The 140,877-nt window shown below is 37.6% G+C and overlaps 15 protein-coding genes across 26 annotated transcripts; 6 read left to right on the top strand and 9 right to left on the bottom strand.

The window, feature by feature from the left end:
* Positions 1 to 24,813: 24,813 nt before the first annotated feature.
* Positions 24,814 to 26,847, top strand: LOC311080076 (uncharacterized protein). Its single transcript, XM_084109840.1, has 6 exons — positions 24,814 to 24,846; positions 24,959 to 25,306; positions 25,429 to 25,503; positions 26,051 to 26,176; positions 26,354 to 26,385; positions 26,537 to 26,847. The coding sequence occupies exons 2-6, from the start codon at positions 25,216 to 25,218 to the stop codon at positions 26,675 to 26,677; spliced, it is 465 nt and encodes a 154-aa protein (XP_083965966.1). The 5' UTR covers positions 24,814 to 24,846; positions 24,959 to 25,215; the 3' UTR covers positions 26,678 to 26,847.
* Positions 26,848 to 26,990: 143 nt separating this feature from the next.
* On the bottom strand, positions 26,991 to 31,735 carry LOC311080075 (GTPase IMAP family member 8-like). Its single transcript, XM_084109839.1, has 5 exons — positions 31,542 to 31,735; positions 30,634 to 31,326; positions 29,570 to 30,334; positions 29,347 to 29,484; positions 26,991 to 29,140 (listed from the first exon to the last, which is right to left on the bottom strand). Exons 1-5 carry the CDS (start codon positions 31,549 to 31,551, stop codon positions 28,989 to 28,991), a joined length of 1,758 nt encoding a protein of 585 aa, XP_083965965.1. The 5' UTR covers positions 31,552 to 31,735; the 3' UTR covers positions 26,991 to 28,988.
* A 13,827-nt stretch (positions 31,736 to 45,562) lies between these two features.
* Positions 45,563 to 48,794, top strand: LOC311079111 (uncharacterized protein). 2 transcript variants are annotated; one of them, XM_084108308.1, is made up of 6 exons: positions 45,563 to 45,721; positions 46,047 to 46,205; positions 46,304 to 46,657; positions 47,102 to 47,212; positions 47,349 to 47,401; positions 47,495 to 47,913. In XM_084108308.1, the coding sequence occupies exons 1-6, from the start codon at positions 45,673 to 45,675 to the stop codon at positions 47,612 to 47,614; spliced, it is 846 nt and encodes a 281-aa protein (XP_083964434.1). In that variant the 5' UTR covers positions 45,563 to 45,672; the 3' UTR covers positions 47,615 to 47,913. The 2 variants fall into 2 exon arrangements, with proteins under 2 accessions (XP_083964434.1, XP_083964433.1); XM_084108307.1 differs by having other exon boundaries at positions 45,565 to 45,721; positions 45,855 to 46,205; positions 47,495 to 48,794.
* A 1,459-nt stretch (positions 48,795 to 50,253) lies between these two features.
* LOC311079112 (uncharacterized protein) lies at positions 50,254 to 52,558 on the top strand. The gene is made up of 6 exons (XM_084108309.1): positions 50,254 to 50,445; positions 50,556 to 50,906; positions 50,988 to 51,323; positions 51,833 to 51,940; positions 52,063 to 52,115; positions 52,234 to 52,558. The coding sequence occupies exons 1-6, from the start codon at positions 50,400 to 50,402 to the stop codon at positions 52,345 to 52,347; spliced, it is 1,008 nt and encodes a 335-aa protein (XP_083964435.1). The 5' UTR covers positions 50,254 to 50,399; the 3' UTR covers positions 52,348 to 52,558.
* A 5,179-nt stretch (positions 52,559 to 57,737) lies between these two features.
* On the top strand, positions 57,738 to 59,885 carry LOC311079671 (uncharacterized protein). 2 transcript variants are annotated; one of them, XM_084109301.1, is made up of 6 exons: positions 57,738 to 57,852; positions 57,941 to 58,291; positions 58,385 to 58,738; positions 58,893 to 59,003; positions 59,230 to 59,297; positions 59,386 to 59,885. In XM_084109301.1, exons 1-6 carry the CDS (start codon positions 57,807 to 57,809, stop codon positions 59,500 to 59,502), a joined length of 1,047 nt encoding a protein of 348 aa, XP_083965427.1. In that variant the 5' UTR covers positions 57,738 to 57,806; the 3' UTR covers positions 59,503 to 59,885. The 2 variants fall into 2 exon arrangements, with proteins under 2 accessions (XP_083965427.1, XP_083965428.1); XM_084109302.1 differs by having other exon boundaries at positions 59,233 to 59,297.
* Positions 59,886 to 62,042: 2,157 nt separating this feature from the next.
* On the top strand, positions 62,043 to 63,739 carry LOC311079678 (uncharacterized protein). The gene is made up of 6 exons (XM_084109317.1): positions 62,043 to 62,115; positions 62,211 to 62,561; positions 62,652 to 63,002; positions 63,100 to 63,207; positions 63,389 to 63,459; positions 63,580 to 63,739. Exons 1-6 carry the CDS (start codon positions 62,070 to 62,072, stop codon positions 63,652 to 63,654), a joined length of 1,002 nt encoding a protein of 333 aa, XP_083965443.1. The 5' UTR covers positions 62,043 to 62,069; the 3' UTR covers positions 63,655 to 63,739.
* Positions 63,740 to 66,360: 2,621 nt separating this feature from the next.
* LOC311080077 (uncharacterized protein) lies at positions 66,361 to 68,756 on the bottom strand. Of its 2 annotated transcripts, XM_084109842.1 has the most exons (7): positions 68,706 to 68,756; positions 68,548 to 68,629; positions 68,079 to 68,438; positions 67,594 to 67,923; positions 67,335 to 67,442; positions 67,209 to 67,231; positions 66,361 to 67,024 (listed from the first exon to the last, which is right to left on the bottom strand). In XM_084109842.1, the coding sequence occupies exons 1-7, from the start codon at positions 68,706 to 68,708 to the stop codon at positions 66,902 to 66,904; spliced, it is 1,029 nt and encodes a 342-aa protein (XP_083965968.1). In that variant the 5' UTR covers positions 68,709 to 68,756; the 3' UTR covers positions 66,361 to 66,901. The 2 variants fall into 2 exon arrangements, with proteins under 2 accessions (XP_083965968.1, XP_083965967.1); XM_084109841.1 differs by lacking the exon at positions 68,706 to 68,756 and having other exon boundaries at positions 68,548 to 68,692.
* Positions 68,757 to 72,665: 3,909 nt separating this feature from the next.
* Positions 72,666 to 74,983, bottom strand: LOC311080462 (uncharacterized protein). Of its 2 annotated transcripts, none has more exons than XM_084110448.1 (6): positions 74,754 to 74,983; positions 74,305 to 74,646; positions 73,865 to 74,197; positions 73,606 to 73,713; positions 73,492 to 73,514; positions 72,666 to 73,305 (listed from the first exon to the last, which is right to left on the bottom strand). In XM_084110448.1, exons 1-6 carry the CDS (start codon positions 74,863 to 74,865, stop codon positions 73,189 to 73,191), a joined length of 1,035 nt encoding a protein of 344 aa, XP_083966574.1. In that variant the 5' UTR covers positions 74,866 to 74,983; the 3' UTR covers positions 72,666 to 73,188. The 2 variants fall into 2 exon arrangements, with proteins under 2 accessions (XP_083966574.1, XP_083966573.1); XM_084110447.1 differs by having other exon boundaries at positions 73,865 to 74,203; positions 74,754 to 74,981.
* Positions 74,984 to 84,332: 9,349 nt separating this feature from the next.
* LOC311078593 (uncharacterized protein) lies at positions 84,333 to 86,689 on the bottom strand. 2 transcript variants are annotated; one of them, XM_084107490.1, is made up of 5 exons: positions 86,662 to 86,689; positions 86,504 to 86,585; positions 86,061 to 86,402; positions 85,621 to 85,959; positions 84,333 to 85,512 (listed from the first exon to the last, which is right to left on the bottom strand). In XM_084107490.1, exons 1-5 carry the CDS (start codon positions 86,662 to 86,664, stop codon positions 85,292 to 85,294), a joined length of 987 nt encoding a protein of 328 aa, XP_083963616.1. In that variant the 5' UTR covers positions 86,665 to 86,689; the 3' UTR covers positions 84,333 to 85,291. The 2 variants fall into 2 exon arrangements, with proteins under 2 accessions (XP_083963616.1, XP_083963615.1); XM_084107489.1 differs by lacking the exon at positions 86,662 to 86,689 and having other exon boundaries at positions 86,504 to 86,655.
* Positions 86,690 to 89,856: 3,167 nt separating this feature from the next.
* Positions 89,857 to 91,563, bottom strand: LOC311079128 (uncharacterized protein). The gene is made up of 3 exons (XM_084108332.1): positions 90,921 to 91,563; positions 90,229 to 90,558; positions 89,857 to 90,108 (listed from the first exon to the last, which is right to left on the bottom strand). Exons 1-3 carry the CDS (start codon positions 91,300 to 91,302, stop codon positions 89,987 to 89,989), a joined length of 834 nt encoding a protein of 277 aa, XP_083964458.1. The 5' UTR covers positions 91,303 to 91,563; the 3' UTR covers positions 89,857 to 89,986.
* A 23-nt stretch (positions 91,564 to 91,586) lies between these two features.
* LOC311079897 (uncharacterized protein) lies at positions 91,587 to 92,664 on the top strand (the record flags this gene model as incomplete). Its single annotated transcript, XM_084109619.1, has 4 exons — positions 91,587 to 91,628; positions 91,734 to 91,929; positions 92,029 to 92,358; positions 92,543 to 92,664. The coding sequence occupies 4 exons, from the start codon at positions 91,587 to 91,589 to the stop codon at positions 92,662 to 92,664; spliced, it is 690 nt and encodes a 229-aa protein (XP_083965745.1).
* Positions 92,665 to 101,024: 8,360 nt separating this feature from the next.
* LOC311080469 (uncharacterized protein) lies at positions 101,025 to 103,900 on the bottom strand. Of its 4 annotated transcripts, XM_084110462.1 has the most exons (8): positions 103,767 to 103,900; positions 103,424 to 103,479; positions 103,109 to 103,272; positions 102,926 to 102,946; positions 102,475 to 102,833; positions 102,263 to 102,367; positions 102,135 to 102,169; positions 101,025 to 101,945 (listed from the first exon to the last, which is right to left on the bottom strand). In XM_084110462.1, the coding sequence occupies exons 2-6, from the start codon at positions 103,477 to 103,479 to the stop codon at positions 102,341 to 102,343; spliced, it is 627 nt and encodes a 208-aa protein (XP_083966588.1). In that variant the 5' UTR covers positions 103,767 to 103,900; the 3' UTR covers positions 101,025 to 101,945; positions 102,135 to 102,169; positions 102,263 to 102,340. The 4 variants fall into 4 exon arrangements, with proteins under 4 accessions (XP_083966588.1, XP_083966587.1, XP_083966585.1 ...); XM_084110461.1 differs by having other exon boundaries at positions 102,926 to 103,267; XM_084110459.1 differs by having other exon boundaries at positions 102,926 to 103,272.
* Positions 103,901 to 106,152: 2,252 nt separating this feature from the next.
* Positions 106,153 to 109,980, bottom strand: LOC311079672 (uncharacterized protein). 3 transcript variants are annotated; one of them, XM_084109304.1, is made up of 7 exons: positions 109,901 to 109,980; positions 109,306 to 109,400; positions 108,871 to 109,218; positions 108,419 to 108,778; positions 108,210 to 108,314; positions 108,069 to 108,103; positions 106,153 to 107,976 (listed from the first exon to the last, which is right to left on the bottom strand). In XM_084109304.1, the coding sequence occupies exons 2-7, from the start codon at positions 109,346 to 109,348 to the stop codon at positions 107,884 to 107,886; spliced, it is 984 nt and encodes a 327-aa protein (XP_083965430.1). In that variant the 5' UTR covers positions 109,349 to 109,400; positions 109,901 to 109,980; the 3' UTR covers positions 106,153 to 107,883. The 3 variants fall into 3 exon arrangements, with proteins under 3 accessions (XP_083965430.1, XP_083965431.1, XP_083965429.1); XM_084109305.1 differs by having other exon boundaries at positions 109,306 to 109,397; positions 109,901 to 109,972; XM_084109303.1 differs by having other exon boundaries at positions 109,905 to 109,971.
* A 5,360-nt stretch (positions 109,981 to 115,340) lies between these two features.
* On the bottom strand, positions 115,341 to 117,824 carry LOC311079685 (uncharacterized protein). The gene is made up of 7 exons (XM_084109324.1): positions 117,769 to 117,824; positions 116,882 to 117,042; positions 116,686 to 116,788; positions 116,535 to 116,576; positions 116,260 to 116,394; positions 115,726 to 115,775; positions 115,341 to 115,635 (listed from the first exon to the last, which is right to left on the bottom strand). The coding sequence occupies exons 1-7, from the start codon at positions 117,809 to 117,811 to the stop codon at positions 115,513 to 115,515; spliced, it is 657 nt and encodes a 218-aa protein (XP_083965450.1). The 5' UTR covers positions 117,812 to 117,824; the 3' UTR covers positions 115,341 to 115,512.
* An 8,225-nt stretch (positions 117,825 to 126,049) lies between these two features.
* On the bottom strand, positions 126,050 to 127,881 carry LOC311079669 (uncharacterized protein). 2 transcript variants are annotated; one of them, XM_084109297.1, is made up of 7 exons: positions 127,859 to 127,881; positions 127,701 to 127,782; positions 127,239 to 127,598; positions 126,791 to 127,120; positions 126,537 to 126,644; positions 126,405 to 126,427; positions 126,050 to 126,222 (listed from the first exon to the last, which is right to left on the bottom strand). In XM_084109297.1, the coding sequence occupies exons 1-7, from the start codon at positions 127,859 to 127,861 to the stop codon at positions 126,106 to 126,108; spliced, it is 1,023 nt and encodes a 340-aa protein (XP_083965423.1). In that variant the 5' UTR covers positions 127,862 to 127,881; the 3' UTR covers positions 126,050 to 126,105. The 2 variants fall into 2 exon arrangements, with proteins under 2 accessions (XP_083965423.1, XP_083965422.1); XM_084109296.1 differs by having other exon boundaries at positions 126,051 to 126,222; positions 127,701 to 127,865.
* Positions 127,882 to 140,877: the final 12,996 nt, after the last annotated feature.

Below are 140,877 nucleotides of genomic sequence, written 5' to 3' on the forward strand. Positions count from 1 at the left end.
GGGGGCCCAGCGCGGGGGGGGAGTGGCCCCCGGGGACCAAACGAAATTTTTCCGTAAAAGTCTAGTGGGGCTACATGCTCACCAAATTTCATGTTCCCTGGTGTTTCGGTGTCCCTGGTATCGTTGACGGAAAATTCAGTAGATTGACGGGAAAAAAAAACTAAAAAACTTTGACAATCGATTATGGGCTAGGTTGATGTGGGCCCTTAAGACCAACATACTTTGCAAATTTCTTCATCCTCGGTGCCACGGTTCAGGTAGTTATTTAGGAAAAACTGCATTTTTTGGGTTTGGGGGGGCCCAGCGCGGGGGGGGAGTGGCCCCCGGGGACCAAACGAAATTTTTCCGTAAAAGTCTAGTGGGGCTACATGCTCACCAAATTTCATGTTCCCTGGTGTTTCGGTGTCCCTGGTATCGTTGACGGAAAATTCAGTAGATTGACAAAAAAAAAAAAAAAAAAAAACTTTGACAATCCCTATATGACCGCTCTCGCTAGCTACGCTAGCGGCGGTCATAATAATATTGCATTTTAATTTTTTATGGGAGGGGCGCAAATCACAAATGACTGATTATGGGCTAGGTTGATGTGGGCCCTTAAGAGCAACATACCATCAAAATTTCTTCATCCTCGGTGCCACGGTTCAGGTAGTTATTTAGGAAAAACTGCATTTTTTGGGTTTGGGGGGGCCCAGCGCAGGGGGGGAGGGGCCCCCGGGGACCAAACGAAATTTTTCCGTAAAAGTCTAGTGGGGCTACATGCCCACCAAATTTCATGTTCCCCGGTGTTTCGGTGTCCCTGGTATCGTTGACGAAAAATTCACGGGGGGCCCAGCGCGGGGGGGGATGACAAAAAAAAAAAAAAAAAAAACTTTGACAATCCCTATATGACCGCTTTCGCTAGCTATGCTAGCGGCGGTCATAATAAAGGCTGCCAATTAGCACTGCATAATTAAAGGTCCCGTATTATGCCCCTTTTCACAAGATGTAAAATAAGTCTCTGATGTCCCCAGAGTGTGTATGTGAAGATTCAGCTCAAAATACCCAACAGATCATTATGATCTGTTGGGTCATATAGGGATTGTCAAAGTTTTTTTTTCTTTTTTTTTTCGTCACCTTACTGAATTTTACGTCAACGATACCAGGTACACCGAAACACCGGGGAACATGAAATTTGGTGGGCATGTAGCCCCACTAGACTTGTACGGAAAAATTTCGTTTGGTCCCCGGGGGCCACTCCCCCCCCGCGCTGGGCCCCCCCAACCCCAAAAAAATGCAGTTTTTCCTAAATAACTACCTGAACCGTGGCACCGAGGATGAAGAATTTTTTATGGTATGTTGGTCTACTAGACTTTTACGGAAAAATTTCGTTTGGTCCCCGGGGGCCACTTCCCCCCCCGCGCTGGGGCCCCCGTGAATTTTTCGTCAACGATACCAGGGACACCGAAACACCGGGGAACATGAAATTTGGTGGGCATGTAGCCCCACTAGACTTTTACGGAAAAATTTCGTTTGGTCCCCGGGGGCCACTCCCCCCCTGCGCTGTGCCCCCCCAAACCCAAAAAATTCAGTTTTTCCTAAATAACTACCTGAACCGTGGCACCGAGGATGAAGAATTTTTTATGGTATGTTGGTCTACTAGACTTTTACGGAAAAATTTCGTTTGGTCCCCGGGGGCCACTTACCCCCCCGCGCTGGGGCCCCCATGAATTTTTCGTCAACGATACCAGGGACACCGAAACACCGGGGAACATGAAATTTGGTGGGCATGTAGCCCAACTAGACTTTTACGGAAAAATTTCGTTTGGTCCCCGGGGGCCACTCCCCCCCCGCGCTGGGCCCCCCCAAACCCAAAAAATGCAGTTTTTCCTAAATAACTACCTGAACCGTGGCACCGAGGATGAAGAAATGTTTATGGTATGTTGGTCTACTAGACTTTTACAGAAAAATTTCGTTTGGTCCCCGGGGGCCACTCCCCCCCCGCGCTGGGCCCCCCGTGAATTTTTCGTCAACGATACCAGGGACACCGAAACACCGGAGAACATGAAATTTGGTGGGCATGTAGCCCCACTATAGATTTTACGGAAAAATTTTGTTTGGTCCCCGGGGGCCACTCCCCCCCCGCGCTGGGCCCCCCGTGAATTTTTCGTCAACGATACCAGGGACACCGAAACACCGGGGAACATGAAATTTGGTGGGCATGTAGCCCCACTAGACTTTTACGGAAAAATTTCGTTTGGTCCCCGGGGGCCACTCCCCCCCCGCGCTGTGCCCCCCCAAACCCAAAAAATTCAGTTTTTCCTAAATAACTACCTGAACCGTGGCACCGAGGATGAAGAATTTTTTATGGTATGTTGGTCTACTAGACTTTTACGGAAAAATTTCGTTTGGTCCCCGGGGGCCACTTAACCCCCTGCGCTGGGGCCCCCGTGAATTTTTCGTCAACGATACCAGGGACACCGAAACACCGGGGAACATGAAATTTGGTGGGCATGTAGCCCCACTAGACTTTTACGGAAAAATTTCGTTTGGTCCCCGGGGGCCACTCCCCCCCCGCGCTGTGCCCCCCCAAACCCAAAAAATTCAGTTTTTCCTAAATAACTACCTGAACCGTGGCACCGAGGATGAAGAATTTTTTATGGTATGTTGGTCTACTAGACTTTTACGGAAAAATTTCGTTTGGTCCCCGGGGGCCACTTACCCCCCTGCGCTGGGGCCCCCCTGAATTTTTCGTCAACGATACCAGGGACACCGAAACACCGGGGAACATGAAATTTGGTGGGCATGTAGCCCCACTAGACTTTTACGGAAAAATTTCGTTTGGTCCCCGGGGGCCACTCCCCCCCCGCGCTGGGCCCCCCCAAACACAAAAAATGCAGTTTTTCCTAAATAACTACCTGAACCGTGGCACCGAGGATGAAGAAATGTTTATGGTATGTTGGTCTACTAGACTTTTACAGAAAAATTTCGTTTGGTCCCCGGGGGCCACTCCCCCCCCGCGCTGGGCCCCCCGTGAATTTTTCGTCAACGATACCAGGGACACCGAAACACCGGGGAACATGAAATTTGGTGGGCATGTAGCCCCACTATAGATTTTACGGAAAAATTTTGTTTGGTCCCCGGGGGCCACTCCCCCCCCGCGCTGGGCCCCCCGTGAATTTTTCGTCAACGATACCAGGGACACCGAAACACCGGGGAACATGAAATTTGGTGGGCATGTAGCCCCACTAGACTTTTACGGAAAAATTTCGTTTGGTCCCCGGGGGCCACTCCCCCCCCGCGCTGTGCCCCCCCAAACCCAAAAAATTCAGTTTTTCCTAAATAACTACCTGAACCGTGGCACCGAGGATGAAGAATTTTTTATGGTATGTTGGTCTACTAGACTTTTACGGAAAAATTTCGTTTGGTCCCCGGGGGCCACTTAACCCCCTGCGCTGGGGCCCCCGTGAATTTTTCGTCAACGATACCAGGGACACCGAAACACCGGGGAACATGAAATTTGGTGGGCATGTAGCCCCACTACACTTTTACGGAAAAATTTCGTTTGGTCCCCGGGTGCCACTCCCCCCCCCGCGCTGTGCCCCCCCAAACCCAAAAAATTCAGTTTTTCCTAAATAACTACCTGAACCGTGGCACCGAGGATGAAGAATTTTTTATGGTATGTTGGTCTACTAGACTTTTACGGAAAAATTTCGTTTGGTCCCCGGGGGCCACTTACCCACCTGCGCTGGGGCCCCCCTGAATTTTTCGTCAACGATACCAGGGACACCGAAACACCGGGGAACATGAAATTTGGTGGGCATGTAGCCCCACTAGACTTTTACGGAAAAATTTCGTTTGGTCCCCGGGGGCCACTCCCCCCCCGCGCTGGGCCCCCCCAAACCCAAAAAATGCAGTTTTTCCTAAATAACTACCTGAACCGTGGCACCGAGGATGAAGAAATGTTTATGGTATGTTGGTCTACTAGACTTTTACAGAAAAATTTCGTTTGGTCCCCGGGGGCCACTCCCCCCCCGCGCTGGGCCCCCCGTGAATTTTTCGTCAACGATACCAGGGACACCGAAACACCGGGGAACATGAAATTTGGTGGGCATGTAGCCCCACTATAGATTTTACGGAAAAATTTTGTTTGGTCCCCGGGGGCCACTCCCCCCCCACGCTGGGCCCCCCGTGAATTTTTCGTCAACGATACCAGGGACACCGAAACACCGGGGAACATGAAATTTGGTGGGCATGTAGCCCCACTAGACTTTTACGGAAAAATTTCGTTTGGTCCCCGGGGGCCACTCCCCCCCCACGCTGGGCCCCCCCAAACCCAAAAAATGCAGTTTTTCCTAAATAACTACCTGAACCGTGGCACAGAGGATGAAGAAATTTTTATGGTATGTTGGTCTACTAGACTTTTACAGAAAAATTTCGTTTGGTCCCCGGGGGCCACTCGCCCCCCCGCGCTGGGCCCCCCGTGAATTTTTCGTCAATGATACCAGGGACACCGAAACACCGGGGAACATGAAATTTGGTGGGCATGTAGCCCCACTAGACTTTTACGGAAAAATTTCATTTGGTCCCCGGGGGCCACTCCCCCCCCGCGCTGGGCCCCCCATGAATTTTTCGTCAACGATACCAGGGACACCGAAACACCGGGGAACATGAAATTTGGTGGGCATGTAGCCCCACTAGACTTTTACGGAAAAATTTCATTTGGTCCCCGGGGGCCACTCCCCACCCGCGCTGGGCCCCCCCAAACCCAAAAAATGCAGTTTTTCCTAAATAACTACCTGAACCGTGGCACCGAGGATGAAGACATTTTTATGGTATGTTGGTCTTAAGGGCCCACATCAACCTAGCCCATAATCGATTGTCAAAGTTTTTTTTTTTTTTTTTTTCGTCATCTGAATTTTTCGTCAACGATACCAGGGACACCAAAACACCGGGGAACATGAAATTTGGTGGGCATGTAGCCCCACTAGACTTTTACGGAAAAATCTCGTTTGGTCCCCGGGGGCCACTCCCCCCCCTCGCTGGGCCCCCCCAAACCCAAAAAATGCAGTTTTTCCTAAATAACTACCTGAACCGTGGCACAGAGGATGAAGACATTTTTATGGTATGTTGGTCTTAAGGGCCCACATCAACCTAGACCATAATCGATTGTCAAAGTTTTTTTTTTTTTTTTTTTTTTTTCGTCATCTGAATTTTTCGTCAACGATACCAGGGACACCGAAAAACCGGGGAACATGAAATTTGGTGGGCATGTAGCCCCACTAGACTTTTACGGAAAAATTTCGTTTGGTCCCCGGGGGCCCCTCCCCCCCCGCGCTGGGCCCCCCCAAACCCAAAAAATGCAGTTTTTCCTAAATAACTACCTGAACCGTGGCACCGAGGATGAAGAAATTTTGATGGTATGTTGCTCTTAAGGGCCCACATCAACCTAGCCCATAATCAGTCATTTGTGATTTGCGCCCCCCCATAAAAAATTAAAATGCAATATTATTATGACCGCCGCTTGCGTAGCTAGCGAGAGCGGTCATATAGGGATTGTCAAAGTTTTTTTTTTGTTTTTTTTTCGTCAACGATACCAGGGACACCGAAACACCGGGGAACATGAAATTTGGTGAGCATGTAGCCCCACTAGACTTTTATGGAAAAATTTCGTTTGGTCCCCGGGGGCCACTGCCCCCCCGCGCTGGGCCCCCCCAAACCCAAAAAATGCAGTTTTTCCTAAATAACTACCTGAACCGTGGCACCGAGGATGAAGAAATTTGCAAAGTATGTTGGTCTTAAGGGCCCACATCAACCTAGCCCATAATCGATTGTCAAAGTTTTTTAGTTTTTTTTTCCCGTCAATCTACTGAATTTTCCGTCAACGATACCAGGGACACCGAAACACCGGGGAACATGAAATTTGGTGGGCATGTAGCCCCACTAGACTTTTACGGAAAAAATTTGTTTGGTCCCCGGGGGCCACACCCCCCCCCCCCCGCGCTGGGCCCCCCCAAACCCAAAAAATGCAGTTTTTCCTAAATAACTACTTGAACCGTGGAACCGAGGATGAAGAAATTTTTATGGTATGTTGGTCTTAAGGGCCCACATCAACCTAGCCCATAATCACTCATTTGTGATTTGCGCCCCTCCCATAAAAAATTAAAATGCAATATTATTCTGCTTTAATCACCCCTATCTTCAGTGGAGATGTTCAGCACTGCACCACATTTCATGTGTATGATTAACTTGACATCCTCTGGGGGTATGCTAAGTTTCGTAGAATTTCATCCATGGGGGGGTATAAAATAAATTCATTTATGTGCACATTTAGTGACTGTACACTCATCGGCCTGTAGATGGTGCTGTTGAGCAAAGGGTTGCTGGTTTAGGATGATACTGTCACACACACACATGCAGGAATACAAACAAACGCAAGCATGCACACACACTGACATCCACAGGCACAGACACACACCCATACACACACATACAAATCCACATGCACAGACACACACACACAAACACACACGCGCACACACATGTACGCACGCACACATACACGCACAGACACACACAGACACACACATATACAAACACACACACATACACACACACACAGACAGACATGCACATACTACTACTTTTTTTAGGTATCAGCCATATACCCGATTTACCAATACCCAATGTGTTATGCTTGGGCAGTATACTAATGACGTGGGTGGGACATGTTTCATGCCATGTTAGATCACATCCTGAGAGTCTACGCTTTCAGAAAATATATAGTTTATATAGTTGAATCAGTTTTCTCTTCATGGTACAGACCAAAATGTATTATGTGTACACTTTCTTCACCTAAATCCATAAAATCCCATTAATTTCAATGGGACATTTACTTAAGTGTTCTACTAGGTACAGTGGGAATGAGTTTAATTTTGTTAACATTGTTTTTTTAAAACTCTGGGACCAGGGCTACAAGATAAAACCACTTTTTTGGGGAAAAAATGTTTTTTATTTCAGTAAAACACAACAAACCCATGCCAAAGTCAGATAACTGACTTTTACCATCAACAGGCACCTCAACCGTTTGGTAGAGGTTTGTAGAAATTGAATGGGAGGGTCCTTTGAAAAAAAAAAACACAGATTTTTCATACTTAGTATGTATAAGTATAAGTATATATACTATTTTGATCCCGTGAGGGAAATTTGGTCTCTGCATTTATCCCAATCCGTGAATTAGTGAAACACACTCAGCACACAGTGAACACACAGTGAGGTGAAGCACACACTAATCTCGGCGCAGTGAGCTGCCTGCAACAACAGCGGCGCTCCGGGAGCAGTGAGGGGTTAGGTGCCTTGCTCAAGGGCACTTCAGTCGCTTTTTACTGTTAACCACTGTTATGGATGTGACGTTTTCACATTATGGATGTTAAGTGTCTAAACTAATGACTTTTGATATAAAACTTAAATAGTAATGGCAAATAATTACAAAACTCTAAATTATCCATGATCCACAGGAATACTCCAGACAGTCTTTTAAAATATACAACATATACATAAACACGCAATACAGCCAAATTGCTCCACGTCATTTATTTTTGTGGAAAGCCAGTGCAGGCCTGAGCGGCGGTCATATTTTGTACCGCCATGCGGTACATCTAGTTTTTTACAGCATGTTTAAATTGTCATTTTTTGGGGCACAGAAAAACGCGCTGTTTTAGTGTGTGCCCTTTAAATGCAAATAAGCTGCTGCTGGACGACCCAGGGGGCGGAGCTTCATGAGCTCGCGCTCAGTCTCTCAGGACAATTTCATCTCACGGAATTATGATAATATCAGAAACTCTCAGTAACGGTGTTCATTTCGAGTCGGACAATAATGCCTACAGAGTCAGAGTGCTGTATAGAGATGGAACAGGTATAGTTTAGTAGTTTAATTACGGTTATTATAACGTATTTGTCATCTGCTTGTATGTATCCATTATTATGACCGCCGCTAGCGTAGCTAGCGAAAGCGGTCATATAGGGATTGTCAAAGTTTTTTTTTTTTTTTTTTTCAGTCACCTTACTGAATTTTCCGTCAACGATACCAGGGACACCGAAACACCGGGGAACATGAAATTTGGTGGGCATGTAGCCCCACTAGACTTGTACGGAAAAATTTCGTTTGGTCCCCGGGGGCCACTCCCCCCCCGCGCTGGGCCCCCCCAAACCCAAAAAAATGCAGTTTTTCCTAAATAATTACCTGAACCGTGGCACCGAGGATGAAGAATTTTTTATGGTATGTTGGTCTACTAGACTTTTACGGAAAAATTTCGTTTGGTCCCCGGGGGCCACTTCCCCCACCGCGCTGGGGCCCCCGTGAATTTTTCGTCAACGATACCAGGGACACCGAAACACCGGGGAACATGAAATTTGGTGGGCATGTAGCCCCACTAGACTTGTACGGAAAAATTTCGTTTGGTCCCCGGGGGCCACTCCCCCCCCGCGCTGGGCCCCCCCAAACCCAAAAAAATGCAGTTTTTCCTAAATAATTACCTGAACCGTGGCACCGAGGATGAAGAATTTTTTATGGTATGTTGGTCTACTAGACTTTTACGGAAAAATTTCGTTTGGTCCCCGGGGGCCACTTCCCCCACCGCGCTGGGGCCCCCGTGAATTTTTCGTCAACGATACCAGGGACACCGAAACACCGGGGAACATGAAATTTGGTGGGCATGTAGCCCCACTAGACTTGTACGGAAAAATTTCGTTTGGTCCCCGGGGGCCACTCCCCCCCCGCGCTGGGCCCCCCCAAACCCAAAAAATGCAGTTTTTCCTAAATAACTACCTGAACCGTGGCACCGAGGATGAAGAATTTTTTATGGTATGTTGGTCTACTAGACTTTTACGGAAAAATTTCGTTTGGTCCCCGGGGGCCACTTCCCCCCCCGCGCTGGGGCCCCCGTGAATTTTTCGTCAACGATACCAGGGACACCGAAACACCGAGGAACATGAAATTTGGTGGGCATGTAGCCCCACTAGACTTTTACGGAAAAATTTCGTTTGGTCCCCGGGGGCCACTCCCCCCCCGCGCTGGGCCCCCCCAAACCCAAAAAATGCAGTTTTTCCTAAATAACTACCTGAACCGTGGCACCGAGGATGAAGAAATTTTGATGGTATGTTGCTCTTAAGGGCCCACATCAACCTAGCCCATAATCAGTCATTTGTGATTTGCGCCCCTCCCATAAAAAATGAAAATGCAATATTATTCTGCTTTAATCGCCCCTATTGAGATGTTCAGAACTGCACCATATTTCATGTGTATGATTAACTTGACATTCTCTGGGGGTATGCCAAGTTTCGTATAATTTCATCCATGGGGGGGTATAAAATAAATTCATTTATGTGCACATTTAGTGACTGTACACTCATCGGCCTGTAGATGGTGGTGTTGAGCGAAGGGTTGCTGGTTTAGGATGATACTGTCACTAAGGTTGCCAACTGTCCCGAATTAGGCGGGACGTCCCGCATTTTGGGCCTAATTTATTTGTCCCTTGCGTGACCTCCCGTGTCCCGTTTTTTGACAAGCTGATAAACCACTGACTGATACAACAGCAACAGCAGCAGTGCTGACCACGACACTTGAGAATGATCACCGACACCTGTCATCATCCAATCACAGCTTTTTTTAATCACTGTTTTGAGACAAATCATTGTTTGATTTGTGAACATCCTCTGCCGTCTGGTCGCTTCCGCTTCAAGCCGGACTCGTCTCGCGCTAACGGTAATTTCCTTTCACTGTCCACGTTTTGATTTCGGCTAATCAATTTTGGCGAATGCAAACAACGTGATTATTGTTCATGAGTCTAACATCCAGCCACGCAAGAAAACATGTAATCTACCTGAGGGAATAATATGCTCAAAAAACATTTCTGATTATTATTAATGTTTTAAAGCTTTTAGAAAGTACATAGAAAGCTTTTGTAACATTATCTTAACTGTCACTTTTGAGTAATGTAATGCATCCTTGCTGAATAAAAGTAGGCAATTACTTTCTTTATTTTTTTTCCCAAAAAATAATCTTACTAACCCCAAACTTTTGAACTGTAAGCCTAGTGTATAATGTTAAAAAAGCTTTCTATTTTAGATAAATGCTGTTATTTTGAACTATGGTTTGTTTGTAATGTGACTTTTTTCATGTATGACATTAAAATTATTTTTAGAATTAAATACATAAATAGGTTAAGCAATACAAATGTGTTTATGTCTGATAACCTTTTAAACACAAACTTAACTGCAGACACTGAAATGACGTACACTGTGTGATACAGTACAAATATTTTGAGTGTCCCTCATTTTCCTATAAATAACCACGATTGTCCCGCATTTTCCTTTTCTGAAGTTGGCAACCCACACTGCACTACACATGCACACACACTGACATCCACACGCACAGACACACACCCATACACACACACATACAAATCCACATGCACAGACACACACACACACAGACACACACATACACAAACACACACACATACACACACACACAGACAGACATGCACATACTACTACTTTTTTTAGGTATATACATAAACACGCAATACAGCCAAATTGCTCCACGTCATTTCTTTTTGTGGAAAGCCAGTGCAGGCCTGAGCGGCGGTCATATTTTGTACCGCCATGCGGTACATCTAGTTTATTAATAGCCTACAAGTCTGCTGTCTGAATGATGATCAAACATATACTGATGAGTTTAATAAAGTTTATTGTACATCACACAAAAGATGAAGCGTCAGTTTTACTTCAGAAAATCACCATAAGAGCTGAGTAAACACAGTAAGTTATAAGAAGTGCGCAAGTACATAAACGAATTTCGGTAGAGTTGAGGGAGCATTCCTGTGGGCGGAGGTTAGTCAAAAAACTGTTCTAGTGACGTCATTAAAGAAGGAAGTAGAGGGATGTAGTCCAAACGGGCCGTTCGATGTAGGCGACTTCTGTTCTGACTTCTCGCTTGGCATTGAACTTTGAGCTTTATAATTTTAAAGATATTATTTATGCTCTAACAGCAACATTACACACTAACTAAAGTTTGAAACATGGGATCACGAAGAACGGGACCTTTAATGTATACTTTATTGTTATGAAAATACCCTGAGATTGCTTGAAATAAACACATAAACCATCTATTGTCGCAATCATGTATTTTTATTTGTCTTCACGTTTCATCAGTTAAAACGTTTCTGCTTTTTATTCAGCTACAGCAATAGCTGGATGCCTTTGTGCATATAATGGGTTTCCTGGAACGTCATAAGTTATTACATACGAGTCCGTTTTGGACTTTCTGCAAGACGGCACCTTTCCAGTATGAATGAAACATACAGTACATTACATGAGTGTTTAGCGCAGAGGTGGGAGTAAGTCACACATGTGCAAGTCACAAGTCTCAAGCAAGTCCAAGTCAATTTTGTGAAAAGCAAGTCAAGTCAAGTCAAGTCACTGCTTTATGTCAAGCAAGTCAAGTCAAGTCAAGTCGTAGCTTGGGTCACAAGTCACTGGCAAGTCATACAAACGTTTGATGATTTCACTGAATTTATATATTAAAATAAGTTAAAACTACAGAAGTTGTGTACTATGGTTTTATTTGCAACATTTTTTTTTTTAAATATGCAATTCCACAAAGTGTCTGTAGTGTAGTGGTTACTACAATAAAAATCTAAAAAATAAAATTTCAAACAACATAGCCTAAAATGTAAATGTAACTGAAATTAGGCCAACATTATGTACAGGCATTTATGCACTTTAAATTAATATTACAATAAGTACAATAAGGTATAGGAACTTTTAATGTTTTTTTTTAGCTATATATGTATATTTGTTGATATGTATATTGTCTGTTTGTTTTTTGGTTTGTATTTGTTTATGTTTGGGACTATGGATGGAAATTAGCATTGTGCTAAATCCGGCGTATTTACGTTCAACTTTGATTGTACGTTCATGAATATGCACTGTTCCATTTAAATAAATAAATTGAAATTAAAGCATGAAAAAATAAATATGCCTCAAACATTGCAGAAGACCATTAAAAGGTATTAAACAATTCACAATTCAAGTATAATGGTTCCAATGCCACCAAATGGCATTCTTCAAACTGGCATCCCCTTTATATGTGTTATATATTTTTAATTATGAAGTTAAAACCGCCAATAGGTGGCGCCAAATCACCATCTTAATGTACGAGTCATAGAAGCATTCATTCAACTGATTTGTTAAAAATGGCAGATTCTTTCTGGAACTAAGCAACTAGGTCACTGAATCACAAAAAAAAGAAAGAAAAAAAAGAATTTGTTCAGATACGCATAACTCTTTCTGTGGCTTGTTTGGAACTATTGTCATTGGAGAAATAGAGCAAAAACAGAGAATATTTGGAATATTATGTCTAAAATGTCACATCACAATATTCACTCTTTGTTTACTGAACTGTTTTATAAAATCATTATCACATTTGCAATTGCGCCAATATTCTGGAAATATTTTTTAATATCATATGTTATAATTATAAAAAATAACTTATACTAGGGCAATTTTTCCACCACATTTTGAATTTTGGGTGCATATTAATTCTGCTGGCATTTTTCCCCCAACCCCCTGATAACATCTAACCCTGCTTTAAGAGAAACATAAAACACGACAAAACATTAACAGTTTTCTATGTTGTTTTTTGTCATTGGAAAGAACGACATATTTGGCTTTAAAGCATGATTTGAAAGAAATGTGGCAAATGTTATACAAATAATGCCATCATTAATTATCATTTGAATATTGACAACATTAAGCTACATTTGAAAACATAATTGTGTATAAAGAGGCATGCTGTTTTGACCAATATTCTCTCTAGATTTAAAGATTGTCAAATTAACTATAACAAACAGGTTAAACAAGCCATAGCTTACTTTTAGACGTGGTGAATGAAGTTCGACTGTTCGAGGTTGTGATGGTCGTCCGATATCCCTTGCCAGTTATTATGCGTACAGCAAATCTTCTTGTATGAATATGGTCAATTTCTAGTGTTTATATCCAAAAAGAAACGATGCTGGGAGATGTTTTTGTATTTAGCGCGCTCACCGCGATGTATGTTTTTTCTGGGCTTGTGTCACGCAATCGCGCAGAATCTGATGACTGGCGTCAATGGTTCCGTTGCTTTCATTTTGTTCATCAATTGATGTTGCGATGATTTATATAAAAATGTATATCAAGTCATTCTCGAGTCATACAGTTCAAGTCAAGTCAAGTCTCGAGTCATTGGATCTCAAGTCAAAGTCAAGTCGAGTCATTTTCTTAACTTAGTCAAGCAAGTCTCAAGTCCTTAAATTTGCGAATTGAGTCTGACTCGAGTCAAGTCATGTGACTCGAGTCCCCCATCTCTGGTTTAGCGTTCCATAATATTCACATTGTCTCGTTTTGGATAAGAATAAAACGTCAGGTCATGTATAGACTATCTTGTCTCTTAGAATTTAAATCTATATTTATTCACATTGGCCAATGAAAACCTCTATGTGAAAATGCATATGAAGGGAGGGTGGGATCTCATGCTTTCAAAGCTAACTTTCTATTGCTAGACTGTAGTGTTGTCACGGTACCAAAATTTCAGTATTCGGTTAAGCCTAGAAATCTAGACGCACCCTAGCGGCAGCAAAATGTATTTTGCAGCCAGGGCAGTCTAGCAACTCTCCATAGACTTTCGAGCTGCAAAAACCTAAATTGGGTCAGGCCAATCACGTCGCGTATAGAGTAGGCGGGGCGGGCTTAACATATGACGACAGAGTTGCGACGGTTCCCTGGCTGCTAATTGAAAACAAAGAATGACGGCTGCCTGCTGGAGAACAGTCTTTCTTTGAGAAAAGAGCAAAGAACGGCACTTAAGTCATTCTTAAAAAAAGGAAGATGTGTTCGTAGTTTTGCCGGCCAGATTTAAAAGTTGAATCTATCAACTAACGTTAGCTCCGCTGTTGGGAAAACGCTCTGGTTGGTTGAAGCGCTGTCCTATTGCGTGCCGAGGGAATTTGAAAGACAGCCGTTTATCCCGCCCCTCGGATTGAGCCGTGTCTATGGTGAGTTGCCAGACCTAACATCTTGATGTAGGTCTGGCTTGCCAGGCTAGTATTCGGTACCAATACCAGTGAAAATCCACGGTTCTCGGTACCAATTTCGGTACCAAAGGGCTAGAAATCAATAAATTCTTTGCTGATACTTCCTCGTCATCATGGAGAGTGCAGTTCGCACCGTTTCAAAAATAGACGATCTTCGAATGCGAATGAACTTACTCTGAATTTTAGTATTGTTTCTTATATGAGGATCCTTTTTCAAATAAGGTCAATATTGATTTTCACTAACGACAAAACAACAAATTATCCGTGAATTTATATGGAACTAATCTTTAAGAGCTTTCCATCATTACTCTCCTCATGTTACGTTGCATTCAGAGATCGACAAATTTCTCCTTTCTACAAGCGCTTGCTCTCCTGTTGTTGCTATGCAACCATGAACATAGGCGCCTGGAAAAACGAGCGCGTCGCGTCGCTTCTGAGCGCGCTTACTGCACGCCTACATTTGTAGGATAGGATGGATATCATGAGCATACTAATTTACTATATTTAAAATTGCACACTCTAAAATGTAATGATCTCGTTAAATTTAAGACCGCTCAATTAATTTATAAAGCAATAAATAAACAGTTGCCTGGAAACATACAACAGTTATTTACAGATAGGTTTGGGGGTTATAACTTGAGAGGGGATTTAAATTTGAGTCAACATAGGACTCGGACAAAACTCAAAAGTATGTGTATTTCGATTTGTGGGGTGCTTTTGTGGAATGGTCTGAGCAGTTCGATCAAACAAAGTGTTAATATGTTGCAATTTAAAAAAAGGTACAAAAGTTTTATTTTTGATAAGTACAGAAGTGGAGAGGGTGAATGATAATTCATTATGGTTGTAAAAGCTATGTTTTTTGTTTATGCTTTTTTTTCTTTATCTTAATATTAAGATAAAGCATTATTTTAATTTAGTAGTTTTTTTGTATTATTTAACTGGGCTTCTTCGCCCGAAAACGGGCGAAAACTTGAACGTTTCGAATTGTTTAATTTTTTTGCTTCATCGGATGGGGGTGAAACTTGGTGACTTTTGTTTTATTACCTATATGAACACACAAAAAAATCAAGGAGATGATTCTGATATGTTAAAGGGTCGTACAAAAAAAAGTCACACTTAGCTTCCTCTCGTCCGAAAACGGGCGACATAGGAAATGAATGGGAAATACGAAAAAATAGGAAAACTCAGAGAAACTTTTGGTGGTACAAGCTACAGATCAGCCACTGTGCTGAAAAAAAGTGTACAGCAATGAAGGGGTGACACTCTAAAACATCAAGAGTGCAAATAAGACACCCTCCCCCCCCACACACACAAACACACACACACACAGAGAGAAATGAACTGGTAAGACTTGAAACAGCAAATTTTGCCCCAAACTATATAAAAATTATATAATCATAATAACTCCAAAACTATAGCAAGGAGAGTCAAAAGGTAGGTATCGTTTGAAAGAACTCTTTTTTAATTTTTTGAAAATATAAATTACATTACATTTGGACATTGTCCTGCCAAGAAACAGCGGATAAAAGACAATATATATATATAATTTTTTTATGATTTTGCATATCTTTCTTATTTGTCATGGAATAACTCAGGAAGGAAATAAGGTAGGAGGAAAATTCTTTTTTAGTGAAGTCCCCCTACATGTTAGCTGCATCTGGATAAAAAAATAATAATTTTTGGATAAAGGAATCAAAAGTTACAGCATTTGGAAAAGAGACAGCCTTTTTGTACAGTCTTTGACACCCCCTCATGGGCAATTTTTTCTCCATGAAGAATATCTTGTCATAAAAGCAATAGATTATGTTAATTTTGGGCTCATTTTAATTGTAATAATATGCTGTAAAAAATGAAGTGCCATTTTCAATTATCTGAGAATGTTTCATGAGCTGTATGATGTTTTTGACACATTGCAGTACATTATTTTATAGATTATGAAAAAAAAGAAATTCTATTTATCAGCAAATAACTCAGCAATACTTAAGAGTTTTTCAAAGTGGATACATTCACTGTAAAGTTCAGACTCTAAGCTTTCAAATGACATCAACTTTGTGTAAATCAAGGCAAGATTTTTTAAAAATATGGTAAAGAATATTTTCGCAGCTAGGTGGCGCCTGCTGGCGGTACACTCGGTTTTAGAGGGATTACTCAGCACTCGTTAGGAGTTAATAAATGTAATTAGATGCATTAAAAAGCTGAGATCCTAAGCTTTAAAATGATATATAATTTGTGTTGTTCCATTCAGTGGTTGCTTAGTAATAATTTTTTTTCTTTCCGAATGGGAATAAATCAAATAAATAAATAAAAAAGCTATAGGCCGCCTATAGGCGGTTATAGGACATGACACAAATTAATACATTTTGAAGCCACTAGATGGCGCTCTTCTCACTTGAAATAATTTTTTTTTTAGGTCTGCACTCTATTTTGATGTGAAATGTTGCATTTATTGAAAAATAAAATAAAATAAATAAAATAAAAATATATATATTAATTCTAATGGAAAAAATAGCTCATAAAAATTATATAATTAATGCAAAGTATCATAAAAAATTCTAAAAATTCTAAATAATAATCAGAAAACATTATAGAACAAAAATATATTTGATTGGTTATCCTGGGAAAAAGTAAAGTAAAATTTTAAGGCTTCGCCCGTTTTCGGGCGGGAGGAAGCTAAGTGTGACTATTTTACGAAGAAGCCCAGAGGGTTAAAACGTTATGTTTGATTTATCTTGTTCGATTGTGAATTGGTTTGGGTAGTTACTGGGGGTAGGTCTTGATAAGCCTAGGGCTTCTACCTATCCCTTTTCGAACAGGTTGATTATTATGCAAAATGTTGTTGTGGTTTTTTGTTTTTGTTTATTTATTTGTATGGATATTTCATACTGTGATGATCCAAGGGGCTGTGGTGCTTTTTGTCCAGCAGGTGTCTCTGGGTAACACTTTTTGTGTCTTCAGGTTAAATGCTTCTATGCAGGTGTGGAAAATTGACGGTGATTAACCATGCTGCTTATAAGACGCTGGCTTTCTTTCTCACCCTCGGAGGTGAAAAGATTGGGGCTTGGTCTCTGTTGGTCTCGTTGCTTGGTGGACATGCTGACTTTCTCACACTCTCCAGTCCAAGGCTTGATGTTGTTGTTGTTTTTGTATCTTTAGATTTTGTCTAATGTCTGGTAAACCGGTATGTCTGTTTTTCTAATTAAACTACTTATTTGTACAAATTTGATTATTGTTGTATGGACTCTCCATTCATGTTGCTGCTCCTTGAGCCAAGGGGTTGTAACAATACGCATTGCTGTCTTTTTTTAATTTTATTATTATTTTATTAATTTATCGAAATAAAGATTTCATTCATTCATTCATTACATTTGGAATAACGAATCTGCACGCGCAAAAAACGCGCTATGTGAACGGCCACTTATGGCAACGTGACATCAGCCTAATCCAAAATATTTCCATATGTGTCTCTTTCCTCCTTTCTTATCAAAAAGTGGATTTACAGCCACCACATCAGCAGCACCGCCGGTCGCCATGTCTCAGGGCTTAGAGGACGCAACTGCACGCGCTTCGGGCATGCACGCGCATCAAGTACCAGGTTTGAGAAAACCTGGTACCGTGACGTTTAAAAAAAATTTAGTACCGACTTGGTACCGAAGTACTACTCTACATAGGCTATTGCCTCTCTGCAATAGCCTATGTTCTACGCCCATACTGAACCCTTTCCCTTCTCGCTGTGTGGTACAAGCTCTTTGTCCCATTACTCATGATTAATGAACAAAACATGACTCCCACCAGGAAAATCTCTTAATTTCATCCAAGTCCAGCAGAAAAGTAAGAGAGGAAGAGATATAATGGGTCAGGCTAAACATGTCAAACTTAAACGGGCGGAACGAGTGAATTACATCATATCCTGCTGAGTGAGTGACAGGAAGAAACTGCTTAGTGTAGAACAAAAACGGCTGCAGTGAACATCAGTGGATCAGCTTTGTATCTTGAATACTTCTAACTGTTATCAAAATACATAATTTGAATCATTTTGGCTTAAATAGAATTAATCGTGTGATCATTAATTATTTTTATGTAAATGGTTCCCTTTCAGTCATTCAGGTTCGACGTAGTCGACGACTATGGCAAGCCGGTTTAGCTTAAATTGTACCCAGCGTTACTCGTCGTAATTGCATTTTTACTAGTAAGAATTCAATTAGAGAGCTCTACAATTCAATTCTTACTAGTGAATCTACAATTCAATTCTTACAATTCTTACAAGCTCTCTAATTGTAATTCTTACTTGTAACAATTCAATTGTAGAGCTCTCTAATTGTAATTCTTAGTAACAATTCAATTGTAGAGCTCTCTAATTGTAATTCTTACTAGTAACAATTCAATTGTAGAGCTCCGTAATTAAAAATGAATGGAAGTCAATGGAGACATATGACTAGTAAAAATTCATTTGTAGAGCTCTCTAATTGGAATTGTTACTAGTAAGAATTAAATTAGAGAGCTCTGTAAATGTAATTCTTACTAGTAAGAATTCAATTAGAGAGCTCTACAATTCAATTCTTACTAGTAGCAATTACAATTAGAGAGCTCTCTAATTCAATTATTACTAGTAAAAATTACAATTAGAGAGCTCTCTAATTCAATTATTACTAGTAAGAATTACATTTACAGAGCTCTCTAATTGAATTTTTACTAGTAAAAATACGAATTAAAGATATGTATAATTGCAGAGCTCTGTAATTGAATTAAAGAGCTCTGCAATTGCATTCTTACTAGTAACAACTAAATTAGAGAGCTCTCCAATTGGAATTGTTACTAGTAATAATTTGATTAGAGAGCTCTCTATTTAAATTGTTACTAGTAAGAATTGAATTAAAGAGCTCTGCAATTGCATTCTTACTAGTAACAATTCAATTGTAGAGCTCCGTAATTAAAAATGAATGGAAGTCAATGGAGACATATGACTAGTAAAATTTCATTTGTAGAGCTCTCTAATTGGAATTGTTACTAGTAAGAATTGAATTAGAGAGCTCTGTAAATGTAATTCTTACTAGTAATAATTGAATTAGAGAGCTCTCTAATTGTAATTGCTACTAGTAAGAATTGAATTGTAGAGCTCTCTAATTGAATTCTTACTAGTAAAAATGCAATTACAATGAGTAACGCTGGGTACAATTTAAGCTAAAACGGCTTGCCATAGATGTCGACTGAATGGGATCACACTATGGAGCCTGTCATCTTCGAGTAATACTGAATGAGCCAATGCAATTGGCGTGCGTGATTTGCATCACACACTCCGCTCCCGCGGCGTGGGTATAAATATGGAAATGGATGCACGCACTAGTTGCTTTTTGCTTCGTAGCCGATCGTTTTTGATGTCTCCGAAGAGTATTGTTGTATACAACGAGCGAGTGTGTCGTTGTTCTTCTAGAAAGACTCTCCCAGTTGCTGGTGGTTCTGCAGCGGTGATCGCGAGCTTTGAGCTCTCATCTGCTGTTTTAACAGCATCAAATTTCTGTGTTTGTTGACGGCTGTTTAGAGGGTGGAAAAATGAGTGCTTCACTGTTTCAGTTCACTGTTGCCGCAGTCATTCCCCTGTGCTCTCCGGCACTGGTGATGGGTCCCATTTCCTAAAAGAGCAACACTGGTGTGTTTGTGTCTTTTTCAAGATGCCATTCCACCCGTGCGTTTCTGGATGTGATCGTTCCCTGTCCCCCCAAAAGGACGGTCACAATAGTTGTATCACGTGTTTGTAGAATGTATATGTATATGTGTATATATATGTGTGTGTATGTGTATATATATATATATATATATATATATATATATTGAATTAAAGTATATATATATTGATATGCAGCACGTTGAAGCAGCTCTTGTGGATAGTTTGTGTTCTCATTGCAAGGATATGACCATCACGGTGTTGAGATCGAGACTCGCCTTCATGCGTGAAGGTGGGGTCCCCATTACCATGCCCCACTACGGCGCAGTGTGGGATGGGTGATCAGAGGATTATAGTGAGGCTTCCCCGTCCGGTAACCAATCCCTGTGGGCCCCTCACTCCTCTATCACATCGCAGCTGATGGAGCCCCCTCGTTGAGCGCGCTGGTCTCTTTGTAATGGACAGACCAGCCATTTCATTCGGGGCCTCTCCCGAGGACAGGATGCCGATTGCAGTATCGGAGGGTGAGCTGACCTCTGGAAATGATGCCTCGGCTGGATTATCTCCCTCTAGGAGTGTAAAATTGCCCGAGCCAGATCCAAAAACATCAGCTATGCTGAATCTCAGCTCTCTGCCAGAAACTGCCCGAATAAGCTTTCCCCCCTCACTACCCTTGACGGAGGAGCGGTGAAGGGTTGCAAGGCTGTCCCTCCAATAGAGCGGTCTGGCGCGACACAGGTGCACCTGTGTCCGGCGGCCACTGCTTTTTGGACGGGGCCCCTCGTCTCCCCCCAAAGCCTGTGAGTTATTGGCCGTTCTGATGGGCAGAGCTTACAAGGCCTGTGGACAAGCCGCCTCCTCTTGCGTGCCATGACGCTTCTACAGGTCTATCAGGCCAGGTCACTCATGGACATTGTGGTGAGATCTGGTATTTATCTCATTTTCCTGATTAACCCCTAGTATCAGTGTGGCTAGGCAGTCTTTTGCTGTCAGGTCAGAATAGCATTTGTTCCCTCATTAGCTTGTTTTTAATTTATACCAGCAAATCTAGGTGTAGTCCCTACACTCACGTGAAACAATAATAATCATTGACAACTAGACATATAGATCAAATTCATGCTTACCTTCCAGCAGAATCGTTCCTTGAACTTTTGTTGTCTTTGGTCTTGTAACTGTTCTATACAATGCTCTGTCTATTGCTAATGGAAATATCTTTATAAGCTGAAGCAAAACTTTACAGTGATTGTCTTTATGAAATAAAATTTTATTTAAACAAAAGATAAAAATACTGGTTACACAAAAATTAATAATAGTAGCCAATCATCAAAAAGTTACAGGTTATAAACTTCAGCTTATTCAATCTCAACAGGGCAGTCCTGTATGAGTGAATATTACAAAGGCTAATTACCTTATGAGCAGTTCAAGCAATAGAAGTAGAAATTTAACTTATCCGAGGTTTCTCAAGTTATGATAATACAGCAGAGCAATTCAAACAAAAATAATTTCAGTTAGAAAATTAACTAGATGAGAACTAATTTCTCACTAGGGATGCAAACGACATCAAAATCAAAAATGCAGCAACTCAACAGTCAAAGTGCAGTCATATTTATATGGAACTGGGTTACATTGTTCCTATGCAGTTTCTTGGGTTTTTTCCAGAGGAAATAAGTCTTATGACATTAACCTTCTATTGCCTCATTCAAGGGGGTTCTGGGTGACAACACTGTCTCCCATATATGGGCATTCTTGCGTCCTTTCCGTCCTCTGCGCTTTGGGCTTCTGTGTAAGTGTGTGTGTGTATAAGTATCTGGAAGTGTGTTTGTAGGTCCAATATACCTATTAAAATTAACATATCCTGCTACAACATGCACGAGGGTAGCCCAGACCGTGCGCTCATAGGTGAGCTCCGCACCGCAGCCGACCTCGCCCTCTGGGACACGAGTGTCGTGGTGTGCGTGATCGGTCTGGCGATGTCCACGTTAGTGGTCTAGGAGCGCCTTTGTTGGCTCAGCCTGGTTGTTATGGCAGATGCAGACAAGGTTCGGTTCCTGGTCTCCCCAATTTCCCAGGTTGGGCTGGTCGGCGATGTGGCGGAGAACTGCGCCCAACATTTCTCTGCCGCCCAAGCGCAGACGGAGGCCATCCGGCACATCCTGCCCCGACAGCCCACTGCTGCCACCCCGCCGCCAGTGGCAGTTCCTCCGCCTGCTCGTCGCCGAAGGTGTTCCCCTGCCGCCGCTACCACTGGGCCTCCACAGCAGCCCCCAACCAGGCCTCAGCATAGAGCCGGCCACAGTAGGGACACCCAGCCAGCTCTAGGCGCTGCCAAGCCAGGTAGCAAGTGACAGCAAAAGCATTCCTGAGTGGGCCGCTCAGGGATGGAGGAGGGTGCTTTTTTGAGTTGGTCACCGATCCACTCCCTCCCCCCAGATGAGGACCGGGTGGAGTCTTTGTTTGTGTGTGTGTCTGTTTCAGCGCTGGCTCCCAAAAAATAAAGGCAGTGCAAGCGGTACCCACACTTCAAAGAATGAGCAAATTCCTCTGTTCCTGGGTCTCAAGAGGGCAAGTCTGCCGGTGTGCGACCCTGTAAAGCCTTGCACCCCTCAGCCCCCTCTTGTTTGCCAGCTGGGTGCAGTTCGAGGACCCAGTCATCCGCCTTCTCACGCATCCCTGGCCGTCTTGTGGAGACAGGTAAGTGTTGCACTGCAAACTCAGACCCCTCCTTTGGGCCTCTCGAGCCAGGTCCCTGTCCTCGATCTCGCTGCCCCACCTCGGGTTCGTCTGTGGTTCCCTGGCCCCTGGCCTGGTTTTATGGAAGCCTAAAATGCTTTCGATTGGTCCAGCCTGGCCCCAAACGGTACCTTCAGATTCGGCTTGCGATTCATTTCGCTCGGCTTCCGCCCAGGCTCAGTGATATTCATCATACCTAGGTGTTGAGAAGAGATGCTCCTAAAAGTTTGTGAGATTCATCACACCTAGGTGTTGAGCAGTGCTGTACGTCGCAGTCCTACTGGCGAAGGACGCGAGCTAGACGTTCCCTCCAGCCGATATGAAGTCTGGCTTCCATGAGCCCGTACTTCATTGTACCCTAAATGCGTGGTGGGTTACGACCATCTTGGATCTGTGCCAACTGAAGCTGCGGTTTTACATTTTCTGAAGAGGCACGATCGCTTTATATCATGAACAGATTGAATTTAGACTTCATAATATAAAGTGATAGAGGCTCTCCAGAAAATTTGCTCTAAACTGCTCAATTCATATGGATTAGTTTTACGATCTCTTTATGAACTTTTTAAAGAGTCAAAGTGGTGGTTGTGTAGCTGTCAATGGAGGGACAGAAAGCTCTCAGATTTCATAAAAAATATCTTTATTTGTGTTTAGAAGATGAACGAAAGTCTTACGGGTTTGGAACGATATGAGGGTGAGTAAATGATGACAGAATTTTCATTTTTGGGTGAACTATCCTTTTAATGCTCTCTCTCTTGGTTATTGTATTTATTATTAGCTGGATCCATCCTCAAGTGGGCGCTAAAGCTTACAAAATTAAAACAATTGTTTTAAAGCATAAAGACAAATTTTATAATCTGTACAAATATTTTAATATTTTTTACATTTGTTATTTTATTAAATTTTATTCATCGTTTTTTTTAATGTACTCTTTTGGTTGAGTTTATTTTAGATTTTTATTAATTTTACAGAACATAACTACAGGACAATCAATTATTTAATTTTAAATAACACCCATAAGTTGGCATAATTTGTGTGTGTGTATATTAGATAATTTTATAATATTATGTTATTGTTATTATATAAACAACTCTCCAAACAGTTGAATAGCAGCAGGTGTCCTGCAACAGCATATTATTCATCAACACTAGTGTAGTCAAAGTTGGAGTAGGTTTGCTTGGATTTATTGCTCAATAGATGACCCAAATAAAACCTCTGATTGTGTCTGCTGCAGATATGTGGATTCTCATCTATAAGTGTGCTCTTGTGTATAATGACATACTCAATGTAAAGTGGAGAAGAAAATATGACCTAATTTCTATAGTCTCATCTAGAGATCTATATATTTATTTATTTTTGAAAAGGTTACAGTTTTGCTCCACAGTCACATGTGTAATATGTGGTTGCCTCAAACACCCACTCATGCACACTTCAATATGCAATGGTCTCCTGCATTCGTACTTTTCCGATGAATTAACACTGTGGTCGTGAAACACTTCAGGCAGTTCAGTGCAATTGCGCTTGCACTTTTACTCACATATGCACACAGGATGTTTGTCCGTCCTGCTGTGACCTGTTTCTCTATGAGTACTATATATGGTGCTGATGTGGTTGGTGGTCGTTTCTGATATCTTTAGAAAAACAAGAAAACCACAAACTGTTTTCACACAATGCAGCACTTCATCAAAACTAAACAAAAAAAGATTTGTGGCACATATTGTATGTGCTTTTTGTATTCATTGTGTGGAGTCTTTGATTCATCTTAAAGGTAGAGATCAAAAATATATAACATTGATGGATGGATGGACAGATGGACAGATATAGGATTTTCACTGCAGTTTTCATTTTTAGACTCACTTGATTCCAGGTCTGTTCATATACTTGTCTTGGAGAAGATTTTGATATTACCCACACATGAACACATGCCTAGTTAAATAGTTTATTCAGTCTTTCCTTTTTTTGGCCATTTTTTTGGAATTAAAAAGGCTCTTTTGAGTAATTTTGTCTCTCTGTGAGATTTGCCACTGACTTGTAACATACCTTCACATTTGTTTGTGTATATTTCAATGTATATTCGGCCAGGAGCAGAGCAATTTAGCTCAACAAAACCAGATTATTTTTGCAGAGAATATAGTGACAAAGGCATTGATCCTCACCTCATATCTTTACTAACACTTTTGGTCCAATTTTGGAGTGGGGTAAAATACACCAGGTTGATTTCAACCAATCACACTCTTTCAAATCTTGGTTTGAAAGTGACCAATCACATCACATGCAAGTCTTCTAAAGAGCATTTTCACACATCCATTGCTTCAAACATGATCGTTTGGGCCATTTTGATCTTTTGGGCTCGTAAGTAGCTTTTTTACCCCTTCTTTCCACTGTCTAAATGTTTATGTATTTATTAGTCAGTTCCATGTATGCATATTTAGTGTTTAAATGAAACCTCACTGTTCTGTTTTAGCTGGAGTTCGACCTGATCACAGTGGTGAAAATGTCTTGTTACAAACATTCCACCTGGGAGATGATGTTACAATCAAATGCTTCTCGAAAAAAAGTTTTGGCAACACACTGGTTTGGTATAAACAGAGCATTGGGCAGATCCCTCAGCCTATTGTACTAGTCAATTATTGGAAAGATATAGAATTTAAGGATGAATTTAAAAATGGGAGATTCAATATTTCAGCAAGCAAAGGATCTTTTCATCTGAACATCACAGCTATGACCAAGGAGGACATCGGAATATACTATTGTGGGACGGTGTTCTTGAATTTATTAGAATTTATTTCCGGAGCATATCTGATGCTAAAAGGTAAAGTAGATTCAATTTGCTAAAAGATTTTAAAGATTTTGTGTTAGTAAACTACTTTAACAATTTAACAGTCCTTGTTTAAAACCAAAAGAGTCTTGAAATGTTTATTTGCTATTTCAAAGGAACTGAATCTAAAGACTTTAATGTGGCATGTGGGGAGAATCCAGTTGTGAATGGAACCACTTTTAAGAATAACGGTAATTATTCATTAAATTACTATGATTTAGTTAACCTGCTTTGGTGACTGTCACAAAAGTGGCCCTAAAAAATATTTGCATCCTTAAGCCACGCTTAAAATAGCATGAATTTCATTGCATTACATAACAAAATATCCAACCAAGTGGATTCTGCAAACAAGAACAGCAAAGTTCACCAATGATTCACAAGATGTCTTTTGAATAAATGTATGAAGTCAGTTCTCTTCAAGTTATCATAATCTAAATGTTTTCGTCAAAATGTTTTGCTTGAAAAGTGTGCTTACACTATCTTTAAAACGAGTCCCACTTGGTTTGACACTTTGTTATCTAATGCAAAGACATTTATTTATCTTTAAGTATATGGTTTAAGTGTTAAAATGTTTGTTTGGACCACTGTATACAGTTTCAAGTCATGGAAAAGTATATTCACAACACATAGCTAGCAGTTCTAGTAATGTATATTCACAGTATTTGAATAACTAATTTTACTATGAGCAGAATGTGTTTTATTAAATTATTTTTTTAAAAATCTTTTTCTCCATTTCAGACAGCAACAATCAAAAAGTATGGGATCCTGTATTACTTTTCTTGATATCCTCCAATGTTGTTTTTGTGATAGTAATTGTCACACTCCTTGTTGTTCACTGCAAACGCTGGGGAAACAGGCATAGAGGTAAAATTCCACACACACTTTCCATCAGTTAAGCGTTAAGAGTTTAATTGAATAGGCTGTTGATCCAGAAAAAGTCGTATACAGTCTAATATACAAATATGTTGTACAAACTCTTTCAATATTCAATCACAAATATGTATGTCAAAGTTTAACTATAATTGTCTGCAAATTTTGAAGGATCTACAAATCTAGCATCTCCGTCATGTGAGGTAATTTTCAAAAATACAAAATACATTTTCTTCTGTACTATAATATGTACTTCTAATCCACTAAATATTAAACATTTTAACATAAGTAATGTAATTAGCTTCTCAAGCAGAAAAAATAAATAAATAAGCTTTGCATTTTTTTTTTTTACAGATTGGAGATTCAGAAGTGAATTATGCAGCCGTGAGTTTTGCCTCCGTCCCTCCAGCCAGAAGATCAAACAACAGACTGAATACAGTGAAAACATCTGAATACAGTGAAGTGAACTACAAGCCGACTGATCACATGATTTAACAGATGATTGGACATTTATCTTCACAAAATTATTTGCCTTTTTATAAACATGTATTATTAATATTGATATTTCAAAAGCATCCATTACTGTACATATGTAAACAGAGTTCCTCTAAATTTTACTTTGAATAACTTTTGTGTGCTGTATATAAATATACCCCCGGTTTCACAGACAAGGCTCAAGTCTAGTCAGTCACAAACTAAATTGCATGTTTGAGCTGTTTTAACTTTAAGCAACTTGCACTGACATATTTTAAAATATGCCAGTTTAACATTTTTTTTTCCTCAATAATGTTTTTTTTTTTTTTTTCTTCTGAGGCACATTTATAAAAGCCACTTAAAGGGGTGGTATAATGCAATTTTCACAAGATGGAAAATAAGTCCATCTTATAGCATATCTGATGCTAAAAGGTAAAGTAGATTCAATTTGCTAGTGTTTTAAAGATTTTGTGTTGGAGTAAACTACTTTAACAATTTAACAGTCCTTGTTTAAAACCAAAAGAGTCTTGAAATGTCATTTTTTTTTCTCAATAATGTTTGTTTTTTCTTCTGAGGCACATTTATAAAAGCCACTTAAAGGGGTGGTATAATGCAATTTTCACAAGATGGAAAATAAGTCCATCTTATAGCATATCTGATGCTAAAAGGTAAAGTAGATAAAAGGTAAAGTAGAAAATAAGTCTCTGATGTCACCAGAGTGTGTATGTGAAGTTTTAGCTCAAAATACCCCACAGATATTTTTATATAGCATGTTAAAGGGGCTATATGCAACTGTTTCCCCAAAATAAACGTAACAATAGCCTTTTTATTTGACCATGTATGACTCAAACATCTCCTGATGAGCATACTGACACCTTGTCAGCTCACAGTGGGTGCACCTATAAGCCTGTATCCTATTTTTCCTATTTTCTGTCGGGTCGGATTTTTCGCGCGCTGTCTGCGGATGTGACGTCAAGCGCGATCATGTTAAACGTTTCAGATCACTCTGCCACCACCGCTAGTCAGCAAACAAACTTAGTTTCTCAAACAATATATGTATTTGACTGTTCTTACCTCTGTAAACATAATGTTGACTTCTTTGCAGCGGATGACTTGTGAAGTGTGCACGTACGAGAGCGAGCAGAAAGGAAGAGCAGTTCCGTTTTTTGGCCACAGGTGTCAGTCGCGAGTTTAAATTTCAGAAAAAAGCATATAGCCCCTTTAAAAATGGGGAATGCACTGTTTTTGTGTCTGTCCTTTTAAATGCAAATGAGCTGCTGCTCCCAGCACAAATTTCACAAACTTTTAGCCTTTTATATTCAAACTGGAGTCAGAGACTCAAGAAGAAGTGACAACATGTAGACAACGTTCATGAATGGTTAGTTGATGAATTTCTGTAGCTTATGTGCAGTTATCTTCTAGTCATTGATTAGCATATTCTGTCATTAGGATTTATGTAAATTATAGGGTTAGTGATGTCACTAAACCGGGAGGAATGTCCTGTAGTCCCTACCAGCCATTTAGTCCTTAAAAAGCAATTTCTTTAAAAGAAAATATCTCCCTGTGCTTTGTACTTTGAGCGTTGTAACTTTGCAGATGTTGTTTATGCTCAAACAGCAACATTACACACTAACTAAAGTTAGAAAAGTGAAATCATAATCAACCACCCCTTTAAATGTCCTAATTGAACTAAGGCCTAATCCTAATGTCTGTGAAACTGGGCCTTAAGCCGGGTGCACACTGTGCGATTTATTATCATTCTTTACGATTATTGCTCGTCAGACTGTTCGAACGTGATCATCGCTGTAAGCCATGTCACACTATAAGATCTCAGATGTCATTAATGTCAGACTGTACGACAGTCAAGATGCGTTAAAAACGGACGCACGCAAGAAAACTTATCCGGAGTTTTACATCATCAATCAATGACACGTTCAGTGACAGTGAGCTGCATTACACGCGGGACTGAAATGATGCATCACGGAAAAACAAAGACAATTTGACGGCCATCATATGAGAAGTCACACTGCAGGACTGCGAGTCAAATCTTCTGACACTGCCAGAATTTCGTCGGAGGTCAAATTTGTCAAACTAATGTTCAAAGACTTCAGATTTTAGCCAAGGATCAGAGGATTCTTTTAGGATTTGCAAAATGTGTCTTAGACGGCCAAATCACGGCCAAAATCGCAGTGTGCACCCAGCTAGTGTTTGTTAAAGCAGATTAATGGATCAGTGAAAGATAATAAAAAGTAGCCTACAATCTGTTTGTATGAACATGACATATAATAATAACTGCATGACAAAAATTTAAACATGCATTTTCAGATTGTCTTCATGATTGATCTTTATCCTGTTCAGTCTTGTCATGTTCTTCATAGCTGGAAACACTTCCATAGTCTGATAAAGGAAGCCTCTGACACCAGTCATGCACCTTAGCCAAAGACATCTGTATGTCCTCTTTATCAGCACATGAGGACATCTCTGCTATAAGAAAATAAAACAAAGCTTTAGTTATTTTTTTGACAGTTTTTCTTTGACATTTTTGACAGTTTTTCAAAAGAAACTTAGTATGTGACTTGGCAGTTGAATTTGCAATCTGTTTGTTGGCAGCACAGAACTTTATTAGCAACCGCCACTCTCAGCCAAACTTTTCCAAATAAGTGAATCGTATAATTTTTTTCTGTACTTACCACTGGCATCAAGACATTTTAGTTTATACTGTTTCCTAGCCATGTGTGCTGCTTCCCGACGATTCCATTCCCTCTCAAGTGCATCTTTCAGCTGGTGTTTGTTGATAAATAATTCTGTATTTATTACTCCTCCACTAACTGCAAGCAAAAGCATAATGAGGCAATTAAAGTGAGTATAAGCCACTGAGATCAAAATAAATGTATTGCAAAAAATTACACATACAATTCAGAGGTAAATCTAAACTTCTTCCACTTTTGACAAATCTTTGTGATCTCAATGTTTTCAACATCTCTCTCACAGTATCACTTCTCTCCCATTCTTCATTAAGTAATTTTTTGACATCCTCAACTCGAAGCCACTCAGATAGGGTTTCTCTTTCTTGGGACTTCTTTTTCTTCCCCTGATGTTCATCATTGCTTTCCAGCAGAGCACTTTTCTTTATCATTTCCTCAATCTTCTCCAGTAACTGATTTACTTGGGTGCAATCTTCTCTCATGCTCTCAAACACATGATATCTGTTCCCGCACATCTCGACAAGTCCCACAAGGGCGTCCCCTTCACTTTCAATGTGGTACTCAATAGGTTTGTTTCCCAATGATCCTCCCCATGTGAAGAGCACCATGGTTTGCCTCCAGACCTTTTCACCAAGTGGGCTCATGTTTTCTAATATGACTTCCATCTGCTCTTCTGAAAACGACGTGTCTGCCGGTATAACCAAGAGGATTGCATGGGGGGAAGGATCCATTGCCTTCAAGATCTCAGTATTCACTGAATCTGTGTTCAGTTGATACGGAAGAAATTTCCAAAAGCTTGGTGTGTCCACCACAGTGACCTGTCTTCCATTCACTTCTCCACATGTTCTGACACACTTCACAGTCTTGTCAAATGAAATGTCATCACCCAAGATGGCACTGCAAGCTAATGTCTTGCCTGACAGGACCCAGCCCAGCAGCACAATATTCAGAGGTGTAACATCATGCTCTGCTTCTGTTGAAAATATGTATTTTAGAATATATTTAAAATATATAGAATTGTGAAATATTATATATATATATATATATATATATATATATATATATATATATATATATATATATGTATTATATATAAATATAATTGTAGTTTTTATAACAAACTTCACTTGTTTCATTAAGAGACTTTAGTATACTGTATTTGTCTATGTTGTAGGCTACAGCTGATTGCAATGTAAACAACAATTGATCATTTTTATGCAATGCAATTTATGGTTATACTGAGTAAAATAACAACAAACTTTGGACACTGACCAGCATCACTTTTTATTTCTTCCAGTTTTCTTCTCTTCTTCAAAACTTGATGTGCTCTGGCAGTTGCTCTCTCTTCCACATTTTTTATTTTAATCTCCAAATCCATCAGCCTTCTTGCATCAGCTTTAAAAAATCGGCCATTGTTTTCAGCAACAAGTTTCTCTATCTGCCTAAATAGCTCTTTCGCCTGGGAACCATCTCTATCCAGGTCAGTGTCAAAACCAACATATCTGTTTCCACATTTTTGAGTAAGCTTGTTCAAGGTTTCCCCTTCACATTCTACATATTGCTCTATAGTTTTGTCACCCAAATGTTTGAGTTTTGTGAAGACTATAATGGTTTGATCCCAGGTGTCTTCACTAATGAACTGCACGTGACCCTCAGCTACTTTCCCGTGCTTCTCTGAGAAAGCAAAATCAACCTCTATCACCAGGAGGAAAACATGAGGTCCCGGTGGACAGATACTGGTGCTCCTAACAAGCTCCGCTTTCAGGCGCTCTGGGGTGTCACAAAACTGATGACACTTCCACCAGCCTGGGGTGTCCACAAGAATGATTTTCTTGCCTTGAATGTTTCCTTCCATCTTCACACACTGTGTGGTCGTTTGATCAGATTCACATTTAACATTTAAAAAGGAGTGTGCCACATTACTCTTACCACTCCAATGTCCTCCTAATAACACTAATCGCAATTCTGTAAAACAAAAGCAGGAAGAGGATGACAAAGTATTTTGATATATATACTTTGTACTCTATAGAAGTTATAGAAGTTGAATATATAATTTTTTTAACTAATTATCTACTAAACATTATTTTTTTTAATTAATTTTCATGAAAATTATTTTAAAGTGTTTGATTACAAAAAAGAGAAAGAAGAATCACCACATCCTACAATTTGATGTCTCTTACCGTCTGCCATTGTAAAATCCAAATAAAATATATTGCTTGAAAAAATAATTAATCCTTCTCAGTGATCAATTCTTCTCTCAGTCCTTTTTTAGTGTCTTTACTGCAGATTAAAAAAAAAAAAAAAAAAATTGTGTTCATGAAAATGGTTGCATTTCATAAAATGGCTTCTTTCCATTGAAGGAGAAACTAAAACTGATGCGTGTTTGAACTATCTCTGTTTTGATCATGTTGTTTAATGTTGATAAACTGGACAAACCAGTAATAGGTCAAAAACACTCCTCCCCCACCCCCATCAAATCTCTTGGTAAGTGTACTGATAGTTGTCTTGTCAGTATGGAAGTAAGTTGGAAAATTACATAGAGAAATAGCTGAAATACCAGAGGAATTGTTTATGTTGTAGGTCATTGTATAACTTAAACATTAATCTAGGGCTGTCACTAATGATTATTTTGGTAATCTGTCCATTATTTTGATCGAGAAATTGGATATTTTTTTGTGGTAATAGAAATAGACCTGCAAATCATAAGCACATGTTCTATAGTTTTCTAAAACCTTACAATAATCACAAAAAGCAGTTGGGTGCTTCCCTAAAATGTATAGTGTATTCAAATTACTGAGACCTATTCTTAATCTGGCCATAACTATTTCTTCTTTTCTATTGAAATGATTTGCTCTTATCATCTGATCGTGGTTGTATCTCTCTATTAGTGTTACTCGATCTTAGTGCTGCATTTGACACCACTGACCACAACATTCTTTTAAATAGATTAGAAAACTATGTTGGCATTAGTGGAATTGCACTAGCATGGTTTAAATCATACTTATCTGACCGTTATCAGTTTGTAGCAGTAAATGAAGAGATGTCTTATCGATCACAAGTTCAGTATGGCGTACTTCTTACTAGAACCAGGAAGTATGACCATATTAGCCCGGTTCTGTCAACACTGCATTGGCTCCCTATTAAACGTCGCATCAATTTTAAAATATTGCTGATTACTTACAAAGCACTAAATGGTTTACTGTATCTCCGCAGTACTTAAGCGAGCTCTTAACGCATTATTGTCTTCACGTCTATTGCGATCTCAAAATTCCGGCCAGTTGATAATACATAGAATATCAAAATTGACTGCTGGCGGTAGATCCTTTTCCTATTTAGCACCAAAACTTTGGAACAGTCTTCCTACCATTGTCCGGGAAGCAGACACACTCTGTCAGTTCAAAGCTAGATTAAAGACACATCTCTTTGACCTAGCATTCACATAATACATTATAGACTTCTATAATTCAATGTTAGGCTGCATAGATTAGGTCAGCCGGAACCGGGAACACTTCCCATAAATCCTGATGTACTCGTTACATCATGAGAAGAATGGCATCTACGCTAATTTTAGTGTCTTTGTTTATCCCGAGGTTTTCCCGCAGCCTGCCGCATCCAGGCCGTATACAGATCTGACGAAGGACCTTCGCCTGAACCCGATGACAACGCAGTGCTGAAGTGCCAACTAGTCTCTCCCTATGGACGATCCCTTTCCCACTCCAGATAAAGCGTCGTCGGGAAAACTCAATTCGCGTACCTACCCCGAATTGAATAAAATAAAATAAAATTCTGTATCAAAAATTATAAGGAAACACCAGTACTTTGTTTAGGCTTGGTCTGTAGGGAATTACAAACCTGCACACATATATTCAAACGCACATAACTATAGAACCAATTCTTAATGCGCATGTGAATGCCATCAGCTTTTCTCACAGGGTCGCGTTTAAAGTCTATGTAGAGAGAATGGTGTCGTCTTAGCGGCCCCTAATTTAATAACAAATGATCGTTGCGACGGAAGCGAATCAATCAAAACTAACTTTAGTTGGAATATAACTTTAAGAACCGCTATAAAGCCAAAACAATCTTACCTTAAATTATACGTTTATCTCTGTAAAGCTGCTTTGAAACAATCTACATTGTTAAAAGCGCTATATAAATGAAGATGACTTGACTTGACTTGACTATTCCCTCCTCTATTCTTCACAGAACCAACTTTATTTTGTATGGTATATAGATGTCTCCCTGTCCCATTGCTGTTTTTTTTCTCTTCTTTCTTTCTTAAACCAGCTTAAGGGTGCATTACTGCCACCTACAGGACTAGAGTCATTTCAGTAACACCCCTGGGCAACCATTATTTTTAGCTGTGCAGCTCCTACTGTTGAATAGGAAGTAGAACATTCAAAACAAATTAGTCTAAATAAAAACAACATTTTACAGGTTAGTGCAGAAAGTTTTGAGTGGTCGGGCTCGTCCTCTTTTATGGCTGTGTTTGACTGCTTTTGTCCTATAAGTGCTGTACCTTCTGTTTTAAGCCTCAGGCCTGTAAGGGGTTGTTGCCTTAATTTGATTTTCAGAACAATAAATTAACACTCATACAATAAGTTACACAGAAACGCTGTTTAAAGAAATAACAACAGTTGCATTGGAATTATAAGGACAAATAGTAAAGCTCAGATATTTTTAAATGTTACAAACCATTTGCTATGTAGTTTAAAAGCTATATCGGGGTTCTTATAGGTTATACTGTATGCGTTTAATAAAAAACAAAAAACAAAACATGGGCTACTTTTATATGTAGGCTATTTGAGAAAGTTTATTTAGGCTACACACACACGTGTTGGGTTTTCATGCTTGATGAGGACTTTTCATAGACATAATGATTTTTATACTGTACAAACTGTATATTCTATCTTCTAACAACAACCCTCACAGAAAACGTTCTGCATTTGTAAATTCAAAAAAATATATAAACCCCCCCCGTTTTTTTCCCTCCATTGGGACCAAAAATTACTATCTAAAGATGAGAATACCAGGACCACACACACGCATACACACACGCATGCACGCACACACACACACGCACGCACACACGCACACACACACAAACACAAACACTCACACACACACACACACACACACGTTGTGTTTTCATGTTTTATGGGGACTTTCCATTGGCACAATGATTTTTATACTGCATATTCAATCACCTTACATTAACCCTACACATTACAGAAAACTTTCTGCATTTTTACATTTTCAAGAAACAACACTTAGTATGATTTATAAGCTGTTTTCCTCATGGGGACCAACATTTTTTGGATATTGCCATCTTTGTGGGGACATTTTGTCCTCATAATGTAGGGTTTACTTGGACACACACACACACACACACACACACTTGGTTTCTCTATATTTGTGGGACATTTGGTCCCCCCACAATGTAATCCTGTATACACACACACACACACACACACACACACACACACACACACACACACACACTTATCTGTTTATCTGTTTATAAGTGTTTTGATGTGCGATAACCAACCCACATTACTTTCTCTCATTCAAAATAGCCAAATTATGCTTTTTGCGGTCACTTGCAAAGTGTTAAGCTTGCATTGGTCTAATGTTGTGGTCTTTGCACTAAAGCAATAGCAGACCCTCACTAGTTTCCGTTTCAGGATGCGTTATGCTGACCTGATTTCTTTTATGTGTGTTTGTTCTTGTGCCACCAGTGACCTTTTAAGATAAACGCACACACACTGGTGTAGGAGAAACCCGCTGAGACATGCACTTTGGTCAAAACAAGCTGCAAAAGCTTTTAATAGAAGTACCACTCTCAGTAAATGCCAGACTTATTGCTTACATTTCATTATGGTTCTAAACAGTGGCGGTTCAGGACAAATTTTACTAGGGGGGCCAAGGAGGGGACAGTGTTTAACCAGAGGGGTACATTAAAAATGGCAACAAATTATATTTAAAGATTATAAAATTTATTTTACTTTAAAATCATATAAACATTTATTTTGTACAAGAGTGAGTGCAGGTGCAAAAGAGGTAGGGCCAAAAAAATGAAAAATACAATACAGGGTACAAATACAGGGTGTCAATTCAATGTGAACAAAACTCCAGGGTACAACAAAGGGTACAACAATGTGCCATTTCTTATTTATGGAAGCCCCACTTCTGTGGACAGTTGAGTCCACACTTAAATGTTTGAATTGGCACAACAATGCTGGAACAATTAAATTTTAATAAAATATAGATACACTACACCAGTGGTTCTCAGTCCTGGTCCTGGGGACCCACAGCTCTGCACATTTTATATGTCTCCTTTATCTGACACACCCAGTTCAGTTCAGAGCTCTTTCCTAACGAGCTGATGATCTGAATCAGGTGTGTTAAATGAGGGAGACATACAAACTGTGCAGAGCTCTGCGTCCCCAGGCCCAGGATTGAGAACCACTGCACTACACTACAGCAACAGGATACGGCGGTTGTGCTGTCTGGAAAAACGGTCCACAAATACATCAAGATCCAGAGCCTTGGCCCTTCTGGACTCTATGCTCAGGACACCAAGATCACTGAGTCTCTCATCAGTAGTGGTGGACCGCAGGAAGGTTTTTATCAGTTTCAGTATGGAGAAACTGCGTTCGCAAGAGGCTGACCTTACAGGAAGGGTTACAGCAATCTTGCCCAGTCTAAAGAGCTCAAAGAAAACTTCCCTGCATGGCTCAATAAAACAAACCAGCTCAACTGTACTGCATGGCTTTTTAACTTCACCACTCTGTATTTTTCTGTCCAAAACTCTCTTAAATTGATGGAGCTCATGCCCTAAATCATCAATGTCTGCATTATACAAACGGCCAAATGAAAAAAACATTGCTATCCTTTAAAAAGGCATCACTCTGGGGGCTGAGAGACTGTATGCTTCTCATGAGCTCACAGTTGGTATTGGAGAAACGTCTTTTCATCTCATTGAGCATGCTGTCAATTACAGGATTGAAAAATGACGTACGAAACATATCTTTGTCGCGTTCTACCTCCCTCTGACCAACAGTGCCTAGTGTGCAGTAGCCACTGAGTCTAGAGCTCAGCATTTTCTGATGTTTCGCCACTGACGTTGTTGCAGAATCACACTGCTCACAAATATTCAATGCTTCATCCCACAACTTATCAAAAAAAGACTCCTGCCTGTGGTATTTCAATGTCTGGACTAAAACATTTACTAAGTCAACAGCTCTTGACAGATCAACAGTTTGTGACTGTAACATGTCAGACAGTAGCTTTATCTCCCCAAAGAACTAACGCAGAGTAACAAGATGCACAACAAATTCTAGGTCAATTTGAGCCAGAAGACCTTGGACCTCAACAGTTTTTTCACCATGACGTTCTTGAGCAATCTCTTGCAGTAGTCGTTTAAGGGGAGGTAGAGTGTCCATAATATTACGTAGGGCTAGAAATCGGCATGCCCAACGTGTGTCGCTTTAACGTTGCAGCTCTCTTGTTCTGCCATACATTTCTCTTTGGAGAGACAGCCATTTGGGTGCACATATGAGGCAGAGGTAAAAATATAAAGACTATGTAACAAAGAAAAAAACTCCTCTGTTTCTGGGACACTTTTGACTACATCAACTAACACTAAATTGAGACAATGTGTACTACAATGGATGTAGAAGGCAAATGTAGCCTGTTCTTTGATCCTTGCCTGAACCCCTGAATGCTTACCGCTCATAACGGCAGCGCCATCGTATACGCTTGGCCTACAAGGTTATTTTTGTAGTTCAGGCCATAACGTTCCAGTAAGTGCACTATTTTTCCAGTAAGCCCTGCAGCATCTAACTTCTCTCCAGATTCAAAATGGAGAAAACTCTCCTTAATGGCCCCATTGTTATAGTACCTGAGTGTGAAAGAAATCTGTTCCCTTTTTGAAATATCCTTTGTTTCATCTGCCATGATGCTAAAAATGGAAGTTAATCTTCTCTTAACAAGTGGGTCGTGGTTAGCAACTGTTTTAAGAATTTCCCTAAAGTTTCCTTTGTTATTGGACTCTTCAGATTCATCGTGTCCTCTTTGTGCTATGTTTTATGTAGCTGTAAGAAACAGCACTTCCCCAACTATTTTAATGTATGCCCGATTTTCTTGTACTTGTTTAGTGTGTTCTTTGTCAAGAAGATCTGCTAGTGTTGCATCAGTTTTAACAGCTCTTTGATAATCCCTCCATGCTATCACTGCACACTTGTGTCGTTCAGACTTTGCATGTACTGAAAACCCTGCATCTCTCATAGTTGCTTTTTTCCAGTTTCTAAAACCAGGTGTTGAAACAAAAACAGTGTCTGGGGCATTTGGTGTGCTAAAATGTCTACATGCAAAGCAATATGTAGAGTCCATCATGACAGAATACTCAAGCCATGGATGAAGATTATACCAGTTTGGCCTGAAGCTCCATCATTTGTCCCCCATCAAAGTGGTTGGGAATATATTCAAGTTGGGCTGTACTGGTACATCATTCTTGGACTTGCTGATATCTGTAGAAAGATGTACAGTAAACATAGGGCACATCTACAACACAGGTCCACCCTAATCCAGATCTTCCGTCCATCGTTTAAGTGGATGCCTCAGCTGCTCGCCATCAAGCTGGCTCTTGAAGAGTGGAGACATTGGCTGGAGGGAGCGGTCACCACGCTCACTATAAAGAGACACTTCCCCTTCACTTCTTTGTCTGGTCTCATCTTTACGTGAACACACAGACTCTACTCAACTACCTGTGCTACTTACCTCGAAGATACCTCTCTGTACTTCATCGCCGATCACCCGCATCCTGTCTTCCGTCATCTGTCTTCTGTCTCCAGCCATCTGCCCGCTATATCCACGGTCCTCATCTACAAACAAGAAATCAAGATTAGCAGCCAGCTCTACATCCAGTACCAATTCTTCTACATATATACTCACCAGTCACCTCTGCTGTTCCACTCCGTGTCTCTGTTCAATAAAACCCTGTTTTTGTATTACTCTCCTGCCTGCTTCTCTCATACCATGACAATAAATCATGTACACTTAGTTTATACTTTTATATATATATATCTGCTAAAATGCAAAACAGACAGAGAACTGTTTGCTGACCTTTGACCTTTTTACAAAGTCTCTGTTTTTTTTATATTTTTAACATGTTGTTGCATATTCACAACGTTCATGGCATTTGATATTGTGTTTCAAAAAACATTGTGGTGTCATAGAGCCCCACAGAGCTGTTTAATATACATTTCTACAGAAAAGTTAAATACACTGATACAAATAAAGAAATGTTCCTATATGTTTCTATAGATCTAGAACTATATTGACTGCAGGAAGTCCACTAGGTCAAAGACTTGTTTATTGGAAAAGTTAATGAGGACAAGGGGTGTTAACTGAAAGACAGAGAAGGTTTAAATGATTGTAATAACTTCACTCAGCCAATGAGAACTTTTTTCGTAGTTTGGACAATTTGCATACACGTTATACTGAAATGTATCAGTTTATATGCCATATTGTCATTTTGTTCTCAGGATGGAGACAGCTCACATGCCAGCTATCAAGAGGTTTGCTCTGCACACATACGCTCTTATGTTCTACATATCATGTAAGTAATCTTCCATTTATTTATTTAGGATTTTTTTAAAAATACATTATATTATCAGAATAACCTTCACTGTAAAAAAAAATTACATTCCCAAGTCAAAAATTTCAAGTGACCGATAACATCTAAATTTTTCAATTAGTCTGACGTATTATTTCTCATTGAGCCAATGTTAACAGACTATTGCAACAAGAATTTCACTTGGGCCAATTGAAAAATTTAGATGTTATCGGTCACTTGAAATTTTTGATTTGGGAGGGTTAGAATTTTTTTACAGTGTTTGATTTAACTTTTAAACTATTTGAGTTTAAAAGTTCAATTGACAATTACATATGAATTCCAGACTTTCTCAATATTTGGTCCGTCTTTTGCTTTAATGACAGCAGGACTCGAGCTGATTACTCTTTTCGGTCACACTTTAGACTAGGGTCCAATTCTTACTATTTACTACGACTTTTGCCTCAATAAACTACTAATTACTGCTTATTAATAGTTGGTAAGGTAGTTATTAAGTTTAGGTACTGGGTTAAGGGATGTAGAATATGGTCATGCAGAATAATGCATTAATATGTGCTTTATAAGTACTAACAAACAGCCAATATCCTAGTAATATGCATGCTAATAAACAACTAGTTATTAGTGAGAATTGGACCCTAAACTAAAGTGTTACCCTTTTTTCTAGCATGATTTGAGAATGATCCTATAGAGTATTTTGTGCTTCCTTCAAGTCACTTTTATTTACTATACAGATTGTTTCAAAAGCAGCTTTACAGTAATAAACAGGAAAATTATCTATCTATCTATCTATTCATCAACAAGTTAACTGTACTCCTTTTTTTGTGGAAATGATTGAGATTTCCCAGGACTCATCAGGACTTCTCTTATATCAGGTGTGTCTATGACACCCAGTGTTTTCCAGCCAAACGTCTCAGTCACAGCACCAGTCGGTGGTTCGGTCATCCTGGAATGCTACACCACTGCTGATCCGGTTGTGACCTGGGTTTGGCTCAAACAAATCCCAGGACAAAAGTTAAACCCTATAGTTTCCACATATTACAAGAAGATAAACCTTCAAGAAGAATTTGTCAATGAATCACAGCTTGAAGTCAAAGTCGATGACAAGAAATCTGCATTAATTTTCACCAAGATTACATCCAGAGATGCCGCTTATTACCATTGTGGTGTGCAGTTGTATGAAGCGTTGTACTTTGGAGGGGGATCTTATCTAACAGTTAATGGTGAGTGGAAACCTGGATTGTGAGAATGTAGCCAAATTTGGAAATTCTAAGTTTGTTTTATTATTATTACTGCAAATACTAAAGAATTTTTATTTTATTTTTGAGATGCAAAGCCAATTAAAGTCATCCAGCGTCCCGTTTTGGACTCGCATCATGTAGGAGACTCTGTGACTCTTCATTGCTCAGTCTTTGGTGAGACTTGTTCAGGAGAGCAAAGCGTCTACTGGCTTAAATACGAACCAAGGGAGTCTCATTCAGGATTGATTTACAGTGAAGGAGACAGGAAAGATCAGTGTGAGAAGATCTCTGTGTCTGGATCGACTGTACAGACCTGCGTGCACAAAGTCCCCAAAAGCCTCACCAGTGATGAAACTTACTTTTGCAGTGTGGTCACATGTGGAAAGCTATTCATTGGAAATGGAACTAAACTGACAGCTGAGGGTAAAACTTTTTTTATTGCTCACAATCAGTATGTCTGTAATATCTTTTTTCATATTTTGGCAATATATTTCTTATATCAGTACTTTTTTTCAGAGAATTCAATAATAGAAAAAGAGACATTTTATTCCATTTGGATTGTTCAGATTTACATGGTAAAATTACATCTTATTTCTTAAACATTTTTTTCCAGTTGTTTCTCATAAAACAACGTTCTATATCATCGCACTGCTCTCCGCTGTATTAGTGATATCAGTAATAGTGAATATAATAATGGTGCTGTCATGGAGAAGAGCTGCACACAGAAGTAAGACCCTTTTTTAATCATCTCACATTTCAAAATTACATTCTCTCAAAAAAACGGCTAACACTACCATTCAAAGAATTACGATGTTTTTAATGTTATTATTGTTTTTGAAAGTAGTCTCTTGTGCGCACGCAGGCAGTAAAACAGTAATGTGAAATATTATTTAAATTTAAAGCAATTGTTTTCTATTTTATTTTAAAATGTAATTTATTCCGATGATCAAAGCTGAATTTTCAGCATCATTACTCCAGTCTTCAGCGTCACATATTAGAAATCATTCTAATATGATGATTTGCTGCTCAATAAAAAGTTCTTAATATAGCCTAATGAATGTTGAAAACAGCTTGTTGATTGTCAATGTTGAAATAGTGATAATTTTTTTCAGGATTCTTGATTAACATTATAAATGTCTTTTCAACCACTTTTGCATCGTTGCAAAATTAAAATATTTAAAGTTATTTAAAAAATATCTTACTGACCCCAAATTTTTGAACTGTGGTGTATAAATTTTAACTTAACTGTAACTGTTCTAATTTCTAATTTTGATACATTTTAAGGTGTTGTCGAGGTTCAATCTACAGCCCAGGTGAGTTGCTTTATATTTTTTACATTATACACAGCTATTGGGGAGAGTGGGTAAGCTGTGCCACTCAAATAAACATGAACATTAATGAGTGGTTTATAATAATATTTAATAATGTACTTTACAATCCCAAAGTAAAATTTTGCTGCACATTGTTTGCATTTAAGATATTTATGAACCATCCAGAATATATGTATAACACATACATAAACCATACAGAGGTGTACAGAGTACCTCAAAATCATACTTGAGTAAAAGTTCAGAATACCTTACACCGAAAATGACTCACCAATTTTAATACGTCTTAGAATATCTGATTTTAACAGTACTTAAGTATTTACTTGTACTGAATATAGGCTCAAAGATGCATCAGTCCTCAACACCTAAAAGACATACCAGTGAAAAACAAGAAACAGTTGATTTGTGAGGAGAGCAACAATGTTTGTTTTCTAAAATCAAAATAAAACGGAACACCTCAATATTGCAATAAATCAAGGTCGACTCCTAAAACATCTACAAACACTCAAGTCTCAGTTAACCCCTTAACGCCCACTGTCGCGAATTTGCAACAAACCCCTTCCATTCAGACTGCAGGCGAGATAGCGTGTGTTTTCCATAGATATCATATATAAACGCTAGATGTCTTATGGCGCAGTCACTTCCGGCATCACCGTTCGGCCATCTTATGTCAGTGCTCTGTGCATTAAGGTGAGTGATCAGCATGCACACAAATCCTCATATCTCGCTGAAATATTGACGGATTTACAAACGGTTTGGTTTCTTACAAACGTTATTAACGTGGCTATAATTCCGAATGCTTGAACATGTATGTTATAATTTTTCATATGTATGCAGTGTATGTATGTAGTGTCATAACTACATCTCTGACGTTTATAACAAACCAAACCGTTTGAAAATCAGTATAAAATTGGGCAAGTTATGGTTATTTAAAAGTATTTGCACCATTAAACGAGTGAGCGAGCGCACTGCCGCAAGATGGCCGCCACGTGCGGACGTCGACCTCCATTGGCCAGCAGCGCGCACGAGACATCTAGCCTTTATATATGATATCTATGGTGTTTTCCCCCAATGCCTGTTTGTGCACATTCGATACATACCTAGGAACATTTTGCACGCACTGGTTTCTCGTAGGAGCGGTCGGAGTGGGAACTACTTCCGGTTCACCGAAGCTAATATTTTGGTTTGCAAAATCCGCATATCAAGGGCGCAAATGTGGAGAAATTGCCCAAAATGAGTTAAGTTGTGCTAAGATAAAAATATGTACCAGCTTATTGATTGCTTCTATAGCTATGTTATTCATATAGACTTCATGTGACGAATATTTTTTACGTACTTTGTAGATTTCTGTTTGTAGCAAATTTGCGACATTGGTCCATAACGGCTGGATTGGGCTAATGGCTACATATTATAATAATGCTGTATTTAGATGGTTTCAGCCCAAAAAATTATTATTATTTTTTTTTTTTCACAAAAAAAAGCACGTTAGGATATAACACTATAAGAATATATAATGTATGCACTGGAGAAACAAGGAAAGAGTTAAACAGAGTGTAACATGGAATGTATAAAAACTACTGTCAATGTTAGGGAGTAGGAGAGTGTTTTGTTTCTTGCTGTTGTCAAGATTCATTAATTTGTCAATTAAAATTTTATAAGTTCTAACAACTTTGTGCCATGAATAAAATCTACATACCTGAGATGGGAAAATGTGTTTTATTAATTTTACCATTTTGTAAAAAATATTACCCTAAATGCCCGTTGTCGCAAATTTGCAACATACCAAAATTTCTATTTATTTGTTGTGCAAAAGTGAAATTGATAATCTCAACATTATTTACCATCTACTTAAAGGCAAAAACACACATAATTTTTTTTTTTTTATATACAGCTATATAAATTCAGGCGTTAAGGGGTTAAGTTCAAGTGCTCAAAAAGGGAATAGGTAAAACCAATATCCTTCAAAAAGGTCTTTTCAATATAATGGATAAATTAAAGAATGTTAAGTAACATTAAACAGTCAAAGGCTTCTTGCACTGGACATGCTGGTTCGGCTGAAGCCATGTCCTCATTTCATAACTCATATGTGACCCTGAATCACAAAACCAGTCACATGTCGCACGGGTATATTTGTGGCAATAGCCAACAATACATTGTATGGGTCAAAATTATAGATTTTTCTTTTATGGCAAAAATCATTAGGATATTAAGTAAAGATCATGTTCCATGAAGATATTTAGTAAATTTCCTACCATAAATATATAAAACGTTTATTTTTGTGAGTGAATGCAGCACACTTGCGAACATAAATTGACAACTTTAAAGGCGAGTTTCTCAATGTTTTGATTTTTTTGCACCCTCAGATTCCAGATTTTCACATAGTTGTATCACGGCCAAATATTGTCCTATCCTAACAAACCACACATGATAAAATGACGTTTAAATCTCAATTTCAAAAACTAGCAACTAGTTACTAGCAACTACGTAGATTCAGCAACTACCTGCTAATGCACTCGCATTCACGTAAAGTAGCTTTATTGACAAGTTTGGGTGAGTAACACATAAGACACAAAAACACATAAGATATAGTACCTTCAGTGCCCTGTAGATGGCGATATCACTTCTTTTGTAGCAGAAATAAACTGCTGCAGAAAAAGTTAGGTGCCATACTCATCACAAATGTATTGGAATAAAGAGTACATATACTCATATAGTAAAAAATATAGTGCAAATATGTTTGTTACTCAGTAAAACTAGAAAGTAGCCAAAAAGATACTTAAGTACAGTTACTAATTACATTTACTCAAAAACTTTACACCACTGATACTGTAACATTACTGAGTATTGTCTAAATTATATTCTCTCATCAGACTGCTGACATAAACTCAGAAAATTATGCATCGCTGAAGTTTTCTTCAGTCCAGCCTTCACGTAAAATAAAAGGCCACAAAGAGGTCAATTCTGTGGTCTATGCATCTGTTCGCAAACAGGAAGTGTAAAACAAGGATTTCCTCATTCTTAATGCTTGTCACGTTGTAACTGTTTTAGACTTTTGTTTGTCTGTAAATTGTTTAAATGAATGTCACTTATCATGTGGTCACAAATAATACGAGCATCACAGCATTCAGCTGCAAGATGAAGTCTTGTATTTTGACAGTGATGAGGGAGAGACTTCTGTTATCGTCTTTTATACAGTAGATTTTCTTTTATGTTGTTGTCTTAAAATGTTTAAAATCTTATAGGGCTTTCATTTTATAATAGCATTTATGTGACATTGTGCCGCCATGTAATTCAGCATGTCATTACTATGTTTAAATTTACACATTAAAACCTGAAAAAATCGATAAATTGTGTGTTTACAATAATTTATCATTAAATTCAGCACCATGGAGAGGGCATTATGCAAATGAGGGGAAAAAACTTTCAGAGCAAATTGCTTGACATCAATAGACAAAAAAATATCAGTATTATTACAAATTAACCCCAAAATGACACAAACATGGAAAATAGAGATATAGTAGACGGTTTGTTTTTCTCTTAATTACTGTTGCAGCATTATGCAAAAATACAGAAATGTACTACTAGTCACATCCAGATGATGGCAGTCAGATATCACTAGTACACACAGATACATAGATATACTCTTATACAGAAAAAAACATGTGTTAGCGCAATAGCTCGCAATGGCTTTCATTGGTGAACTTATACTCCTTATACAACTAAAATATTCTTCAAATTAAGTATTTTCTTTCTACCTCTTCCAGACTGCTCTGATGTTTTTGTATCATACCATACTTGTCCCACAATATTCAATTCATTTTGTTTTATAGTTGATGTATCATGAAGTTTTGTAACAAGTATTTATTAAGATTTTAGCATGTCGCCACCCTAAGCATCTCTCTAAAATGCATTCATCTGGCCTCAAAATGCATGTCTGCTAGTTGCATTTGCTTACATACTGTACTTAGCAGCTTACTTCAGGAAACGGGCAGTAATATGTGCATGCAGAGAGCCAGTAGAGTCACATGATGAAACCCTCAGAAAGCATATAGACACATAGACCAAGTACCACATTTAGACAGAAGTGCAAAAGACCCAGGAAGAACATAAAATGGATTGCAGCATCTACATGATACTTTTTCTCTTTCTTCATGAAGTCTGTAAGTACAAAATAACAAAACCTTTTTATCATTCTTTCTTTTTTTGAATCACAATATACAAAATATTTGATAATTCTTTAACTAAACATTTACATACCGTCTTAGCAAACCATGTTATTAATTTTCCCAACAGGTGAATATAATTGCCATGTTGCTCATGTGGATCAGGTTTTAACTGTTCAAGAGGGGGACAGTGTGTTGTTCTCTTGTCTTTTTTTAAATGATCAGTTACACCGAGCATTATGGTATAAACAGGTTCTTGGAGAGAAACCTGTCCTAGTAGTGTCTTCATATCACCAATCTCATCCGAATGAATTTTCTCCAGACTTTGAAGAAACTGAACGATTTCATGCAGTGCGAACAGCTGATAGTTTTAACTTAACCATCCCGAGGACTTTGAAATCTGATTCAGGCACTTACTTCTGTGGCGCTGCCTTTGCCAATATTGTTTCCTTCGTGACTGGAACTATTCTGTTCGTTAAAGGTGAGGATTGTAATACATTTTTTTTTTTTTTTTTTTTTTTTATAAAGATGGGTGATTACATTTATTGTCAATGTCAATTGTCCCCCCCCCCCCTATAGGTGCAGACCTGAAAGCTGCTGTTATACAACAGCCTGTGCTTGGTGTTATCAGGCCAGGAAGCAATGTGACTCTGCAGTGCTCAGTGCAAGTGAAAATGTGTGATAAAGGAGTACAACTAGTCTACTGGTTCAGACGGGGTTCAGACACAATCCATCCAGGAATAGTTTACACTCATGGAGACACGAACAACGAGTGTGGAAAGAACTTTGCAGCCTCCACTTCTAATACGCAGAGCTGTCTCTACAACCTCCCCAAGATGAATGTGGGTCTCTCTGATGCTGGGATGTACTATTGCGCTGTGGTAACTTGTGAAGAAGTTTTATTTGGAAACGGCACAACGTTGGTCATTGAAGGTAATTGCCTTATTTTTTTAAGAAGTGCACTTTTATCCAAAGCGACTTGCGAAGTAGGAACATCGCAAGCCATTTATCATATAAGAGCAATATTTGCAGTACATAATGCCAGGTTTCAAAGATAAATTAGATAAGATAGATAAGTACACATGCTTTTTTTAAATGAGTTATAGATAGATGGAACGACAGAATGATAGATAGAATGATAGATAGAACGATAGATACAAAATAGAACGATAGATAGATGTCTTAAGTCATAAAAAAAACCCTTTTCAGTAAAATCCTTTTTTAAAGAAAACAATGAAGTCAAAGTATGAATATAATAATTGCTCTGCTTTTCATAATCATACTCCTGCATGCTTAAACTTAATTTAACTAAATATTAGTTATAACATAACAGACTATGTAGATTTATAAAGTTGAGCAATGTTTATTGTGTTTCAGATGAATATAATAATGAGAAGATGCAGTATTTTATTTTAATTGGCCTTGCATTGGTGTGTTCAATCAGCCTTCCCATCAATCTGTTGCTCTGCTTACCAATGAGAAGAAAAGGTAAGCTATTTCTTCATTTAAGTGATATAATTTCAGTTCAAGTATTATTATCAATAATAATAATCCTAATATTAGAAAGTATGTGTTTATATAATAGAATAACTCTTTTCGTACTGCTTTATTTGACTTCTAACAGTTAGAACGCCTCAACAAACCCAGACCACTAATGACGTAACAACCAGAGTTGAGGTTAGGAGAATCATATGTGTGAATAACATATGTGTGAATAACTCGTGTAATTGAAAAGAGTGCTGAAAAAAGTCTCTTAATTCTTTCTTCTAGTACCGCAACACTGATGACATTAACTATGCTGCCCTGAACCTTTCCACAAAAAGAGGTCAGAGAAAGAGGACCTTAGAGGAGACGCTGTACTCTAGACCGATGTTGCGAGATAATATCTGAAACCTATTGCTGCTGATTGTCGAATCGCATCATAATTTTTAACACAAACTCCAGGAGTGCACTAAAAATACCATATTTGTGTCTCTAATGATAAAACTTCCTATGCACTTGGTGCGTCTTTAATGCTACGTGCTAAACTTGTTTTTTCAAGAAACGTGCTGTGAGTGTTAACATTTCTGTATAAGAGAAACAACGTGCAAAATTATATAAAAGCATAACCACATCCTGTAAGGGTAAACCTAGATGTGAAAGTAGTGTGTTCATCAACTTGAATAAACATCTCAACTTTTTTAGGTCAACCTTCTCTAATTCAGTTATTCATCCCCAACACTGTATGGTTACTTCCTCCACAACAGAGCATGTGTGTTAAATAGTGCATCTCAAAATGCAATGCACTCGATTTGACCTTCCGTTTCCAGTGAATGTAGTACAGGACATATCAACTATGATATTTAGCATATCATTCATGTCAAGTCAAGTCACCTTTATTCATATAGCGCTTTATACAATACAGATTGTTTCAAAGCAGCTTTACAGTGATAACAGAAAAAGAAACTAGTCTCATAGTTCAGTGTAGATTCCGTTCCATGTAAAGAAAATCAGTAATTAAATTAGTTCATTTTCATGTTTTCTGCAGAAAACAGCGATGTCATCGTCCATCTCAGTTCAGTTCTCCAATAGTGTCAGTGCAGTCAAATCAGTAATATTGTTGAATATTAAGTGTCCCCGATTAAGTAAGCCAGAGGGGACATCCTTCTTTACTCATCATGATGTGATAAGACTGGCGAGAATTAAATTCAACATGAGTCAGCACTTGTAATACATTTTACTTCCGTAATGTGACATACTGTATTTGGAGAAAAACAGATATTCATTGAAGGGGAAATTAGGGGTGAATTTTTTGGGTTAATTTCCATGCAAATCATGGAACTGGTTTCCTTAGTTGCAGTGGAAGGCTTGAAAAATAAGTGGAGATTAGTGACTGTGAAAAAAGGAATGTGGTTTCTGAGTTGTAGGGTTTATTTTTTCTTTGGAATAGGAAAAGTAAATTTTCTTTGGAATTGTAAAAGTAAATTTGGATTACATTTGGATTAATGCTGACCAGACATTTTTATTTCCAATACGAGAACAGGATGCACCTCACCTGAAAAAGTCACCTGAAACATTGCAACGAGAAAAAGATTGAGGGCAGGACTTGCTTTTGTACATTGGCAATTGATTGGATGGTTGTGGTTTGCTATTGGTCGATCTCATATGAGTGACAGGTTGCCCCGCCCTCGCACCGTAGAACACATCATTAGAGAAGAGAAGAGAAAAATAATGATGTGCAATGATAAATCATTTATAATAATTAATGCAAATTAATTGTCAATATGTCATAGGCCCGGTTTCACAGATTAGGCTTAGATTAAGCCAGGCTTAGGCCTTAGTTCAGTTAGGACATTTAAAGGGATAGTTCACCTAAAAATGAAAATTAGCCCATGATTAATCATCCTCAAGTCATCCTAGGTGTATATGACATTCTTCTTTCAGATGAATACAATCAGAGTTATATTAATTTGGAGCCGTGTGGAGCACTTTTATGATGGATAGATGTACTTTTATGAACTTCAAAACAGAAACAATCATTCACTGCCATTATAAAGCATGGAAGAGCCAGGCCATTTTTTTAAATAACTCTGACTGTATTCGTCTGAAAGAAGAATGTCATATACACCTAGGATGACTTGAGAGTGATTTTCATTTTTGGGTGAACTGTCCCTTTAAGTAGCTTTTATAAATGTGCCTTTAAAAAACACCATTGCTAGTATGAATCTTGAGACAAAACAATGGCACTGACATATTTTAAGATATGCAAGTTGATTTCAGTTAAGACCGCTCAAACATGCATTTTAGTCTGGGACTAGACTTAAGCCTCGTCTGTGAAACCGGCCAACAGTGATTTTACACATGAAACATGATGAGGTCATGTGACAACAGTGTAGAAAACTACTATTATAAGCTACCAGGTGATGGCAGTGAGGGATCACAAAAATAGAAAAACTGATTTTTCTACCTTGATATACAACATATTATGCCTATGTAAATGTGCTTATACAATTTCATTCATCATTATTTAAAAATTTACAGTACATATCTCCCAGCACATGCCTTAATTTTTATTAAAATTTAAATGTTCCTAACATATTATCTGTTTATGATGGATAGTCTCTTTCAGGGTTTAAAATTGTGGGTTAATAGTTCAGTTCTTGATCCACTATGCTACCAAAAGCTATGTTTAATAAACCAATAAATTCCATACAGACCTGTTTTTGTTGTTTGTCGTACACCACCACTGAAATGTTACCCTTTTCACTTGTATACTGTTGTATGGAATATAATATTTCAAGATTAAACTGATGTTATGTTTCTTTGCTTGAGTACACATATGTCAGCTATTGGATCTACTCTGCCATGTATTATAAAGAGAGTTTCCTTTGTCTGATGAATAGCTTATCGATGTATTGAGTGTACGGCACAATGTTAGTTATTCCAAATGTGTATAACTTAATTTCTAGTCAGTTTTAACATGTTAAATAAATTGAAATGAATATCAGAACAGGTAATTTACATCAAAGATTATACCGTGATGTAGCACATCTGTGTTAAAAGTAAGTTGAACAAGGAAATGACCTGTTAGCTCAGAGAGCCAATGGAATCATGTCACAGGGCTTTGACTCGAAGCAGAGAGAAGGTTACAGAGAATTAACTTCTAAGTTTGTGCCCTGGAGATCATATGTAAAAAATGTATGTCATTCTCTTCATTGTTTGTGTTCTCTTTTATAAACCATGTAAGTACAAATTTACAACAGTAATGTTTTTCTTGAGCTTTCTTTACTTTTCATTGTGTCGTCTATGTAGAAACGCATTTATGCAATAACTGCAATTAAATATTTTACAGCAATGCAATATTCTGGAAGTATTTTGCAGAAGGGGGATGTAACAGTTCAAGTGGGTGATGATGTGACATTTCACTGCTTTCACCCCAAAGACCAAATGAATAGAGTCATGTGGTTCAAACAGACTCTGGGAGAAAAACCTGCTTTTGTAGCCTCTTCATATCACTGGACTCTAGACAGTGAACTTCATGATGAGTTTGAAAAGACAAAGCGCTTTAAAGTGAATCCAGGGCTTGGCAGCTTTAATCTAACTATTGAAAGAACTGTACAATCCGATTCAGCCACATATTATTGTGCCGGTTCCTTTTCTAACATTGTCTACTTTGGAACTGGAACTAATCTGGTGCTTAGAGGTGAGCATTTAACATTGGGACTAACCCTTTCTGACATTAATCACATTTTACAGCCTTAAATTCATTATATTCCTTCAATAGGTTCTAAATCCAACCGGATTCATATTCTGGAGGAACAGCAAACTGGAACATCATCATCAGATGGAAATGTGACTCTGCAGTGTACAATCCAAAATGAGCAACAGAGTTGTGGAGGCGAACACAGGGTCTACTGGTTCAGACCCGGTTCAGGAAAATCTAGTCCAGGAATCATTTACACTCAAGAAAGTTGTAAAAACAGCTCTGAGACGGATTCTCCTTCCAGGAGCTGTGTCTACAATCTCTCTATGAAAAACATCAACCCTGGGACTTACTACTGTGCTGTGGTTACATGTGGGGAGATTTTATTTGGAAATGGAATTAATCTGGATATTGACGGTAAGTGAGGTAAATACAAGACATCGCATCTTAATGTCCCGTTTTATGGATGATGATGCAGTATGACTTAATTCTGTCATTTCAGGGTGCTTCTAGTGTAATGCCTAAACAAAAACTGTCAGTTTATGACCAAAAACACTGTATAATACAACAGAGTACTTTCATGTGCATATAGCATTTTAAACGGGTTATTGTTGATATAGAATACAGATTTTCTACTGATGAAAAATTATTTGCATGCTTCATATTGTTGTACATACAGTAGTGGCCAAAAGTGATAAAAAAACAAAAAGGCCTGCACAATTTGCCATGTTTAATTGCTTTATTACAAAAAAAACAATTGACTATAAGCACAACAATGCTTACAGTATGTTTCTTTTTTGCTATGCAAAAACCTTTAACAAATGTTTAATAATATTTGAATAAAGGGTGAAGATGTCTATTTTCAGACATCACTTTTGACCACTACTATAGTTCCAGGCCATAATTCAGTTATTTTATTGTTTCAGATGGACATAAAGGCCAGCACTTGCAGTTCTACATTCTCATTGGCCTTGCAGCATTGCTGAACATAAGCTTCATCACTAATGTTCTACTTTGCGTGACAAAGACAAAAGGTAACCACTGACTTGACTAAAGTATTATATAAAAGTGCAAAATATGTGGTATTTTGTATTATTCCCTTTAACAATGCCATTTTGAAGTACTAAAACTCGTCTGATATTTCATCTTATAACAGGCAACACATCTCAGCAAGTCCACGCTACAGATAATGTAGAGTCAAGGGCACAGGTTTGTTACATGGCAAAATGATTTGCATATCTAAAAGTCAAGTACTTAGTGGTGTGGGTGATTTATACATCACTTCATGGAAATGTTTATTAAATATATATTTATTTTTTATTTTTAGTACCACGTGACCTCTGATGTGAATTATGCTGCTGTAAAATTCACAAATTCACAGAGTTCAAGACAGCAGAGAGTGGAGAGGCAATGGCAGACAGAATACTCTGGACTGAAATGAAACGATTCTGTAGTGTAACAGTATTTGTACTGTCTTTGTAATTGCTAATATTGTTTGCTAACCAGAGCCACTCTGAATGTCATATTTTATGTTCTGAAATAATTATGACATTTAAATGTCTCTTTATTCTGTTGAAATAACCCCATGCATTGAGCTCTTTCTTAATGTGTATTAATGTACTGTGTGTGAATAAAGTGTCTTATTTTTCCAGAAAAACAAACTTTGGTTTTGATTAACGTTAGATAACATGCACCGCAAACCACAAGGTCTGAAAGTTAGCCCATTTACACCCCTGTGCTGTGGTGTGGTAAGATCTAATCAACAGACCAAACTACATAGAAGAGCTTTAGTCAGCCCTCTTTCATTCGACATACATGAGACTGCCAGAAGTGACTTTGGCCTATTTAACACCTACTCAACTCTAAGGGGGGTAGCCATCATTTCAGAAGTGAGGGGGACAGAAATGTCACGTGTAATGCCAGTTTTTTTCTGACCTTTGACAGGTTGACAGGTTTTAAGAAATCAAACACATTACTGAACAATAACCACTCATTTGTATTCTGCAATATATTTCCTTATATTTTCCTTATGACAATTTTATGATTGGTTTATGTACTACAAACACTTGTGCATTGAGTCATTATGGATTTTATACAATGTGAAAAAAAATTGTTTTAAAAAAAATCACAGAATAAGGCAGAAAATATACTTTATTCTTATGAAAATACCCTGAGATGGCTTGAAATAAACACATAAACCATCTATTGTCGCAATCGTGTGTTTATTGTCTTCACGTTTCATCAGTTAAAACGTTTCTGCTTTTTATTCAGCTACAGCAATAGCTGGATGCATTTGTCCATATAATGGGTTTCCTGGAACGTCATTATTACATACGAGTCCGTTTTGGACTTTCTGCAAGACGGCACCTTTCCAGTATGAATGAAACATACAGTATATTAGTGTTTAGCGCTCCATAATATTTAAATCATCTAATTTCGGATAAGAATAAAACGTCAGGTCATGTAAAGACTATCTTATCTCTTAGAATTTAAATCTAGATTTATTCACATTGGCTAATGAAAACCTCTATGTGAAAATGCATATGAAGGGAGGGTGGGATCTCATGCTTTCAAAAGCTATCTTTCTATTGCTAGCCTCTCTGCAATTTCCTTTGTTCTACGCCCATACTGAACCCTTTCCCTTCTCGCTGTGTGGCACAAGCTCTTTGTCCCATTACTCATGATTAATGAACAAAACATGACTCCCACCAGGAAAATCTCTTCATTTCATCCAAGTCCAGCAGAAAAGTAAGAGAGGAAGAGATATAATGGAAAGTGGTCAGGCTAAACATGTCAAACTGAAACGGGCGGAACGAGTGAATTACATCATATCCTGCTGAGTGAGCGACAGGAAGAAACTGCTTAGTGTAGAGCACAAACGGCTGCAGTGAACATCAGCGGATCAGCTTTGTATCTTGAATACTTCTAACTGTTATCAAAATACATAATTTGAATCATTTTAGCTTAAATAGAATTAATCGTGTGATCATTATTTTTTTTAGAGTCTACGTAAGTGGTTACTTGTAATTTGTCCTACTTTTATAGTATTACTGTTTGTTGATTTTTAGGTGTTTTATATTTCTTAGATCTAAACTAAAAGAAAGCATAACCAGGCACAAGTATATATATATATAGACTACATTTAGGCAACATATCTGTGGAAATATTTAAAAAGTGCTAAAAATAAAACCTTATTTTATTTATCACAGAATAAGGCAGAAAATATGCCTTAAAAATAAAAGGCATATGTTTTATTAATAAATAAATAAAAATAAATAAATAAAAAATGTCACAAAAAAGTTAAAGTGGACCAGGACCTTTGCTCAGCACTGTAAATGAGCACGCATTATGGTTTAAAGTAGTTTCCACCCACAAGACCCATTTATTTTTCTTTCACAACACTTCATCAAAACCACAACAAAAATACTTACGGCAATTTTTGTCTTCACATCCCTTTCCATTACCAAAAACACAAATAGCTCACTCTGCTCAGAAGGAGCGTTAATTACAAGAAGCCTCCGAGATCTTCCTGGACATTTTTTTTATATAGTACTTATCACTAAAGATACCCTCATCTGCATCTCCAATTCATGTGTGTTTATATAAACCACAGAGTGTATGCATACTTTGAGTTGTCTAAATAAATACATAATAAAATATGCACTATGCATCCATTTTCATAGTTTATCAGTTTAATGTTAATAATAAACTAGGGTACACCATGTAACTTTTTTGAAGTTTACAATTAACAGAATTAAAATTAAATTAATATTTTGAATTAATCCCTTAACAATAAACGTCCAATAATGTAAACCACTGGGAGACCACAGACAGCTGTCATTCACTGCACGGCATTAATAGAAAGCCAGTAAATATAAAAAATGTTAATAGTATTTTCATGCCATGACTGTGGTGGCGAGAACATGTGTGGCTCAGCCATGCGCACTTACTAGACTGTTTGATTCTAGCATTTAATGCGGAGGAGGACTCAGCCTAGAGGGCTCAGATGGACTGGACTAGGAAGAACACCGCCGTTTGAGACGCACCCATATTGTACTTTTAAACATTTATCATTTTTCAGTACTGCGTTCATATTCAGCTCCCACTGCTGCTGAAAACAGGAGGAACTGCATGAGCAAGAAGAACAGAACAACACATTGCAAGTTAGAATATTACATCAGAGATATTCTGAGGGCTTGATATCGTTTTGCTAATTTCAGTAACCTCTAGGTTCTGCTTTATGTAGTAATTAAAAAAGAAAATACAGTTTTTCATTTTATCACACAATTAACACTAAAAGTTACTTCCTCTTTTTTTTTTTTTTTTTGCTTCTTTAAAGAGTAAGGCTATATATATCTGACAAATGCAATAAGGGTGTGCTGTATTTCATTTTATTATTTTTTTAATTGCATAAAAACTTGCACTACAGATCAGCAACCTCAACTTTGAGTTCACAGTGCAGGCCGTCAGTCTCAGTGTTGCGTTTGTGGTCGGTGCATGAAAGTAAAAAACAGAATGGAAAGATCAAGCAGGCAGCCTTCACTAGGGCTCAATCTTAGCGGTCAAAAGTTTCCATAGCTTCTGATGTTGCAAAAAACAAAGGTGTCAAAAACAGTCACAGGCATTTGCTTAGTTGCGTAGTCTGTTTATCACTACACATGTGAAAGACTGAACTACAAAGACTTCTGATTTCAGGTGTTACATTTCTTCTCATGGGGCGCTGCATGACAAAGCTTTTCAGTTTCCAGAGGTACAGTTTAGCCAACTAATATGAACACATGTTAAAACCTCACCTTTCTGATGCTTATCGGCTCATTGTTCATGAAAATAATGGTGTATTTGTTTAAGAGCAAACAAAATGTTCTTGTCTTGATTTGACCTGTCTATGGCAGATCAAAAATAGGTATTGGAAAAATTGGAAAGTGAGCATGTATGAAAAATGCATGTGCGTAAAGGGTTTTATTTAAAAACAAAGTAGTTTTGGCAGAGCCACAGTGTTTCAAATTAGCTTAGTAATATCTCTGCATAAACTGTGATAGTATATTTTAACATGTTTATCATGTTACAGGTATTTTAAAAGTGCATTAACATAAAAAAACTTAATTTTTCCCCCAAATTACTTCACCTTTAGGTTGTTTTCCAAGAGTAGGCCTTGTTCACCTATAGTTGAGTAATAAATTGCTTTAAAACCATAGACTCATTAAATGTATAAATAAATATATATTTAAAAAAATACACAAATTATTTGCGTTTATTATGTATTTTATTGATTAGTTATACTGCAGAATGAAGAAAAGGTGATAAAGACAATATCAACATTCATTCCATTCATGGTAGTTAATCAAAGATGATCATACGTGATCTGCTGTATGATATGATTATATCATATTCAATTCATTTGCTGTAGGTTAAGGTGCATCAAAATATTGTAATGGGTTTTGTGCTGACAAATCAGCACAGCATCAGAAATTACAGTTGTGTAGTTTCAGGACCATGGACAGGGATATTCTATGTCAAAGGTTACAGTGCTAATACATGTGACCCACATCGATCTGTTAGCACTGCTGTCACGTACGGTTGCAATAAAGGTGAGGGAATGGAAATTCGCAGCAGTGTATATTTACTTAACAGAACTCAAAATACTCAGAACACTAGAAACAGAACAACCACTGCGATACGGCTGTCTGTTTGTCGGATGTCCACTGTGGTTTCGGACACCATAACAAATGGCTGTCCCTTCAAATAGTGCCTTATTTAAGGATTTGGGGGGCGGTTTCGGACACAGCCAAGGAATACTACAAGGAAACTAATTGAAAACACAGGAACGTGAACTAAACTAGTGAAAACCCATTTAAACAGACAAAGAACACAGATAACCCCTTAGGTACGACCGGGCGACACAGAAGATCCTGAAGGGCAGGGCGAAGCCATAGCAACAAGCGACTGAGGTGGAGCCAGGCAAGCAAATGAGGACCAAGGCGAACTTGGAAGGAAGGAGGAGACTGCCGGAGCAAAGTGGGTGGAGGGACGAAGCACAGCTGAAGTCCCAGAAGGCGGAGCCTTAGGGACAAGAAGGCACCCGGTGGAGTCGTAGGGAGGGCGGTCCCAGGTGGAGCCCAGGGGGCGACTGCTCGACAAGTAGAGGTGGAGTTTTGGGCCTGGAGGTTCTGGGCAGAGCTAGTAGGTCCACACTCCAGGGCTGGGCTTGCGAACATGAGCCCAAGGGCAAATCCAAGTAGATGTGTGAACTCAGTGTAAGAGGAGCTGAAGGGCTGTGAGGAGGCTGAAAGAATGGGCAGTGCAGGCAGGGGTTCACAAAAAGTTTTCTTGGACGATACAGAACAGACATAAATTTTCCCTCTTTGGTCGACACAGACTAGTGAAAAACTACTGAAACCCCACCCAAACAGACAAAGAACACAGATAATCCCTTAAAACAAGCTTTTTTAATATTCATAAAAAAATAAACATTTGTTAGAGGAAGAAGATCAAATCTCACCTATTTTAGCATTTATTCTCTTTATAGAATGTACCTGTAAATATTATTAGTAGTCAAATATAGATATGTTCTGTGAAGACTAAAAATTATTAATTGATTACATTATTATTTATAATTTTAGGTTGAGAACAAATAAAATGTTCACGTTTTGGAAAAATGGGAAGTATGTCATCCAGGTACACTTTACATGGATCAAACATTTTTGTCTACAGAATTAATTTAAACTGTGGTTGGAAGCACTCTGCACTTAAAACTGTGTCAAGTCCAGGAAATGAGCATGATTTGCTGACTTCATGAAAATCATGTGATCTTATCAGGTATAAGTGCATATAACAGTTAACTCTGTGTGAGCTACTGTACTTTTCTTAGCCTGAGCACAGAATGATCTGGATGAAGATAAAATGGACAAACAACTTTGTGTGATGATCTTCATCTTGTATGAAATCTGTAAGTGCCATTTCAATAATATTCACATACATTTAAGAAATAATGTTAATGCTTTTCTAAAGATCTAAAGTTTGTAATCTTTTAACAGTTGAGACAATTAATGGAAACATCATACAACTGGATTCGGTTTTATTAGTTCATGAAGGAGATACAGTGGTATTGTCCTGCTCCATTTCAACAAAACAAATAAGTCTGGCTTCATGGTACAAGCAAGTCACCGGAGAAGAACCACGTCTCATCGCTTCCTCACTTCTCCATTCATCAGAAAGCCAATTTCACAATGAATTTGACAATAGTCATTTTGAAGTGTCAAGAGAGACTGGCACTTTTAATCTGAAGATCATGAACACCGTACAATCAGATTCAGCCACATACTACTGTACAACATCTTTCACTAATATCATTAACTTTGGAAATGGCACTCGTCTGGTTATTAAAGGTGAGTCAGTGCATGTCTCCTTCATGTTAAAGTGTTTATAATGATGATATTGGGAATAAAACAGTTATTTATACAAAACATCATCCATTCTAGGAGCAGAAACCAGCAAACCCACTCATCTGCAGCTGCCCAAGCTTGAACTAGTTGAGTCGGCGGTAAATGAGTCTCTACAGTGTTCAATCCAAAACCAGTTCATGAGTGGTGGAGGTGAACATCGTCTCTACTGGTTCAGACATGGATCAGGAGAATCTCCTTCAGGATCCATTTATATTCATGGAAACACAAGTGATCAGTGTGTGGAGAGCTCTGAAGCTGACTGTCTTTCACCGACATGTGTGTACAACCTCCCAAAGAAAACGTTCAGTTCCTCAGATGCTGGAATTCACTACTGTGCTCTGGCCACATGTGGAGAGGCTTTATTTGGACATGATCCTAAACTGAATCCTGGTAAGTTTGAGCATTTTATTATTTCTTCGGTACATATATTTGAAAATGGCATGTTTTTAGTCAAGAGTTTTGTAAGAGTTGAACAGAGAAAACAGACCTAAATAATGTTCTGCTTACAAAAATATACAACCAAAAAACTATTTTTCTTCTCAAGCTTTAGACTCAAATGAGAGCCAGAAAATACAATTCATTCAAATCGGTCTTGCAGCAATACTGGCAATAAGTCTTACAATCAACATACTGCTTTGTTGCTTGTGGAAAAATGGTAAGAATTTTGATTTACTTATCTGTAAAGAGCATCATTTATATTAATATTGTTACAAAATAGTGTAAGAATTACCCTATCAATAGTGTATTTTTGTTTGATTATTTCCTTAATAAAAAAAAAAAAATGCTGTAATATTTGAATATTTATTTAAGGCCATGTGTAAGCAATGCCGTTCTCTCTTTTAAAGATGAATTCTCAAAGTGTAATATATCTCTATTTAAAGCAGGGAGAAAATCTCAACAAATACAGACTACTGATGGGGATGATAATGATGATGTGTCAATAAATCAGGTAATCGAAAACAGATTAAAGCCACTGATAATGCATCTACAATGAGTGATATGATAAATAACTCTGTGGAAATCTGCTTTTTCTTTAGAACAGGGAATTGACTTACGCAACTGTACTAACCGGCAGCAAACACTCAAGAGTGAAGAGGATGAGCATCCCCGAAGACACGCTGTATTCTGGTTTAGCATGTCAACAGCAAAGCTGAAAACTACTTTATATTACCATATTTGCCAGCATTTAGTTCTATTGCTCTGTGTGCACAGATATTTACTTCCCCTTCCAAAACAACAACAAAAGCATAGCAGATTTACTTTAACTTTTTTGGCACTAGTAGCCTATAGCAACAAAAACTGCAAAAGCACACTATGAGAAGTACAGATATGATAATATCATCATAAATATTTGCTTGTCATCTGATTACTTGCGATTAGCTACTATTGTCCAGCAACCTTTTTTATTTTATTTGTATTGTTTTGTATATGTTTATATGTGGGTGAGGCTATGTGCAAAGGACGTGCAATTTATGCATGTTCTGGAATGCATGTTCTACAAATACATGTTCTGGAAAATAAAGGTATGATACAAAGTGCTAAAGGCTCCTTTTTAGTTTGAATGTTCTCACAAAATACGATAGCAACAAACGCCACAAAGACACTATCCTAAACGCCAGTTTTCAACATTTTTCTTCTCATTCAAGTCAAGTCACCATTATTTTTTATAGCACTTTATATAATAGAAATTGTTTCAAAGCAGCTGCACAATAATAAACAGGATTTAACAGAATTACTGATGCAAACTTCATCAACTATGAGACAAATTCAAATTCTGCTGTAAAGCAGCTGTAGCGAGATAATAGTAATAGTCATTCACGTCACAAGGTTATTCTCATACAATAAAATAATTATGTAAAATGAACGTTAAAAGTGATTGAAATAATTATGCTATGATACAACATTTTGATAATATGGTAGGCTACGATATTTGCTATTATATTCTATTTTATTTGCAATTACATTCATGTTTTTTTATTTATTTAAATTTCAAGCTGATTTTATAATTTCTTCTCACACAAAAGGTAGGTTATTGCACAATAAATATTCAATAAAAATGAATATATACTGTATAATTGATCATCAAATATATTTTTTGGGGAAAAAATAAATAAAATAACACATTCCTTTAGAATGGACTTTATACTTGGATATTTCCGACTTCCCACTTCTGTAGTCGAGATTAGCCTACAACTTACGAGCTTTCGCATTTAAGTGCTTTGTAGTAGGAAATAACAGGAATCATGGCCATGAACACCAGGTTTATTCTTGCCTATTTATTGGGGAAATCGCACTAAAGCCAAAATGATATTTAGCGTCATTCACTGACAACAATATAAACATTCACCTCGCTGTCTAGATAGTCAGCTTGCTGCTGATTTTGGAATTTCGGTCAAATTCAGGCTATTTTCGCTGTACAATACCCAGACAGCAACGTAGTGTCGGCCCAGATCCGGCCTACATCTTGTACAAGTGGATTCCACACGATCCAGATGTGGGCCGGATCTGGGTCGACACTATGTTGCTGTCTGGGTACGCTTTAAATGATTATTCATATAAATATGAACCAATTTCACGAGAAGACAAGGCGATGTGGCTGTTGTGGAAGAAACTAATAGGCCTACCTGTCTCAGAAGCAATCATTTCCCTCTCCGCCATGTTTAAAGTTTATGGACCACCCACCTATCAAAATTATTCCCGAGCTTCCCAGTGGTAATTACGACTCGAGAGGGCTTTCATGTCCAATTTCTAACAAGGAAACTACTTTTTATGACAATCCCTATAGGCCTATAGCACGTCAAAACAGCATTAGTCCCATTGAGGCAAAAACTTTTCTTTACTTTCTCAATATACAAATGCTTGTTTTGACATTATTTGAAAAGTGGTGATTTTACAAGTCATAAGTAACATTTCCCATTAAAACCTTGAAAAGACTGTATTAGTATATATCAATAAATTTTTGAGAAGAAACAATTCAAATCAATATTAAAAATTAGAAAAATAAATGGCTTTAAGAATCAATTAGCCTATCTAAACTAACAGATCTTGCACCAACATCCAAAAACCACAAAGTGGCAGCAGAGACCATATATTCAGTGCAAAGGGCCTACAGATGAGTTACATTCATATAGGTTTAGGTATTGTATATTAATGACAGATTTGTAGTATCTGTTCAAAATCAAAACAACATAAACTCTGATTTTGGAACATGCAAACTCTAAAAATCTACAATCCACAAATCTAAGCCTATGTGAGAAAACAGGGGTGAATACAGTGGCTGTGGTAAAGAAAATGAGGCCATCAAGACAGATAACATCTAACACAAGATAGACTAAAGGGCAGCAAGAGTAAACTCTCAAAAACACTGAGCTGAGATTAACAGATAACATTGTCAATATGATAAAATTAGAGTTGAGATTATGTATGTGTGCACAGGACTATTTGACACTGAATCATTAATTACATCTGTAATTATCGCATCCTTTAAATAAAACCAGTCACTGTAAAAGAGAGAACACAACTGTTAAGATAATGAGGCCAGGTTTGTATTTTAGCACTGCATGAATCTAATCTGCGGTTGCAACTGTGTCAGGTCCAGGAAACGGGTAATAGTGTTAACAGAACAGAATCATGTGACAGTGCAGTACTTCAAGACATTTGTTATAGGCCACAACATTATATAACTTTGGTTGAGCTTCTGTTCCCAGACTGAATTAGGAAAATGGATAAAAAAATGTGTGTGATGGTTTTACTCTTAACGGAAAGGTGTAAGTGTATATTTCAATAATTATAATTTTTCTAATAAGTCTGATATCAATGTTTCGTTTTAGTTGTTTGATGCACAATGTTAATTCTTTTAAAGTGGTGGGACTATATGGAATAATCATACAACTGGATTCGGTTTTATTAGTTCATGAAGGAGATACAGTGGTATTGTCCTGCTTCATTTCAACAAAACAAATAAGTCTGGCTTCATGGTACAAGCAAGTCACTGGAGAAGAACCACGTCTCATCGCTTCCTCACTTCTCCATTCATCAGAAAGCCAATTTCACAATGAATTTGACAATAGTCATTTTGAAGTGTCAAGAGTGACTGACACTTTTAATCTGAAGATCATGAACACCGTACAATCAGATTCAGCCACATACTACTGTACAACATCTTTCACTAATATCATTAACATTGGAAATGGCACTCGTCTGGTTATTAAAGGTGAGTCAGTGCATGTCTCCTTCATGTTAAAGTGTTTATAACGATATTGGGAATAAAACAGTTATTTATACAAAACATCATCCATTCTAGGAGCAGAAACCAGCAAACCCACTCATCTGCAGCTGCCCAAGCTTGAACTAGTTGAGTCGGCGGTAAATGAGCCTCTACAGTGTTCAATCCAAAACCAGTTCATGAGTGGTGGAGGTGAACATCGTCTCTACTGGTTCAGACATGGATCAGGAGAATCTCCTTCAGGATCCATTTATATTCATGGAAACACAAGTGATCAGTGTGTGGAGAGCTCTGGAGCTGACTGTCTTTCACCGACCTGTGTGTACAACCTCCCAAAGAAAACGTTCAGTTCCTCAGATGCTGGAGTTCACTGTGCTCTGGCCACATGTGGAGAGGCTTTATTTGGAAATCTTCCTAAACTGAATCCTGGTAAGTTTGAGCTTTTCAACATCGCATAGCAAATATCAGCCCTACAGTGCATAGTATGTGTTATACAGTATATGAAATATTGTTTCTCATGATTTAGACAACTTCAAGAGCCAGAACACTCAATTAATCTTTATAATTGGCCTTACGGTGCTGCTGACATCAAACGTTACGATCAATATTCTGCTGTGCTGCATGAGGAGGAAAGGTAAGTGCTTGTTTGAATTCTTGCTTCTACAATCAACAGTTTGTTAGTAGTAATTCCATGATCTACTGAGAAGTTTAAATATTCTGCATACTTTTTTTAATATAATATTTTCTTTGTCAGATGTCCTATATTAGAATTAGATCATTTATATGAGGGCTAACCATTGTGTGTTTTATTATAGAGTCTATCAATGCAATAGACAGCAAATATCAGCAAATCCAGATTACTGATGATGATGTGTCAATAATTCAGGTTTGTCAAATGAAACTCTCCAGATGTAAAACCACTTATAATACATTAATGATGATTTATCACTATAATTTTGTGGAAGTTAAAATTATATTGTCTGGAATGTTCTTTTTTTTTGTGTAGTATAAGGAAGTGAACTTTTGGCCTTCACCCATCACCACCAAACACTCGAAGAGTGAAGAGAAACAACAGATATGATATTCGGGTTCAAAACCATGTCAAAAACAAAAACACAAACCGGCTGCATATTAGCTAGTATTATTCAGTAATAACCATCATTTCATTTGAGCAATTCTGAAAATTATTTTTGATCAGTAATTATAGTTATTAATGGGCTGATATATTGTAGTGACTAAAAAAACAGTCAAAATAAATATTTTCCTCAATATCTTATTGCAATAATTACATGCTGCATGTATAAACATTATTTGCTTTGTTCATGTGATAAACATTAACATCTACAATAATTTAAACATTCTATGCGTTCTGTCTATGCCACCACTGTACAATTAGGCTACTTTTGTTCTTATAAATGTATTCATAAATAAAGGCATAAATAAAGTACTTTCCATATGAATTGCTGTGTTCTGTGTGTTTTTGCTGTGTTGTGAACTAGAAGTTGAATAGATCCAATGATCTGAAATCACCAGGTGGCAGTAGAGACCACGTGGCAAAAAAAAAAAAAGAAGAAAAAAAAAAGATTTATTAATGCAGGACTGAATGTAGGCTAATTGTTAGATAAAATATTATTACTGCTTAGCTAAAAATGGAAAATTCAGCATTTAAAGCATGCCATAAGGTATAGGGTTGGGCAATAGGCTATAGCCAAAAATCTGTATTTTTGGGCTAAATGGCGATGTATGGTATAATCACAGTATTTACTTTTTTTCTATTTGAATGAAAAAAGATCTGAATATATAATAATAATAATAATAATAATAATAATAATAATAATAATAAATCATATCCTGATCAATATTCTACAATGTTCATATTGAAGGCTATGAAAACAAACAAGGTGAATGTAGTAACCTTGCAGTATCTATTATGTGCAAAAAATGGGTCAAATCACATTATGGGCCCTATCTTGCACCCAGCGCAATTGACTTTGTACACCGGCGCATGTATCATTCCTATTTTGCACCCGCGCAAAGCGCGCTTTTCCCTCCACAGAAGCACGTCGCTAAACTAGGGAATGAACTTGCGCTCCCTGGGCGGTTCAGCGCAAAAAAGGAGGCGTGTTCCGGCGCATACACTTTGATTCTCTCATCTACACAGAAGCAGCAGTTTTCATTTTTGCAAATCATACATTATTATGATAGATAGATAGATAGACAATTTATTATAAAAGCATACATCTAGCTTACACATTTACCCAAATTATCATACACCTTTTTAACCGAAGTTAATTTGGGTGGGTTTCTCCATCCCCAACGTCCCTGACGAGAGCGTTGCTCTCCTTGGCTGTGAACCGCTCCTGGCGCGCGTCTGGCGCGCGTCTGCGTGCAAATCCGCCGTTATAATAGGAATCCGCTTTAGAACAAAGCGCGTCTGCTCTTAAAGGGAATGTGAGATGACGCTCTGATTGGTTTATTTCACGTTACGCCCAAACCACACCTATGAATAATAAAGCTACTTCAGACCAACCCATTTTAGATTTGCGCCGGGCGCAAGAGTAATTTATCCCGCTGGGAAAATAGCAACAGCGCCAAGACCCGCCCACAAAGTTACTTGCGCTTTGCGCTTTGACACTTGCGTTTCAGATCGTTAAAATAGGGCCCTATATTCTAACATTGTATCATTACAATCTAAAAACAAAATAATTATTTTTAAAGAAGATGTTAAATTCGCTAAACTAAAAATGAAAATAAATAGCCTAAAACCAAAACTGCTATCATAAAAATACACTTGTAGGTTTGAAATTCTATAGGCCTAGCACATTTATGTTCACCAACAACAACAAATATTCAACAACAAATATTTTAGCAAAATATATTTATATTTTAGTGTTAACATCAGTCAGAATTACTGCGCTATTGTACTCCGTCTGTTTGACGCGCATGCACGCGGCGGCGCTCGTTCACAGAAGTTTAGCTTGCAGAAGGCTCGTCCACTCTGACAGCAAAATGGAAATTTTTTGCTTGACTTTCTAACATATATGTCCGTGAAATGTAAGTTATGCACTGAGGAAATTACTGGATGTAACTTCAGCTTAAAGATTATTAATAGAGGTATTTTGTCCCCACCAAAGAAAGAGTTTTGGAACAACTTGAGGGTGAGTGAAGGTCCTTTCACACAGGACGCGACATTCGCAAGTGTCTAGTTAATTTTCAATAGGAGACGTGCGGAAAGCGGCAAAACGCTCATGCACCCAAAATGCTGCCACTTTCACAAGCGGCTTTCACAATATTATTATATTTCACAATATAAAAATATTTTATCTTTTTGTGAGGGGCAGCGGCTGTGTCCGCTTTAACCAATCATCGAACAGGTTATTAATGACCAATCATAGAACATTTTACTTGGGACTTATATTGGGACTACTTTAACTTATATCAGAGTGCTGAAAATATAAATATTATTGTTAAATAATGAATGATAATAATTAATAATGATGACCCCACCACCACAGAAAAAAAAAAAAAAAAAAAAAATTCTGTTAAGATATATTTATCTATTTGTTTTGTTGATGATTGTAACTTCCACTACGAGAGAAAGCAGCAGCCGCTCAGTGATTCCACCGCTTGCCGCAATATTTTCATTTTTGGGTGAACTATCCCTTTAAGAATTCTTGTTAAATACCAACAAAATGTGCACTAGTCCTTTTTAAAGGGAACTGTATCTTATACAAGCACCAGGGTCCACCATTTGAGTTTACAGAATAAAAACAACATAACACATAAACACATTTTAACAAATGCACATTACATGCACATCCATTTTAATTTAGTAAATGCAAATGAAGCATAGGCTACCATGCAAGTAATATGTGATTCATAAGGAAACTGTAAAACAGAATATTTCATAAGTTCCAAAGTTGACCTGAAAAGAACAACGCAGAGTCTAACAACATACATTCATTAATCCACATAAAATCAATGAGCACACAAACACAAACTACCTTTCTTTTCCCACAATTATCCTTACTATGCCAAAGAAATGCATATATCTAACGATAAACAGTACAAAGCCATAATAACACTTAAACATACAAAGACATTAAAATATGGACACTTACATACACACACACACACATATAGCAGAGATAAATTCATTGCGGTAAAAATGATCAGACTATACTCTGGGTTTCATTATCAGAGGATGAAAGTCAACTCATAAAATCTAGGAGAAATTACCAAAATTATTCTGACAAATTGAATTAAATTGATGTTATAAGATCATGATGAAAATATTTGTGTCGAAGTGAAATGCTCCTCTCTGGATGTTACTGCTGTGATCTGACCTGAGCGTACAGAGACTGCTCCTGAATGACCTTTGATTTGGTCCTTCTAGTGTTCAGAGGTTTCTGACCAAAACTAATGGATGCGTAATTCATGCTGGCTTCATTCTAAAATCAAGAGAGAAAAGAATCTCCAATTATGAGAGGAAAATTACACATGATGTGGCATAATATACACCAAAAGTTTTAAAAACCATGAAAAAATATATATTATCTAATATTAAATTAATAAGACAGATACATTGATAAAGATTTGGAAAATATCTAAAATGGAAGATAATTGTGTACTTACTTGATTCTCTTGAGGTTTGGGCACTTTGGGAAATTAAAAAACAGTCTTGTCATTATAAATGATAATTCAATTTCTACAACATTTTCCTTTACAATAAAAATAATAATTTTATTCAGAAAGTCCTACCTTTATTCTGACCCCTGAATAGTTTTATTCCCAGAAAAACAACAAGAACAAAAAATATAATGTTTGAAACTCCAAGAGCAAGAAGAGTTGGATTCACATCACCACTCACTGAAACAAAATTAATTTGATCTTCTTAGAAAACATTTTTTAGATAAGTTTGGTATCATGTACTCTAGTATATGAATCAAATGCTTTTCCAGATAGGAGATAAAGCTAAACATTTCAACAGTTCAAGCCAGACATTTGCATTTCACCTTACCTCTAAAATTGAGTTGAGTTCCTTCTCCAAACAGTATCTCTCCACATGCGGCCACAGCGCAGTAGTAAATCCCAGCATCAGAGTCACTGATGTTGCTCTTGAGGAGATTGTAGACGCAGCTCTGCGTTTGAGACTCACTGCTGTTCTTACACTGACCATTTCTCTCTCCTTTGGTGTAAAGGACTCCTTGAGAGTCTCCCAAGCTTTGTCTGAACCAGTAGACGCTGTGTTCTCCAGCACAACTCTCACTGAAGATGCTGCACTGCAAATTCACTGAATCCCCTGGATGAAGCGTGTCTATCAAAGACTGCTGAAGAGCTGTGTGTCCAGCTTGAAATGAAATGACATAAAATGACATAAAAATGACATTGAAATGACATAAAAGAAACAGAAATAGTAAGGACAAAAAAAAAATTAAAAAAAAAAAAAAAAATTAATATGCCTATAAATCAAACAAAGCTAAAATAACAAGCAGTGCAACTTACCTTTGAAAAATAATCTAGTGCCTGCACCCATTCCAATGCTGAAATATGATGCGACGACACAGTAATATGTTGATGAGTCTGAAGGCTTTGTCTGTAAAATGATCAGATTAAAATGATCATCTCCATTGATAACATTAAAACGACTCATTTTCTCAAAGTCCTTATTCCAGCTGGGTTGTTGATTTAAATATAAAGACACAATTTGTATGAATCTTCCATCAGCCGTCTGTTTAAACCATGCTTTTGTCGATTGCAGAAGTTTTGAAAAGCTGCAAGTAAGATTCACATCCTCTCCAGCTCGAACTACTTTTACATCTTCCTGAACAACATCCACATTAGAGGACACATCAGAGGAGCAGACTGCAAAATCAAGCACACAATAGTAACATTTAGAGTTGAAAGTGTTAATAAATAAATAAATAAATAGGTTACTTGTTTAATGTTTAAAAAGTAATTTAGGTATATTTACATATTGTTGAGGAAAGCAAAAAAATTAAGAAATATCTCATGATCAATCCTCTTCCAAAATTATCCTCAGGCTTTGAATTCCCCTGAAAAAGCAAACGAATGAGCCACACCATCACACACGCTAAAGAATAAGGGTAGATCACTAGACTGTGTCTTTACCATGTGTCCATCTGTCTCTGCTTCAGTCAACTGAGGCACATGTGCACTTTCACCTTAACTTTTCTGCTTTCACACGTTGTCACCACATCAAAATGTCTAAAAAAAAGTCTAACCTAACCATCTTTCCATTGCTCCAAAAAAATCTCTTATTTAGATAGATAGGTGTTATTAATACTACTGCTTAGTAAGTTGGCTTCTCTCTAAACTATGTGGTTAATATGTTGTTTTATTGCTAATGCTTGATGTGGTTTGACAAAGGGAAAAAAGCAGGAAATAAGATGTTAAAAGCAGCATGTAACCAGAAGACAAATCTTTAAAGGGCCTCACATGAAAGTTATTTTTTACTGATGATGAGCATCCAAATATGATCAAGTTGAACTATTCTGGATTGGTGAATACATGATTATGTATACATCTAATGCATACATGTCACGATATGCTGATCAGTAAACACAATGGAGAGTACAATATAGTTTTTAATAAACTGAAACTCAGAAGAATACAGGAACAGGAATGAGAACCACTAAACAAAAATACTACGTTAACACACGACAAAACATTGAGGAGAACTAAGGGCTTAAACACACAAGGAGAGGTAATGAGAAAACTAAATGAACAACAGGTGGATGTAATGAGTAACCAAGGGAACAAACTGACACACACTAGAAAACTAGTGGTGCATTCCATGGACTGTAAAGTGGACATCACAGGGTACTCCATACAAAACCATTGATTAAGAACACATTTACACATACTTAACCAAATCATATTTTTTTTTCATTATGAATGACAGTTATTGTACAGCTTCAATTAATAGCTGCAATAGTCAATTAAATATACAAGTAGTCTAAAAATGTTTTATTATATTTATTAGATACATAATGTTTTTGTATATGTATATTATATGATTTTGATATGATAAATTTGAAAGTAAAGTATAATGTTTTTTATATTATATCAATATTTATGTTATAGCATAATCTGTGCGACCCCGTCATTGTCTTTCTTTGATGATGGTGTAGGGAGTTCCACATTTTCAGCAAAGTCCACTTCAACGGATATCCCGTGCTCAGGGAGTAGGGAGCTGTTGAACACTGCGTAGGGACCCTGTTAATCGGAACGCACCTTAGGTCAACTCACAATGACAGGGAACACAGGTTAACAGGAACAGGGAAAACTGAAACAAAACACAATGAAATTACCTAGTTCTGGCATGAAACACTAGATGGCGCAGGCTGAAAAGTCTGACTCATTTGGTAACGATCACATGATTATCTACATAGCACAGCTGATTGGTTGCTGTTGCATCAGCGTCCAATGAGCTGCGGCTCAACATTCAAACAAATACCAGTGTGTTGCTGTTAGCACTAAAAGTATGCAGTGCACTTTCAGAATGGCAGTGCGCTTTGCATCTGGAATCAACATCTAAGATAAGTGACTGATGTTTTATTCCACATCTCTGCGCATATTATGTAGGGTGACCACCGTCAAACAAACCAAATGTGGGACGATTATAAGTTTGAGTGGGACAATGTGGGACATGTTACCAACACTAAAACATAACCTGAAACTGTTATATAATGTTTAATAAAGACATTTGTATTCTGCCTTTCAGCTGATAAAAGTTCTTTGTTCTTTAGTCCCTTCCAGAAAAGACCATTACATCACAATGTAACATAGCATGTCTTTATTTTACGTCATTTAAATTCACTGAACTAAATTTACATCACTGAAACAGTTCTGACCAAGTCCAACTAAAATCCTACAAAAATAAACAAAGAACAAATACAATATAAAACAACATGAAATTAAATCATTGACAGTCTTATATATTAAGAATAGGCCTATATTAAACCAAAAACTCAACATTTTTTAGAAAGGATGTGAATTAAAACAACCACAGCAGGCAACAAGTTGATAAATTCTGTTAAATTAAAATTTTAATTGACCGAATTATCCATTTGTTTTCTGACAGGGAACACATGGAATGAATCACCGGTCCACATTTTGATTGACAGCCGTCACAATCTACTAGTGACCGTGTTTACTCCTTTCCTTTCAACCATTGGATAGGATTTAAAAAACAGCTGTTGTATTTGTACTTATGACGAAGCACTGTTAAATAAAGGTGAAAAACTACGCCGCAAAAAGAATAAATAAAATGCTTTCTTAAAAAAAGTCGATTCAGATGCTTGTGTGTTCGCGCCATGCTAAAAGAACAATCAATGTTAAACTAAGCATCATGTTTATAGTCTTGTTTGTATAGTCATGTATAATTATAGTCATTTTTATAGTCTTTACTAAGCATAAGTTGGAGCGCTATGCAGTTGTGTCTATGCAGCAGAAAATGGTCTATTGTTTGTATTTCTGTGAGTAAATGCTGTCTATGGATGAGAAGGTTAAAGTAAAATAAGCATTCACATTCAATGGGATTACATGTTAGCAGAAAAAATATATATATTTCAAGGGTAATATTTCATTACCTATGCTAACATGTTTATCGAGCGTCAGAGCACGCTGTCATTCGTTATCGCTCCTAATGGCTTTTCATTGATCAAACAAGAGTATAAGGGTTATGTAGTCATTATCAAATGACTTTATTGATGATACTTGCTCAGGTGGTTGCTGGGTTCCTATCTCTATCAGCTTTCAACGTCATATTGTTCACAAGAACACATAGCATGCATTTCTAGTGTTAAGCCGGTCGGCAAGGTAGTCGACAGAGATGCGTGGATGGCCTATTATTTCATCCGCAACCGCATCACAAAACTCATCATCCATCTGCCATCCATCCGCACCAATGTTTTTTGACCAATTTTCAAAGACGCACCCGCCAGCCATTCTCTGATTGTTTTAAGGTCTATGGGTGATGCAAGGCACTGCTGACGCGAGCCACGAGGCTAAAAAGCTCTTGCCTGTTCTAGAAAGGACACTGATCCAATGCAGCAGAGATAAAAAATAACACAAAAAATAAATAAATAGCCTAAATAAAATGCACATCAGCAAACCTGACCTTACCTGACTTGGCTACTGTACGATTTTATCATTGTAATAAAAAACGCAATTTGGCACATCATTTTAACATGCTGCTATTTAGCCTACTACTAATTAATGCCTATTGCACTTTATTTGTTAGCAAAAAGAAAGCTTGAATAAAATAACAAGTCATTCACATTATAGGCTAATTAACTCACTGTCATGTCAGGGTGACGACTAGGACGAGCCTGTTCTGTAGCGAATTGCACCCTTACAGAGAGACTCAGGAAGAGGTTGCAACTTTAGATGCACCAGGACGTAAGTGGATACATTGATTCAACTAATCGACTTTCATGTACTGTCATGTTTAACTTTTACACAAGTTGACACAGTTCCCTTGAGGTCTTTATAAGACAGCTGTGACATATTTTGGTCAAATAGTGTTCAGTGCTCGTCTGTGCAGCCAACGACAGAACAGTTTGCTTGCTTTGCTCAAACTTTTGCCATTGTGTTAGAACTGGTTACACTGTTGTCGCTTGCGAAAACCAAATGGCGCGCCGTGGGTGGAAACGTACAGATTAAGGGGCAGTAATATTATAATAAGATCCCCTTCCTACATCAGAATCAGATCTCATACCAATGATCTACAATCACTAGGTGGCAGTAGAGACCATGTTGAATTCAACAGTCAGCAAGTTTGTCTTTAGAGAAAGAGTCTTTCTTGTTAAAGACTAACTAAATGCTAACTAATACTTTGCCATGGGGAACTATACCCTATACATGCACCAGGATCCATCATTTGAGTTAACAATAAAAACAATGCAATGAAACATCATTAAAAAAAAGACACATTTGATCAAATGCACATAAACAGGCTATTAATTTAGTAGATGCAAATGAAGCATAGCCTACTTCACACAAGTGATTCATAAGGAAACTGTGAAACGGAAATTCAAAAGTTGCTCAAAATGAACAGAGTCTAACAACATTCATTAATTCATTAACAAAAAATATAAATGAGCATACACACACACTACTTCTCTTTTACAATTATCATTATCCTTACTATGCCTAACAAATTAATATAGCTATACAACAGTGCAAAGCCAAAAAAACACTTAACATATAAAATGCATTCAAATATGGCCACCAACAGCTATCATCTTGCAATCCATATTTTTATTTACATTTTTACTTTTTTTACACTGTTAGCTACTGATATTTAAAGTTACATTTTCAGAGCATTTAACAATTAACTGACACTTAAATGCTTGAAATAAAGGACAGGCATTATAGATTCAAGTTCAATTTATTTTATTTTATTTTTAAATCGCATTAAAAACAGCAACAAGGCTGACCAAAGTGCTGTACATTAAAAAAAAAGAACCGTAGACCATTAGTGACCAAAATATTCAACCAAATTAAATGTATTGTCTTCAAATATGTTGTTGTAAGATCATGATGAAAATATTTGTTGAAGTGAAATGCTCCACTAAACCTCTGGATGTTACTGCTGTACGTGAGCGTACAGAGACTGCTCCTGAATGACCTTTGATTTGGTCCTTCTAGTGTTCAGAGGTTTCTGACCAAAACTAATGGATGCGTAATTCATGCTGGCTTCATTCTAATATCAAGAGAGAAAATAATCTCCAATTATGAGAGGAAAAAATACACATTATGTGGCATAATATACACCTAAAGTTTTTAAAAACCATGAAAAAAAATATATTATCTAATATGAAATTAATAAAACAGGTACATTGATAAAGATTTGGAAAATATCTAAAATGGAAGATATTTGTGTACTTACTTGATTCTCTTGAGGTTTGGGCACTTTGGGAAATTAAGAAACAGTCTCATTATAAATGGTAATTCAACATTTTCCTTTACAATAAAAATAATAATTTTATTCAGAAAGTCCTACCTTTATTCTGACCCCTGAATAGTTTTATTCCCAGAAAAACAACAAGAACAAAAAATATAATGTTTGAAACTCCAAGAGCAAGAAGAGTTGGATTCACATCACCACTCACTGAAACAAAATTAATTTGATCTTCTTAGAAAACATTTTTTAGATAAGTTTGGTATCATGTACTCTAGTTTATGAATTAAATGCTTTTCCAGATAGCAGATAAAGCTAAACATTTCAACAGTTCAAGCCAGACATTTGCATTTGACCTTACCTCTAAAATTGAGTTGAGTTCCTTCTCCAAACAGTATCTCTCCACATGCGGCCACAGCGCAGTAGTAAATCCCAGCATCAGAGTCACTGATGTTGCTCTTGAGGAGATTGTAGACGCAGCTCTGCGTTTGAGACTCACTGCTGTTCTTACACTGACCATTTCTCTCTCCTTTGGTGTAAAGGACTCCTTGAGAGTCTCCCAAGCTTTGTCTGAACCAGTAGACGCTGTGTTCTCCAGCACAACTCTCACTGAAGATGCTGCACTGCAAATTCACTGAATCCCCTGGATGAAGCGTGTCTATCAAAGACTGCTGAAGAGTTCTGTGTGCTACGGCTGCATCTTGACAAAGGGACATAAAAGGGACACTTGATAGAAAAACAAGGCCAATAGTCATCCAACACAATCCCCACAAAGTATAAATAACAAGCAAGAAAATATACCTCTGACAACTAATCTAGTGCCTGCACCCATTCCAATCTTCCAGTTTGATGCGGCTACACAGTAATATGTGGCTGAGTCTGAAGGCTTTGTCTTTAAAATGATCAGAGTAAAATGTTTATCTCCTTTGGTAACATTAAAACGATTCATTTTCTCAAAGTCCTTATTCCAAATGGGTTGTTTAAAGTGTAAAGACACAATCTTTAAAGATTTTCCTTCAGCCGTCTGTTTAAACCATGCTGTTGATTCCAGAATCTCTGAAAAGTTGCAGGTTAAGTTCACGTCCTCTCCAGACTGAACTATTTTTAAATCTTGCTGAACAACATCCAATTCAGAAGTACAGACTGCAAAAGGAAGCACACATTAGATACTTTAGAGTTAAATGTGTTATAAAGTGTTAAATTGGTGAGTTGTTTAAATGTTTACAAAGCATAAGCATAGGTATATTTACATATTGTTGTGGAAAGCAAAAGAATGAAGTAATATCTCATGATCAGTCGTCTTCCAAAATTGTCCTCAGGCTTTGAATTCCCCTGAAAAAGCAAACGAATGAGCCACACCATCACACACGCTAAAGAATAAGGGTAGATCACTAGACTGTGTCCTGACTGTGACTGAGGCACATGTGCACATTCACCTTAACCTTTCTGCCTTCACACACTGTCGCCACATCAAAATGTAAAAAAAAAAAAAAAATCGAGCCCAACCATCTTTCCATTGCTCCAAAAAACGTAATTTATTAGGAAATGCATTATAAATACTATTGCTTAGTTATCCAGTTTTTAGCAATTAAGTTGGCCTCTCTGAAAACTCTGGTTAATATGTTTTTTATTGCTACTAAAAATGCATTTTGTGGTTTGACACAGAACAAAAGCAGGAAATAAGATGTTTCAAAGAAGCATGTAACCAGAAAACAATCCTTTTAAGGGCCTCATATAAAAGTCAGTGTTTTAGTAGGCCTACCAATGGTGAGCGTCCAATTAATTTAATTTAAAAATAATAATAATTTAATTAAATTTATGTTTTGAATCAAGGGGTTGGCAGATGGCAGGGCATGATCAAGTTTAAAGGGGTCCTATTATGCCCTTTTACGAAGTCTTGATTTTGTTTTGGAGGTGTACTAGAATATGCTTTCATGCTTGATTGTTCAAAAAACACATTATTTTTTTTTACTTATTTAACATTATTACAAAGGGGTCCTATTATGCCCTTTTACGAAGTCTTGATTTTGTTTTGGAGGTGTACTAGAATATGCTTTCATGCTTGATTGTTCAAAAAACTATTATTCTAGTACACCGGGGTTGGGGCTCGTATGCGAGCGCCTGGTGGTCGGGCCTCCCCCCATGGGGTCCGGCCGGGCTCAGCCCGAAGGAGTGACGTGGGGCCACCCTCCCGTGGACCCACCACCTGCAGGAGGGACCGTAAGGGGCCGGTGCTAAGTGGATCGGGCGGCAGTCGAAGGCGGGGGCCTAGACAACCCGATCCCTGGACGCGGAATCTAGCTCTAGGGACATGGAATGTCACCTCTCTGGCGGGGAAGGAGCCTGAGGTTGTGCGTGAGGTTCAGAGATTCCGACTAGAGATAGTTGGGATCACCTCTACGCACGGCTTTGGCTCTGGAACCACACTCCTCGAGAGAGGATGGACTCTTCACCACTCTGGAGTTGCCCATGGTGAGAGGCGGCGGGCTGGTGTGGGTTTGCTTATAGCCCCCCAGCTCAGCCGCCATGTGTTGGAGTTCACCCCGGTGAACGAGAGGGTCGCTTCCCTACGCCTTCGGGTCGGGGATAGGTCTCTCACTGTCGTTTGTGCTTACGGGCCGAACGGCAGTGTAGAGTACCCGGCCTTCTTGGAGTCTCTGGGAGGGGTGCTGGAAAGTGCTCCGACTGGGGACTCCGTCGTTCTACTGGGGGACTTCAACGCCCACGTGGGCAGCGACAGTGACACCTGGAGGGGCGTGATTGGGAGGAACGGCCCCCCTGATCTGAACCCGAGTGGTGTTCTGTTATTGGACTTCTGTGCTAGTTACAGCTTGTCCATAACGAACACCATGTTCAAGCATAAGGGTGTCCATCAGTGCACATGGCACCAGGACACCCTAGGCCGGAGGTCGATGATCGACTTTGTGGTCGTTTCATCCGACCTTCGGCCGTATGTCTTGGACACTCGGGTGAAGAGAGGGGCGGAGCTGTCAACTGATCACCACCTGGTGGTGAGTTGGATCCGATGGCGGGGGAGGAAGCTGGACAGACTCGGCAGACCCAAACGTACTGTGAGGGTCTGTTGGGAACGTTTGGCCGAATCTCCTGTCAGAGAGATCTTCAACTCCCACCTCCGGCAGAGCTTCGACCAGATCCCGAGGGAGTCTGGAGATATTGAGTCCGAGTGGACCATGTTCTCCACCTCCATTGTCAACGCGGCCACTCGGAGCTGTGGCCGTAAGGTCTCCGGTGCCTGTCGAGGCGGCAATCCCCGAACCCGGTGGTGGACACCGGAAGTAAGGGATGCCGTCAAGCTGAAGAAGGAGTCCTATCGGGCCTGGCTGGCTTGTGGGACTCCTGAGGCAGCTGATGGGTACCGACGGGCCAAGCGGACTGCAGCCCGGGTGGTTGTGGAGGCAAAAACTCGGGCCTGGGAGGAGTTCGGTGAGGCCATGGAGAAGGACTATCGGTCGGCCTCGAAGAGATTCTGGCAAACCGTCCGGCGCCTCAGGAGGGGGAAGCAGTGCCCTACCAACGCTGTTTACAGTGGAGGTGGGCAGCTGTTGACCTCGACTGGGGATATCACCGGACGGTGGAAGGAATACTTCGAGGATCTCCTCAATCCCGCCGTCACGTCTTCCATTGAGGAAGCAGAGGCTGAGGGCTCGGAGGCGGACTCGTCCATCACCCAAGCTGAAGTCACCGAGGTAGTCAAGAAACTCCTCGGTGGCAAGGCACCGGGGGTGGATGAGATCCGCCCTGAGTACCTCAAGTCTCTGGATGTTGTGGGGCTGTCTTGGCTGACACGCCTCTGCAACATCGCGTGGCGGTCGGGGACAGTACCTTTGGACTGGCAGACCGGGGTGGTGGTCCCTCTTTTCAAGAAGGGGGATCGGAGGGTGTGCTCCAACTATAGGGGGATCACACTTCTCAGCCTCCCTGGGAAAGTCTATGCCAGGGTACTGGAGAGGAGAATCCGGCCGATAGTAGAACCTCGGATTCAGGAGGAACAGTGTGGTTTTCGTCCCGGTCGTGGAACACTGGACCAGCTCTATACCCTCTACAGGGTGCTGGAGGGTTCATGGGAGTTTGCCCAACCAATCTACATGTGCTTTGTGGATTTGGAGAAGGCATTCGACTGTGTCCCTCGCGGCGGCCTGTGGAGGGTGCTCCGGGAGTATGGGGTCCGGGGCCCTTTGCTAAGGGCTATCCGGTCCCTGTACGACCGGAGCAGGAGCTTGGTTCGTATTGCCAGCAGTAAGTCAGACTTGTTCCCGGTGCGTGTTGGACTCCGGCAGGGCTGCCCTTTGTCGCCGGTTCTGTTCATAATTTTTATGGACAGAATTTCTAGGCGCAGCCAGGGGCCGGAGGGGGTCAGGTTTGGGGACCACACGATTTCATCTCTGCTCTTTGCGGATGATGTTGTCGTGTTGGCCTCATCAGACCAGGACCTCCAGCATGCACTGGGACGGTTTGCAGCCGAGTGTGAAGCGGCTGGGATGAGAATCAGCACCTCCAAATCCGAGGCCATGGTTCTCAGTCGGAAAAGGGTGGTTTGCCCGCTTCAGGTTGGTGGAGAGCTCCTGCCTCAAGTGGAGGAGTTCAAGTATCTTGGGGTCTTGTTCACGAGTGAGGGAAGGATGGAACGGGAGATTGACAGGCGGATCGGTGCAGCTTCTGCAGTAATGCGGTCCCTGTACCGGTCTGTCGTGGTGAAGAAGGAGCTGAGCCGCAAGGCGAAGCTCTCGATTTACCAGTCAATCTACGTTCCTACTCTCACCTATGGTCATGAGCTGTGGGTCATGACCGAAAGGACAAGATCCCGGGTACAAGCGGCCGAAATGAGCTTTCTCCACAGGGTGGCTGGGCGATCCCTTAGAGATAGGGTGAGAAGCTCGGTCACTCGGGAGGAGCTCAGAGTAGAGCCGCTGCTCCTCCACATCGAGAGGGGTCAGTTGAGGTGGCTCGGGCATCTTTTCCGGATGCCTCCTGGACGCCTTCCCGGGAAGGTGTTCCGGGCATGTCCCACCGGGAGGAGACCCCGGGGAAGACCTAGGACACGCTGGAGAGACTATGTCTCCCGGCTGGCCTGGGAACGCCTCGGTGTCCCCCCGGAAGAGCTGGAGGAAGTGTCTAGGGAGAGGGAAGTCTGGGCATCCCTGCTTAGACTGCTGCCCCCGCGACCCGGCCCCGGATAAGCGGTAGAAGATGGATGGATGGATGGAACATTATTACAACACTTCCCTCCCCAGTCTTTAGTTCCTGTTTCGATGAAGCCCCTCCTTCCGAATTACAAAATGTGCTGTGATTGGTTAGCTGGCCCAGTGTGTTGTGATTGGCACCGCTTAGCGTGTGTTCTGGAAAGTCACGCCCCTTACCATAACAGCGAGCGCTACTCAGATGTAAATATTAAAGGGGTCATCGGACGCCCATTTTCCACAAGTTGGTATGATTCTTTAGGGTCTTCGTATACTTTGGTTAAAATTACTCAATGGTTGTGTAAAACAACACCCTTTTTACCTCCTCAAAAACAGCTCTGTTCACACCGACCTGTTTCGGTGCATGTCTCTTTAAATGACAATGACCAACTGCTCACCCCACCCCTCTCTTCTGTGGGGGGTGTTGACCCAAGACACGTAAAGTGCTGCCTTGGCGGACAGTATACAAATGGCTGAGGGCGGAAATATGTTAATACGGGACAGTCCATCAGTGGTCGTGGGCGGAGCATGAGCAATATGACATCATATTGCTCAGAAAATCTAAACGGCTTGATTACTGAGACTGTTTAGGCTTTTTGAGGATTAAAAAAAAAGGAGTGAATGGATTTTTTTTATTGTATAAACTAGCCTATGTAAAATCACATACTGGTAACATATAAGTCAACATTTGAACCTTTATTGTATTTATTATTATTTTTATTTTTCATTTTATTCATTAGATACATTAGATTATTCGATTAAATTGAAACCCAGTACTTACATTTAAAAGTGTAATCTGGCAATTTCGTCTCCAACGCGTAATGAATTCTGGGGTAGGCTGCGAAGGATCCTTCTGATGGGTCCTGCATTCAAAGAAGGACGCATTTGGAGGCCGCCTATTAAAGGAGCCTTTGAAGGACCTTCGAATTGGAACAGCCTTCGTCACGCTGCGGTGATGCAATCGGCTATACTTTCCCCTTTAAATGAGTCTCGGTGCGCCCTCCGAAGGCTGCGTCGGCCGCGCACTTCGAAGGACGTGGCCTTCAAAGGATGCAGCCCCTGAATTGTGACACAGCTATAGTGTTTTGCACCTCTTGATCACAGACACTCAAATGTGTTTACAGCCCTTCAGAAGCCAAACACAGAGATGGTCTCTGTGGTCTCCCCGCCCAGTTTGGTGCTACTAGGAGCAGCCTGTGGTGTCTCTGAAGGATCCTGAGAACAGTTGCCAAGATCAACAGTATCGGGGGAAAGGCACAGACTAACTGATCTGGCCAGGCATGGGCTAGAGCATCCTGCCCCAGCGGAGTGGATTCCTCTGCTAGTAAGAACCAGAAAGGACAGTGTGTCGATACCACTGAGGTGAAGTGAAGATGTCCATATCCACCATGCCAAACCGCTGCCATATTATATCTACCACCTCTGGGTTGACCCTCCACTCCCCCAATGGAGGTCTGTGGCATGACAAGAGAGCTGCCACCATGTTTGACACTCTTGGGATGTGCATTGTTCTGACACTTGCAAACCGAGGGAAGACCCAATGGTATGACAGTAGCTGCTGCTGCCAAAATACCCATAAGCCTGAGGACGCACCTGAACGGATGCCTGGCCTGTCTTCAAAATCGTTGAAGGAGGAGTCAAGTCACCTTCATTTATATAGCGCTTTTAACAATATAGATTGTTTCAAAGCATCATTACAGTGATAATAGGAGATTTAAGTAACAGAGATTGTTTTGGCTTTACAGTACATTAGCTCTAGAATGAAGTTGTTGTCCAGCTAAAATTAGTTTTGATTGATTCACTTCCGTTGCAAAGATCATTAGTTATTAACCCTCTGGAGTTGGCGTTTTTTTTTCTTATTAGTGCAAAAGAGACTCCAAATACTCCATTCATTTTGATCATAAATATAAGTGTTATACATCCTTCGATTGTGTTAAGTGTCTACTTTTTTTGTGTACACTCACAATAAAAAAACAAAACAAAGTGTTGTGCTTTTTGCTAAATAAAGAAAAAAATTTGCGTCTCTCTATCAGTGAAGTCCATTCTGAAACTCGTCCAAAAATGAACTGTAACTCAGCGAAAACTTGCCACACTTTCATGAGAGATATGTCTTTATAAAGCTTGAAGTATCTTCTCTTAACTTAGGGGCCGATTACACAACACCGTTCTAACAGAAAACCCTTAATGTGCTCTGGCCTGCTCATTTGCACAACAACAGTGTTTGGTGGCTCGAGAACGCGAGAAATAGGTTCCAAGGTGCAAGCGTTGAATTAAAAAAAAAAAATGTTTTCATCTCCGCGTAAGCTTCAAAAACACGAATCTGTGAAAATGCTGACGGCGTGCACATGTGTATTACGTGTTTAGTCTATAGGTATGCGCGTTGGAATATATATATGCGCAGGTGTGTAGTCTTTCTTTACAAATTGACCTCACCAAATTTGTCCATTTGTCATGTCCATGTGCATGTCCTTCATCAGATCTGGATACGGCTTGAATCCGGTGGACTGCGGTAAACCTCGGGATAAAGAGAGGGACTAATAAAATTCACTGTAAAGCCCAATCGGGGAATATGGTAGAGCAGCTGTGTGATTTCCACCACTGCCTGCTCCTGAGAGTGGGAGCAAAGGAGCCAGTCGTTCAAGTACAGAAGCACCTGTATTCCTGTGGCTTGGATTGGAGCCAGTGCTGCGGCCATACACCTGGTGAAGACTCATTAGGAAAGAAAAAGGCAGAGCGGGAGGACACAGAACTGATAAACCTGGTCCTGGAATGCAAAGCGAAGGAACGGCCTGTGTTGTGGAACAATTGGAATATGGAAGTAATCATCGTTTAAGTATATCGTGGAGAATCAGTGCTGCTGTCTGACTGCCTGGAGAACATCGTTTTTGCGCAACATGTGAAATAGTCAGATCTTCAGGAACTTGTTGAGGTCACGAAGGTCGAGGATGGGCCTTACATCACCGTCTTTTTTTGGAATTATAAGGTATATTGAGAAGAACTCACTGAGCCGTTCTGACCATTCTGCTGGTTAATTGGCACCCTTTTTTTGAGCGAGCTGTTGGAGTCTGATAATATTGTCATCTTGAATCAATTGAAAGCGGGAGGCCACCGTCGGAACTGCAGCTTGTACCCCTGAGTTAGTGTTACTATAACCCATGGGTTGGAGGGGTCAGATATAACCTCCACTTCTTCATCATCAAAGAACTAGCTGTGAGAAAATAGGCAACTTCATATTGGGGGAAGATGCTAGTTTCTTGCTCAGTTGCAAATTCATAAGCATAGACTTAATCTGAGCAAACCCAGCAGTCAACACATCCACCTTCTTGTATAAGGGGTCTTCCTTCCTGCCAGCAGAGGCACCGGTTGCTTCAACATTTTTACTCTTATCTGTTGGTGGTGGTAGTGACTCACCTAAAAGTCCTTCCACCATAGACATCCACAAAGTCCTCCTCTGTGATGAACGGATTCCAATGTTTTTTTTTATTTTATTTTTTATAATATTCTATGACATGCAATACGTGCACATGAGAAAATTATAGGGACAGTCTGCAGGAAGTCATGGGGTTAAATAGGGGATGACCCTGAGTCATCATGGTCTCGAGGGACTTTGTGACCTGTGCATTTGCAACGAGAGATAAGATCCAGGGTGAAAAGATCTGTTGTGTTTTCATGTTTAATGAGGTCATTCCATAGACATAATAATTTTTATACTGTACAAACTGTATATTCTATATACCCTCACATTAACCCTACCCCCTAATACTACCCATCATACTTTCAGCATTTTTACATTTTCAAAAAACATCACTTAGTATGATTTATAAGCTGTTTTCCTCATAGGGACCAAAAAATATCCCCACAAGGACAAGGATTTTGGATATTGCCTTCACGTCCTCATGTACACACACACACACAGGTATTCCTATCATTATGATTAAATAGGCGTAATGGTTTTTTATACTGAGCTAATGACATTTTCTTGCCCCTAACCGTAAACCTACTAGAGGTCTGCTACCGGGTTAATGTTTATTGAACAGCCTCGGGTTCGGGTCGGGTTCGGGTTTGTAACTAAGAAAAACTAAATAGGCTATATATAGTTTGCGTGCTGTGTGCTTTGCCTGCTTGCTGTGTTGTGGTGACCGGCACGCGAGAGAGAGAAAGTTGCATGCGCAGATGTGCAATGTGTGCATTGTAGGCTACGCAGACCACAGACACACAGGCTCTCTCTCTCAAATTTGAGAGAGAGAGCCTGTGTGTCTGTGGTCTGTGTAGCCTATGCACACATTGCACATTGCACATCGAGAAGAAAGCGAAAACATTGCAAAGCGAGAAGAAACCGCTCTGGATGAAATGTGAATTTTAAAACAAATTAAATGAACAACAGCAATAACTTAAATAAAAGTGCTTTAAAAAAACATTTTGTTTGTATATATATATATATATACAAACAAAATGGTTTTTTTAAGCACTTGTATTTAAAATATTATTTTAAAATATTAGCGAGAAGAAACCGCTCTGGATGAAATGTGAATTTTAAAACAAATTAAATGAACAACAGCAATAACTTAAATAACTTAAATAAAAGTGCTTTAAAAATGTTACAAACATTTCGTTTGTATATATATATATTCAAATATATTTCAAATATATTTCTTTTGTGTATGGGAGGGCCGCTGCGCCTACATGTATTTGTTTACCGTTTCAAGCAATCATTAAATACAACATATTGCAAAAATGGTATTTATTTGCTGTGAGAAATAGAGTGGACCTCGGGTTCGGGTCGGGTCGGGTTAAATGATCGCGGGTACGGGCCGGGTTCGGGCTTCAGTTTAAAGCCCGTGCAGACCTCTAAAACCTACCCATCACCGAAAACTTTCAGCATTTTTACATTTTCAAGACATAGACAAGACGTACATTTTCATGACGTCAGCGTCAGTTCTGGCAGGCCAGGTAGTCAAGACGCTGCTAATGCTGTTTGCTAACAACACTGTCCCGTCAGCTGATCTGCTCCAGCTGAGCTGCATTAGCTGGTTAACTCCCCTCGCTGCTCAATGGCCAAAGCTCAAACAAGGCGCCCTATTTAAAGCACATTCAGTTGCTCATACATGCTTGCTGCTCGCTTCTGCTGCCCGCCACCCCCCCAGCTCCTCCTTATGCATAACGTGGCATTTGCTTTATGTCATGTTGCCTGCTCTATTCACAGGGGGGATATTTTAGCTCTCATAGTCCTAAACTGTGTGAGCGTTCCCTAATGCTGCTGCTGCTGCTGTCCTCTGACTCTCTGCTATTTCATGGTGCTCATGAAAGGTCAGAGGACTCCCTGAACAGAGCCATACCGCCAAATTTCAATTCAGGAACATCAACCTGTTCGCAATCTATTCAATATAAATTCTTTAATTATTTTTATTGTCTGTGTTCTTGACTTAATGGACCTGACAGAAATAATTTAGACATAAATCATGATTTATATCAGAGAATATGACTTCACCTTAGTTTTCTACAGTAATGTTTTTGAAATGGACTGGTTATTTTTTTGTATTTCAGAAAACATGTAAGTACCATAAAGTCAATAAAAATGTACCAAAATGTTATGGAATCAATAGAGAACACATAAGGAGTTTTAATGTCAGTTTGTGTATTATTTAAATGTTTTAGTGGAATGTTTAAATTAAATTGCATTTTTGCTAAAGGAAGAATCTGTTTTCCTGAACATGCATTAAATATAAAAAGAGACATACAGCAAGATACAAAAACAATAATGGATAAAGCTTTTTTTGTTACTTACTTGCACAACAGAAATGTGAAGCCACGCATTTATATTACATTGTTACATTTTGTGGGGGGACATTATAGGCATGTATGTAGATATCACAGAACAAGCATCTTACACAACACCATTTATGAAAAATTACTTTGTAAGCTAAAAATCATGTCTACAAACAAGGAATTTGTGGCATGTGCTTTGAAAAATTATCATCTTATTTGAGATACTTTCAAGTATCAAAAACACAATATTATTTAAGTACAGTGTAAGTTAAGTACAAATCTGTGGTCTGGTTTCTGTTCTATATAAATTACCATATGTACATGCAACCAACTATATGTAAATCTCAAATAACATGATAAAAAGGTCATGAAAATACAGAACAATATGAAAAAGACTTGCGATGTCACATTAATTGTTGCAAATCTGGTATGTAAACACACTGTTACAAAGCGGTACTGAAAATATACAGCAAAACATGTTTTACCTCATAAACTAGGCTTGAATGGGAAACTGTTACTTCTGTTTTGTGATTATTGGCATTCTTTCACTATACATGCTGTATGTCACCAGAGAGTGTTCTTGAGTAATCTTTACTTTGAGTCCATTTGCAATGAAAGAATTGTGAGCTGCATAACTCAGAATGTCTTCACCCTACAATAATGTGGAAAAAGAAACAAACACTAGCATAATAATTTGCATGTGATAAGACTTACTTTATGATTCTAATTAATAAATATATGATTTGAATCTCAAACATAAAACCAGAAACTTACTTGACTCTCTTGAGTTTTGTGGATTGTGGGTGAATAAGAAAATTGTTTTATTAAAAAGGTAATAAAATATAATATTTCTGTAGTGGCAATTGTTGTATTTTCATAAATATTGTTAAAATAAATAATGTACATGTCTTATCAATGTGTGGTAAAAAAGAAACCTTACCTTTATTCGGATTCTGACATAGTTTTATGGCCAGAAAAACAGTTAAAGTAAAAAATATGATGTTTGAAATCCCAAGAACAAGCAGGGTTGTATTCACATCACTCTCTGAAAAGACGTAATTCATATTAACAGATCAGTCCATTGGTATTATTTCCCCCATAATATGATTTAAATCCTGAGTGGCAAAATTAAATATTTCTCCAAAAACCTTACCTCTAATATTGAGTTGAGTTCCTTTTCCAAACAGTATCTCTCCACATGCGGCCACAGCGCAGTAGTAAATCCCAGCATCAGAGTCACTGATGTTGCTCTTGAGGAGATTGTAGACACAGCTCTGCGTTTGAGACTCACTGCTGTTCTTACACTGACCATTTCTCTCTCCTTTGGTGTAAAGGACTCCTTGAGAGTCTCCCAAGCTTTGTCTGAACCAGTAGACGCTGTGTTCTCCAGCACAACTCTCACTGAAGATGCTGCACTGCAAATTCACTGAATCCCCTGGATGAAGCGTGTCTATCAACGACTGCTGAAGAGTTGTGTGTGCTACGGCTGCATCTTGACAAAGAGACATAAAAGGGACACTTGATAGAAAAACAAGGCCAAGGGTCATCCAACACAATCCCCACAAAGTATAAATAACAAGCAAGAAAATATACCTCTGACAACTAATCTAGTGCCTGCACCCATTCCAATCTTCCAGTTTGATGCGGCTACACAGTAATATGTGGCTGAGTCTGAAGGCTTTGTCTTTAAAATGATCAGAGTAAAATGTTTATCTCCTTTGGTAACATTAAAACGATTCATTTTCTCAAAGTCCTTATTCCAAGTGGGTTGTTTAAAGTGTAAAGACACAATTTTTAAAGATTTTCCTTCAGCCGTCTGTTTAAACCATGCTGTTGATTCCAGAATCTCTGAAAAGTTGCAGGTTAAGTTCACGTCCTCTCCAGACTGAACTATTTTTAAATCTTGCTGAACAACATTCACTTCAGAAGTACAGACTGCAAAATGAAGCACACATTAGATAGCTTTAGAGTTATAAAGTGTTAAATGTGTGAGTTGTTTATATGTTTACAAAGCATAAGCATTTAGTTATATTTACATATTGTTGAGGAAAGCAAAAGAATGAAGTAATATCTCATGATCAGTCGTCTTCCAAAATTGTCCTCAGGCTTTGAATTCCCCTGAAAAAGCAAACGAATGAGCCCCACCATCACACACGCTAAAGAATAAGGGTAGATCACTAGACGGTGTCTTTACCATGTGTCCATCTGTCTCTGCTTCAGTCAACTGAGGCACATATGCACATTCATGTTAACCATTCTGCTTTCACACACTGTCGCCACATCAAAATGTCTAAAAAAAATCTAACCCAACCATCTTTCCATTGCTTCAAAAAAACGTCTTTCATTTATTAGGAAATGTAATAGAAATACTTAGTTACCCAGTTTTTAGCAACTAAAGCTGGCCTCTCTGAAAACTCTGATTAATATGTTTTTTATTGCTATTAGAAATGCATCTTGTGGTTTGACACAGAACAAAAGCAGGAAATAAGATGTTTCAAAGAAGCATGTAACCAGAAATCAATCCTTTTAAGGGCCTCATATAAAAGTCAGTGTTTTAGTAGGCCTACCAATGGTAAGTGTCCAATATATATTAAATTAAATTAATTAAATTTAAAAATAAATAAATAAATAAATAAATAAAATAATTTAATTCATGTTTTGAATCAAGGGTTTGGCAGATGGCAGGACATGATCAAGTTTAAAGGGGTCCTATTATGCCCTTTTACGAAGTCTTGATTTTGTTTTGGAGGTGTACTAGAAAATGCTTTCATGCTTGATTGTTCAAAAAACACATTATTTTTTTTTACTTATTTACTTATTTAACATTATTACAGCACTTCCCTCCCCAGTATTTAGTTCCTGTTTCGATGAAGCCCCTCCTTCCAAATTACAACATGTGCTGTGATTGGTTAGCTGGCCCAGTGTGTCGTGATTGGCACCGCTTAGCGTGTGTTCTGGAAAGTCACGGCCCTTACCATAAGAGCGAGTGCTACTCAGATGTAAATATTAAGGATGGCGTCAATTTCAAACCAATTCAAGCCTGATTCAGACTTAAGAATGTTAACAAACAAGACGTTCGTCCAGAACGGTTTCATGCACGGACTTTGCAAGCACAGATTTCACAGGACGTTTCAGCATGGCATTATTTTTTTTGTAATTTTCTTATACATTTTAGATACGATGTTATACACCATTTAATCATGATATTTGTTGAAAAATTATGGTAATACAAACAGTAATCGATCACAAAACCATGGTTAATTTTCCTAAGGGACTGTGAACAGCCGTACAAAAGTGAGAGCTTACAAAAGCTACATTAACAGTAGCACTATATCAACTGTAATGTTGTCTAGCAGGCTCGCGGAGGCAAAGCTTTGCTCTTTGTTCTTGCATCTCTTGCCAGCAGAGGCACCAGTTGCTTCAGTATTTTTACGCTTACCTGTTTGTGGTGGTAGTGACTCACCTAAAAGTCCTTCTACCATATATGCAAAATCCTCATCTGTGAAGAACGGATTTCAAATGTGTTTTTTTTAATAATATTCCACGACCTGCAATATGTGCACATGAGAAAATTATACGGACAGTCTGCAGGAAGTCATGGGTTTAATAGTTGATGACCCGGAGTCATCCTGGTCGTGAGGGACTTTGTTTCTATTAGACTCGACCTGTGCATTTGCAACGAGAGATTACATCCAGTGTGAAGCACTGCTTCCGGAAGAACATGAATCCGGAAAAACAAAATAGAACACCTCTCATACTGTTTATTTTAATTACGCACATAAAAGTTGAATTATGCAAAGACTGCACCAGGTAAAAATAGATTGGATGAACCTATCGGGATTATTTTTCTATACACTGATGAAGTCTGCACAGTATCAGGAGTAAGTGAGTAAATACTGTACATAGAAATAAATGAGAATTAAAATAAGTTATTTATTTATTTGGGCACCTTTTACACCAGCAGATGGCTTTGCTGGCTTTGAGAATTTCCCACTATAAAATATAGCATGTATTTCGTATCCATACATACCATGGATGTGCTTCAATATCTCTGCAGGCCTTTATTTCTTGGAGATGAGTTTGACAGAGACATTCCATAGGCATAATGGTTTTTATACTGAGAGCTAATGACATTTTCTTGGCCCTAACCGTAAACCTACCCATCACAGAAAACTTTCAGCATTTTTACATTTTCAAAAGACATAATTAGGCATAACTAATGATTTATATAGAGAATATGACTTCACGTTAGTTGTCTACAGTAATGTTTTTGAAAAAAAAGTGACTGTACATTTTTCGCATTTCAAAAAAATGTAAGTACTCTAGCATAAAGTCAATAAAAAATAAACCAAAATATGTTATGCAATCAATAGAGAACACATAAGCAGTTTTAATGTCAGTTTGTGTTTTAGTTAAATGTGTTAGTGGAATGTTTAAATGAAATTGAAATTTTGCTAAAGGAAGAATCTGTTTGGATAATGTAACACATTGTCACTGACACTAGTAAAAAGAGACATACAGCAAGATACAGAAACAATAATGGATGAAGCAGACTTTGTTTTAATTATTTACTTGCACAATAGAAACGTGAATCCACACCTATATTACATTGTTACATTTTTTGGGGGAACATTAAAGCCATGTATGTAGATATCACAGAACATGCATTGTTTTACACATAACACCATTTATGCAAAATTACTTTGTAAGCTAAAAATCATGTTTTACATTTGCACTACAAACAAGGAATTTGTGGCATGTGCTTTGAGAAATTATCATCTTAATTTAGATACTTTCAAGTATCAAAAACACCATATAATTTAAGTACAGTTTAAGTTAATATACAGACAAGACTATCTGGTTTCTGTTCTATATAAATGACCATATGTACATGCAACCAACTATATGTAAAACTCAAATAACATGATAAAAAGGTCATGAAAATACAGAACAATATGAAAAAGACTTGCGATGTCACATTAATTGTTGCAAATCTGGTATGTATACACACTGTTACAAAGCGGTACTGAAAATATACAGCAAAACATGTTGTACCTCATAAACTAGGCTTGAATGGGAAACTGTTACTTCTGTTTTGCGATGATAGGCATTCTTTCACTATACATGCTGTATGTCACCAGAGAGTGTTCTTGAGTAATCTTTACTTTGAGTCCATTTGCCATGAAAGAATTGTGAGCTGTATAACTCAGAATGTCTTCACCCTACAATAATGCAGAAGAAGAAACAAACATCAAAGACATTGTCACAAAAAATGAGACCCACTATCATAATAATTTGCATGTGATAAGACTTACTTTCTGATTCTAATGAATAAATATATGATTTGAATCTCAAACATAAAACTAGAGACTTACTTGACTCTCTTGAGGTTTGTGGATTGTGGGTGAATAAGAAAAACATTTAATTAAAAAGGCAATCAAGTATAATATTTCTGTAGTGGGAATTGTTGTATTTCCATAAACATGTTATAAATACTGTATATGTGTTATCAGTGTGTGCTAAAAAGAAACCTTACCTTTATTCGGATTCTGGCATAGTCTTATGGCCAGAAAAACAGTTAAAGTAAAAAATATGATGTTTGAAATCCCAAGAACAAGCAGGGTTGTATTCACACCACTCTCTGAAAAGACATAATTCAAATTACTGATAAGAGATCAGTCCATTGCTATTATTTCCCACAATAAATTATTTAAATGCTCCTCCTGAGTGGCAAAATTAAATATGTCTCCAAAAACCTTACCTCTAATATTGAGTTGAGTTCCTTCTCCAAACAGTATCTCTCCACATGCGGCCACAGCGCAGTAGTAAATCCCAGCATCGGAGTCACTGATGTTGCTCTTGAGGAGATTGTAGACGCAGCTCTGCGTTTGAGACTCACTGCTGTTCTTACACTGACCATTTCTCTCTCCTTTGGTGTAAAGGACTCCTTGAGAGTCTCCCAAGCTTTGTCTGAACCAGTAGACGCTGTGTTCTCCAGCACAACTCTCACTGAAGATGCTGCACTGCAAATTCACTGAATCCCCTGGATGAAGCGTGTCTATCAACGACTGCTGAAGAGTTGTGTGTCCAGCTTGAAAAGTGACATAAAATGACAAAAAAAATCAGATGCCACAAATGGTAAATGGTAAATGGACTGCATTTATATAGCGCTTTCACAGACCTATGGCCACCAAAGCGCTTTACATTTAGCCTCACATTCACCCATTCACTCACTCATTCATACACAGACGGCGGTGTCAGCCATGCAAGGCGCCATCCAGCTCGTCGGGAGCAGCTGGGGTTAGGTGTCTTGCTCATGGACACCTCGACACTTGGTCAGGTGGAACCGGGGATTGAACCACCAACCTTCCGGTTTGTAGACAACCTACATGAACCACTGAGCCACTGCCGCCCAAATCAAACAAAGCTAAAATAACAAGCAGTAAAACTTACCTTTAAAAAATAATCTAGTGCCTGCACCCATTCCAATGCTGAAATATGATGCGACGACACAGTAATACGTTGCTGAGTCTGAAGGCTTTGTCTGTAAAATGATCAGATTAAAATGATCATCTCCTTTGATAACATTAAAACGACTCATTTTCTCAAAGTCCTTATTCCAGCTGGGTTGTTGATTTAAATATAAAGACACAATTTGTATGAATCTTCCATCAGCCATCTGTTTAAACCATGCTTTTGTCGATTGCAGAAGCGTTGAAAAGCTGCAAGTAAGATTCACATCCTCTCCAGCTCGAACTACTTTTACATCTTCCTGAACAACATCCACATTAGAGGACACATCAGAGGAGCAGACTGCAAAATCAAGCAGATACATTTAATTGACAGAGTTCTGATGAATAGACATTAAATAGTGTTCTGTTGAATAGGAAAGAATTCAAGTATATTTACCTATTGTTGAGAAAACAAAATGATTAAATAATATCTCATGATCACATGTCTTCCAAAATTATCCTCATGTTTTAAATTCCTCTGGGGAAAAAACCAACAAAAACAAAACACGAATAAGCCCAAAACAACCCTTTCACGCCAGGTATATAATAGAGGCAGATCAGTCGACTGTCCATATACCATGTGTCCTTCAATCTCTGCTTCAAACAAATGAGATGCATATACACTTCTGTCTTATTTATTCACACGGCTGTAAAAGCTGATTGGTCATTTGAAAAGGGTTTTGAAGTTGGTGAAAACCACTTCTGTGACAGCAGCCAATCAACTGATGCGGTGTTGGAGTTATAAAATTAACAGTCTTTATATTTAAATCAACAACCCAGCTGGAATAAGGACTTTGAGAAAATGAGTCGTTTTAATGTTATCAATGGAGATGATCATTTTAATCTGATCATTTTACAGACAAAGCCTTCAGACTCAGCGACATATTACTGTGTCATTGCATCATATTACAACATTGGAATGGGTGCAGGCACTAGATTATTTTTTAAAGGTAAGTTTTACTGCTTGTTATTTTAGCTTTGTTTGATTTGTGGCAACTTTTTTTTTTTTTATCCTTACTATTTCTGTTCCTTTTATGTCACTTTTCAAGCTGGACACACAACTCTTCAGCAGTCTTTGATAGACACGCTTCATCCAGGGGATTCAGTGAATTTGCAGTGCAGCATCTTCAGTGAGAGTTGTGCTGGAGAACACAGCGTCTACTGGTTCAGACAAAGCTTGGGAGACTCTCAAGGAGTCCTTTACACCAAAGGAGAGATAAATGGTCAGTGTAAGAACAGCAGTGAGTCTCAAACACAGAGCTGCGTCTACAATCTCCTCAAGAGCAACATCAGTGACTCTGATGCTGGGATTTACTACTGCGCTGTGGCCGCATGTGGAGAGATACTGTTTGGAGAAGGAACTCAACTCAATATTAGAGGTAAGGTTTTTGGAGACATATTTAATTTTGCCACCTTATTTTCGAACGCGGAAGTAAACATGGGTCCAGTATCCGGTTTTTGTGCGGCACTTCCGTTTCCTCGCTTCCCTGGGCTAACTAACGATATCAATCGCAAAGGATTAAATGCAGAATTGACAGAAAAATGTTACACATAACGTAACAGATGAATACAACAAAGATCTAAAGCCCCGCCTCACCCAGTTCGGGTACCGGACCTGGTTGAAAACACTCATGCATCTAGCTGGCAGAGTGCCAACTTCGCCGGCGCCTTCAGCACCGCCCTAAACACGGCCGAGCCAGCGCTGGACTAATATATCTATGGAGGTATTTTTGTCATGTCGAATGTATTAATAATGCCATCAGAATGCAACCAAAGCACAGGACAGCAATAAGTAGATGTCTATAAATAATTGTAAATCATACAAAATAAACGCCATGATGACTAGATTTTATACAGAGGTTACTATGATTTTGTTTCTCCTTAGAGTTTTTTATTGAGACTTCATAGCCCAGCCACTTTTCTGGTATCGGGTGGTCTTCTGTAGGTCTTGTGTTCACGAAATGAAAAGAACAAACATACGGTCGTTTCGGTGGTTTCTTCAAATGTAAAGCTTTTAACCACAGGCGAAGGGTAAAGTAGGTTTTATGTTGGACATTCGTTAGACATTCGCCAAGCAAATTAAGGGACTGTCTTAAAACTGCACACACACACAAATAAGCATTCCAAGGTGCGAAACCACGCAAAGCATACTAATAAAATGTAAATATGTGAATTAAGTGGACAACCTATTTTGCGTCAATACTGCCGACGTTGTCTTTGCTGCTATATATTTATGTTTAACATAGGCCTTCCACAACTCTCTCCCCATATGTCGAATATATCACCAATGAGGCTTATCATATGTCACCAAGCAGCAGCAGCGCCGCGTCAGACACGTTTGGTGTGCAGAGATATAGAAAACGCCACGCAACAGAAACGCCAAGTAAATCTTTCTTTTGTACCAGTTATTATGACAACCTCTAACTGCACAAACAATCCCGGTCTTCCTTGAAGCCATAACGATGAGTTAGTTGTTATGAATACTTGTTTGATTAACCGCTACGGTGAGCTTGCCAGTAACCGGAAGTGCCTGACCGGAAGTCTCGCACAAAATACCGTCAACTGGCTGCGTCCGTATTTCCGTTAAAAATAAGGTGAATACCATGGGCTGTTTAAATACTCGATTCTGATTGGCTGGAAGGTGTGCAGTAAAACCGTTTAATGCACAGGTAGTTCCAGTCAGTTTGATTACAGTTCGAAATTAATCCGCTACATTGGTAACCATAGTAACACAGATACACTTGCAAGCAGAGTGAGAGACGCATATGAAAACGTTTATTTAGGTAGGCTAAATGGATGAATTTTTCATATCGTTTAATTTGTATGGTGAATATGGCAACTCTGAGAAATGGGCCCAGGCACAAGACGAAATAGAAGACTTGGAGAAGACGTTGAATGACAAAAAGCGGCACAAAGAATTAACAATAAATAAATGACATGATTAGTTCAAATAAAGATTGCCTTGTCACTGTCAGTGCTGCCTGTCATTCATAAATAATTGTAATAAATCCATTAAAGAATCATTAAGTTAGCTATATTCTTAAGCAACGAGGGGACGTTAGCTGATAGACTTTAAAGAAGAGAGGCACACAGGTAACTCGCGCACGCATCTCTCTCTCTCTCTGTTCCTTCTCCTTCAGTTCTCTGTCTCTCTCTTTTAATAATGAATTTAAATAAATGTGAATTCATTCAAATAAAAGCAATCCGATGGCTCTACTTTATTTAAAGCGGTCGGAGTGCAAGAACTGACGAGCCTTAACTTAAGAAATAACCGTCATTTTTACACGTCTGTTAAAAAATGACACTGTAAACATCAGTTACAGCTTTAACTTATTTTTAACTTGGCAAATAACCAAGGTATAAGCGGGATAATCCACGGCTTCGCGTCGGGTGGTTCTTCGCCTCTACGTCGTGCATTAAAATCCTTTAATGCACGGCTAGCTTCGCGTCGGGTGGTTCTTCGCCTCTACGTCGTGCATTAAAATCCTTTAATGCACGGCTAGCTTCGCGTCGGGTGGTTCTTCGCCTCTACGTCGTGCATTAAAATCCTTTAATGCACGGCTAGCCGTGGATTATCCCGCTTATACCTTGGTTATTTGCCAAGTTAAAAATAAGTTAAAGCTGTAACTGATGTTTACAGTGTCATTTTTTAACAGACGTGTAAAAATCACAGACAAATTTCCTACACTGTAACTGAATCTCATAAATGCTAAGGATTTTTTTTTTTTTTTTCAAGAATTGCTTTTTGAAGTTAAAGGAAATATGATTGCGGTTGCAAGCTACATTTCAAAGTTGGCAGATGGGTCAGATCTGAGTGCTGGTAAGCATTTACCACTGTGTAGTGGAGTGAGACTGACCCCTGTCCTTCATTTATGTTTGTTTTCACACGTCTTTTTTCACACCTCTTTCTGCAACAAAACCACAACATGTTAAAACCCAACTACCCTTCCATTGCAAAAAAAAAAAAAAAGCCTTATTTATATACCGTAGAGCAGGGATGGGCAACTTCGGTCCTGGAGGGCCACTGTCCTACAGAGTTTAGCTTCAACCCTAATCAAACACACCTGAACAAGCTAATCAAGGTCCTCAGGATTACTAGAAAATTACAGGCAGGTGTTTTTTTCAGGGTTGGAGCTAAACTCTGTAGGACAGGACCGAAGTTGCCCATCCCTGCCGTAGAGAGACAATGATTAACAGAACAGAAATTCTGTATGACGTTTGATAAACTGCCTACTGCATATTAAAACTATAAGGTACACATAACAACGGTTAGCATCTGTATGTATATAAATGTGGTTAATGGTTATTTTGTCAGTATCATAAGAACAAAAACAGGAAATGAGTCTCTTCAATGAAAAAAATGGCCTAATGCAGCGGTTATTTTTGTGGGTGAGGTAGCAGTAGACACAAAACATTTGTATTCATTTTAAAATCATTATTGAAAAATAACATGTTTCTCTTTTCCCCATAATATTTCAGAGACTTAGATCTCAACTATGACAACAAATCTTCCTCAAAGCAGTGAACCAGGATAGCTATGAAATGCATTTAATGTTTCATAATGCAATATTAAAAAAAAAAAAAAAAAAAGATGCTTCTATTGCACAATATCTCAACTGGTTCATTTTTAAAGAGCCTTAAATAAATCTCATGTTCAGATATTGCTTAAATTTAAGTTATGTTTCAAAGTTAATGTTTTCATAAGTATTTGATGATCTGATGTAACGTGGACATTTGAGTTGATTCTTAAAGGGATAGTTGATGGACCCCATTGACTTCCATAGTATTTTTTTTCCTACTATGGAAGTCAATGGGGTCCATCAACTGTTTGGTTACTGACATTTTTCAAAATATCTTCTTTTGTGTTCAGCAGAAAAAAGAAATTCATACAGGTTTGAAACAACTTGAGGGTGAGTAAATAATGACAGAATTTTCATTTTTGGGTGAACTATCCCTTTAACCACAAAAGTACCCTAGCCATCATAAAAGACTATACACACAACCCACACACCAGATCAAAGAGATAAAAGCACTTCAGCTATATTGTGTTCACAGAAATAATGTATTTTTTGCTCACTAACAGGCTCACTATTTGGATTTCATTCACAAAACACATGATCATTTTGGGCCTTGTTTACACCACCATCAAACCTACCACAGACTCAGACTCTGTCCATATAAGGAGAGGATGTGACTCTAGCTGTCAGAGATGAGCTGCATCATTTCCTGTCGCATGAGAGGCAGGAAGAAACTGATCATTATAGAGTGAGAGTCGCTGGGGTGAATGTCAGCGGATACATTTTCAGCATTTGAAGTGTCTCATTTTAATTAATATATGTAAGGCTTTTAAAGGCTTTTTTTGAAGCGCAATATATTGTATATATATATATATACACATACTGTATATATAATCACACACACACACACACACACACACACACACACAAGCAAGCTTTGAACTATGAGATCTGTTTGCATGCACATGTGTGACACATGCTCTTCATGGCTAAAGCAGTTTCCTACCCACAAGACTGACCTCTGTCTGTTTTAAACAAGACACTCTGAATCAAAACCACAGAAAAAAACATTCAAACAGTCAAGTTGCTTTCCATTGTTAGAGAAAAAAAAAAAACATCTTAGAAAAGTTGAGGCCTAAGAAAAAGTTACAGTAGTTTTAGCTATGATGAGGAAAAAATATATAATCTTATAATCTTAAAAATATATATCCATTAAACATATAATAGTACCTTGTCAGTCCTTTTAGCCTGTTATTGTGATCTTAATTATTTGTTGAAGTGTTATTTTTTGTGAAACCGCAACTTGATCCTACAGAATTAGTCAATTACAGGCCGATCTCGAATCTACCTTTTCTGTCAAAGATATTAGAAAAAGCAGTATCCTCACAACTGTGTTCCTTTATTGAAAAAAAAAAGATATCTGTGAGGATTTTAAGTCCGGATTTAGACCGTACCATAGTACCGAGACAGCTCTCGTTAGATTCACAAATGATTTGCTCTTATCATCCGATCGTGGTTGTATCTCTCTATTAGTGTTACTCGATCTTAGTGCTGCATTTGACATCATTGACCACAACATTCTTTTAAATAGACTAGAAAACTATGTTGGCATTAGTGGAATTGCACTAGCATGGTTTACTTATCTGAACGTTATCAGTTTGTAGCAGTAAATGAAGAGATGTCTTATCAATCACAAGTTCAGTATGGCGTACCACAAGGCTCAATACTAGGACCGCTGCTGTTCACGCTACCATTAGGAGATATCATTAGGAAACATGGAATTAGCTTTCACTGTTATGCCGACGATACTCAGCTGTATATTTCTTCAAAACCTAACGAAACTTACCAATTCACAAAATTAACGGAATGCATAGCTGATATAAAAAATTGGATGACTAGTAATTTCCTATTACTTAATTCTGAAAAAACAGAGATTCTAATTATTGGACAAAAAACTTCCTCACGTAATAACCTAGAATACTGTCTAACACTTGATGGCTGCTCTGTCAAGTCTTCGTCGTCGGTTAGGAACCTGGGTGTGCTCTTTGATACCAATCTTTCATTTGAAAGACACGTGTCTAGTATCTGAAAAAACGCATTTTTCTTAAAAATATATCTAAATTACACCATATGCTCTCATTGACAAATGCGGAACAATTAGTTAATGTGTTCATGACCTCAAGGCTAGATAATTGTAATGCTCTACTGGGTGGTTGCCCTGCACACTTAATAAACAAACTACAGCTGGTCCAAAACGCAGCAGCTCGAGTTCTTACTAGAACCAGGAAGTATGACCATATTAGCCCGGTTCTGTCAACACTGCATTGGCTCCCTATTAAACATCGTATACATTTTAAAATATTGCTGATTACTTACAAAGCACTAAATGGTTTACTGTATCTCCGCAGTACTTAAGCGAGCTCTTAACGCATTATTGTCTTCACGTCTATTGCGATCTCAAAATTCCGGCCAGTTGATAATACCTAGAATATCAAAATTGACTGCTGGCGGTAGATCCTTTTCCTATTTAGCACCAAAACTTTGGAACAGTCTTCCTACCATTGTCCAGGAAGCAGACACACTCTGTCAGTTCAAAGCTAGATTAAAGACACATCTCTTTGACCTAGCATTCACATAATACATTATAGACTTCTATAATTCAATGTTAGGCTGCATAGATTAGGTCAGCCAGAACCGGGAACACTTCCCATAAATCCTGATGTACTCGTTACATCATAAGAAGAATGGCATCTACGCTAATTTTAGTGTCTTTGTTTATCCCAAGGTTTTCCCGCAGCCTGCCGGATCCAGGCCATATCCAGATCTGACGAAGGACCTTCGCCTGGACCCGATGACAACGTAGTGCTGAAGTGCCAACTAGTCTCTCCCTATGGACGATCCCTTTACCACTCCAGATAAAGCATTTTCGGGAAATTCGTTTCGCGTACCTACCCCGAAGTGATAAAATAAATAAAATTCTGTATCAAAATTTATAAGGAAAGCCCAGTACTTTGTTTAGGCTTGGTCTGTAGGGAACTCCAAACCTGTGCACATATATTCAAACGCACATAACTATAGAACCGATTCTTAATGCGCATGTGAATGCCATCAGCGTTTATCACAGGTTCGCGTTTAAAGTCTGTGTAGAGAGAATGGTGTCGTCTTAGCGGCCCCTAATTTAATAACAAATGATCGTTGCGACGGAAGCGAATCAATCAAAACTAACTTTAGCTGGAAAATAACTTTATTAAAGAACCGCTATAAAACCAAAACAATCTCTGTTACCATAAATTATATGTTTGTCTCTGTAAAGCTGCTTTGAAACAATCTACATTGTTAAAAGCGCTATATAAATGAAGATGACTTGACTTGACTTGACTTGATTTCAAGTTCAGTAGAAGATGGGTTCAAGAATAGGGATTTAACCCATGTTAAGATGGGTTAATATTTAAGGAAGACAATGTCCCTATGTTATATTAGCCTAGTTATGATTCTTTAGTTATGTAAGGGTAACTTCAAATACTGATATCCAAAAGATGATGTTTCACTGCTTTAATATCTTCAAATCCCCATCTTTCTCATTCAGTCAGTCACGTTCAACGTCACGTCAGACTGACGCCATGGGGTCTCGGCTGGGAGCCCAATCACCTCCAAGTAGTAACATAATGAGCCAATGGACATTAACTAGTGAGATTTGCGTGCCGAGTCACACCTACCCGGACATACGTGTATAAATAAGACCAGTATTACTCACTGTATACATTTTTTGCTTCGGAGCCGAGTGGTTGTACAACGATTGCTCAATCCAGTCACCCTCAGAAGAGGAAAGTGCAAATTTCTCTAAAAGAGAGCAAAAAGCTATTTTCATTCCTATTAGGAGAAAGATCTCAGAAAACACCAATTATTATTACTATTTTTTGGGTTCTCTCTGCCGGTGTGAAGGCGCCTTCCAGCGGTGTGTGGATCCAGCGCACTGTTCATTCAGAGCTTCATTAATCCCTGGGCATTTCGGCTGAAAGAGCAGTTCTACCTGAAAGACTCAAAAGACGAGATTATATTACAATGACTTATTACTTCATAGACCAGAAAATGAAAACAAAAATATTGGATGGTAAAGTTTTGTATTGGATTGGCTTGTTTTGTTACCACATGAAGGTGTAAAAACTGCACAAATTCTCCATGCCACCATAAACATGCAAAAATGGATAAGATGGAACTTTGATTGGTCACCTCACCAAATGTGTGTGAACTGATATGGCCTTTAAGAGTTCTCTGATCAGTTCAGATCTTCGCTCTATCTCTTTTGAGACACTACGTTTCCTGTCTCCTTCTGGCATCTTTATCTTCAAGTTACCTTCATTGGATTCAACATGGACCAACGCTTCAGCGCACTCCTGACATAATCATCAAGAATTTCCAGAATTCACTGCATCTGGACTTGTTCAGCAACAGAAGTCAATGCAAGTACCCGTATTTAAAGCCTTTATAAGTTATTGTGCCCCTTTTAAGGTGACCCTGATTCTTTGATGTTTCTCGTACGTTGTGGTTAACTGATTGTAATCTTGCCTTCCTCTTCTCTTCTCTCTCTCTCTTTCTTTACTTTCTTTATTCCGTATATAATCTTTGCTTAGTTTAGTTGTGTGTGTAGCCATAGTTTTGTTTATTAAACCATTATATCCAAGCTTTATAGTTCTACCAGAAAGACTCAGGAGGCAAAATGATGTAACAAAGCATAAATCTATTAACAGCCCAGCAAGCATTATGATATAAAGTTCTTTGGATCTTAATGGATTCGTCAATTCCTGCCTGAAGACGAAGGCGGGGTGCAGCCGACCCCCGGGAGGTATGGGAATAGACCATCCTGGTGGTGGTGGGGAGGACGGAGGTGAATGTTGGCGTCAGCATCTCCGAACTCAGACATGTATAAATACCGATCTTTTATACTACTAATATTAGAGCACGACTGGTTAGATGAGAAAGTAATTAGTGACGTAACGATTGAGTCTTCCTGGCAGAATTTACGTTCTTTTCTTTTTTTTTAACGAATTTGCCACTCACAAAATCAAAGTCACTTAAACATATTGATCTTGGCCAGGAAGATAATTTATTTCCTAGAATTGATAATTGATTATGCTGTCTGCTCGTTGAACGAACTGATTCAATAATTGTACTATTAATTCTGCTACAGTCAATTCTAAAATTAATTGAAATATTTATAATTAATTATATTTTGTTATAATTAATTATACATATTTCCCTTTTGAGCTAATTTGTTACATAAGAAAATAGTACAAATATTTAAGCAATAAAGTATGATCCATACAATGACAGCAGCAATAGGTCCACAATATGTGAATATCAAGGTCTTATTTCCTGTCAGTGTGTGTATATTTAATAAAATTGCAGTTTACCTAAGGGATATTCTTTGAAAACGTTTCTGTGCAATGCACTGAGCTTTCATTTGAGTAAAGAATGTTGAGTTTGTCAGGGTGTGGTGCAGGCAGAAGAAGACGAGAAGGCAAAAGGCTCCAATACAAATTTTTACTTACAATATAATTCCAATAGGTACATGCAAACAGGATGTACGTACACACAAACTAAGACTTAGAACGGACAAAGACTGAACTGAAGGAACTTAAATACTAACACTGGTGAACACTAATGACAGAAAGACAGGTGGAACAGATGATAATTAACTAGACACATGGTGATACGGATGAACTGATAATGACTGAAGACGACACGTGACGAGATGACAGGTAGACAAGTCCAATGAAAACAAACTAAACAGAACACAACAGTGACAGAGGTTTAATATACTATGATTAAGACATTTATTTATTATATTATTTATGTTTTCTCATGGTATCTGACATCCTGACATCTGACCTCTGACAAATTAAACACTCTAGTATTGAATTATAATTTTTTATTATTTAACAAAAAATCACATATTCAGTATGAAACAAAAAAGCAGGCAAATTGTATTTCTAAGCATAAAATCATTTTAACCATTAACATTTATATCTAATGTACTGTATAATCATAATCAATGGAAGATATAACACATCTTCCACAATGTTTAATTTTTACAAGAGAAAAGATTTGAAAGAAATATATCAGGTTTCATACAGTACTACTTAAGCTCATACAATATCAACAGCAGTTTGATGTTGATTTCCACAGTTAATGTCCATTCATTGTACATACTGTATTATTGTAAATTCATGTCCTAGTTTTTTTTAATACAAACTAAGGCATGTGTTGTAATCATTTGATGTGGTAAATTTTGCCATTTAAAAATGTCTTCTTTCAAACAACTGCTAAATGCATGATAGACGAGGTGAAAGTCAAACTTGTGTTCTACCAGTTTTATTCCTTAAGTCTTCTAAAGGTTAAATACGTTTGTGATACGTTGTATAATTGACTGTAGTGCTGGTGTCATCAGCCTGAAACAGAACCACAGTTATAATGATACATAGATTCAAATATTTTGATTATGAACATACATTAAAACTTCATGCAGACATTATGCAGTTTCACATTTTATCTGTAAAGGTATATTGGCAAAAAGCACACAAAGCCGAGTCTGAAAGCAATCAAATAAAGAGAAGATAAAGGAAAAGGAAAAGTCTTACCACTGATTTATCAAGCACAATATATGGGATCCCGTCTTGAGTAAACAAGAACGTATATGTTACATCTGCACTGAAACTTGTAGACATTGCTTTGAATACTAGAGTTAAATAAAGCATGTAAATCTTACCTTTCTGCTGGTGTTTGCACAACTGTGAGCCCAGAATTATGATCACAATCACTGATAAACAGTTTGAAGCTGCTAGAACTAGGGCAGTTGTACTCCATGGTGTATCTGCATAAATGAAAAATAACTTATTTTTAAAAGATATTAGTAATGCAACAACATCATGAGGCCACACAATTTTTTGTTTTTTTGTTTGTAGCAAATTCAGTGGATACCTGGCCCTGGAAATCAAGTTTTCTTCCTTCTCCAAACAGTATCTCTCCACATGTGGCCACAGCGCAGTAATAAATCCCAGCATCATAGTGACTGAGGTTCTTCTTGGGCAGGTTGTAGACACATTTGTGTGTGGTAGAGTTCCCATCAGATCTCCTCTCACACTGAGCGTTCCTGCGTTCCTGAGTGTAAATGATTCCTGGAGGAGATTCTCCAGATTCATGTCTGAACCAGTAGACGTTGTGTTCTCCTGCACAGCTCTGAGTGACGACGGCACACTGCAGGGCCGCTGCAGACTCTTCTGGATGATCTGGATCTGTCTCAGGTCTCTGATGCTCTGAGTCAATGCTCAGCTGTCCATCTGGAAAGAAATAACAATAACATAATGCTTGTTTGACCAGACACAATGTATTGTATGTAGCACAGTCAAATTTAAGTGAATATTCTGCTTACCTTTAATAATGAGATCAGTGCCTTCACCAAAATAAAAATTAACATATATATATTTAATACAAAAGTATGTTCCAGTGTCTGATTCTTCTGTATATGTGATGCTCAGATTAAAACTGCTCTTGTCTTTTGCTACAAAAAAGCGTTTATTTTTGTCAAAGCCATTTTCAAAGACGGCAGGTAAACCTTGATATGATGAAACAATCAGAAGGGGTTTCTCTCCGACTCTTTGTTTGACCCAAGCAGCGCTGGTTCTTGACTCTCCTGAAAAACTACAGGTGAAGTTAACACTGTCTCCAGCTTGAACAATCTTCAGATGATTCTGAGCCACAACGTCTGCATTATCTGAGCTGACCAAGAATGAGTAAGAGGACAGTTAGTTTTGCCTGCTGTAGATTTGGTTTCTTCATGAAGTACTATGAAGAAAATGAAAAACAATGAAGTCTAGCTATTAATTTAGTCTAGTGGTCTAAGTTAACAGAATACAAAATAGTAACTTACACTTTGAAAGGTAAAACAGTAGAATAAAAAAATGCTGTAGGGACATTTTTTTTCATCTATAGGGACAAACATATTAAAAATAAATAATAATAATGATGATTATATGCATCAAATTCATATAAAATGATACAAGTCTAGTTTGTCACATAATACTTATTATTTTTTATTATAATGCAGGTCTATAGCATGTTTATGTACAGTAGATATCATATGTGATCCACTTCAAGACATACTCAAAACATTTTGACCTCAAAAGCTGTTTAACAAAATCAAACAAAAAAGATAAATAATCCTAAATTTAAGTGCATTAAGGTGAAGAAAAAAAAATCAAATATTTACTTACAGATTTTCTTGAATAAAAAATAACGTTGTTGTGTCCTGTACAAACAAAGATAGTCACTCCAATAAATCTTCTTCTCTTCCTTCTACTGGTTGACTGAATACATTTCTTTTCACCTATTTATATAAAGCTCTTTATGGATTTACTTGATTACAGTAAATGAAAAGACTGACTGTAGTCAGATGTAAAAATGGACAAGCCTATACTGAATGTAAAGTTGCAGATTGGCTGGAGCATGAAGTACAAGAAAGACAAGTGCCTCTGAAGTGTGAAAAACAGAATGAAAAAAAAAAAAAAACCACACACACACCACATGTAACACAAGCAGGCCTTTCACCTAAAGCACACAAAGTGTTTTTGTATACTCTAATGTCTTGCAGTCTATGATTATCAACACCTCATTATAACCCTGTTGCCACATGTGTGACCTAGGGGTATAACGGTTCTCTTTAAAAAATCAAACCATACAGTTCTCCACCCACGGTTCGGCATGCTGCGCATATAACATGGTTTGTTGAAAATATCAACACGTAAAACAGACAGACAGAGTTCAGCTAATGTATGTTTCTTTCGATCGATACACATTCTGGCTTCTAACAGCGATTGATCAAAAATGTGTACAAAACAGTCACTCTTTGTAAACTTTGTTAAATGCGAGTGAAATATGCTCTATATAACCAGTCATTCACACCGTTATCACCCGGGTGTTGTTAGAGCACGAGCGCTGGTGACACTGAAACACCACACGTTGCAATCTGTTTTTAAACTAAACTCATTTGTGCGTTTTTAAGCCTTGCCAATTTAAACATTCAACAGCAAGAAGACACGAATGAGAACTTGCACGCGCTGTGAGAAGATATGTGTGCACACTCATCCGAAGTGCGCAAATATTGAGTTCTCTTTCAAGTCTTCATAAATTCACACAAAAAGTATGCTATGTCAACATGCCTGTCTTGGTGAGTATCCTAACAAATATAGTAGGTTATGTCTTAAGTGAACGTAAACAGTCGAGAAAGATAACGAATGTGTATCCGTTTCAGTGTACTGAATCTGTGCATTATGCCTTAAAGTGACAGCAGGTTAATAGTTACAGGTTAATAGTTATTGTTACAGGTAACAGCTGTGTTTTTAATGTTAATTAAACAACAAAAGACAAGGAAATCACTCACTGCTCTTGACTAAATAGCTTTTTGTAACTTTAATTTTAAGGATTAATCTTTAATTTATACAGTGAAATATGCAATGTTATTTTATTTGTATCTTTGCTCTATTGTATTTATTTGGGCTGTTGCTTGTAGTTTGATTATTTGATCTTATTTTCTTTATTTCTATTTGACAGTTGTCCTTTTTTCTTTGATCATAGCGCATACCTTTTTATGTTCCCTATCGAGGGAACTCGCGCTGCGTCGGAAATAGTAGCGACGCTATGTGAACACCACTGCGTGATTGCGTCTGTAGCACCTGTATAATCACTCATTGGTGGAACATTGTCCAGGATCGCTTTTCTGCTATCATCCTCCACGCTAAGGTTCATGTGGTGGCCATTGCTGCCAAGCACCTTGGCTGATTGACATCTAGGGAGACACACTCTGGTATCTTGTTTCCTTTGTGGTGCACTGAGGTTAAGACCTACTATACATGCAAGAGTTCTGGGGCTTTCTAGAGACGTAGTTTTGCAGGCCTTTTATCCTCCTCCATTTGTGTCGGCAGACCAAGGAAAGCTCCAGGGGCTCAGGTGATTATGTCCTAAGCTGTCCTCGACATGATTGATAATGATGACACACTTGTTAGTATGGCGTAGTGGTGGGTATTATCTTTCCCATAGCGTCGCTACTTCCGACGCAGTGCGAGTTCTCTCGAAAGGGTTATGACCGTAACCATTTGAGAAGGGAACGAGATGCTGCGTCGCCCTGAGATACTTCTGGCATGCCTGTGAGCGACACGCCATCATGATCACTATACATGGTTTTAGAAAATATTGAGTTTCTTATATAACATACTGTACATCTTTCTCTCTTCTATCTGCCGCAGTCCATTTTTTCTAAACCTTTTCTCTTTTGGAAATGCAGTACTTGATTTTTATTTTTCTGTTGGAGCAAACAGAGATGCAAAATAAAATTTGCTATAGGTATCCCATGTAGAAGTGTAATCAGATGTAATTTACATCAGCGTTTCAAACACAGAAATGAGAAAAACTGTAAAGATTTTCTGTGAGTAATCATGTAAATTTGGACCTCTTTAAACAAAGCAATATCTTGACTTCAGAAGAATTTCAGAACAGAGCCTAGATTTTAATGGTATTTGTTAAAAAAAAATTGGCATTTAAAAGCTGTGATAAATATCACAATTTCTAATTTCAAACAATGTAATTTAAATTTTTCATAGTTTGTGAAAAGATGCTTTGAGAGCACCAACTTGGTCAAGACAGCACAAAATTACAATGTTAAAAACATTATTTTCATGTTTTTAAGTTGGTGGTTGGGATACAAAAGGACCCATCAGTATTTATTGTATTGGGGCCTGTACATAGTTATAACCCTGAAATGCTCTGATACAGTAAATTTTTGGGCTTAAAGCCATTGATATCACAAAGCACAGACTCCTCCTCAAAGTCAGCATTTGTCCATGCGAAAACATGTGACGTGTATCACAGCTCCAGTCAGAAGTACATAATATTTCTGTAGAGTGACTGACAGGAAGAAGCTGCTCAGTACAGACTGAGAGCTACTGTGGTGAACATCAGCGGAGAAACATTACAACTTTAGACATGACTGTCAGCATAAAAATGTATACGTAAAGTAATTTTCCAAATATGTATATGTGCATACTGCAACTCATTAACTTGCAAGGATTTGCCTATGTATTAATTAACCTAATGTATAAGGAGGTTTAGTTTGTGTGCACCTCTGTGCTTTTGTATGCAAACTTTTGCATGATTGTGCACAGTGTGGTTTGAGCATTTTTCCAACCACAGGACTGACCCGCTGTGTGTTTTCACACCTTTATCTGAATCAAAACCACACATGCATCATTCACAGGTGGTACATTACTTCAGCTTACACTGGTAGAGGAAAAAAAAGGCTATCGATGCTTACAGGGTGACAAAAACATATATAAATAGTAACAGCTTATCTTGACACTATAAACAATAAACACATATTCTATTACAGTACATATAAACATATACAACTATATATACTTTTATAAATCAATTTAAATGTATATATATACTATTAAGTTAATAAACATTTTTAATTAGGAAAATGGACGCAATAAAATAATTGATTAATGGAAATTACATTACACTCAAAAGTTTAAGCTGTGGTCAGATAGGACACACTTTTGTCCAGAAAGAGACAGAAACAATCCCTAAACCTAGAATAGTACACCTAGAATTTCAACATTAAGTTAAACGTGTGATTTCTGAATACAGTCTATTGCACTGAAGGCCTCACAGCCTATTTTCCTGGTCTCATGGTGGAGGTTTTTTCCACATGTGTCCGCTAGAGGGACATCTTGAGCCATTTATAAATAATATTGGGCAGCGTCACATTTTTTCAGATATGTAGACTGGTGCTATCCAATTCCTAGATATGATTGATTCAAATCTCAAATGACCTACTACTTACTAATGTAGTCAAACTAATTTTTAAAGCGAGAGTCAGCTTGAGTAAAATGGACACAATTGTCACATATAATTTAAGTACCACGGACAGGGAATTCCCCTTCTTTACTGCTTATCAACTTCACACTTTTTCAACAAATCAGTCTATCTAAAATTGATGAACCCCCAATCAATATGTTAGCATGTGTAGATCAAAAATCTAGTCCAACAAGTTGATGCAGACATCCAAAAAAAAAAAAAAAAAAAACAGGTTTCCACGAAGGTTTCTTTAAATTACATTATTGTCAAACAGTTCATTTGACAGATAATTTTAGATAAAACTTAGGCATAGAATAATGTTTGAATCTTCAGTGTAGGCTAATTAAGAGCTTAATATATATATATTGGTTTTATCAATTAAAGCACATCAAGAGTCACATTAAGATGTTTTTTTTTGTGAACAATAGAGAATTTATTTTTTAGTAAATTGTATTGATTCCTTGTGCACATATTGAATTATCTGATGTGTTTTCCCCTGGGTCTTCTTGAAGTGGAGGGCTTTTGTTGAAAGCTCAATGCAGCATAATTCAAAGCATCTCTGTCTTCATCCTAGAACAGCAAGTTTGATTCATTCAGTCACACAAATTGCATATGAAGACATTATATTGAATTACGACAAATGGTATAAAACATGTGCTTACCATTAAGTGACTATTCTGAATGTTCTGAGTCCCATCTTGAAATGCAATAAGAATTGGACACATAACTGCACGGTCATTGAAGGATGTTGATTTGACTGTTCAGACTTACATATTAGAGAAGAGTTATGCAGTAATTCCTACCTTTTCCTCGATGCTTGTACAACTGTGAGCCCAGAATTATGATCACAATCACTGATAAACAGTTTGAAGCTGCTAGAACTAGGGCAATTGCACTCCATGGTGTATCTGCAGATGTGAAAAAGAACTTTTTTTTAAAAGATATTAAGTGATACAACAACTCAGATTTAGTTGTTTAGATTTAGATTTTCTGTAGCAAATTCAGTGGATACCTGGCCCTGGCAAATCAACTTTTCTTCTTTCTCCAAACAGTATCTCTCCACATGTGGCCACAGCGCAGTAATAAATCCCAGCATCATAGTGACTGAGGTTCTTCTTGGGCAGGTTGTAGACACATTTGTGTGTGGTAGAGTTCCCATCAGATCTCCTCTCACACTGAGCGTTCCTGCGTTCCTGAGTGTAAATGATTCCTGGAGGAGATTCTCCAGATTCATGTCTGAACCAGTAGACGTTGTGTTCTCCTGCACAGCTCTGAGTGACGACGGCACACTGCAGGGCCGCTGCAGACTCTTCTGGATGATCTGGATCTGTCTCAGGTCTCTGATGCTCTGAGTCAATGCTCAGCTGTCCATCTGGAAAGAAACAACAATAACATAATGCTTGTTTGACCAGACACAATGTACTGTATGCAGCACAGTCAAATTTAAGTGAATATTCTGCTTACCTTTAACAATGAGATCAGTGCTTTCACCCAATCGGAAATTATAAACATATATAACACAATAGTATGTTCCAGTGTCTGATTCTTCTGTATTTGTGATGCTCAGATTAAAACTGCTCTCGTCTTTTGCTACAAAAAAGCGTTTATGTTTGTCAAAGCCATTTTCAAAGACGACAGGTAAAGCTTGATATGATGAAGCGATCAGAAGGGGGTTCTCTCCGACTCTTCGTTTGACCCAAACCACGCTGGTTCTTGACTCTCTTGGTAAAATACAGGTGAAGTTAACACTGTCTCCAGCTTGAACAATCTTCAGATGATTCTGAGCCACGACGTCTGCATTATCTGAGCTGCCTAGAGAAATGTAATATGAAATGTCATGGCTGATAAAATGGTTAATATTGTTTGTGGTAGATTTGCTTCATTATACATTATACTTACATTCTGAAAGGTAAAACAATAAGATGAAAAAATGATGAATCATTTTTAGGAGATAGTTCCAAACAGTCTGATTTAGAACCTCTGAAGTGAATCTTCTAGGAAAATAACAATAATAATAAAAAAAAATATAAAGAAAACAATGGTTGAGTTATGCATTTCAAATTGCCAAATTAAACCTCAAATGGATAAATCGAGGAGAATATGATTTATTGTCTTAAATTAAACCACCTAATTTAGATATTATTAAATTGTTAGGATACCTGATAAGACTGTTTAACATTATGTGGATCACAAATATTTTTAAACATATATTTTAATGCAAGGCGACATGTTGTTTATGCATATAGATATGTAGTAAAAATCGTGTTTTGGAAAGCTGATTAAAAAAACTGAAAATAGATTAATCCAAAATCAATCAGTCAGTCAAATTTTATTTATGACTAGCATATATTTTCCAAATCAATGTAGTTTAAAATGCTTGACAGACAGGAACAAGCAATTGACAATAAAAATAAACCAATTAAAAAAGTTATTAACAAAACTCCATAAAGTAAGAATAATAAAAAAAGAGGTTCTGTTTTTAGTCTCAACTTACAGACTTCATTAAAGATCAATGTTGGTTTTCATGTAGAGCCGATGACAGGTTTATCTTCCTCCTCAACACAGTCCGAAAGAGAAGACAGAGAGAGATTCACCTTTATATACTGTACCTCCCTGTACTAAAGAAAAAACACATTTACTGTACATGATTCTATTGGCTGATTCATCTTAATGTTAGTGGTGTGTTCATGATCATGGTGACCACATCTATAGTTTTCCACTAGATTGACACATTTAAAATGTCATTTGAATGCAACATCTACTATGAATGTTTATTGACAGAAATGAACATATTAACACATCAAAGTAGTTACAGTATGTTTATTTAAATGTGTGGTACGGCATCAATTGTCAATTGAGGCTGAATCTGTAACTGACAAATACTGAATTTCTGCAAGATTTCATGTGGAAACTTTTTTCTTCCAACAGTGTGACAACATCTGAAGTTTGTTTTTTCTTACTTCCTGCTTTCACACTTTGACCACAGCTGAAGGATCCTGCACCACTATTGTGCAACAACAGAAATTCATGACCAGAACTAGGCTAAGACCAGAACCAGTGTGATACTTTGACCTTTCAACCCCTGAAATGTTTTGTCTGTGCCTGCCTGTGTTTTGCATCAAAATATCATGTTCAGAATTATATTTAATCAAACTTTAAAAAAAGTATTTGGGCCATGTGGCCACTATGTAACTTTTTTTTGTGTGTTCAAAATCAACAACATTTAAATAATAAATCAATACATCACCAATACGTGTTTTGCCTTACCCCGATTCAATATGGTAAGTCTATTATAAGTGCAGAATTGCATACATATGTCACTCACCCGCGCGTGTCTCTCATCATATCCGTAAATAGAGAAAAGCTGATTCTGCTACTTTGACGTGTGTATGGTGTGGGAGAGACAGAGGTTAGTTGTCACAGTGAGAGAGAAAGGTTGACATAGAGCCGCTAAATCTCCAACCGGAATCACCTGTTTTAATAAAATGGCAAACAGAGGAGAGTCTGCTGGCAAAAAGAGAATGAGACCGAGCTTGTAATACAACAAGAATCAACATTGGCTTGGCTTTTATGAGATGGCGAGAACTGTGGGATTTGAACTGTTGTAAAAGCGACTCAGAGACAACAGGTGGGAAAGTTATTTTATTGAACAGTTCAATTGCCACATGTCGCTCTATAACAGAGTTCATTGTAAAGCATGATCTGTTGTGAAGGGTCAATTCATTTTGGTTGTTGTAGCGCTGTGCTGGAATTTAGCTGGAATGGGTAAAGCTACAGTAACATCTTCAGCTAGTCAGCTTGAGATCCTGTCCATCTTAACTGGTTATATCTCTGAAGTCCAGTAGTGAATGTTTTATGAACAGTAGAATAACCATATTCATCCACACAGTCACACAGAGCTGAAGCACAACCAAAACAATGTTCTTCTGCAAAATGCATGCAGTTTTGTTTCTTTAATCGCTAGAGGGCCAAAAGTTACATATAGTGCACCTTTCATTAGAAAGCAAATACTCACATAAAATGGAACATTTGGAAACAGAATAAATGCAACATTATTAATTATTTGGCATTATTATTCTGCCTTTCAGTTAATATTATTAATTATCACTCACATTTCTATTTGTACTAAAGCAAAATAAACTAAATAAATACAAAGAAAAAAAAAATGTTAACGTGATCAAAAAAACATGCCATTTTGGCAGTTGTTGAACTTCCTCTATAATTAAGGTCAGAAAAACAAACAAACAATCTATTTAATGGAAAAAAAAAAAAGATCCGCTCAGAAAGGTGTTTGTGGGCTGTGAAGGAGTGTGGGCGGTAAGGTAAGAGCAGGGCCGCCAGTCCTGCGGTTGGAAAAGTACTAAAAATATTCAGGTCACATGAACATTTTTATAAATAAACCATATCAATTTATTCATTCATCCGTTTATTGACCTAACCTCTGCTCATGTTATGCAGTAATTTATCCGCCTTTTGTAAGCAGTTAAATTATTATTAGTTTACACAATTGTGAAATAGTATAATTTATTCCTGTGATCCAAAGCAACATTTGCAAAAGCAAACAGACATTTTATGTAATCCTAAAGCCATTTGTTAGAGTGAACCACTAGTAGTATTGTATTTGTTGTTGTTTTTTTAAATGAAGTTCAGCTCAGAAAGTCTAAACGTATGTTTATTTCATCCTTTCATTACAGTTTATACTGAGGTTCCTCAATGTGAACGGGAAAGGGATAATTTCTTCTTTTAGGGCATGAGGGAAACACTATTAAGAGTTAGAATCCATCGGCCTGGTCATTCTGCTGCTGAATGCACAGCAAGCCTTACGGCCTATTTTAATGTCTTCAGGGTAGCTTTTAATACATTTCTCCACCAGAAGGAGCTTGTGTGCACATCTTGTCAATCATACCATATCTGTCTTCCTGTATTATTGCATATACATATTTCCCTTTCAAAGGCTTATAAGTGCTTGAATGCTTGTAAAAAGTACCATCATTGAGATTTGCTGCTACCTATAAAAACGTTTTTAAAAGGGCATATTATTAATTGAGGCAAATTGGACACATATTGTAGTCTAGGACTAAAATACAGCAAATTTATCACAATTTTAATAGTTATAGTATGCAAGATTCCTATTCAGAACAAAAACATAAATTGTCTTAAAAATATTTACTGTTAACTGCATATTAACTATTACCTGCACATGGACAATAACCTCTGTCCTCATCGTTGTTTGTTTGCAGGTAAAAAGACTGTTACAATATAGTAATTATAGTATCTATTTTTTTATGGTTAAAGACAATTATAAAACACACAATTACTGTACTTGAGATATCTACAGTGTGTAAAATAAAAAATAACTTATTTTGACTCATGGTCTGCATGGACGTGTCAAAGGTCAAGATGAACTATCAGTACAATCTGTTGCTGAATTCATAATTATATTGCACAAGAAAAATCTACGTGCTCTAGTTTATTAATGGGCTTTGTCATATCTTTGTGAACAATGATGTCATCAATTTCTGGATAGATTCAGTATCTAATGAAATCATGCTACATTCAAAAGCAATATGACTTCATTTTATTTCAGAACCACGGACAGGGATTTAACACAATTTCAGCACATGTTGGAGCTGTGATGTGCTCTAATTCAGTGGAGAAATAAAGGTCCCACTTTATATTAAGTGTCTTTAACTACTATGTACTAACATAAAAATTAATAATTTGATACAATGCACTTATTGTGTACATACATGTTTTTACATTGTATTTATATAAAATACCTGCATGGTATTTTATATAAATAAACCAACCCATACCACCACACCTGTCCCGTATCCACCTCAATAGCAGCAAAAGTGTTTTTCCATATAATATGAATTCAATATAAGTGCATTGTACTGATTCACTGATGTTAGTACATTAAAGACAGCTAATGTAAAGTGTGCCCGAAATAATTCAACAGAAAGTCAACCAGTCTCACTCACTAATTTCTTTAGTAATTTATAATGTAGATTATTTGATGCACATTCAAACGATAAATTCATAAATGGACAGGACAATGATTATAGATAACTTATTTGATAGTTTAATAAAAAGGATGAAGCGAGCATAAATTGTTTTTAATATTGTGAATGATTCATCCATGCATGTTTCTTCTCTCTCTCTCTCTCTCTCTCTCTCTCTCTCTCTCTCTCTCTCTCCCTCTCTCTCTCTCTCTTTACTTTTTATTTTTTAGATCTAATAGTTTTAAATTTCATAACTTGAACTTCCGGTTTAATCTGCATAAACCCCTCCCCTTTTTTTACAATCTACCACAAGTCTCATTTAGAACTGCTTCCAACTGCCTCCAAAATCTACCCCATAAAGCCGTATTAACAACAAAATATTTAAAAATGTAGTGGTTGGTGGTTTAATTGATATGGTAAACAAACAATCAAACATTCATACATTGATTTTTTTTTTAAAAGAATTTTAAAGAATTTTGTATTGTATATCTTTTTAACATTGTAAAAATGGCTTGTCCCTTGGTAAAATGTTTCTATTACAACAGGCTTCTAAGGAGGTGAAAATCAAATTATCTGAAAAAACTTTTAACTTATGAAAAGCCTAAATTGTTAGTTAACCTATGATGCATGTATTTTATCCTTGACCTTTTTGGAATATTGAAAAAAAAAAAAAACATTTTAGTACTGTCCCTGAGTTTTACGTCAAACCTGTTACTTTGGATAAACACACCCCTCAGGGACAATGGACTATCCCAGAAGTGACATCATTTTCAGGAAGTGACATCATCTGCCTTTTATAAGGTAAATGTCAAACAGACAAGTAAGTGCTCCTCTCTTTTAATGAATTTTCATTGAGTTGTGTTTAGTCTGACAGAAGGGGACAATCATATTCTGTCAACCACGTTACCATGATATCATGTATTAAAAAGTTTTTTTTTTTTTTTAACACATTAAAATGTACATATAAACAAGCATTTTAGCCTCTCTAGAATGCATTGCACACCATGTGGTGTCATGGTGTGAACCACATGGCTAGTAATGGCTGCCAAAATCATATTTCGTCAACCCTGTTACCGTCAACCCTGTTACTATTAACCCTTTCCCTGCAATATCCCAATATTTATTGTGTGTCCAAAACCAGAATTATTTATTCAATACATAATTAATAATGTTATTTATATTATGAATAGCATGTTGTGTCCATAAATACGTTTGTAAGCCCATTAAACTGATATACCAAATTCATATAGGTTATTGAACACAAATTTGACCCCATATCATTTCGTTAGGTTTTGAAACTTCTTCAAAGGTGATTTAATATGCATCTGTATTTTATTTTCAGCTCAGTTCATTAATGGGGACGCTGCTCTCTGTTTTTCATCAGATATTTCTGTGAGATGATTTGATTTAAGACTGTATTTGAGAGGATGCATCAGATAGTACATAATTTCATGTTGATGCAAATGAGTTTAGTTTTTAATTCTTTCATAATTTTAATAAAATAACTGTTTTACATGCATGTCTTCAGTGTCATCATTCATTTCCATAATTTTCTATGCCAAATCCACTTACGAACAGTCTAAAAACAAACATGTCTCCTGAACAGGTAATCTATTGTCAACCCCTTTACTCTTAGAAAACTCTATATATAACAAATAGAAATAAAAGCCAAATATAAATAACCTATTTTAATATGTTAAGTAAAATACAACAATATCCCCCTCAAGTATTTAGGATATGATTATAAACATATTACTTTTTGTCATGATTTTTCCCTAAAAACTAAGATATAGTGACATGGCCAATTGCATTTGAGCGTATTCATCCATGTAAAAAAACCCTCCTTATTATTTTCATTTATAAACACTCCAAATGTAAACAGGGATGATGTATCTTTCATTATATACCAGATTTATTCTAAGTGTCACTTCAAAAAATACAATTTTAAGTTTGTAACGGGGTTGACAAAATACACATGTGCATGTTCATTATTTTAGGAAAATAAATAAATAAATTTGCAGGAAACAGTGGAGCACACATTCACAACATCATGTATTCATACAGTGTTTAGTGCTCCACAAATAATAATCTGACGTGTGTGTCATCTTGTGGCAGCAAAATAAACAACGTGTGTCTCCACATCCCTCGTATATCTTACTGGTCTCCTGTTGTTCTTCTTCTTGGCAAAACTTACAGGTGCATTGTTCAAGTCTGGATATTGATCCTGGGGAACAAACAAACAAAAACAATAGAAAAATGCAAACATATATATATATTTATATGTTTCAATAATAATAATTTGAGTTTGAAATACCTTTTGCAACAGATTGTTCATCTCTTCATTGTGACCCTGAGACTGTGCATCTAAGTAAAACAAGAAAACCATTAACCATCTTAATGCACTTTTACAGCAAAAACACTGTGTTGTAAAGTGTTTTTTTGAACTGCTAGAAAGAAAACATCCAAAATACACTTTTAATTGTCTCTTTTATAGCACTTCCAAAATCCCCCCTGTAAATATCTTTGACTCCAATTTATCAACAAATGAAACAAGAATATTGAACCTGGCTTTATCCAATGTTCAGATTTTTGTTCTAGAAATGTATGCAAATTAGTGCATATTTCATTAGATAACACCTCATTTGCATATTTAAACATAATTTCAGAAAACTTGTATTACACATTTTGTTGTTGTTGCAATTCTTAATGTAATCAATCAACTGAGGAAGTATGGTGATATCTATTAGGTATTATTTTTTTTATTACCCTATTCACCTGAGGTTCCCTTAAATCTAATTGTTATCTGTGTATTTTTGTGTGTATTTAAAAAAAAAAAAAAATCACATGCCTTTCTGTTTGTTTCTTTCCTTCGTCCTGATTAAGACTACAATCGCAAAAACAGTGGGAAGCAAAACCAAGCCGCTCAAGATCAGTGTGAGTGTATAATAGACGTGGCAGGATCTTGAAGTTTCTTCCGCCGCCCCTGTTAAAACCATTCAAATCATTAAAAAAAAGAGAGAGGAGGAAAGTCAGAGATAACAAGATTATGTAAGCTAGAAATAAAGAAAATTGCAATGAATGAGTGCCAAATTTAGTTTCTCTTTTAAACTGTAAAACACATACCACAATCCACATTTGCAATATCCTCTTTAAACTGATTAGTCTCTTTGATGATAAAAAAAGAATACACAATAATTATTAGTAACTGAATAGAAATGATACTGAATATGAATCATTTTGGAGTAAATAAATGAAATGAAGACTCGGGTATTACCATTTACTACCACTAACTGTGTTTTGTTGTGAAACATCATGTAATTCGTCAAAAAACTTCCACAGTAAAACATTCCAGAGTCAGAGACGTCAACATTGACAATCTTCAGGGAAGAAAATGTTTCATTCACTGACATCTCCATATGATCCTTCTTAAAGCCATTCAAATATATGGAGTCCGCTTGTGTTCTGCTCACATATTGAGTAACAATGCAAAGTGGAAGAGATCCATTAATCTGCTTGAACCAGGCGATGTAAGTGAATTCTGTCAAGATGTTTGGACACAGAAAAGAGACAGTAGATCCACTGTTCACCGTTTTCACCGAAGTTAAAGATGTTCCTTTTACAAAGATGATCCCTGAAAACAATCAATAATGTCATAAGAAGAAAAGTAGAAGACGTTGATTCGGATTCAAATGTAAGCTGCGTTTTGCATTTAAATTGCATCTAAAACATTGTGTTGCGTCATGCCTGAAATCACATTATAAGTCATTACAAATGTTACAAAGTACTTTCAATGATACGATGTGACTTTCTTCTGCGGAACTCAAAAGAAGATATTATGAAGACTGTTGGTGTCCAAAAAAACATAGTTTGAGACCTTTTAAAAATGTCATATTAATAAAAATACAAAGAGACATTCCTCAGAATATCTTCTTTTGAGTTCCACGAAGAACGTCAGTCATTCAGGTTTAAAACAACATGAGGGTGATTCAATTATGACAGAAATTTAATTGGACAAACTCTCCCTTTAAAACTGCAAAGGAAATATATAAATATAAATTACTGAATTGTTCTGAATCTAGTTGTCCTAAACCCTGACGTAAACTCAACACTGTGATGTTTCTCTATACTTCTTGGAAATAGCTTTGCCCTGTGCTTTCAAAATCAGTTATTTAATGAAAGATAAATGAAAAAACATTGGCAAATTATATGATATAAACAGATTTTATAGAACATATATACTTACGTTTTTGTGAGGTATTGTATATTACACATTGATAATTATTATTTATTAAATTAAAGGCAAATAATCTGTTTCATTTTCCAAATTCTATAGCAAACATCATAAATGTATATTTACCTATTAAAAAGAGCATCAGAGGATTTGTTGAAGGTAAATTCATCTTTACGTTCCAGTCCAATCGACTCAACTGAGGAGAATTGAAATGAGCTTTATTTATTTGAAGGAGGAGTGGCTTTTACTCTGTACTTGCTTCAGTCTGTATTAAAGCAACTATCTAGTATATTACAACTATCTAAAACAACGGTCTAAAACACGTGTTGCAATGTTATGAAATTATAAAAATGATAATAAACTCGCTTCTCTTGAATCCTCGTTTTTTTTTAGATTCTCTAGATCTTGTTTTCTTTTTGCAGAAAGAGAAAAAAATATCAGCATCACAGCACTTCTGATAGATCCATATAGCTAGACCTTAAATTTATTTACATGTAAAATAAAGATAACAATAAAATTATAGTTATATAAAATATTGCATTTGGCACCATCAAATTGAACTGAAGGCTAAATGATGTATGGTGTCAGTGTCTAAATCCAAATATATATATAAGCTTAATGGCAGATTTCAGTGCCTCTGTTACATTGCTAAATCTTACAACATTCTCAAAACAATTAAAATAAAGCTCAGCCATTAGGAGGATACATTTCTGTCATAGTATTGATTATTGTGAAAATGCTTGAAATGTCGGGGTCGTCTGAGCTGGCCAGCCTGTAGGCCTATAAAAACGTAAATTGGCAAAAAAATGACGTTTTTTCATGTTTTATAATGTTTATTCACCATACATTGAGAAATTCATAATGAGGAATGCAATACATGTAAGTAAAATATATATGTGGGCTACTAGCTAAATAACACATTTTTGCACAATAAATAAAGTCTGTGAAAACATCATGTTTTTAGAGCATTATGAAATTGAATGTAGCTAATCATCTTATTTTTTATTTAATTTAATTTTTCTTTCTTTTTTTAAATATGTAAGCACAGTGATTGTAGACCAACCACACCACAGACCACATGGCCGTGTTTAAACATATGCAGCCTCTCATCAAATGAAGTGGCAGAGTTTGAAACAAAGAATCATTTCCTGTAGGGAGTGACAGGAAGTAGCAGTTCAGTGTAGAACGAGCCCTGGTGACGTGAACTTCAGCGGACCAACACTGTCTGAATGAGCTTTACTACAGTTTAACGGTGCCAATAGTTGATGCATTTTACTATTTACCAATACATTAGCAATAACTGTTACATGTGGTTGGGTCTACACTATAGTTATGATTGGTTGTTTAGCTTCAGTGTGTCATGCATGGTTACAGTACACTATGCTATTTTAATGGGCAGAAATACAAGGTGTTGCTTATTTAATGTGTGTGTGTGTGTGTGTGTGTGTTGTTTCCACACACAATACTGAGATGTATGACATTATTACATATAAACCATTATAACAGATTTGTGACATATTTATTTATTTGTTTGTTTGTTTATTTAAAATATCCCTTACAAATTCTGCTTCTTCATTATATGTTTCCTATATTTGTGCGGTGTGTTTCAAGCAGTGCAGTTCCACCTACTTTTATAAAATATAAATACAAACACAAAATCAGCCGGTTCTGAATTCATTGACTTGCACTAATTTTAGATTTGAATAATGTTTTACTAATATAAATATTTTAGGTTAAAAATAACATTTATATTATAATATTTTAAAATGATCACTCTTTTTCATTTTCTATATTTTTTACATTTTAAAGTGTGACATAAATATAAAATAAATGTAAAAATAAATGTAAACAAATCCCAGTAGCCTCTTGAATAATATGGAAATCGTACAAAGGTATCATTTAAAAGAATTAGCAAAAGGCTTTTTAAAATATATTTTTTTTCTTTTTTTTTCTTCTCTTGTGTGATGTGGGTAGAAGCAGTAGCATGACACTTTATACACTTGTGGTTTTGGACTATGAGCCCAGGCCACAAAAATAAACTCGCTGTCACCTAGTAAGATCAAGAGTGGAAAGAAAGTGCTCACACCTCAGCGGCTGAAAGTTTCCATTGTAATAGCGACTGACTAAACTGCACCTCTGATGTTTGACCTCGGGTTTTAGACTGGCTGTGTTAAATAAAAGGCCTAGTGTGTAGTTAAACAATTTCACACTATCACAAATGCTATTGATATTTAAACTGGCTTTCACATCAATCAAAAAAAAAGGACAAAATGAATTAATCTACTCTAATGCAAGATATCAGGATCCCATATAAAGCTTTAACAGGTTTAACTGTTTCAACACACCTCTTCATAAGCTGAATTTCAGCACCATGGACAGAGACACATTATATTGATTACTTTTCACATTATATACTTACTTTTTTATCAAAGTGACCAAATAAAAGGTGTGTGTATTTATTTATACTTTGATGGATGTTATATGATTAGATACAACTTGCAGTTAATCTAGTTGTAAGATGAACTAAGGCCTAAACCAGGTGCTGGAAAGAGTTAAAGGTCTGTTTTTTATTATGCAACAAAGACAAGGCCAAGTAATCTGCTCACTGATTTTTTCTTTTTTTCTGCAAGCCTTGACTGTGTGACCCAACTAAAGTAGAACGAGTCTGAGAAGAAAGATGGATGACTTGACTGGGAAGAAGAGTTGTCCAGTTTTTAGATGTCCTCAATGCCAGGTTTTCTCTTATAGTGGTGATGAGGACAGAATGAGTATGATTTTTTATTGTTTTCACAATAGCAGTTGTACGATTCAGCCCAGTTAAAATTGATGGCAGTATAAAAATATGCTACTTTAAAAATTGTATTAACTCTTTGTACATTCATATTTTTAGTTGCACAACTTTATCACCAAAGATAATAACCATGGGATCATGCATTGTTCATGGGATTTAGTCATGTGTTTGACTGACTTTTTGACAAAAGACGTCACAATGCACCACAAAGCAATATTAACACTCAATAAACAAATGTTAATAGTAACTTTTTTTTTTGATAGTCCACTTTAGACGTAAAAACTTTGCAATAACTGTAAATAACTACGTCAACTAACAGTCACTGATTAGAGTATTAGTAGACTGTCTGAAACGTCCTGGTTGCGTATGCAACCCACTGTTCCCTGAAGGAGGAAACGGAGGACGTATTCCCATTCAATCGACGTCGACCACGTCTGACGTTCTCGACTGAAAGGGAACTAACACTTTGTTATGCTCCCCACCAGACATTCTCCTGACTGTAACTTTGCACCTACATGTCAACTAACAGTCATTAGATTATTACTAATCTGTCTGCTTAATTTCTGCAAACACTTTATTTTGATATCTGTCTGCTTAATATCTGCTAACACTAACCTAATAGTCTACTAATACTCTGAGTCTAATGAGAGTTAGTTGACATATAGTTGCAAATTAATGAGAGTTATTTGTCATGCAGTTGCAAAGTTACTTATAGTTAGTAGAATGTCTAAAGTGGACTATTAGGCCGTGAGACAGAGGGTTGATCAGTACCATTTTGAGGGATTAAACCGCATGGTGATTTTTGTGTAGGTATATGACCCTGTATTTGAAAAATGTGTGATAGCATTAGATTCAAGGTAGTTTTTGGTTACGGAGGACGATTTTCAAACATGTCAAGAAAAAGGATAAATGAAATTTGTATAGGAGTTTGTATAAGAGTATTGAGTTTGTATCGATTTTCAACTCAACGTTTCTCAGCGCCCCAGAGGCCTATAAAGGTGGTTGACACATCATTTTAAAGCCCCGACACTGCCTCTTCCAATGCAAAAAACAACCGTTTGGATTATAGAAGCATTTTTCTCTCTTGTAGTCACTGAACACCTTACCTTGAGATAGGATGATATAAGTGTTGATTTCTCATGAAAGCTACCATGGATCGGATGCTATCACACATTTTCCACCTGTACCTGTTCATTGTACCTTCATGAAAATCAAAAAGAAATTTAATCCCTCAAAATGGTACCGGTAGCCCAAATTTGGGGTCCCGTCTCATGGCCTATATGTAAGCATATGCATTTTGCATCTTCAGTCAGCAGATTTGGTTAGTTTGCACTTTGTTTGCTGCAAAGTTCATGAAAGCTTCCAGTGCATGCAGTTGTAAACCGTTTTTTGATTCATCTTAGTAATGTCATGTACCACATGGGGAATTTGCCCTTTACTGTGATTATCATTTATTTTCAGAAAGCATGTGGTCATGATGTCAAACTGATACTTTTATCTTGTGTGACATACCTATGCGTCTCAATGCCACATGCATGTTTACCGAGCCTCAACAGTAACAAACAGCAAATGAACACCTTACCTGCACATTAAACAATTGATCAGCTCAGTTCATCAGATTATCTGATCATCTTGAGACTGATATCTGATTTGGGTTTATTTTAACATCAGTGTTAGCCCAAACCACCGGCTTTTGCACAAACAATGCATAGGGTGTGACAGCGACTGAGGCTCCAACCAGAAGACAGATTGTTAGCCGCATCACTTCCTGTGGAGGAGTGAGAGAGAGAAGCTGCTCAGTACAGAGAGAGAAGTGTAGATGTGAACTTCAGCGGACCAGCATTGACATTCGCCAATGTGTGAAAAATCTGATTGATCTAACCAACACTTTTAAATACATTAACACTTTTAAAGATGTATGTGTCAGAGCAGAGTTGCTGTTTAAAGTGTCTTTCCTAAAAGAAAAAGTTGATTAAAAACAGTTATTTTAGATTGCATATTAAAATAATTTTTCAATTATTATTAAAATAAAAATGAAAACAAATACTGCATTTAATAAATAAAAAAAATTTGACAAATTGACAGATAAAAAATGAAGAAAAATTAGATAATGAGATGCTTGTTTGCACTTTGGCACGTCTCTTTGTACATGCATTGCTTGTGCACATTGATCATTTTCCAACCACAGGACTGACCTCTTACTTCTGTTTTGAAGCCCCTCTCTGAATCAAAACCACAAAAACATCCTTCACAACAGACAAACATTTCTGTTTAATTAACGAAACACAACCCCCTTCCCAGTGGACTACTGACTACGTTTTTTTTTTTTTTTTTTTGTATTGAATGTAAACGAATAAATAGCATAAACCTCTGTTGCAGCATAAGCACATTGAAAATGTGTGTCATCTTACATTTTTTCTGAATTAATTTGTTGATTTGCATGTTAAATCATGGATGTGTTTCACTGGGTTACACAGGGTTACTACTGACAAAGAGTGAACATTTAATGAACCAACTGATCTTGCTTATCATATCAATATTTGAATGTATGTTGTGAACAGAAATACTGCTATAGCTACAGTTGATCTACCTTACCTTATCCTTAGTGTTTAGTCAAATAAGATTCTGCGCTGATAAACGCATCTCATAGAGTTTGAGAAATTTAGAAAATAAAGACAACTACCATTGTTATGTGTACATCCTAGGAATTCAATTCTGAAATGGTCTTTTGTAAAAGCACTTTGAAATAAAGAAAAATATGTGATTTAGGAAGGCAAATTTGATCTTGTGGTATTTACACAGCAGATTATCATTATAACAAGCTGTGAAACTGAATATTTAATCTTTAAAAGCAATGTCAATCAGCAGTGTAAAATGTTTTTTGTTTCTGCACATCTTGACATGTGACAAAGACCTTTTGCAGACTTTCACATGTTGACCTCTTCTACGCCACATGAAAAGAGGCAGCTCTCTATCACAGCGCTATTAGTTGAACATCGTCTTAGCAGTTCTCACTTTGCACTGAGGGGCTTCTTCCTGTCTCAGGTTCTACAGGAAATGATGCGCCTAATTGCTCGCTCTCTGACTGGAGCCACATCGTTGCACAGTCACGCTTGTGTGGTTGAGAACTTACCTATCAATAATATATCTGAAACATACTCACTTCAAAGTCTGAGATCACAAACAATACAATGTTTACTGCATTGACACAGTATTAGAAAATGGCAAAAGCTTTGTGAATTTCTGTAAAATGTTACAGACCAAGAGTATAATACAACTTGGTTGTCTATATTTTTTCTATAACGGTCTGTGCTTTTAATGTTTTTCATTTATATATTACTTTAACACTGAGATTGGTTTCATGGTTTAATTCATAGTGTTGTGGCTTTATCCTAAAAACAACAACAAAGAAAGAACTTAGGGAAAATACAATCACACACTGCCCTCTATTGATACTTCTTGAGTCGTATTACTGTCAGGAAATCCATTCTACTTGATTACCACATTTTCCTATTTTACATACAATGTAAAAATAAAAAATAAAATCCTGCTGCTTTTACAGAAAAAAAAACAAAAACAAAAAAACTGGCATCTGTGGTAACTCTGTAAAAATGTCAACATATTTACAGAACAATCAGTACATTTTACTATTTAAAACAGTAATTTACTAAATAATTGAATAAACTGTTAAATCCAACAGCTGTAAACCTGTAATTCTAGTCAAACTGTAAATTTTACAATTTAAAGGAACATGCCGACTTTTTGGGACTTTAGCTTATTCACCGTATCCCCCAGAGTTAGATAAGTCCATACATACTCTTCTCATCGCCGTGCGTGTCGTAACTCTGTCTGACGCACCCACCGCTAGCCTAGCTTAGCACAAAGACTGGAGGTAAACGGCTCAAGCTAATATACTGCTCCCAATAAGTGACAAAATAACGGCAAAATTTTCCTATTTACATGTTGTAATTTTTGTATTGTCACAGCGTGTACAAATAACAAGATCACATGACCTTGTTATACACCCATCACCTCCAAACACTCGAAGAGTGAAGAGAAACAACAGACATATTCGGGTTTGACATGTCAAAACCATAGCAAAAAAAAAAAAACTGGCTGTATATTAGTATTATTCAGTAATAACCATCATTTCATTTGAGCAATTCTGAAAATTATTTTTGATCAGTAATTATTAATGGGCTGATATATTGTAGTGACTAAAAAAACAGTCACAGTAAATATTTTCCTCATTATCTTATTGCAATAATTACATGCTGCATGTATAAACATTTTTATTTGCTTTGTTCATGTGATAAACATTAACATCTACAATAATTTAAACATTCTATGCGTTCTGTCTATGCCACCACTGTACAAGACGGAATTATTAATACAGGACTGAATGTAGGCTAACTGTTAAATAACAATTTAACAGTGATAATAATGTATTATTACTGCTTCGCTAAAAATGGAAAAATCAGCATTTAAAGCATGCCATAAGGTATAGGGTTGGGCAATATAGGCTATAGCCAAAAATCTGTATTTTTGGGCTAAATGGCGATTTAGGCCTATAGTATAATCTCAGTATTGACTTTTTTTTCTATTTGAATTAAAAAAAAAGATCTGAATATATATGTATAAAAATGTTTTTTTCATATCCTGATCAATATTCTCCTATGTTCATATTGAAGGCTATGAAAAGAAACATGAACATGAATGTAACCTTGCAGTATCTATTATGTGCAAAAAATGGGTCAAATCACATTACATTCTAACATTGTATTATTACAATCTAAAACATAATAATGCTTTTTAAAGAAGACGTTAAATTCACTACTAAAAATGAAAATAAATACTATCTGTACTATACTAATAAATGTATCTTATACTGTACAAGCACCAGGGTCCACCATTTGAGTTAACAGAATAAAAACAACATAACACATAAACACATTTTAACAAATGCACATTACATGCACATACATTTTAATTTAGTAGATGCAAATGAAGCATATATAGGTTACGATGGAAGTAATATGTGATTCATAAGGAAACTGTAAAACTGAATATTTCATAAGTTCCAAAGTTGACCTGAAAAGAACAACGCAGAGTCTAACAACATACATTCATTAATCCACATAAAATCAACACAACACAACACAAACTACCTTTCTTTTCCCACAATTATCCTTACTATGCCAAAGAAATGCATATATCTAACAATAAACAGTACAAAGCCATAATAACACTTAAACATACAAAGACATTAAAATATGGACACTTACAGCTATCATCTCAAAATCCTTATTTTGATGACATTGTTAGCTAGGCCTACTGTTATTTTAGGAAATAAAACACTTTCAGAGCACTTCATTTTAACACTTATATGCTATATGCTGTATATATATATATATATATATATATATATATATATATATATATATATATATATATATATATATACATATATGTATGTAGCATTCACACACACACACACACACACACACACACACACACACACACACACATACACACAAACGCACATATATATATATATATATATATATATATATATATATATATATATATATATAAGTGCCGTAAAAATGACCAGACTATACTCTGGGTTTCATTTTCAGAGGATGAAAGTCAACTCATAAAACCTCTGGATGTTACTGCTGTACGTGAGCGTACAGAGACTGCTCCTGAATGACCTTTGATTTGGTCCTTCTAGTGTTCAGAGGTTTCTGACCAAAACTAATGGATGCGTAATTCATGCTGTCTTCATTCTAATATCAAGAGAGAAAATAATCTCCAATTATGAGAAGAAAATTACACATGATGTGGCATAATATACACCAAAAAATATATATATTGAAAAAATATATATTATCTAATATTAAATTAATAAGACAGATACATTGATAAAGATTTGGAAAAGATCTAAAATGGAAGATAATTGTGTACTTACTTGATTCTCTTGAGGTTTGGGCACTTTGGGAAATTAAGAAACATTAATTGTCATTATACTGTAAATGGTAATTCAATTTCTACAACATTTTCCTTTACAATAAAAATAATAATTTTATTCAGAAAGTCCTACCTTTATTCTGACCCCTGAATAGTTTTATTCCCAGAAAAACAACAAGAACAAAAAATATAATGTTTGAAACTCCAAGAGCAAGAAGAGTTGGATTCACATCACCACTCACTGAAACAAAATTAATTTGATCTTCTTAGAAAACATTTTTTAGAGTTTGGTATCATACTCTAGTATATTAATCAAATGCTTTTCCAGATAGGAGATAAAGCTAAACATTTCAACAGTTCAAGCCAGACATTTGCATTTCACCTTACCTCTAAAATTGAGTTGAGTTCCTTCTCCAAACAGTATCTCTCCACATGCGGCCACAGCGCAGTAGTAAATCCCAGCATCAGAGTCACTGATGTTGCTCTTGAGGAGATTGTAGACACAGCTCTGCGTTTGAGACTCACTGCTGTTCTTACACTGACCATTTCTCTCTCCTTTGGTGTAAAGGACTCCTTGAGAGTCTCCCAAGCTTTGTCTGAACCAGTAGACGCTGTGTTCTCCAGCACAACTCTCACTGAAGATGCTGCACTGCAAATTCACTGAATCCCCTGGATGAAGCGTGTCTATCAAAGACTGCTGAAGAGTTGTGTGTGCAGCTTGAAAAAATGACATAAAAGAAACAGAAATAGTAAGAACAAAAAAAATAAAAAAAAATAAAAAAATTCATATGCCTATAAATCAAACAAAGCTAAAATAACAAGCGGTGAAACTTACCTTTGAAAAATAATCTAGTGCCTGCACCCATTCCAATGTTGTAATATGATGCAATGACACAGTAATATGTTGATGAGTCTGAAGGCTTTGTCTGTAAAATGACCAGATTAAAATGATCATCTCCATTGATAACATTAAAACGACTCATTTTCTCAAAGTCCTTATTCCAGCTGGGTTGTTGATTTAAAAATAAAGACACAATTTGTATGAATCTTCCATCAGCCGTCTGTTTAAACCATGCTTTTGTTGATTGCATAAGCTTTGAAAAGCTGCAAGTAAGATTCACATCCTCTCCAGCTCGAACTACTTTTACATCTTCCTGAACAACATCCACATTAGAGGACACATCAGAGGAGCAGACTGCAAAATCAAGAACACAATAGTAAAATTTTGAGTTGAAAGTATTAATAAATAAATAAATAGGTTACTTGTTTGATTAAAAAGTCATTTAGGTATATTTACATATTGTTGAGGAAAGCAAAAGAATGAAGTAATATCTCATGATCAGTCGTCTTCCAAAATTGTCCTCAGGCTTTGAATTCCCCTGAAAAAGCAAACGAATGAGCCACACCATCACACACGCTAAAGAATAAGGGTAGATCACTAGACTGTGTCCTTACCATGTGTCCATCTGTCTCTGCTTCAGTCAACTGAGGCACATGTGCATTTCACCTTAACTTTTCTGCTTTCACACATTGTCGCCACATCAAAATGTCTAAAAAAAGTCTAACCTAACCATCTTTCCATTGTTCCAAAAAAATCTCTTTTTTTTTGTATGTAGATAGATAGGTGTTATTAATACTACTGCTTAGTAAGTTGGCTTCTCTCTAAACTATGTGGTTAATATGTTGTTTTATTGCTAATGCTTGATATGGTTTGACAAAGGGGAAAAAAGCAGGAAATAAGATTTTAAAAGAAGCATGTAACCAGAATACAAATCTTTAAAGGGCCTCACAAGAAAGTTATGTTTTACCGATGATGAGCATCCAAATATGATCAAGTTGAACTATTCTGGATTGGTGAATACATGGTTATGCATACATCTCATGCATACATGTCACGATATGCTGATCAGTAAACACAATGGAGATTAGAATATATATAGTTTTTAATAAACTGAAACTCAGGAGAATACAGGAATGGGAACCACTAAACAAAAATACCACGTTAACAAAACATTGAGGAGAACAAAGGGCTTAAACACACAAGGAGAGGTAATGAGAAAACTAAATGAACAACAGGTGGATGTAACGAGTAACCAACGGAACAAACTGACACACACTAGAAAACTAGTGGTGCATTCCGGACTGTAAAGTGGACATCACAGGGTATTCCGCCTTAAGTGAGATTCCAATCCGAAGGGAGTGAACATGTTCCGTTCAAAGGGCACTGTGAACTGCATAGGGAATAAGGGAACATCAATACATCACTTCACAGGAAGTGGATAGTGAAAATCCCCCAAATGTTATTGCGCATCGCGTCACCAGTCTAAACTAACAATGGAGCAGAGCCTTTGGAAGAGTTTTTAAATGGCTCTGCGATGGACGAGTTTACGTCTAGAGTATTCATAAATATTTTGTTGTTATTATACAAACTATAATATTTATGAACCTCAGGAATGTTTACTATGCAGCTGTGCGTGGCAAAGAAAGTGCACAAAATGAGACAGCTACAATTATTAAAACCATTGATTAAGAACACATTTACACATACTTAACCAAATCATATTTATTTTCATTACGAATGACAGTTATTGTACAGCTTCAATTAACAGCTGCAAAAGTCAATTAAATATACAATTAGTCTAAAAATGTTTTATTATAATTATTAGATACATAATGTTTGTTTTGTATATGTATATTATATGATTTTGATATGATAAATTTGAAAGTAAATTTATATTATTTTGTAAAAAAAATTATATTAAATCAATATTTATGTTATATCATAATCTGTGCGACCCCGCCATTGTCTTTCTTTGATGATGGTGTAGGGAGTTCCAAATTGTCAGCAAAGTCCACTTCAACGGATATCCCGTGCTCAGGGAGTAGGGAGCTGTTGAACACTGCGTAGGGACCCTGTTAATCGGAACACACCTTAGGTCAACTCACAATGACAGGGAACACAGGTTAACAGGAACAGGGAAAACTGAAACAAAACACAATGAAATTACCTAGTTCTGGCATGAAACACTAGATGGCGAAGGCTGAAAAGTTTCTGACTCATTTGGTAGCGATCACATGATTATCTACATAGCACAGCTGATTGGTTGCTGTTGCATCAGCGTCCAATGAGCTGTGGTTCAACATTCAAACAAATACCGGTGTGTTGCTGTTAGCACTAAAAGTATGCAGTGCACTTTCAGAATGGCAGTGCACTCTGGAATCAACATCTAAGATAAGTGATTGATGTTTTATTCCACATCTCTGCCCATATTGTGTGGTCCGGTTATTAATTTATAAATGGAGCAATCTTTACAAGTTTAAACTAGCTTCATTTTAGAAATGTTTTAAATAGCGTCATGTCAACAGTGCTTGAGTGAATCACTGAAGCATTTAAGCAGCAGTGTTTACTGCATGCAGCAGCAGCGGTCTATTGTATGTCATTGCTGTTTTATACGCTGTTAGCATGGATATGAAAACAGTAAAAGTAATGCATTTGCGATTCAAACGGCATTCACCATATCTATTGGTATAACTTCAATGACGCGTCCTTTTATTTCCAATAGCAATGTTTTCATTAGCCATGCTAAATGTGTGCGGTTGATTCAGATGCTTGTGTGTGCACGCCATGCTAAAAGAACAATCAATGTTAAACTAAGCATCATGTTTATAGTCTTGTTTGTATAGTCATGTACAATTATAGTCATATTTATAGTCTTTACTAAGCATAAGTTGGAGTGCTATGCAGTTGTGTCTATGCAGCAGAAAATGGTCTATTGTTTGTATCTCTGTGAGTAAATGCTGTCTATGGATGAGAAGGTTAAAGTAAAATAAGCATTCACATTCAATGGGATTACATGTTAGCAGAAAAAATATATATATATTTCAAGGGTAATATTTCATTACCTATGCTAACATGTTTATCGAGCGTCAGAGCACGCTGTCATTCGTTATCGCTCCTAATGGCTTTTCATTGATCAAACAAGAGTATAAGGGTTATGTAATCATTATCAAATGACTTTATTGATGATACTTGCTCAGGTGGTTGCTGGGTTCCTATCTCTATCAGCTTTCAACGTCATATTGTTCACAAGAACACATAGCATGCATTTCTAGTGTTAAGCCGGTCGGCAAGGTAGTCGACAGAAATGCGTGGATGGCCTATTATTTCATCCGCAACCGCATCACAAAACTCATCATCCATCCGCCATCCATCCGCACCAATGTTTTTTGACCAATTTTCAAAGATGCACCCGCCCGCCATTCTCTGATTGTTTTAAGGTCTATGGGTGATGCAAGGCACTGCTGACGCGAGCCACAAGGCTTAAAAAGCTCTTGCCTGTTCTAGAAAGGATACTGATCCAATGCAGCAAAGATATTTAAAGGCTAATGTCCCTACTAGTATAGCCTATTGGCTATGTTATATCCCCAGAATATCAGCAGTGAACTCCGTCTCTGATCGGCACACAGGGACAAAAATAAATAAATAGCCTAAATAAAACGCACATCAGCAAACCTGACCTTACCTGACTAGGCTACTGTACAATTTTATCATTGTAATAAAAAACGCATTTTGGCACACAATTTCAACATGCTGCTATTTAGCCTACTACTAAATAATGCCTATTGCACTTTATTTTTTAGAAAAAAGAAAGAAAGCTCGAATAAAATAAGTAATTCACATTATAGGCTAATTAATTTTACGCACTGTCATGTCAGGGTGACGACTAGGACGAGCCTGTTCTGAAGACTCCAGTTAATTTTGACTGCATGGGAAGAGAGCGCATCTTTTTCAGGCAGACAGTGCAATTCATTTTATACCAGCAGACCTAACAATCATTTGATTGGTTCAACCGCCACCCAACCAAATTTAATTAAAATATTATTTTTCGTCAAGTCATCCGCCCGATCTGCGGTTTATCCGCGGAGTCCGTGGCTGTAACCACCAACCGCATCTCTAGTAGTCCAGGCACACATACAGATAGCAAAACATGTGGTCCCATGAGGAAAAAAAGTAGGCCCTACACATGTTTTGGCAATAGATCTGCTGTTTTGGGGGTGTTTTTTCTATCCCTTCCTGTCTCCTTTGTCTATTTCTCCCATTGCACTGTGCAACTGTGTATTGTGAAAAGTTTACAAATGTGTATCAATAGTCTTTTCAGCTGTGCACAACAGTTTTATTGGCATTGGCTGTACACGTGTGTCTGTTACATGTGTTACATGTCTGTTACATGTGTGCAGCAGCAGCAGCTTGTCTTACATGCTCTCAGCAATGTCTGTGAAGGTATTCGCAGTAGTAAGTCTCGGTACTTGCTCTGGAGCAGCAGCATAGCAGATCTATTCTGCCAAGACCAAATACATTTACATTGCCAATCCATTAATATGCAAATCTCTATTTCCATACCCGTGTCCCGAGAGTTGTCATGATAGAACTTAACAGAACCAAACATACATGTTACAACATCACGGGTCCACATTCGTGCATCGTAAGTAATGGCGTACTTCTGAGTGAACAAGACAGAGGGAAAATTGGATTTAAAGGTGTATTTATATTATCCCCTTTTCACAAGATGTCTATAAATCTATGGTGTCCCCAGAATGTGTCTGTGAAATTTCAGCAAAAAAAAAAAAAAACCCCAGATCATTTATTATAGCTTGTCAAATTTCCCCCTTTCTGGATTTGAGCAAAAACTCGCCTTTTGTGTGTGTGTCCCTTTAAATAAAAATGAGCTGCTGCTCCTCCGCCCCCGTTCAGAAGAGAGCCAATCCTTTACACGAGCTGCGGATACTCCGGCAATAAACAACACGCAAATCTCACTCATCCAAAGACCCAGAAATAACCAGTAGTGGAGTGCAGCCTTACAGAGAGACTCAGGAAGAGCAACTTTAGATGCACCAGGGCCCGGTTTCCCAAAGCGTTCTTATCTCTAAGTAGTTCTTAACCTATTCCTTAACCTCTCTCTTAACCTTATGGGACGGTTCCCGAAACGTTCGTACGCTAAGTATATCTTCTGTAAGTCACACTTTCGTAAGGTTGGTCTGGGCCCGGTTTCCCGATAACGCTCACTCTTAGCCTGCTAAGAAGACTCGAAAGATATATCTTACCAAATTTGTTTATTTTCCTAAGTGTGTTCCCCGAACTATACCTTAGAAAGCTGCTTAAGATATACCTTCTTACGTGCGACGTGACCCGGCGCTGTCCGTGGCCATGGTGCTGAATTGTTTGAAATCGATGGCTCGAGGATCAATTATTCTCTCGTGCAGGGGCTGTTTATGTGAAAAAGCGGTCATCTTTATAAAAGAAGCACTTCAGAAATAGTTGAAATTGCAATTTATTATGATTATTGGATATTATAAAAAATAATCCAAACTATAAATAGCCTATAATAGCCTATCCTACATATTTTAAAATTGTAACATAGCCTATTGCTGCCACAATAACCTTTTCAAAAATTTACATGCCGCCTTTTCTTTTCCCATTTTTGTTCGCTGAGGTGGAGCTGTCTTGTGTAATTAGAAATATTGAAATAATAAAGAAATATTGTTCTTGTGTAAATACTTTCCAGCATTTCAGTAATAAAAGTTTACATCTTGCGTACGGTGCTCGGCAGTGATCAAAAAGGATTTAAACCGTGAATTTTGAATCTCTTGTAAACTCAGAGATGTGGATTCAGACGGCAATTAAATTACCACACGACCTGTTTGTCACAAAAACAGAAGGTACTAATTTGGCCAGGGATTTTTACGCGGATTGGGTGAGAAAAACACTGATATTATGGATTCGGACGGCAATAAAATCACCGACTTACCCCTGTAAATGTTTAAAATACCGGACGAGCCCATGAGAAACAATATTAGCGTCCGAGTAGGACTTAACTGACAATAGCCTATGCTTTCACTGGCCTTTAAAAGAGCGTTTTAATTCAATTCATAATATTGTATAATAATATAATTAAAAATCTAACAACAATCAGTGTAATGACAATTTTATTCTTTGCATGAAAACACTTGAATTAGCCTAATTTAATACTGTCTGGGTGTATTAAAACTTCAGAATTATATTCATTTAGACCTGCAACAACGCTAAGAGAGAGCTACGAATGGTCCAGACCAACCTTACGAAAGTGTGACTTACAGAAGATATACTTAGCGTACGAACGTTTCGGGAACCGTCCCATAAGGTTAAGAGAGAGGTTAAGGAATAGGTTAAGAACTACTTAGAGATAAGAACGCTTTGGGAAACCGGGCCCTGGACCATTCGTAGCTCTCTCTTAGCGTTGTTGCAGGTCTAAATGAATATAATTCTGAAGTTTTAATACACCCAGACAGTATTAAATTAGGCTAATAGGTGGTTTGCAGTCACGTGATTGTGATGACGCGCGAAATTCAGATGGAGGGCAGGAAGTGAAGAGCGGAATGGACGAGATGGAGGAAAGTCCATACTGTAGGCCTACTACTTTAGACGCTATTACAAAAGAAAGATATAACAAAAAAATCGAAACATATGTTGGACGTGATCTTTACGCTAGGAAGAGGAGCGATTTTTCAACTGAATTGAAAGATTTGCCTGTAACGTTACGTTTGTCTTCAGTTACAGGGGTAACTTACAAACCCAAAGAAAAGAAGAAACAATTACTTTGACTTTACAAAGTTCGGAAACTGGTACGTTACACAAACATACTAGCCACATAAGACTCACCTTTGACGAAGTGATCACTGCACAAACGGGCATTTTCCGATTCGGCTCCTCCCGACCGCAGACGTAGGTTTGCAAGCAGAGTAGGCAGCCAGCCGATTTTGCCGGGGCTTCAGTCCCGAATGTATTTTGAAATTTTAACTGACAAATATGAAACCGGACAACAGCCTATTGTAAACCTCCGAAATCATAAGTTGCCTTATTTCATTGTGCTATGGCTTTGCTGCTGTCTTTGACTGGTGATTGTTGAAATCTGTCTCACTCAGAGACGCACCACGTGAATGATTTCAGCCTATTTCTCCAGGAGTTGCGCGCAACAGCAAACAATCTCACAGCAATTAATTTTTTTTTTATAAATAACGCAGTCAGCAGCGCCGCACAGTCCTCTGTCAGATGAGATGTTGTCACGGTATATGTCCGAATATAAAACTCAGAAACACGAACTTTCCTGTCGTGTCAGCCGTGCGCTCGAGGCGCGCACTCTTCAATATCATGCACTAATGCAATCAATACATCTAGCCTAAATCGTTCATGACATTCTTTTAACTATAAGCAACCCAATTTGTCTAGATATGTAATATTATTTCCTTTGTATAATGAGCTTGTCTTTGTTTTAAATTATATTGTATTTTTATTGTGAGTGCATGTGAACTGCTGCACAGTCGTGTGATTTAGTCAGCTTGATTAACATTATTACAATGTATTCCTATTTAACACAAATGCTCTTTGCTAATTATAGAAACTATAAGCAAAATTGAAAAGTTTGATCGATTTGAGCAACCATAAACGACGCAAAACATAGGCATTTTGAGTTTGTTATAGTGCTTCCTAAATGTAGCACAACACTTCCTGCCCTCCATCTGCATTTCGCGCCATGGCAACGCAGTGACGTGACGTCATATGCAAACAAGCTATTCAAGTGTTTTCATGCAAAGAATAAAATTGTCATTACACTGATTGTTGTTAGATTTTTAATTATATTATTATACAATATTATGAATTGAATTAAAACGCTCTTTTAAAGGCCAGTGAAAGCATAGGCTATTGTCAGTTAAGTCCTACTCGGACGCTAATATTGTTTCTCATGGGCTCGTCCGGTATTTTAAACATTTACAGGGGTAAGTCGGTGATTTTATTGCCGTCCGAATCCATAATATCAGTGTTTTTCTCACCCAATCCGCGTAAAAATCCCTGGCCAAATTAGTACCTTCTGTTTTTGTGACAAACAGGTCGTGTGGTAATTTAATTGCCGTCTGAATCCACATCTCTGAGTTTACAAGAGATTCAAAATTCACGGTTTAAATCCTTTTTGATCACTGCCGAGCACCGTACGCAAGATGTAAACTTTTATTACTGAAATGCTGGAAAGTATTTACACAAGAACAATATTTCTTTATTATTTCAATATTTCTAATTACACAAGACAGCTCCACCTCAGCGAACAAAAATGGGAAAAGAAAAGGCGGCATGTAAATTTTTGAAAAGGTTATTGTGGCAGCAATAGGCTATGTTACAATTTTAAAATATGTAGGATAGGCTATTATAGGCTATTTATAGTTTGGATTATTTTTTATAATATCCAATAATCATAATAAATTGCAATTTCAACTATTTCTGAAGTGCTTCTTTTATAAAGATGACCGCTTTTTCACATAAACAGCCCCTGCACGAGAGAATAATTGATCCTCGAGCCATCGATTTCAAACAATTCAGCACCATGGCCACAAACAGCGCCGGGTCACGTCGCACGTAAGAAGGTATATCTTAAGCAGCTTTCTAAGGTATAGTTCGGGGAACACACTTAGGAAAATAAACAAACAGTTTGCTTGCTTTGCTCAAACTTTTGTCATTGCGTTAGAACTATGGGATTAATATCCTGCCATGATTCAAAACTGAAAATAAAGTTCTGAAAGGTTGAAACTAAGTGTTTGAAAACTCAAAATCTTACAAAAAAAAGTTTTGCAAGATCGAAAAATAAGATTTGCAAGCTTGCAAAATGTAAAAAAAAAAAAAAAATATCTCTGCAAACATTATGTTGTTTTTGAGATTTCCTTCTTCAGAACTGCAACATTTTTTTTTTACGATGTTGCGCAAACAATTTTTCAGAGTTTCGAATGTGTCACTGTTCTCCCAGTGTATAGTTTGTTTTCCAGGTTTGAAACCTTGTAAATGGTGATCTGAAAACTGGTGTGCGAATAGGTGAAAAAAAGTTTTGAAACTGAAAACTGAGGATCGAAAGGGCGAAACTTATTACATTACATTACTTTTGCACTCCTATTGCAGACTATTTTTTCAGAGCTGAGTTTACAACACCCACTTTGCGGAGATACGCCCACACAGTTGCGAGCTTGCGACTCACGTGATTTGTGGCAGCGTTGTCACGCAGCTCTGCTCTGAAACTCTTTAACTCAGAATGAGCGAAAATGAAGCTTCGCAACTTCGCAACTTAAAAAAAGCCTGGAGGGAGGGCCTTCTGCTCTTGGCCAATGCTTTGCTGTCTGCTGACGTACAGTCCAATCACAAGTCGTATTTACTGGAAAGGTGGGATTGACCGACTGCTCCCCCAATGACGAAATTCTCACTCTCGAAATTCTCATGCTCACTCCTCACACAGCGAGCGACTCACTTTCTTCAGCTGGCGAATCACTCTCCTCACACAGCGAGCGACTCACTTTCCTCAGCTGGCGACTCACTCTCCTCACACAGCGAGCGACTCACTTTCTTCAGCTGGCGAATCACTCTCCTCACACAGCGAGCGACTCACTTTCCTCAGCTGGCGACTCACTCTCCTCACACAGCGAGCGACTCACTTTCCTCAGCTGGCGACTCACTCTCCTCACACAGCGAGCGACTCACTTTCCTCAGCTGGCGACTCACTCTCCTCACACAGCGAGCGACTCACTTTCCTCAGCTGGCGAATCACTCTCCTCACACAGCGAGCGACTCACTTTCCTCAGCTGGCGACTCACTCTCCTCACACAGCGAGCGACTCACTTTCCTCAGCTGGCGACTCACTCTCCTCACACAGCGAGCGACTCACTTTCCTCAGCTGGCGAATCACTCTCCTCACACAGCGAGCGACTCACTTTCCTCAGATGGCGAATCACTCTCCTCACACAGCGAGCGACTCACTTTCCTCAGCTGGCGACTCACTCTCCTCACACAGCGAGCGACTCAGTCATGTACATTGGCCTAATATTATAATAAAATCTCAAGTAGCTGCTACTGTATTGGTGCAATAACTAACTTCAGTAAACTGTTAAATTTTTGTGTTGTAAAAGTCATTTATTCTGAAGCAATAATCTTAAATTGATTCTCATTGCATTTTTTTAAAACATTTATAAAGGCAATTTCCCCCTAACTGTCATCTTTCAAGTCAAATTCTATACATTTTAAGTCACTATATTGCTTTTACCAATCAAATTGACTAGTATCAACAAAAAAATAAATAATAATATGCAAAACAAGCATAAAACAAACAAACAAAAAAAAAAAATTCAAATATTCAACATGAATGCATGGGGCAAAAATTGAAAAATATTTTGTGTATATTATGTGTATTTTATGTTTGTTTAATGACTGCTGCTGGCCAATAGAAAAAAACAATAAAACTTATGAATACAATTGTAGTTAAAAAAAAATAATAATCATAAAACATAATGGGGCATTCATGTTGAATATTCTTTTGAATGGTGTTATCAAATAATGATCTGTTATAATCTGATAGAGAAAAACAACATGCAAGTAATTTATAGGCCTACAGTTAACTAATGTGATCTTTACAAAAAACATAATGGTGTATGTAACTTTGAATTGTGTTTTACCTATTTTGATACCAATGTGAATCAGCAAAAACGGAAATGTCACTTTTTCAGAATATTCTATTTTAAAGATAATTTATAAAATAAACTTTTTAAAAAGCCGTGCATCCTGTTTGCGTATCCTGTGCGCTTTCGTCATTGGCGGAGCAGTCGGTCAATCCCACCTTTCCAGTAAATACGACTTGTGATTGGACTGTACGTCAGCAAAAAGCAAAGCATTGGCCAAGAGCAGAAGGCCCTCCCTCCAGGCTTTTTTTTAAGTTGCGAAGTTGCGAAGCTTCATTTTCGCTCAGTCTGAGTTTCAGAAGCTGCGTTCCAGTCCAAAATTGTCATGCCCTTCACTCGCTAACTTCCCTCGGTCTCGTTCACTCGGATGTACGTCATTGCGAGTGCCCACTACTGGCGGAAACTGCAATGGGCTGAATTGGAACGTCCTAAGCCCTTGATCACTTGGAATCAGCCATGGAGTTTATTTATTATTTACAATTTTTTTCCCTTTAAGAATTTGTTTAATGCAGCATCCAAATGTTTATAGGTGTGTTTGGGTTGTTTTAAATTAAAAAAATGATAACTAATATATCATAAAGTTGTCTGTTGTGGTTGTGATTAGACGAGATATGTGGTGACGTCACAATCGTACTGCATTGTGGGACATATAGGTGCCTGAAGTGCACATTTGAAGTAGACTCGCTCCCTCGGTCAAAATCGAGGGAACGAGGGTCTGTCCATATAAACTTCCCTCGTCCACTTCACGAAGTGGAACGCACTTAAAAATGGCGGCAGGGATTCCCCCGAGGGGAAGTGCTTAGGGAAGTTCGCAAGTGCGTGTCTAAAAGTGGACTGGAACGCAGCAAGAGTTTCAGAGCAGAGCTGCGTGACTATGAAGGACTAAAAATGACAGAACGAAAAATAAATAAATAAATAAATAAAAGTAGAAATAAATAAATAAATGCAGAAATAATAGTGAAAATAAATACATTTTGGTAATATAAACGGCTATTTCTGTATTTTTACATGTATTTATTTATTTATTTATGCATTTCTATATGTATTTATTTATGTATTTATACATTTATTTATATATTTATGTATTTATATATTTATTTATTTATATATTTATATATGTATTTATTTATACATTTATTTATTCCTACATTTATTTATTTCTGTATTTCCACATTTCTACATTTATTTATTTCTGTATTTCCACATTTCTACATTTATTTATTTCTGTATTTCCACATTTCTACATTTATTTTTCCCTGCGCATGTATGCTAATTGACCAATGGCTAAGCTACGCCCCCAAACGGGATGAGCCAATCACAGTACGCATAGCTAACCCAATACACTCGGACATTCTCTGCTTGCTTCCTCGTCCATTGCAATGCATTGCGGTTATCGGTTTTCATTCGTTTTTATGTTTTTTCTTGTCATTTTGACTTTAAACAGCGTGTGTGTGTGATTTTGGTTGGGTGACAGTTGTAGGTTACAGTTAGGGATGGGACTTTTTATCGACAAAACGACCGACATTCGACACATGCTCCACTCGACAAAAAAAATAGAGTGTCGACATGTCGAGGGGGCGGGGCTTGTGGGATTTCCAAATTGCATTTTTTTTTTTGGCTTTTAATTTATTACATTTCCTATTCAAATACACATCATAAAGTGCCACTTTTCCAATAATGAAATAAAACATTTTAAATAAAACAATCCATTTTTTTCTAAATGGGATCGCCACTTGACCGTTGACCCCACTTCTCCCGGAAAGACGCGCGCGCGCACTCGTAGACCAGAGCAAGATAGCGAAAGCAGTAACGTTACGCCATCAAAGCAAGCACTGTGTGCTCGGGTTTTGGAAGTCAATGTCACCAAAGAAGTGTGTTTTTGTATGCCAGGGCAAGACAACCCTGCACAGATTCCCAAAGAACCCAGCGTTAAGTGGACCAGTGGATGGAGTTTGTTTTTTCAGAGCATCAACGGAGTTGTGTAAGACTGTTTGTTCCCTGCATTTTGACGATGATTGTTTTATAAACAAAGCCCAGATCGACGGATTTGCAGATCGTCTAATGCGGATCAAGCAGTCACAATGATAAAGTTTCGCGATCGCATTCGGTGAGTAAACTGCTTTAAAAAAATGTCTCTGTGTGTTGTTAGCTCGGTTAGCACAGCTATAGCATACCGCCCACACGGCCCGCCTCCAGACGCTCGTTTTTTTGCGGAAAGACTGGGGACAGCCTATCTGTCTTTTAGAAATATAATAAAATTAAAGACTTTTTGGAGATATGAAGGATGCAATACTACTCTATAGGTACTCAAGATTAACAGGAGATTGAGTGAAAATGAGCATTTCACCCCCCCCCCCCCCCCCTTTAAAAAAAAGAAAAGAAAGGCCGACAATCCGACAAAAAGTCGACACATGGGCCTCGACAGTCGATTTCCCAAATCCCGTGTCGTTCCCATCCCTAGTTACAGTTTGACAAGAGTTTACAGTTTGACAAAAGCACAATGTTGTGTTTTACACAAATATAAGTAGGCTAAACACTTTGCAGTTTTAATTATGTCCTGTATGAACAAAATGGAGTATGTTTTTATGTTTCCACTGTTCGATCGCGCCCGCTCTCTGACACACACACACACACACACACACACACACATTCCAGCAATGCAGTCTTGACATCGCAGCCTGTTCATTATTCTGCGCTCACACCAAACGCGAATAGAGCGTCAAATTCGCGCGTATCCGCGTCTAGTCCGACGCTTGAACATTTTGAATCCAAAGCGAATAGGACACGCGTATAAAGCGAGCGTTTGAAGCGAAATAGCACCAAACTATAACGTTTACACTGAAATCTTTGTTCTGGAGCTGAAGCTTATCGACCTTCTCAACTATAAAATTATTAATATAACCCTCCAATGCATATTTAAGGCCCCTTTGGTGACATCGAGATGATATATAATC

Source organism: Abramis brama, assembly GCF_963993115.1.
Source record: "Abramis brama genome assembly, chromosome: 3".
NCBI classification, from domain to species: domain Eukaryota; kingdom Metazoa; phylum Chordata; class Actinopteri; order Cypriniformes; family Leuciscidae; genus Abramis; species Abramis brama.

Bases quoted from the DNA above. Each gene is read 5' to 3' on its own strand.
- LOC311080076 (XM_084109840.1), top strand. From the start codon at position 25,216: ATGACCAAGGAGGACATCGGAATATACTATTGTGGGACGGTGTTCTTG. The intron at 26,177-26,353 runs GTAAAATTCCAC...CAAATTTTGAAG, and splicing joins CTGGGGAAACAGGCATAGAG to GATCTACAAATCTAGCATCT. The intron at 26,386-26,536 runs GTAATTTTCAAA...TTTTTTTTACAG, and splicing joins TAGCATCTCCGTCATGTGAG to ATTGGAGATTCAGAAGTGAA.
- LOC311080075 (XM_084109839.1), bottom strand. The intron at 30,335-30,633 runs GTCAGTGTCCAA...TATTTTCAACAG, and splicing joins AGAAATAAAAAGTGATGCTG to AAGCAGAGCATGATGTTACA. The intron at 29,485-29,569 runs GTATGTGTAATT...TTTTGCTTGCAG, and splicing joins TTTAGATTTACCTCTGAATT to TTAGTGGAGGAGTAATAAAT.
- LOC311079111 (XM_084108307.1), top strand. From the start codon at position 45,673: ATGGATTGCAGCATCTACATGATACTTTTTCTCTTTCTTCATGAAGTC. The intron at 45,722-45,854 runs GTAAGTACAAAA...TTTTCCCAACAG, and splicing joins TCTCTTTCTTCATGAAGTCT to GTGAATATAATTGCCATGTT. The intron at 47,213-47,348 runs GTAAGCTATTTC...GACTTCTAACAG, and splicing joins CTTACCAATGAGAAGAAAAG to TTAGAACGCCTCAACAAACC.
- LOC311079112 (XM_084108309.1), top strand. From the start codon at position 50,400: ATGTATGTCATTCTCTTCATTGTTTGTGTTCTCTTTTATAAACCAT. The intron at 51,941-52,062 runs GTAACCACTGAC...ATCTTATAACAG, and splicing joins TTGCGTGACAAAGACAAAAG to GCAACACATCTCAGCAAGTC. The intron at 52,116-52,233 runs GTTTGTTACATG...TTTTATTTTTAG, and splicing joins ATGTAGAGTCAAGGGCACAG to TACCACGTGACCTCTGATGT.
- LOC311079671 (XM_084109301.1), top strand. From the start codon at position 57,807: ATGGACAAACAACTTTGTGTGATGATCTTCATCTTGTATGAAATCT. The intron at 58,739-58,892 runs GTAAGTTTGAGC...TTTCTTCTCAAG, and splicing joins TGATCCTAAACTGAATCCTG to CTTTAGACTCAAATGAGAGC. The intron at 59,004-59,229 runs GTAAGAATTTTG...CTCTATTTAAAG, and splicing joins TTGTTGCTTGTGGAAAAATG to CAGGGAGAAAATCTCAACAA.
- LOC311079678 (XM_084109317.1), top strand. From the start codon at position 62,070: ATGGATAAAAAAATGTGTGTGATGGTTTTACTCTTAACGGAAAGGT. The intron at 62,116-62,210 runs GTAAGTGTATAT...ATTCTTTTAAAG, and splicing joins TTTACTCTTAACGGAAAGGT to TGGTGGGACTATATGGAATA. The intron at 62,562-62,651 runs GTGAGTCAGTGC...CATCCATTCTAG, and splicing joins CACTCGTCTGGTTATTAAAG to GAGCAGAAACCAGCAAACCC.
- LOC311080077 (XM_084109841.1), bottom strand. From the start codon at position 68,659: ATGGTGTGGCTCATTCGTTTGCTTTTTCAGGGGAATTCAAAGCCTGAG. The intron at 67,924-68,078 runs GTAAGTTGCACT...TTTCATTTCAAG, and splicing joins CACTAGATTATTTTTCAAAG to CTGGACACACAGCTCTTCAG. The intron at 67,025-67,208 runs GTAAGTACACAA...TCTTGATTTTAG, and splicing joins CCAAACCTCAAGAGAATCAA to AATGAAGCCAGCATGAATTA.
- LOC311080462 (XM_084110447.1), bottom strand. From the start codon at position 74,865: ATGGTGTGGCTCATTCGTTTGCTTTTTCAGGGGAATTCAAAGCCTGAG. The intron at 74,204-74,304 runs GTATATTTTCTT...CCCTTTGTCAAG, and splicing joins CACTAGATTAGTTGTCAGAG to ATGCAGCCGTAGCACACAGA. The intron at 73,515-73,605 runs GTAGGACTTTCT...AATTTCCCAAAG, and splicing joins ATTCAGGGGTCAGAATAAAG to TGCCCAAACCTCAAGAGAAT.
- LOC311078593 (XM_084107489.1), bottom strand. From the start codon at position 86,615: ATGGTGGGGCTCATTCGTTTGCTTTTTCAGGGGAATTCAAAGCCTGAG. The intron at 85,960-86,060 runs GTATATTTTCTT...CTCTTTGTCAAG, and splicing joins CACTAGATTAGTTGTCAGAG to ATGCAGCCGTAGCACACACA. The intron at 85,513-85,620 runs GTAAGGTTTTTG...ACGTCTTTTCAG, and splicing joins AACTCAACTCAATATTAGAG to AGAGTGATGTGAATACAACC.
- LOC311079128 (XM_084108332.1), bottom strand. From the start codon at position 91,302: ATGTATCTGCTTGATTTTGCAGTCTGCTCCTCTGATGTGTCCTCTAAT. The intron at 90,559-90,920 runs GTAAGTTTTACT...TCACTTTTCAAG, and splicing joins CACTAGATTATTTTTTAAAG to CTGGACACACAACTCTTCAG. The intron at 90,109-90,228 runs GTAAGGTTTTTG...ATGTCTTTTCAG, and splicing joins AACTCAACTCAATATTAGAG to AGAGTGGTGTGAATACAACC.
- LOC311080469 (XM_084110459.1), bottom strand. From the start codon at position 103,479: ATGAAAAAAAATGTCCCTACAGCATTTTTTTATTCTACTGTTTTACCT. The intron at 103,273-103,423 runs GTAAGTTACTAT...ATTCTTGGTCAG, and splicing joins ACTGTTTTACCTTTCAAAGT to CTCAGATAATGCAGACGTTG. The intron at 102,368-102,474 runs GTATCCACTGAA...TCATTTATGCAG, and splicing joins AACTTGATTTCCAGGGCCAG to ATACACCATGGAGTACAACT.
- LOC311079672 (XM_084109303.1), bottom strand. The intron at 109,219-109,305 runs GTAAGTATAATG...ACATTTCTCTAG, and splicing joins ATTGTTTTACCTTTCAGAAT to GCAGCTCAGATAATGCAGAC. The intron at 108,315-108,418 runs GTATCCACTGAA...TCACATCTGCAG, and splicing joins AGTTGATTTGCCAGGGCCAG to ATACACCATGGAGTGCAATT.
- LOC311079685 (XM_084109324.1), bottom strand. From the start codon at position 117,811: ATGAATTTACCTTCAACAAATCCTCTGATGCTCTTTTTAATAG. The intron at 116,789-116,881 runs GTGAGCAGAACA...TCTTCCCTGAAG, and splicing joins TTTGCATTGTTACTCAATAT to ATTGTCAATGTTGACGTCTC. The intron at 116,577-116,685 runs GTAATACCCGAG...TTATCATCAAAG, and splicing joins ACAGTTAGTGGTAGTAAATG to AGACTAATCAGTTTAAAGAG.
- LOC311079669 (XM_084109296.1), bottom strand. From the start codon at position 127,812: ATGGTGTGGCTCATTCGTTTGCTTTTTCAGGGGAATTCAAAGCCTGAG. The intron at 127,121-127,238 runs GTAAGTTTCACC...CATTTTTTCAAG, and splicing joins CACTAGATTATTTTTCAAAG to CTGCACACACAACTCTTCAG. The intron at 126,645-126,790 runs GTAAGGTGAAAT...ATTTTGTTTCAG, and splicing joins AACTCAACTCAATTTTAGAG to TGAGTGGTGATGTGAATCCA.